At 50.8% G+C, this 121896-nt stretch overlaps 1 protein-coding gene and 1 long non-coding RNA gene across 32 annotated transcripts; one reads left to right on the plus strand and one right to left on the minus strand.

Annotated features, from left to right (window-relative positions):
• The first annotated feature begins 16761 nt into the window (after window positions 1-16761).
• Window positions 16762-118002, plus strand: Myo18a (myosin XVIIIa). Of its 31 annotated transcripts, none has more exons than XM_039086333.2 (44): window positions 16762-16909; window positions 30663-31742; window positions 68797-68940; window positions 70615-70702; window positions 70902-71008; window positions 71105-71281; window positions 71582-71795; window positions 72015-72157; window positions 72973-73073; window positions 73809-73872; window positions 74051-74195; window positions 74534-74554; window positions 75579-75590; window positions 76182-76358; window positions 76567-76657; window positions 76896-77088; window positions 77855-77941; window positions 80448-80589; window positions 80717-80876; window positions 82961-83147; window positions 83407-83650; window positions 85937-86046; window positions 89448-89513; window positions 93315-93443; window positions 94084-94227; window positions 94557-94646; window positions 94756-94875; window positions 95072-95183; window positions 95822-95949; window positions 96270-96424; window positions 97944-98067; window positions 98152-98352; window positions 98976-99086; window positions 99529-99633; window positions 99926-100072; window positions 100483-100596; window positions 101930-102046; window positions 102330-102413; window positions 102836-102973; window positions 105344-105529; window positions 105881-106020; window positions 106754-106798; window positions 110051-110173; window positions 111400-112693. In XM_039086333.2, exons 2-44 carry the CDS (start codon window positions 30744-30746, stop codon window positions 112688-112690), a joined length of 7476 nt encoding a protein of 2491 aa, XP_038942261.1. In that variant the 5' UTR covers window positions 16762-16909; window positions 30663-30743; the 3' UTR covers window positions 112691-112693. The 31 variants fall into 31 exon arrangements, with proteins under 31 accessions (XP_038942261.1, XP_038942263.1, XP_063125441.1 ...); XM_039086335.2 differs by having other exon boundaries at window positions 68797-68832; XM_063269359.1 differs by lacking the exon at window positions 16762-16909 and adding an exon at window positions 20155-20303.
• Window positions 100986-102836, minus strand: LOC102557169 (uncharacterized). Its single transcript, XR_005490671.2, has 2 exons — window positions 102154-102836; window positions 100986-101676 (listed from the first exon to the last, which is right to left on the minus strand). It is a non-coding gene; the product is annotated as an uncharacterized LOC102557169 (long non-coding RNA).
• Window positions 118003-121896: the final 3894 nt, after the last annotated feature.

Genomic DNA, 121896 nt, shown 5'->3' on the forward strand with positions numbered 1-121896 from the left:
AAAAAAAAAAAAAGAATCAAGCTTCTTTCTGACCTGGCCTGTAGAGGACCAGAGTGTCCTTCTAGCATAGTTAGATGATCCAGGATAAAATACAAACATGAAAGTGGATGGCCTGGGCATGAGGAAGCCAGAGAAACTAGGGAAGAAAGTAGAAGCTAGGGCTTCTCCATGCTCAGAAGTGACAGAGGGAAAGTGATGCCTGTGGCGGTGGTCACCGCAGCAAGAAAGATCCTATCATGTTTGGGGGGACAGAGCCTGGGGGACACAGCGAGGGAATGGCTGGGAGGATAGAAACTTGGCCTCAAAGTCCTAGCACATCATACCTGGCACAGAGGGAGCAGGGAAAGCCATCAGGCTACCTATTAATGTCATCTCGGTGGAAACTCACAGGTGGGGTCTTTAAGTGGATGGATGGCAGGTGACCTGGAGATACCGGCCAGGGCTGGAGGCCATGGTGGCTGAATACTTAACACCTGTTTTAAGGACATTTTGACAAAATGCTGCTGTGGATGGAAGAGGAACTTAATGTGATTAAGTATACACTTGGGTATACAAAAGTGATTGTCTGCTCTCTATGGCCTGCAATTAAGGGCAGTCATTTCTGCTCCACTTAGACCTAGTACCATGTGATTGGTGACATGAACTTACAGCCTGGCTTTCAGTCTCTAGGCATGGCTTTGGCTTCCAGCTATGTTACCCAAGCTAGCTCCCCCCCCCTTTAAATTTATTCTATCATGCATTGGTATTTTACCTGTGTGTATGTCATTTACCATATGTTTGCTTGGTGCCTAAGATAACCAGAGGAGAGCATCAGAGCCCCAGGAACTGGAGTTGAGCTACCATGTGGGTGCTGGGAATTGAACAACTACAAGAACAGTAAGTGCAGGGCTGGAGAGATGGCTCAGCGGTTAAGAGCACCGACTGCTGGGCTGGGGATTTAGCTCAGTGGTAGAGCGCTTACCTAGGAAGCGCAAGGCCCTGGGTTCGGTCCCCAGCTCCAGAGGTCCTGAGTTCAATTCCCAGCAGCTAAAAGGTGGCCCAGAACCATCTGTAATGGGATCTGATGCCCGAGATTCTGGTGTGTCTGAAGACAGCTACAGTGTACTCACATATATAAAATACATAAATAAATCTTTTTAAAAAAAGAAAGAAATGAAAAGGAAAAAAAAAAAAAAAAGAGCTGAGCTATCTCTCCAGCAGTGCCCTAGCCTTCCCGGCCCTCAACCCCCAGTGCTGTCTCCATGCTCTGTCTCCATACTCTGCACTTTTCCACTGAGCCACACCTCCAGCCCCCATGACAGGGATTCTGCTATCAACCTCTTGTTGGTTAAGAAGTTTTGAATGAAGTAAGGGATTTTTAAGTGTCCAGATGCAGTTGGTTTTTATACAGATAAGGACCAGAGAGAGATTGTGCTGCCCACACACTCAGAAAGTGATGGAGAAGGGGTTGGGAATTTAGCTCAGTGGTAGAGCGCTTGCCTAGCAAGCGCAAGGCCCTGGGTTCGAACCCCAGCTCCGAAAAAAAAAAAAAAAGAAGAAAGTGATGGAGATCAGAATCCCTGTGCTTAGGCTGATAGAGGACAGAGAACCAGAGAAGCAGGTAAGGCTTCTAAGAGGGAGCTGGGAACTTTCTTTCTAGGCTTAGCTCTTCACGCAGGCTTTTCCTGTTAGCATGGTTCCTGGGAAGCCTCCCCAGCCCGGAGACCTGCATTCAGAAGAGGTGCAGGCTCTGCCTGACCAGGTGGGGTTGAATTGCACATCATGGGGTTTGTCACCGCTGAAACCTGGGGGTTTCTCTGCCTGATGCTGGAAGACCAGCTTGAGCATCTGCATGGCCTGCGGCCTGGACATCTTCTCAGAATCTTCTTTGTCCTTCTGTGGAATTTGACATTTTGGATTCCGGAGTTTAAATGTCAGCTCTTGTTGTTCAAAGCCATCCTAGACATCGTAGTGAAACCTTGTCTCAAGGCAAAAGTAAAAAGAAGTCTGGGGCTGCTGACGAGATGTGTCAACAGATAAGAACACTTGTTGCTTCTGCAGGGGACTTGAACTTGGTTCCCAGCACCCACACTGTGCAGCTTGCAGCCATCTGTAACTCCAACTCCAGGGGATCTGACCCCCTCTTCTGGACTCCTCAGATACTTATGTTCATATGTACACACACACACACACACACACACACACACACACACACACACACCTAAAAATGAAAAAAAATTTGGCCCTCTGAATCACCTGGGACTCTCTGTATAGACCAGGCTCATCTTGAACTCACAGAGAGCCACAATCTTCTGCCTCCCTAGTTCTGGGATTAAAGGAGTGTGCCAGTGTACCTGCAGAATAAATGTTAAAAAACAAAAGAATGCTGGGGTTGCAGCTCAGCAGAGCACCGGCTGCATGTGGGAGCCCTGGGCTCTGTTACCAGCATCGCCAAAAGAAAGAAATAGGAAACATTTGGCAATAGATGGTTTTGATTGCCTCCGCTGAGGGTGGGAATGTTGCCAGTATATGGGGTAGACCAGGCCAAGATGTTGCCATAGCTCCCACGGCGACTTGGTGAGACCCCAAGCTGTGTCCCCTATGTCACTGTGTCCCCTGTGCTGAGGTTACAGCTGAAGTTGAGAAACTGACCTGCCAAGCAAGAGCTCTGCCCCATTTTCCAAGTCCTCCTGGGAGTCTGTGTTCTGCCATCGCCTTGGAGCTCTGCTGTTGAGCCATCCAACCCTGTTCACTCCTAATGGCCTTTTCTTCCCTCTAGCCCTAAACACAGCCAGACTAACTCCTCGGCCCCATCCTCTCCCTGGGCTACCTGGCATTTCCCATTCTAATCCCTAGGGCTTATTGATTTTTTTCTGTTATCATTTTTTAAAAATATTTTTATTGTTTTATATGTATGGGTGCTTTGCCTGCATGTAGGTCTGTGGACCACATGTGTGCCTGGTACCCTCTGAGTCTAGAAGAGGGCATTGGGTCCCCTGGAACTGGAGTTACAAATAGTTGTGAGCTGTCATGTGGGTGCTGGGAATCAAACTCACAGTCCTCTGGAAGAGCAGCCGATGTTCTTAACCACTGAGCCATCTCTCCAATTCTCATTTTATTTAAATTATGTGTGTGTCTGTGTGACTATGTATATGTGAATGCAATGTCCTCAGAGGCCAGAAGAGTCCATCAGAATGCCTGGAGGTAGAATCGCAGGTGTTTGTGAGCCATGAAACACGGGTGTTAGGAACCAAATACAGGTCTTCTATGGGAGCAGTTGATACTCTTCACCGTGAACTGCTCATTAAGAGCAGTGCTAATGGCTGAGCCATCTCTAGCCTCTCACTTTTTCTTTTACGGGCAAACAGTTCAGAGTTTACTCAGGGGCTGGCGAGAAAGCTCAGCCTGACAACTTGGGCTTAATCCCCAGGATCCACGTGGTGGAAGGAAAGAAGCAACTCTCCCTGAGCGGTCATCTGACTCCATATACGTAGAGTGGTGTGTATGCCTTAAATAAATAAACACATGATAAAATGTTTTTAAAGGGTTATCTTAAACTCAAAAGAGATTTATACTTTTGGTTTTGTTTTGTCTTTGAGACAGAGTCTCACTGCATAGACTTGGCTGTCCTGTCATAAAGTATGTGGATCAGGTTGGCCTTGAACTCACAGAGATTTGCCTGCCTCTGCCTTTCTAGTGCTGGGCTTAGAGTTATGTCTAAGTTCTTCACTTATACGGTTGAGTAGTATTAGGCTTGTTAAAACTTTGGGCACTTTTAGGGCTGGGGATTTAGCTCAGTGGTAGAGCGCTTACCTAGGAAGCGCAAGGCCCTGGGTTCGGTCCCCAGCTCCAAAAAAAAGAACCAAAAAAAAAAAAAAAAAACAAAAAAAAAAACAACAACAACAACAAAAAAAACTTTGGGCACTTTTAAAGACTTGTTTATTTTTATTTTATGTGTATGAGTGTTTTGCCTGCGTGTGTGTCTGTGCACCATGGGCATGCCTGGTGCCAATGGAGGTCAGAAGAGGCCATCCGGTCCCCTAGAACTGCAGTTATGGACAGTTGTGACCCTTCCTGAGTGTGCTGGGAATGGGATATAGGCAGTACCATCCCTTCCCACTATCCCTTGGGCTGGGTTCCTGAGCTGAATAAAAAAGGAGATAGTGAAGACAGGTGTGGTGGCACACACAGAGGCAGGTGGATCTCTGTGAGTTCAAGGTCTGTCTGGTCTACAAAGTGAATTTCAGAACAGCCAGGATAACATAGACCCATCTCAAAAACAAAAAAACAAAACAGAGAAGGTGAGCCCTGGCATCCATCCCTCTGCTTCCTGACTGCAGATGAGATATGACCAGCTGCCTCAGGATCCTACCACCAGGCTTCCCCACCATGATGGACTGCATCCTTAGACAGTGAGCCAAGATAAACCCTTCCTTCCTTATGTTGTTTTGTCACAGCGGAGAAAAGTAATTACTATGGCTGTCTAGCACCATGCAGCCACGGAAAAGTTGCTTTACCTTTCAAAGTTCGAGTTTCTTCGTCAGCGTAAGAGGGAACGCTGTGGCCTTGGTCTCATCACGTTGTGCTGGTTTCTTGAATGAATGCATATCAAGAGAAAACAGAGAAAAGAGCTGGGCACAGAGCGAGTGCTTTACTAATAATGCTATTGTCACTCCCCTGAATGTATCTGCCTTCCTGTGTCAGTGAATGGCACCATCGTCTAAAACAAAATTTTACCTATACTCATTGCTTTTTGCATCTTCTCCATAGCTAATTGTCACCCCAAATTACCGTTTTAATATAGTTCCTATCCTTTTTTTAAGATTTATTTATTTTATGCATATGAGTACACTGTCACTGTCTTCAGACACACCAGAAGAGGGCATCAGATCTCATTACAGATGGTTGTGAGCCACCACGTGGTTGCTGGGAATTGAACTCAGGACCTCTGGAGTCAGAGCTGGACTTCAGAGCAATCAGTGCTCTAAATCACCGAGCCTTTTCTCCAGCCCTACAGCTCCTGTCTTAATGTAGACGGGCTGTGTCTCCTTCCCTGAGGAGAAAGGCGATCTGGGACACACAGAGTTAGAGATGCCTGCTTCGTCCTTTCACCAGCACTGGACAGAGGCTGACACATCTTGGGAGACATGTGGATCCTTTCAGCCGGAAGGAAAGGGCTTGTCGGCCACAATGGATTAGCCATTTCCTGAAGGCTAAAGAAGAGGTCTACAGGCGGCCCAGGGTGCAGTTTCTGAGGTGGGCAGGGATGGCGGTCAATGAAGGCTGACCTGCTGCTGCTCCTGCTGCTCCTGCTGCTCCTCCTGCTGCTCCTGCTGCTGCTGCTCCTCCTGCTGCTCCTGCTGCTCCTGCTCCTGCTCCTGCTGCTGCTGCTGCTGCTGCTCCTGCTGCTGCTCCTGCTGCTCCTGCTGCTCCTGCTCCTGCTGCTGCTGCTGCTGCTCCTGCTGCTGCTCCTGCTGCTGCTCCTGCTGCTCCTGCTGCTGCTCCTGCTGCTGCTGCTGCCCCTCTGCTGTGCTTATCTGGGAGCCTAAGGGGTGGGTGGGTGGGTGGTGTTCATTCTGATCATGGGGTATCGCTGTCCTCCCTAAACTATAACATACTATTTTTTCCAGAAACTCTCAGGGTCAGAAGCTACAGGGATAGGACAGGAACCCATGTTATTACCCATGGCAGCCTGGGGAATTCCCTTGATCTTTTAGAGGCCTTGATGTAGGTCATATCAGGATTTATGGCTTGGATGCTGAAAAGGAATTTCAATAACAGACAGTATGGTGAAGAAGCATTGGAGATGTTATTAAGCACACTAAGGCAGGAGGCCGGTAAGATGACTGAGGTGGTAAAGGCACCTGTCACCCAACCTAAGGACCTGAGTACAGTCACTGGAAGCCACATCGTAGATAAGGGAACTGACTTCTGTAGTTTGTCCTGTGAGCTCCCATGAGTACTTTCTTGTGTGTTCACTCACTGAGCCAGCTCACCAGTCCGTTTTTGCTCTTTGATAAATGAGTCCAATGGGGCAGCTCCAGAGAGGCCTTGTGTGGAAATTGAGTCTGATAAGATAGATTCAGAAGGTACTAGGATTGCATAAGGAGTTCAGTCCATATCTTTTTCTTGTAATGTTTCTGGTGAGATCCCTGGAAAATTGCAGGTTTGAAGCTGGAAGGCAGAAAGGCCTTAAGTAGTTGTTAACTGTGCTGGAGGTTTTTGTTCATTGGTTGGTTTTTGTCTTGTTTATCTCTGTGGAGCTCTGGCTGTCTTGGGACTTACTCTGTAGACCAGACTGGCCTTAAACTCAGAGATCCACCTGCCTCTGCCTCCTGAGTGCTGGGATTAAAGGTGTGCGATACCATTGCCTGGCTTGCACTGGAATTTTGGCTTCCTTGTTGGTCAGGGGTTTCAATTGGTTACCTGAGTGAGAGACTCTTCTCTCTTCCCTCTCACGTCCCCCAAATATTCCCTGTCTTCTTCCCTGCCTCTGTAAGATGAGTTTCCTAGCAACATGAGTCTTCCACAAACAACGGGCAGAGACACAGTGGCATCTGTCCCTATCCACCCTGACATGGGTGATCTTGGGACCCAGAGGAAAAACAAAGTAAGCCAGGAACTGACGGTGAAGATCTCTTGGAACAGATTCACCTGCTATGCTGCAGGGCTAGAGAAAATGTCCGGGAGACCAGAAGGCCTGTGCATTGGAAACCTTTCAGTAGGAGACTGCTGGGCCCCTCAGCTTGCAGTCCAGTGAAGTAATTTTGGTTTAGAAAGGGACTGCTCCTGGGGATGGTTGTTCTGTGTCCTTTTCTCTTCTAGTTTGGTCCTCCTGTCCTTGCCAGAACTAATGGCATTCCTGGTCATTAGGAACAGGTGCACCGCAGCTCTTGCTGTGGGCCTGAAATAGTTTTGCAGGTGTCTGGAGGAATTATCTTTCCATCCCTGTCTCTTCTAAGTCCCATCCATTCAAGCTCCTTCTCCTCCTCTACCTCAAATTAGGCTCCTCTGACTAGTTGGCTTAATTAATTCTGAGACAGGGTACTTCAGATTTGGCTTAGAACTCATGATCCTCCTGCCTCAGCCTCCTAAGTACTGGGATAACCTTTTGTACTACTGTTACACCAGGAATTGTTCGTGAACCCTAAAAGACTGTCAAGGGGCTGTTTCCAATGTAATAGCATTAGAGTTTCTTTTTTTTTTTAAATTCATTTATTTATTATATATAAGTACACTGTAGCTGTCTTCAGACACACCAGAAGAGGGCATCGGATCCCATTACAGATGGTTGTGAGCCACCATGTGGTTGCTGGGATTTGAACTCAGGACCTCCGGGGGAGAGCAGTCAGTGCTCTTAACCTCGGACTTGGGCTCTCCTCCAACCCAACCCTGACACAGCAGGATGGGAAGGCAGAACAGCCTCGAACCCTCAGCAGGACAAGGTTTTATAAAAAATGGAAGAAAGTGAGGAGGGGGGTCTATCCTGGTAAGCAGCTAACTGAATGCCTGTTGTAGGCCAAGAGGTGGGTGCTCTGAAGCAAGACAGTATACAATCACAAATGGTCTGAAAGTACATCTGAAACAATCAGACTGATCTTTGATTCACTGTTGCTAGGAAGTAGTTAGGGAGTGACTCTAGTCAAGGACAAGCCGTGGGGTCCTTCCTGGTACTTGGGTGCAGTTTGGGTTCTGCTGCTGGCCAAGTTCCCAGGCTTCTTTACTTTTCTTTAAGATGGAGACCAGTTCCAAGATGGAGTAGGCTTCGCCTCTCACTTTCTGGCCTTTCACTTTCTTTCAGACTTGCGATTTCTGTGTCTACAGATCGTGGACTGGTCCCTGCTGGTCTCATCTTCCTACCAAAGTGCCCAGACAAACTACTGTGATTGTGACCATAACTCCATGCCTTGTGATCACTCTGGTGGGAGATGCTGTGAAGACAAGCTATCCCAGTCCGTTGGCCACACATTTTGTGTGGTGGCCAAGCCACACCAAACCACTGCATCTGCTTCTTGCTCATGCTATGTCTACTTGCGGAGTTCGTCTGCTGCAAACCACACCTTCCATTTTCTAGGTTCTGTAACAGTTTGTGAAAGAGGCGATGTTGGAAGGGCCATGGAGGGGAGGCCTTACAGAAGCTGCCAATCTGAGGCTTGTGGTCTTGGTCCTTCCTAGAGGGGCACCTGGCAAAAGAAGAATTTTCCCTTACATTCTTGGGGCTGCAGCCTAGTAGCCCAGCCTGTAAGCACAGGGTCTTGTAGTGTCTAGCAACCCAGGGTGCTGCAGTTCCCCATGGAGCTGAGCTTCCTGGGCAATGCTGTCTAGGTTTGGTATTGTATATTTATTTTCCTGTCAGCCCTCCCCTATCTCAGAAACGCCAACTGCATTCTGTCCAGTGCCCCAGAGAATGTGCCATCCACATGTGGTGGTGTAGGACAGCTTTCTTGCCTATCTACTGGAGCTTATGGTGGCTCTTTTTGGTTGTCAACTTGACTACATGTGGAATTAACTAAAACCTAGGGTCTAGGTACACCTCTGAGGGATTTTTTTTCTTAATTAAATCATTTTAAGTGGGATGACCCACTTTTAATCTGTATCTTTTGAGGTAGAAAGATCCACCTTTAATCTAGGCTAAACTTCTGTTGGCAGCCTCTTTTATATAAAAGACATGGAAGGGAGTTGGAGATTTAGTTCAGTGGTAAGCGCTTGCCTAGCAAGTGCAAGGCCCTGGGTTTGGTCCCCAGCTCTGGGGAAAAAAAAAAAAAAAGACATGCTCTTTGCCTGTTTGCTCTCAATCTCACTGGCAAGTCCATTCCTTCACTGGAATTAGAACCTACTTATTTGGAATTCAGCATATATTGAAGACAAGCTGAGACATCCAGCTTCTAAGAACTGGACCTTCCACTGGTAGACAGTGATTGTTGGGCTCTTTGGACCAAAGCATGTAAGGTAGTGTAATAAACCGTGGTGTGTGTGTGTGTGTGTGTGTGTTCATGTTCTTTTGTTCTTTCTTTCAGATCTAGTCCTCTAGAGAACCATGACTAATACAGAGCTGCACTACCGGGCTAGTTTTGTTTTGTTTAAGATTTATTTATTTATTTTATGTATATGAATACACTGTCACTGTCTTCAGACACACAAGAAGAGGGCATCAGATCCCACTACAGATGGTTGTGAGCCACCATGTGGTTTCTGGGAATTGAACTCAGGACCTCTGGAAGAGCAGTCAGTGCTCTTAACCACTGAGCCATCTCACTAACCCTGACCAGGCTACTTCTTCACTCCCAGCATTCTTTGCAGCCTGTGCCAGCTGAACCATGGTTGAAGGCTGCCTGTCTATCTTCTCTTGCTGCACCTGAGTAAGAACTGGGCTCAGCTGTCCCCATCTTGGTCAGTGCCGAGGCAAGTCAGACCCTAAGGGTGTTCTCCAGGCTCATAGCCCACAGTAGCAGGAGACCCAACCTCTGACCAGGCTTCACCATCATCTTAGGTAGGGTTTCTTTTTTCTTTTCTTTTCTTTTTTTTTAAAGATTTATTTATTTTTTTAAAGATTTTATGGAAAAGCTGGGCATGGCAGCACGTATTTATAATTCCAGTGGGAGAGGCAGAGACAGGAAGACCCCTGATGCTGTGCTCTCCTCAGCCAGTCTACTTTACTCTCCAGGTTCAATGAGGGTCCTTATCTCCAAAAGCAAGGGAGAAGAGGGCGATTGAGGAAGACACTAACCTCTAGCCTACATACCTGCCAGCACTGACTGGCTGTGTTGCCTTAGGTAGGCTATCTGGTATTTGGGGAACACTCTCTGTACTGGCTGGTTTTATGTGTCAACTTGACACAAGCTTAAGTTATCACAGAGCAAGGAGCCTCAGTTAAGGAAATGCCTCCACAAGACCCAGTTGTAAGTCAGTTTTTCTTTCTTTCTTTCTTTCTTTTTTTTTAAAGATTTATTTATTTTATTAATAGATGGCTGTGAGCCACCATGTGGTTGCTGGGATTTGAAGTCAGGACCTCTGGAAGAGCAGTCAGTTCTCTTAACCACTGAGCCATCTCTCCAGCCCGTAAGTCATTTTTTCAATTAGTGATCAAGGGGGAAGGACCCAGCCTATTGTGGGTGGGGCCATCCCTGGGCTAGTAGTCTTGGGTTTTATAAGAGAGCAAGCTGAGCAAGCCAGGGGAAGCAAGCCAGTAAGTAACATCCCTCCATGGCCTCTGCATCAGCTCCTGCTTCCTAACCTGCTTGAGTTCCAGTCCTGGCTTCCTTTGGTGATGAACAGCAATGTGAATGTGTAAGCTGAATAAACCCTTTCCTCCCCAACTTGCTTCTTGGTCATGATGTTTGTGCAAGAGTAGAAACCCTGGGGGTTGGGGATTTAGCTCAGTGGTAGAGCGCTTGCCTAGCAAGCGCAAGGCCCTGAGTTTGGTCCCCAGCTCCGAAAAAAAAGAAAAAAAAACCCAAAAAAACAAAACAAAACAAAGGGAGCTGGAGAGATGGCTCAGCGGTTAGGAGCACTGACTGCTCTTCCAGAGGTCCTGAGTTCAAATCCCAGCAACCACATGGTGGCTCACAACCATCTGTAATGAGATCTGATGCCCTCTTTTGGTGTGTCTGAAGACAGCTACAGTGTACTCCTATATAATAAATAAAATATTAAAAAAAAAAAAAGAGTAGAAACCCTGACTAAGACACTCTCCCGGTGTATAAAAGGAATCTCATAATGCTACTTGTTGCAAAGATTAAATAAAGGAATGCAAGTGTCAGGTGCACACACTCCTCAGGAGGCAGGAGAGGCTGGATGGAGCCCCATGGGAGTGCCTGGCTAGCCTGTGAGAGGTCCTTAGGTGCCAATGCCCTCTCTTTCTGGGAAGCCCCTGCCCTGCCCTTTTGTCTCCTGCCCTTTTTTCCCCTCTGAGACCCTAGGTCCGGTTCATTTTATAACTAGTCACACATGGTCCTGTGACTTACTGCTGTCATGGTCTCAAACAGTTCATCTCGTCCTGATGAGTTGCTGTGAGTCACTTCAGCCTATCCTGCTGGGTTGCCTGCCCTGGTCTCCAACTGTGCAATTCATCTCAGTCTCAAGGAAGGGCAAGGCTGGAGGTGTGATGTCGGGTGTGGTATGTGTGTGTCTTGCAAGGGATGCATGGATTAGGGGCTCAGCTCATTTTTGCTAATTTAGTTAATTACAGCATATTTAGATGCCACACTAGGGTGGCACATACCTGTAACCCCAGCACAGAGAAGTAGCCATGGGAGGATAAGAACATAGACCAAGATCATCCTCAGAATGCCTGGATCTCCAGCTCCAAAGGACTCAACACCCACACACATGAGGCATACACTCATGCAGATACATACACATGCACATAAATAAGATTAAATCTTAGATTTGATGGTAGTGGTGCATGCCTTTAATCCCAGCACTCAGGAAGTAGAGGCCAGCCTAGTCTATAAAGTGAGCTCCAGAACAGTCAGGGCTACACAGAGAAAGCCTGTCTCAAAAAATTAAAATAAGTAAATAAATAAAAATAAATCTTACCTTTTTTTTTTTTTTTCTGGAGCTGGGGACTGAACCCAGGGCCTTGTGCTTGCTAGGCAAGTGCTCTACCACTGAGCTAAATCCCCAACCCCAAAAATAAATCTTAAAACAAGAATCCCCACCTGACTGTAAGAAAACAAGCAAATGTCAACTGTTGAAGTTGAGACAGGAACCTACAGGTTTGGATTTGTCAAACCTTTGCTTACCTTTGTAGTTTTCTGACTATCCCCAAACAAACCTCTTTGTGTTTTATTTTCAAGTCAGGGTCTCGCTATGTATCCTTGGTTGGCTTGCAACCAATAAAGCTGGACTTGAGATCTTAGAGATCAGCCTGCCTCTGCCTCCCAAGAACTAGCATTAAAGGGGTATACCACAACCTAGCTAGTGTGTGTGTGTGTGTGTGTGTGTGTGTGTGTGTGTGTGTCCATCTGTCTGTCTGTTTTAGCTCAGGCAGTGCCTTACTCAGCAGCTGGTTTTGAACTTTTAACGATCTTTGTGTTTCAACATCCCAGAAGCTGGAATTATGGGAATGTCCCACCACACCCAGATTCATCTGTGTTCCTAAAGGGAACACAAAAATTTGAGGCCCCGAAGAGGTGGCTCAGTGGTTAAGAGCACTGGTTGTTCTTCCAGAGGACTTGGGTTTGATTTCTAGCATCCACATGGCAGCTTACAACTGTCTGTAATTCTTGTTTCTGGGAATCTGATACCCTCTTCTGGCCTCTGTGGGTACTATAAGCACATGGTGCACAGACATACATGCAAAGTAAAACACCCATACACATAAAGTAATGATGATGATGATGATAATTTAAAGATGAATCTCTTGATTTGCAAGAGTTTGTTGTTGTTATTTGTTTTAAATCCGGTCTTACCGTTTGCCCAGGCTGGCCTTAAACTCCTGGGTTCCAGAGATAGCCCTTCAGCCTCCCAAGTATCGAGGGCTACAGACCCCATCTTTGTTCTTTCTGGAGGGGCATAGCATGATGGCTAGTCATTCTGTGAGCTCTTCACTGGCTGTCTCCTAGGATGTACATGCTATCAGCACTTCCCATTTTACAGATGAGGAAATAGAGGTCCGGAGAGACTAATAACAGCTAACCACGTACCACATGTCAAGTCCTGGACTAATTGCCTTAATTGAATTTATTCATTTAATTTTCTCCCAGCCTTCAGAACTGAGCTAAGCACTAATATCATCTCTACTTTATAGGTGAGGAGGAGATTGAGGTTTGGGGAGGGTACGGAGCTTGCTGGCTGCTGAGAGAGTCAAGCATTCTCTCTGTGCGACCCCAAAGTCCAGCTGCTAGTCACTGAAAACTCTCAGATGCAATCTATCTCAGCAGTTCTGAGCAAGCGCTCCGATCTGTCACCTGTTGGACACATGGCCTTGGGTGGGTGGTTCGGCTTTCAGAAACCTGGTTTCTAACCTGTAAAGTGGAAATATTAACAACTCCCTAATGGGGTAATTGTGGAGGTGAAATGAGACAGTTCTATCAAGGAGTCAGCCTTGTGTCTCTGACCCATACAAAGGGGGCAGTTGATGCAAGGGGTTTGTATTGTCTTGCTTGTTTCTCACTTGCCCTACCAAAGTCAGATTACTTTAGGAGTGTTGAAAAAAAATTAAAAAAAAATGAGGGCTGGAGAGATGGCTCAGTGGTTAAGAGCACCCACTGCTCTTCCAGAGGTCCTGAGTTCAATTCCCAGCAACCACATGGTGGTTCACAACCATCTGTAATGGGATCTGGTTCCCTCTTCTGATGTGGCTGAAGATAGTGACAGTGTATTCACATACATATAATAAATAAATCTTAAAAATAAATCTTAAGGGCTGGAGAGATGACTCAGTGGTTAAGAGCACTGACTGCTCTTCCAGAGGTCCTGAGTTCAATTCCCAGCAACCACATGGTGGCTCACAACCATCTGTAAAGGGATCTGATGCCCTCTTCTGGCGTATCTGAAGACAGCTACAGTGTACTTATATATAATAAATAAATCTTTAAAAAAATAAATCTTAAAAAATATTTATAAAAAAATTAAATGGGTATGGTGGCTCATGTCTGTAGTCTCAGTAGTCCAGAGGCTGAGGGCTGAGCTATATAGCAGGGCCCTATCAGGAAGGAAGGAAGGAAGGAAGGAAGGAAGGAAGGAAGGAAGGAAGGAAAGGAAGGAAGGCTGGAGTGTAGCCCAGTTCTTAGTATGCTTGCCTGGTATGCATGAAAGCCTGGAGTTGATCTCAACCCAGTCTCCCATAAAACTGGGCATGGTGACCGACCAGCACTTGGGAGGTGGGAAGAGGAAGATCAGAAGTTCAAGTGCAGCTTGGGCAACATAAGACTATCTCAAAACCAAATAGCAAGCAAATGGCCCCTTGGTAATGTGGGGGACAATTCCTCTGGTATTTTCTGGGAAGGGGAGAGAAATGTTCTGCTTTTCCATTAATGTATAGACAAGACAAGATGGTGGGGCACACCTTTAATCCCAGCACTCAGGAAGCAGAGGCAGGGGATCTCTGTGAGTTCCAGACCATCCTGGTCTACATAGAGGGTTCCAGGTCAGCCAAAGTGGGAACCAAAGAGGGTTCCAGCTGCATAGTGGGAACCTGCTTCAAAACAAAAACAGACAAAACAGGGGGCTGGAGAGATGGCTCAGTGGTTAAGAGCACTGACTGCTCTTTCAGAGGTCCTGAGTTCAATCCCCAGCAACCACATGGTGGCTTACAACCATCTGTAATGGGATCTGATACCCTCTTCTGGTGTGTCTGAGACAGCAACACTGTACTCATACATAAAATAAAGTAAATCTTAAAAAACAAATAAACAAACAGACAGACAAAACAAAATCAAAACCAAATCCAAAGAAACCACCCTCAAAGTTAGTCAATTATGGCAAAATTGAGTGGAAAATGCAGTTTTCTACACCTTTGCCTGCTATTATCGTGAACTATCGACATCCTACATCAGAGCTACACACTTGTCACAGTGACTAGACACTAGCTCACCCAAAGTCTACAGCATACAACTTCTGTTGTGTTGGGGATGGTCTTACATACCCAAGTTGGCTTGGATATGCCTCTTGCCTCTACACAGCAAGTGTTGGGACTATAGGCACCTGGCACCACAGCCAGCTTTCCTAGTCAGGGTCACTATTGCTGTGGTGAAACACCACGACCACAGGTAACTTGGAGAGGAAAGGGTCTACTTGTCTTATGCCTCCACATCTCTGTCATCATCCAAGGAAGTCAGGGCAGGAACCTGGAGGCAGGAGCCAATGCAGAGGCCATAGAGGAGTGCTGCCCATGGCTTGCTCAGCCTGCTTCCTTTTTTTTTTTTTTTTTTTTTAAAGATTTATTTATTGTGTGTAAGTACACTGTAGCTGTCTTCAGACATACCAGAAGAGGGCATCAGATCTCATTACAGATGGTTGTGAGAAACCATGTGGTTGCTGGGATTTGAACTCAGGACCTTTGGAAGAGCAGTCGGCGCACTTAACCACTGAGCCACCTCTCCAGCCCAGCCTGCTTCCTTATAGAACCCAGGACCACCAGCCCAGGGATGGCACCAGTCACAATGGGCCGGACCCTCCCCCATCAATCACTAATTAAGAAACTGCCCCACAGGCTTGCCTGTAGCCTGAGTTTCTGGAGGCATTCTCTTAATTGGGGTTTCCACCTCTCAAATGACTTTAGCCTGTGTCAAGTTGGTGTAAAGCCAAGTATCCAGCACACCAGATGAGGTTCGCCATGGGTGATATACAATCTATGGATTTCAAAAATGTATCAAGACATGTGTTCACCAATTATCATACGGAATAGTTTTACCACCCTAAAAAGAAAAAAATCCCTGTGCTCTGCCCTCTATCCTTCCCTGTGCTGTCTGTCCTTCCCTCTGCCCTCTGTCTTTCCCTGTGCCCTGCCCCCTGTCCTTCCCTGTGCCCTGCCCTCTGTCCTTCCCTGTGCCCTGCCCTCTGTCCTTCCCTGTGCCCTGCCCCCTGTCCTTCCCTCTGCCCTAGCTCCTGACACCATAGGAACCTCGCTAGTTCTGCCTTTTATAGAACAACACATCATGGAAATAACATGCTGGATAGTCCTTTCTGATCAGCGTTTTTCACCCAGCAATATGGAATGATGCTCTTCCTCATCTTTCCATGGCTCAGCTGCTCATTTCTCGTTGGCATTGAATATTTCATTGTCCGGATGTACTAAAGTGATTTATCCACCTACTGAAGACATGTACTACTGAAGCTGTCACTTCCATGTTTTGGCGATTGTGAATGAAGCTGTTAGAAAGTCATGTGCAAGTTTTTGTGTAGACATGATTTCAATTCATTTGTGTAAATATGAATTATATTTTGTAAGAAACCGTCTTTCAGAGACCGGAGTGGTGGTGCATATCTTTCTTCTCTCAGCACTCACAGAGACGAGAGAGAGAGAGAGAGAGAGAGAGAGAGAGAGAGAGAGAGAGAGAGAGAGAGAGAGAGAGGCAGAGAGGCAGAGAGGCAGAGAGGCAGAGAGGCAGAGGCAGGTGGATCTCTGAGGCTAGCCTGGTCTACGGATCGAGTTCCAGGACAACCAGAGCTACATCAAGAAACCCTGTATCAAAACAAAAACAAAAAATCAAAATAAGTTAATTAAATTAAATAAACCGGGTTCTTTCAAAGTACTTGTGTCATTCTGTACTCTCACCACCAGCTGGTATTTGAACTTGTCCTTCCTGCCCCTCTCCTATGTTGGGGTCTGGAGTTGGACCTGTGGGTGCTAAACAGACCTCTTAAAGCCTCCAGGGCTCTCTCAAACTAAGCCATTGAGAGCCTGTATCTTCCCACTTTGGGTGTATCTCTAGAAGTGCCCCCCTTGGATTTAGCCATTGGCATCATCCAGCAGGACTCTGCCTCTGCAGAGCCACTCTAGGAAGAGGCAGCCACCAAGACTCCCTCACATCTCTGAAACAGCTCTATCCTGACCAAGCCCATGAATGTCCAGTGACTGCCTTGGGTAGAATTCCAAACATTTAGCACGTCCCTCTGGTGTCTTCCCTGGGCAGTGCAACTCAGCACCCTTCAGACATGCCCCGCAGTCTCCAGCGGCTACAGAGGACAAAATCTCCAGGCATGGCCTCTCGGACACGGCCTCGGAGTCCTCGGAGGCCATCGCGGACAGTGGGCAGCGCCAGGCTTCAGCTTGGCCGGAGGCTGGAGGCGCGCCCGGGCATCAGGCCGGCGGGCGTCTATCCCGCCAGCCGCCAGCAGGGGGCGGTATTCGGTTCGCTCGGCTCGCGCGGGCGCGGGGGGCGGCGCTGCGCCGCGCAGTGCTGCGCTCCAGCCGGGACCCGGCCGCGGCCGCTGGATGCCGCTTCTCCGCCCCTGCTGCCTGCCGGGCGGGCTCCGGCGGCCGGTGAGTGCGGGGCGGCCCCGCGGTGGTGAGCCGGGCCCGGGAGGGTGGCGTGGTGGGTTCGGGCCGGTCGGCGGGGCCCGCTGACTCCTGCTTCTCCCCTGTCCCCTGGAAGCGGCGGCCCGGACTCCAGGCTCTGTCCCTGGCGGCGCCGCGGGGCTGGACAACCCGGGTGGGGGCCGATCCGGAGCGGCGGGCAGGGAAAGCGCGGGGCCCGTGCTGGCAGTCTGGGCGCCGGAGGCGGGATAGGGTGGCCTTCGGCTTGGGAGGGCTGAAGGTTTAGAGGACCCAGGTGGCCCAGAGCTGCGGGACGGGGGCTGCAGCCTCGGGACTGGGTAGGGGGGCATCCCGGGGCTAGGCCCGAGACCCCCAGATGAAGCGAGCCGGTGAAGCACTGAGGAAGACAGTGAGGAAAGCGAGCACCTCCGCCGAGTCCTTTATCCCTGCCAGCGGCCTTCACCCTTTCACTGCCAGGCCGACAGCAGGCTCCTCTCAAAGGAGCAGCTGCTAGACAGCTGGCAAAACAATGGAGACCCTGCTTCCCCGGCCCCCTGTTCTTGGGACAGATGATGGGGGGGGTGGACAAATGTCAGACTAGGGGATTTAGCCGTGTAGGCTGCCTGGAGTAACTGGTTGCCCACTTCACCTTTCCCTGGAGTGTGTGTGTGTGTGTGTGTGTGTGTGTGTGTGTGTGTGTGTGTGTGTGTGTGGTGTGAAGGTAGGGCAGTCTGCCCCAGGCTTCTGGGAGACAGCACGGACGCCCCGCCCTGCGAACCTGCCGTGCCAGTTGTTTCACCAATGGAAGGGGAGGTGGCAGGGTCAGGTGCCCCCGCCCCTCCCTGTGCTAGAGGCACGAAGGTTGGTACCCAGCATGGCCCAAGGAGTGGGTCACACTCTTGGAAGTGATAAGGTCTGCGGGGACACACCACAGGTTGGGGCATTGTTGTGGGGGTGTCGCCCTGTGTCGAGGCACATGTGTCTACTGATTAGCTGGAAAGACGGCTACCAGAATGGGCTAGAGGTGGCTGGAGGTGGGAAAGGAGGACAGCCAACTTGTTTCTGGAGGGAGCTGAACTGTTTAGGACCAGGTAGTCCAACAAATGGTAGAATTAGGACCCTTCTCTCACTAATGTTCTGGGCTTGCCAGTATAGGTTGCTTTTGCTTCTCTGTGTCCCTGACATAACTGTGGCTGAGGAGGCTTTGGAAGTGCTCCTACAGTGGTTGAGTGAATACACTGGGGGCATATATTGGAAAGAACGAAAAGTTCACCCCAGGACCACCCTAGCAGGATGAGTCTCGAGGATGCTGATTCAGGCTGCCTTGGCTTATGCTCACCAAATCTGGAGCCTTTTTTTTTTTTGAGCAGGTTGGTGTCCCGTTGCCATGGCAATAGGCCTGGCTAAACTGCGCTCCCACCCTCCCACCCTTTCTGGTTCTGGGGCTACTTTCTATTTGGGGATATTGAAAGTTGCTCTCCTGAGGTCTCCAGCTTCCTGACAGGCTTTGTTGGCTCTTTGTCCAATGCTGTTCACCTTCTCAGCTTCCTCTCCATCCTTCTGTGGTGAGGCTTTGCCAGGAAGGGCCTTCCTGGTTGTTGGACAAGACTTGGTGGGTTATATATAGACTTGGGTGGAGGTGTGCTTGGCTGTTGGGAATTGAGGATACTTGAAGTGGGGCCTCAGTTCCAGGAAAACAATGGCTTGGGAGTGAGCTGTTGTGTTGTAAGCTTAGGGAACCAGAAAGGTTGCAAGCAGGCAGGCAGGGAGGGAGGGAGTAGGAAGGGTCACAGGCTATGGACACTTCCTTTGAGAGCTTGGACTTTGGATACTTGACCACAGGACAGGGCGTCTTTGAGTGTCTCATTTGTTTGCTCTCTCCTGGCCTGGCTCAGGTCCCAGGTTGTGTGTCTGAAGGCTTCCTCCTCAGAAGCCCTCATCACATGGATGGTGCCTTTCCTGACTCCGGGGCGGTCTGGGCTGACTGCCCAGATCCCCTTCAACAGCTTTGCTGGAGGTTGCTCACTGAAGGGGACATGTATCTTCAAAACTTGGGCCCCAAAGTCTAGGGTTCCTCAGAAGCAGGTCTGAAGGTGAACCGGGTAGGGCAGAATCGGTTTACGAGAAAAGGGAATCCACCCTGCTGGGGTGGAGCCCTGAGGTATTGGGACTCCGGAAGTCTTCACCCAGACTTAATGTGCCAAAGGATCTCAGGGCAGCAAGGCCGTTCTTACTCCTTCACACCACAGATCTGTCCCTCGGCCCTGGAGTGGACAGCCTAGAAGCAGAGCATCGATGTGAGTGAGTCCTCACGTGGAGGGCAAAGATGAAGGCTGGGGATCCACTGTGTGTCTTGATTGACAGGCTTTCTCCGGGACTCGGGACCTGCTGAATGGAGTCGTAAAAGCTGTGCTTTGGGTTAGGTCCTGGGTGCTTTAAAATGTGTACATCCCTTCCGATCCCCCTCATCATTTTCTTTCCCCAAACCGGCTCCACTGAGGCCTTTCATTTTTATTTTTAAAGTGTTTTCTGAGGTATCCAGAAGTAGAGGGTACAGGAAGTAGAGAGGTAGTGAGTGGGTGTTCTCCACTTCACCTCCCTCAATTTTGTGGAAGTGGGAATTGTGTGGCTGGTACACCATCCACATTCCCTTGACATTTCTGTTTAGAGAACCGGAGTGATTTTACAGGGCTCAAGGGTAGTTTCTCTTTGCCAGGTTTAACACTTCAACATCTCTGACTAGGGTGTGTGTGTGTGTGTGTGTGTGTGTGTGTGTGTGTGCGCGCGCGCGCGCGCGCGCGCGCGTGTACACGTACAATTCTCTGGTATTCAGAGATGTTGTTGGGTTCAAGGTCACACAGCAAGTCAGAGGGGCTTTGAACCTGAATTTTGTAGTAGAGCAGAATTTCCTTCAGGCAGAGGTTTGGGGCCAATTCTGTGCTGTCAGGCCCTTGAAGGTTTTACAGTTAGAAGACCCGGAGTTTAAGAGAAGATGCCACTAGCTCAAGGTCACACAGAAGGGGTGGGTGGCCTGCAGAGCAGTGGCAAGGCTGAACTGCGGGCTGGGCTGCAGACAGGAGGCGCTGGAGGCTGAGGTGACACTTGGAAAGGGAGGGCTGGGCCTTGGGCATTCTCCCGCCCTGGTCCTCCCCGGCCCGCAGCTTTCAGCCTCGGGAGTGGGATCCGCAGCAGCTGGGGAGCTGCAGATGCTGCTGTGCGGGACGACAGGCGAGGAAACACCAAGGGCCGCGGGGCTACTGGGCTGCTCCGGGCGGGCCGGCTGATGTCATGTGAGAAGCCTGCACACCTGGAGCCCAGATAAGCTCCGTGTGACCTGGCAGTGAGTCACGCGGCGCTGCGGAGCTCAGCAGAACCGGCGGGCGCGGCGGGCGAGGGCCAGGTCAGCCTGTGCGACCCGCATGGCGCTGCGCCATAGCGTGCAGGACTGGGAAAGGGGCCATGGACTGGAGGGAGCTACAGCTCCGGAGGTCAGAGGCCAAGGGAGAGAGGCTGGCCCCCTCGGGATGGCATTTCCTTTGTATTTATTTATGAGTGTGGGGTGGGGTGAGGGCTGGGGAACTGACCTAAAGATCAATCCAAGTTTGGGGAGGCTAATGCTATAGTAGTTTACATTTCCTGGAGTTTCTGCTTTGCCTGCGGCAGGATGGCCCTTTTAGCTCTGTCCCAAAGCTGCGGAAGTCACTGAAAGTTTTTTGAAGGCAAGAAGGCAAGCCTTAGACTGGCCGTGGCAAATCCTATTTACTGCTGATACTGGCGGATTGCTCACTACCGTGTCAAGACTCCCTTTTTCACTTCTTGAAATGGACTCACTCCCCACTTCTGACTCTAGAGTCACACCTTTGGTTTGTTTTTGGTGCAGGGCTGGCATTCAAACCCAGGCTTGTCACAGCCAAACCCTTTACCTCTCGCTGAGCCATACTGCTAGCTCTGCAGAGCTTTTAAAGATTCGTTATATGGATATATAGAGAGGGTTAAATGTTACATTAAAATAACTTAAATGTTAACGTACATATTTTCATGTTTTCTGTAGAAAATAAAGCTATAGAAGAGTAGCTGAACAAAATTCCATTCCACTCAATTTTCTCACCCACCCTTGGCCACACATACACTCCTACCAGCTGAATATTGACATCGTAAAAATTTATGAATGGGCCAGAAAAATGGCCTTGCTGCCAAGCCTGATGACCTGAGTTCAATTCCTGGAACCTGCATGGTAGAGGGAGAGAACTGACTCCCACAAGCTGTGGTTCTGTGGGACATGTACTCATATACACGCAGATAAAGAAATAAAGTGTAATAATTAAAAGCATACATATATGCATGCGTGCACCACAAATCTGCTTTTGACTTCCAAAATCTTTTTTTTTTTAAAAAAAAAAGTCTTTATTTTATTTATATGAGTACACTGTAGCTGTCTTTGAACACACCAGAAGAGGACATCAGATCTCATTAGAGATGGCTGTGAGCCACCATGTGGTTGCTGGGAATTGAACTCAGGACCTCTGGAAGAGCAGTCAGTGCCCTTAACCGCTGAGCCATCTCTCCAGCCCGACTTCCAAAATCTTTATCATTTCCTCAAAGCATACATCCTCCCACCCCTGTGAACATGCAAATAAAATATGTAAATGCATGCATATATTCAGATACACATACAGATATTAAAAAATTTTGTGTACCATGGGCCTGGAGAGATGGCTCAGTAGTTAACAGCACTTGCTGCTCTTCCAGGGGACCTGAGTTCAGTTCTTAGCACTCACAGGGTGGTTCATAACCTTCTGTAAGCCCAATTCTAGGGGATCTAATGCCTCTGTAGGCACCAGACACACAAGCAGTGTCTACAGGTACATATAAACAACACACTTATGCACAAGGGAGGAAAATCAATGTATACTATCTCACAAGCTGCCTTTTAAAAATGTTAACACTATAGAATTTTTCTAGTCAGTACACAAATGTACCCCTCCCCCCACATTCAGCCTGGGGAATTGAACCTAGGACCTTGTACATGCTATACAAGCACTCTGATGGTAAGTTATATTCGTAGCCCCTACCTCATTCTTCTTAATAATTTCCTAGTTATTTTATAATTTAACAATTTCCCTAGTGATTTATGTTTATAGATTTGCTATTATAAATAAAGCCACAAAAGATTAGTTATGTTTATTGTGTGGACTATATCTACAGATGACCCAAGTAGAATTGACCAGGCAAGGGCTGGAGAGGTGGCTCTGTGCTTAAAAGCACTTGCAACTCTTCTAAGGAACCCAAGTTCAGCTCTATACAGCTTGTAACCACTGTAACAACAGTTCCAAGGGCTTGGACACCCTTTTCTGACTTTGTCATGTACCCCACACATGTGGTTGTTACTCAAGTAAGTGCACATATGCACATAAAATTGAAAAAAAATCTAAAAAATTTTAGACTGCTCAAAAACCGAGGTATATAAGTAATTTCATAGACACTACCCATTTGCCCTACTAGAAAATTATGCCAGTGCTTACTCTCACGGTATGTATATGAAAATTGATTGATCCAGGCATTAGCATGGCTCCTGTGCAAAGATAAAATACTAGTTCACAATGCAGTTTCTCTTTCTGTAGTAGAAGTGGCCTGGCCTTTTTGATACTCAACAAGAAAGACACTATGGGGGTCAGTGAGATGACCCAGCAGGCAAAGGCACTTATCTTCAAGACTGGTGACCTGAGTTCTGAGTTTGATCCCTTGAATGTACCTAGCGGAAAGAGAGGAATGACTCCTATCAGTTGTGGTCTGACCTCCACCTGTGCAGATCAGCTTCTACACCCAGAATAAATAGATGCCATTTACATTATTTTAAAAGAAGAAATCATATGACTTTGTACTTTGATCAACATAGATAAGAGTCTGTTTCCCATGCCCTAATTGATGTTGCTCTTGAAGCTTCTTATTAAAACTACTATGTAGGTTGGGGATTTAGCTCAGTTGTAGAGCGCTTGCCTAGCAAGCACAAGACCCTGGGTTCGGTCCCCAGCTCCGAAAAAACAAAACAAAACTACTATGTAAAAAAAAGCTATTTGCCTATATCACAGGCCTTGCTCTTCTTCTCGGCTGCTTGTGCTTCTGCATCTGTGAATTTCCTGTCAGCATGCTTAGAGTAGCTATGGAGGGCTGCGGCCTCAAGCCAGCAGATCCATCTGACTGTGCTCGCTGGTTCATCTTCACACCTTTGGGCTTCACTGTCTATATACAGAGGGCTGAAGTGGCAGATGGTGGCACACACCTTTAATCCCAGCACCCAGGAGGCAGTACAGGTAGGTCTCCAAGTTAGAGGCTTGCCTGGTCTAAGAGCAAGTTCCAGGACAGCCAGGGCTGCAAAGAGAAAGACCCTGTCTTGAAAAAAACCAAACAACAGGGCTGGAGAGATGGCTCAGCGGTGAAAAGCATTGATTGCCCTTCCAGAGGTCCTGAGTTCAAATCCCAGCCATCATATCGTGACTCACAAACATCTGTAATGAGATCTGATGCCCTCAACAAAGGTCTAGACTTCATTTAGTCACAGTTGTGCTGGCGTGCACTCTCAGCCTCAGTATTATTTGGATGGCAAAGATTGTGCTTCTGGAGGCGGAAGCAGCAGGAGGATCTCTTGTTCAATGTCATCCCTTGGCCACTTGTGTTTGAGGCTGGCTGTTTTAACCTGTCCCTTCAAAAACAACAACAAAAAGAAAACTTAATATGTCCAATATGCTATAGAATTTGGAGTTGTGCATACAAAGAGTTTTAATTTACTTAAGGATGTGTCAAATATATAGTCACTTATACATCATTAATTAGAAAGTGTTAGTGTACGTGTGGTGCTGTGTCTGTATTTGGGGGAAGCGCACACTGTGAGTCACAGGTGGAAGGTGGAGAACAACTTTGTGGGGCTAATTCTCTCCTTCTACCCTAATGTGGGTTCTACAGATAATTCAAGTCACCGGGCTTGGATTTCAGATGACGAGTACCTTCAGCTGTTGAACTATGGAGGCCATCCTCTGTTCCCATTCTTGAGAGCTTCCAGTGTGGCCAGGCATTGTAGGAGCTTTTTATTAGGTTTATTTACTTTCATATCGTTTGTATTTAGTAGGCACTTGGTACACACGTGTTTTCCAGCATCTTATCACTGAGATCAGCAAACATTCAGAAAAGTCAAAGAATTTTACAGCTCCAGAGCTGCCTAGATCCTGCACTCACGGTTTTTCCCTCTCGTTTTGTCACATTCTTATCCCTTGTCCATCTACAGAATTTTATGAGAAGATCGACACGTCCTAAGGAAAATTAAAGCCATCAGTATGTGCCACTCGATCCTGCACCATATATTTATTAACTAGAATGTGGTTTTGTCTACAGTGGTTTGGGTTTTTTGTTTGTTTTTGTTTTTTATCAGACAGGGTCTCTCTGTTATAGCCCTGGCTGTCCTGGAACTCAGTCTGTAGACCAGGCTGTCCTGGAACTCAGTCTGTAGACCAGGCTGGCCTGGAACTCAGTCTGTAGACCAGGCTGGCCTGGAACTCAGTCTGTAGACCAGGCTGGCCTGGAACTTAAAGGTCCACCTTCCTCTACCTCCCAAGTACTGGGATCTGTGGCGTGTGCCACTACTCCCAGCAGTTTTTTCTTTCCTCCCCTTCCTCCTATTTTCTTTTTCTTTTAGTAAATATTTAAGCGCCAGCAAGTGCACTGATCTCACGCAGCACACTGTCTGAGCTTGTCGGCCCAGACCTCTCTGAATACACATGGCTCCACCATCACTGCCGAAAGTCCCCTCGTGCCCTTTCTCACACATTCCTGACCTTTCGTCCCCAGGGATAACCATCGCTCTGGCTTTTCTCACTGTAGATTACGGTTTGCCTCCAATAAGTGGAGTCATACCACCGGGTATAGTGGTCAATGCCTGTGATCCAGGCACTCAAGAGGATCAGAGCCACCCTCTGCTGCATAGTGGGTTCAAGTCCAGCCTGGTTACATGAGCTCTTGAAAAAGGAGAAAAAAAAAAGAATTATATGCATATGTATGCTTTTGTCAGTGGCTTCTTTCTCTCTTGTTTCAGATGTTCTTGAGATTCGTTCTTGTTCTATGAGTAGTGTTTTGTTTTGTGAATGTGGATGTGCATTTGCCTTGAGTGGCCCTGGCTTTCAAGAGGCCGACTGTCCCAAAATGGTGAAGCAGCTGAGTTGCCAGATTGCACTTGGAGACAGGATGGTCCAAGTAACTTATATCCACACTCACCTTTCCTCCAGTCAAAATTAGGAAAAACTTCCTGGTCAGGGGAGTTAGAGAAAGAAGTCAGAATGATTCCAAGGTTGAAGTCCCTGGAAGGGAGAGGGCGAGAGAGGAAGAGGCAGGGCAAGAGAACTGCAGCCCAGCGTGAGGCTATGAGAGGCCTGGGATTCAGGGCTGCTGGAGTTTTTATCTGAGGACAGGAGTGGCTGGCAAGTCCACAGAATCTAAGAAGGGTATGGATCCCAGCTCTTTAGTAAACGGAGCCCAGTGAGGAGTGAGGAGTTCAGCGGCAGAGGCAGCCGCAGCCGCAGCGCAGACGCAGCCGAATCACAAAGCTGGTTCTGGAGAGGGAGGGTGCAGGCAACCAGGTAGCGGAGACACATGGCTCAGGAGAGACTGGATCCACAGCCGGGCTTGACGGCATGGGGCTGGCAGCAAGGAAGGCTGCTTCGAGAGCTGTACAGATAATGGTGCAGGACAAGGGTGGTGAGTGACTCAACAGTGCAACCTCGGAAGGCCCCAGGCTTGTGTTGAGAGAAGTCTCTGACAGAAAGTTAATAGTTAACGTACGTCCACAGGAGAGTTGGCCTGTTGGAATTTTAGAGCTGGAGGAGGTCTAGATCATTTAGTTCAACCTTGAGCAAAGTGACAGAATCAAGGTCCCTTGGAGACCTGTGGGAAATCCAGGGCCTAGATACAAGATCCTTAACAGTTTTAGTCAGAGCTGTCCCCTGTGGTGCTGTTTGGTCCGGCCTGTTGCAGTGACAGTGAGGGACAAGCTTATGTTGAGAGAGGGGTTTATGGAAAATTACTTCTAAGGGACTTTTGCAGCCCAGAGATGCCAGAACCCTCGGACTGTTTGCCATTGATAGTCCTGTGCTGTGGAACCTGTAGCAAAGTCAGCGCTGGGTCAGGACAGCATGGTAGATAGACAGTAGGGTTTTCTGGGGTTGACCAGGGGCTGAGATCCCTTTATCTCTACGTAAGTCTCCAGTTGTCTTCATTTTCTTCTCCAGAGCCATTATCTATGCCTTTAGCGCAGCGTGGGTAGTGACCAGCCAAAGATCCCACAGCCTGGGTAGCCTGGATCTGTCTGTGCCTTATTCCTGGCAGCATTTGGGAGGAGACATCCCCTTAGAGAGTAGAGCCAGCCCAGCACTCTCTCCACTGAGTCTCACTGAGTCTAGATGCGGCTGACCAAGACTGCTCCTGACTGATGCTTTTAAGGGTTTATGTTTCCTGTCTTCCAAATTTCAGGGACTGTTCATTGGAACATTTAGTAGCAAAAATTTTAGTTTCTCCTAGAAGGAACTGAGGCCAGAGGAGCTGGAGAGATAGCTTAGTTGGTAAAGCACTTGTCTTATAAGCACAAGGACCTGAATTTGTTCCCCATGACTCAGGTTAAAAAACAAGCAAACAAACACGTGGCTGGGCCGGGCGGTGGTGGCTCACACTTTTCACCCTGGTGCTCAGGAGGCAGAGGCAGAGGCAGAGGCAGAGGGATCTCTGAGTTCGAGGCCAGCCTGGTTTATAGATTGAGTTCCGGGTTACCTAAGGCTACAACAGAGAACCCCTGTCTAGAAGAAATGACAACAAAAAGCAAGTAAGGGGTGGTGGCGGTACTGGCTGTAGTCCCAGAGCCGGGAGGCAAAGGTCCCAGGTGGATCTCTGGGCTGCAGTGGTCTGCCCCCATAGCCTATTTTACAAAAGACCCTGCCTGAGGCTGATATCTGGTTTCCATATGCACACATACAATCAAACCTACTTGAACCAGTGCACACACAGAGAAACTGAGGTCCGAGAGGGAAATGGGTTCTTGCTACAATAGCTATAAAGAGCTAGTTGACCTAACCAGATTTCTTCCTTTTTCTTTTTTAAATTAATTGATTTTTAAAAATTTGCTGTTAATTGCTGTTTTGCCTGTATGTATGTCTGTTTGAGGGTGTCAGATCCTCTGGAACCTGAGTGTCAGACAGTTGTGAGCTGCCATGTGGGTCCTGGAAATTGAATCCGGGTTCTCTGGAAGAGTGGCCAGTGCTCTTACTCACTGAGCCATTTCTCTACTGAGCCAGCCAGCCATTGCGCCCTCACTAGATTTCTTACCCCTATGAATACATCCTATCCTGGTTTGCCTTCTTTTAATGTGATAAACATCATGACGAAAAGCAGTTTTGGGTGGAAAGAGTTTTTACAGTTCATCATGAAGGGAAGTCAGAACAGAAATTCAAGGCAGGAACCTGGAGGCAGGAAGTGAGGTAGAGGCCATGGAGGAGTGCTGCTAACTGGCTTTCCCCCCATAGCTCCTTTGGCCTGCTAATACCACTTCTGACTTCCTCCTGCCTAGAGTGGCGTTGCCCACGTTGATCTTGACACTCCCAAATCAAGCATTAATCAAGAAAATGCCCCACAGATTTATCTGGTGGGGGCATTTTTCCCAATTGATATGAAACGTCCCAGACAATACTAGCTTGTAAGATGATAAAAAACCTAACCAGGGGGATGGAAAGATGGCTCAGAGGTTAAGAACACTGTCTGCTCTTCCAGAGGTCCTGAGTTCAATTCCCAGCAACCACATGGTGGCTCACAACCATCCGTATTGAGATCCAATGCCCTCTTCTGGCCTGCAGGCGTACATGTAGGCAGAAAGCTGTATCATGTATATACATAATAAATAAATATTCAAAAAAGAGAAAATTAGGGCTGGAGAGATGGCTCAGCGGTTAAGAGCACGGACTGCTCTTCCAGAAGTCCTGAGTTCAATTCCCAGCAACCACAGGGTGGCTCACAACCATCTGTAATGAGATCCGATGCTCTCTTCTGGTGTGTCTGAAGGCAGCTACAGTGTACTCATATATAATAAATATATCTTTAAAAAAAAGAGAGAGAAAATTAAAAAAAACCAAAACCTAACCAGGACACACTCTATCTCTAGAACTCTCCAGAGCTGTTCTGGGCACTCCAGCAGCCCCCGAGACTGAGCATCTGAAATAGGTTGCTCTGAATTGTGCTCTAAATGAAAAGTACAGACTGGGATCTTATTTCCTCATTTATTTTGAGACAAGGGTTCTCTATGTAGTTCTGGCTATTCTGGAGCTTGCTCTGTAGACCAGGATAGCCCTAAGCTCACAGAGATTCACCTACCTCTGCCTCCTGAGTGCTGGGATTAAAGGTATGAACCATCATACTCAGCCTTGCACTGGATTTTGGAAATTTAATATAGATGGGTCAGGAATGGTTGTGCATACCTATAATCTCAGCGGCTCTTAGGAGGCAGAGGCACAAAGATTCTGCATGAATTCGAGGCCAGCCTGGTCTTTGTACTGAGTTTCAGGTCCAGCCAGAACTACATGAGACTTTATCTCAGAACAAAAAAGCCTATATATATACACACACATGCACACACACAAAATATAGAAAATTAAATGTAAATATCCTATGTTTTTATATATAATATTTTACATAGATTGCATGTTGAGATGACAATAGTTTAGATATATTATAGTAAATGGAATATATTATTAAACTTAAGTTCATCTAGTTTGTTTTTGAAACAAGGTTTCCAGTTACTGGCCAAATTTGCCTCAAATTTAAGATTCTGTCTCAGCTTTCCAAGTAGTTAGAATTGTAGGTATGTGCCACCCTGCCCAAATTTACCAATTTCTTTCTTTTTAATTGTTATTTATTTATTTTATGTGTACGGGCATTTTGCTTACATGTATGCATTTGGGCCACATATGTGCCTGGTGCCCATGAGGCCAGAAATGGCCTTCGGGTCTCCTGGAACTGAAGTTACAGATGTTTGTGAGCCGCCAAGTGTGATTACATGGAATCGAACTTGGGTCCTGAAGAGCAGCCTTCTCGTTCCTTTTTATGAAGCCCTTGGGGGAAATATGTGTATGTGCATTTATCAGTTAATTTGGATTTTATTTCTTATAGATAGTACTGCTTTAGAAGGAACATCCTCCAGGAACCACATGAATCAGGATGATTTACAGGGGGGAAGCAATTAGCTTGGGAGTTCCTGATTTTGCTGCCTTCCTGGGCATTGAACCTTGGTTGGCAAGAGTCACTCCCTCTCAGTGGAAAGGGGATACTGGAGGGCTTTGCCTAGCTTTGGGGGTTGGGTAGAGAGGAAATGCCTGTCCGGGGCCTGGCAATAGGCCATTGCTGGAGGGGTAACCTCATAGACCCTCTCTCTGGAATTCAGAGGGGAGGCGTTCATGGAGAGAGAAAAATTACAGTTAATTTCTAATTAGATGGTTTGGCCTACTTTTATTTTGTGTTCCCTGCTGGTTAGAACAAGCAAGGCTCTCTGGGCCCACCCCCACCACGTTTTTCTTACTCCTGCACCCAATCAGGGATGCATGAGAGTGGGGGTAGGTTAGGGCCCCAGGTGCTCACAACCTGTAGCAGGCCTTCTCTCTCAGGCCACCACAGCTTTCTTCCCTAGTCTATATTTAGGTACTGGTCTAGGGAAAAGGATGTGAGTTTTTCAGGATCCTGTTTATCTAGCCGACCCCACCCCACCCCCACCTCCCAACTGTCTGTCCTGTGTACAGTCTGGGACTTCCCCTTCCTTCCCTCCCTGATTTACTCTGGGAACCCAGGGCATCAGAAGGGACACAGCAGCACGGCCACTCATTTCATGGGTAGCACCTAACATCCTTTATGTCCCAAGAGCCATTTTCTCACCTGGGAAGCAGACATGAAGAATGCTGTGAGGATTGAATAGGAAGGGGTATGTGTGAAGTTCTTGACAAGACACATGATCTAAATGCTAATCCCAGGTGCTAAAAGATGTCTCCGTGGTTAAGAGCACCTGTTACTCTTGCAGGGGAGGCTTCATTTCCCAGCGTCCTCTTGGGTGTTCACAACTGTCTGTAATTCTAGCGCCAGGGATCCAACACCAGTCTGGTCTTCTATGGCACCAGGCACACCACGTATGCTGCACATACAGACAGACAGGCAAAACACTCAAACAAATAAATATTGTTTTTAAAAGTTGGACCCTCTGGGGGTTGGGGATTTAGCTCAGTGGTAGAGCGCTTGCCTAGCAAACGCAAGGCCCTGGGTTCAGTCCCCAGCTCCAAAAAAAAAAAAAAAAAAAAGAAAAGAAAAAAAAAAAAGTTGGACCCTCCAAGGTCTTTGAGGCAGGGGCTAAGGCTTCAGCTCTGGGGATACCAGGCACAGGGAGGAGCCCAGTCACGTGGGGCGTCCGTCGCTTCAGTGGACTGCCTGTGGAGAGGTGAAGTTGCAGAGTCCTTCCGATTCCTTTTGTGTTCCAGGTTGTAATGGGGTTTTCTGTAAGTCAAGTCTCTCCGGGCACACCTATGCTTTGGTCTAAAGGATGAAGTGATATTAGAAAAGAATTATGTAAATCAGAGTGCCTTATACATCAGTAGCACTCCAGGAGGGGTGATTGGTTTATCGGTATCAGCTGCCTCTGTCTGAACTGGAAAAAACAAAGCAAAACTGAATCGCTTTTCTCTGTTTATACTTGCAGCTGCAAGGTGGGGTCCAAAGACTCTGTGTTAAGCACGGATAGTTAACTGGGGATACAACCCCTAAAAACAGCACACCCACCATGTTTAACCTCATGAAGAAAGACAAGGACAAAGATGGCGGGCGGAAGGAGAAGAAGGAGAAAAAGGAGAAGAAGGAGAGGATGTCTGCGGCAGAACTGCGGAGCCTGGAAGAGATGAGCATGCGCCGTGGCTTTTTCAACTTGAACCGGTCCTCCAAGCGGGAATCCAAGACGCGCCTGGAAATCTCCAACCCCATCCCTATCAAGGTGGCCAGTGGCTCTGACCTGCACCTAACCGACATTGACTCTGACAGCAATAGGGGTAGCATCATCCTGGATTCAGGCCACCTAAGCACAGCCAGCTCCAGTGATGACCTCAAGGGTGAAGAAGGCAGCTTCCGGGGTTCTGTGCTGCAGCGGGCAGCTAAGTTCGGTTCACTAGCCAAGCAGAACTCTCAGATGATTGTCAAACGTTTTTCCTTTTCTCAACGGAGCCGGGATGAGAGTGCCTCAGAGACCTCAACCCCCTCAGAGCACTCTGCAGCCCCATCACCTCAGGTAGAGGTGAGGACGCTTGAGGGACAGCTAATGCAGCACTCTGGGCTAGGCATCCCTCGACCAGGACCCAGGTCTCGAGTCCCTGAGCTGGTGACTAAAAGATTCCCAGCTGACTTACGTCTCCCGGCTCTGGTGCCCCCACCACCTCCTGCTCTCCGGGAGCTGGAGTTACAACGACGACCCACAGGAGACTTTGGCTTCTCACTGCGGCGCACAACCATGCTGGACCGGGCCCCTGAGGGTCAGGCCTATCGACGTGTGGTTCACTTTGCTGAGCCAGGGGCAGGCACCAAGGACCTGGCCTTGGGGCTGGTGCCAGGAGACCGACTGGTGGAGATTAATGGACAGAATGTGGAGAATAAGTCCAGGGATGAAATTGTGGAGATGATCCGGCAGTCTGGGGACAGTGTGCGGCTCAAGGTACAGCCCATCCCAGAGCTTAGCGAGCTGAGCCGGAGCTGGCTTCGGACTGGCGAGGGACACCGCAGGGAGCCGACTGATGTAAGTGCTTCCCTGGGTATCAGTGGTGAACAAGGAGTTTGTGTATGTGGGCATCGCCCGCTGGTGTACTTAAATGGGTGATTGAGGGTACCCAGGAACTGTGAGTGGATCTTAGCGACTGTGTGGAAAGCTGGGCCGATAGGGGGAAGCCAGCCCAGGACAGGGCCCCCCCTGGAAACTCATTAAACTCACACCTTTGCTTCTTCTGTGGCTTGTCAAGATACTGAAGGCAATCCCCCAAAAGGGGATTTCACTGGGAGAAAGTCCTTAGTAATTGAGTTGGGCCTCCTGGTCAGATGTTTCCCTCCAATGTCCTTTTGAATTGACAGGATTGAATTTAGCCTTGTGAGTTTTCAAGGGCATTGGGTTAAGATCAGCTTTGGCTTGGCACTGTCAGGAGGGTGAGGAGTCAGTGGGTAGTTGGTGAGGAAATGTTCAAGTTCATCATGTAGAGATATCTATGGGGCCTGGGTCCCATATTTGCTGAGCCCTAAATTGGAGCTCTAAGTTAACAGGTGCCACTTTGAGATCTGAGAGTTCGCGAGCATCAAAGTATAGGAGGTTCATGTTGTTTAGATTTCAGGGGTGAAAACAATGTGACGAATGGCCTAAAATCATGGCTATCTGGGGTGTCTAGCTGCTGTGGTTACAGTTCTGGGGGAGATGACTTCTGCTAGGGTGTCCTGTCACCCCGAGTGAGCGAGATAGCAGGAATCAGGACACAAAGAACTTGTAAATGGTGGTTGTGGTTTACACTCTGTCTACACTACAGAGACCGTTGGCTGCCTCACTGTCTGTGAGACCCATCAGTGTGATCACCATGAAACCCCCAGTGGGAGGGGCCGGAGCTTTCAGATCAAATGCATGGGGAGGTCTCCATGGAGCACAAGACTTGTAACCTCAGTAATCTTTCAGTGCAGGGAGAGTGAAAGAATTTTGAATGTCCTGTGTGGACATGGCGTATGACAGACTAGGTGGCCTTTAGTCATTGTTCTTGTCCAGCTGTGTGTTTTAGGACTGTCCAGATCTATGTCCTGTAGCCTGAGCAATGAGTGACCTGCCTGGGACCTTTCAGCACTAAGTGATTAGCCAGATGTGCCAAAGTCGGAAAGGGAGGAAGTGAGGAGGAAGCAGGCAGAGCCTGGCACCCAGTGAGGGGGCTTAGGATGATGAGGGTGCTGGGGTGATGGCCCAGTGTGCAGTGTGCTGCTGGGTTCAGAGGAGGCTAAGAGGCAGGTCCGACCTACCTAGGCAGACACATTGGACTTGCGTTGCAGACCTTCCTGTACTGGAGCAGGTTACGTTTCGGCAGCTTTGCTGAGGGAGGTTAGTGGGTGGGACAGTGCTTCTATAGAATCCAGAGAGGGACCTGGACTTACTCATCTTAGAGACACACACTGAGGGCCAGAGAGATGGCTCAGCAGGTAATGGGGAATGCACTTACCATGCAAGCCTAACAGTCTTAAGTTTGGTACCCGGAGAGATCCAACTTCCGAAGGAGAGATCCAACTTCTAAAAATTGTCCTCTGACCTCTGCCTGTAACCATAAACACACACACACACACTGTAATAGTAATAAATAAGAAGAAAAAGAGGAGGCTAGAGAGATGGTTTAGCAGTTAAGCACTTGTTGCTCTTGATAAACACCCAGGTTTGGTTCCCTGCACCCATATGGTGGCTTCCAACCAAACTTAACTCCAGTTCCAGGGGATCTGAAGCCTTTTTCTGACTTCCTGGGGGACCAGGAATGTTAAGTCATGTATACGTGCAGGCAGGCAGGCAAAATGCTCATATACATAAAATAATAAATCTTTTTTTTAAATTTATTCATTATATATATATATATATATATATATATATATATATATATATATATATATATACATCGGATCCCATTACAGATGGTTGTGAGCCACCATGTGGTTGCTGGGAATTGAACTCAGGACCTCTGGAAGAGCAGTCAGTGCTCTTAACCGCTGAGCCATCTCTCCAGCCCCAAATAAATCTTTTTTAAAAAGCAGGAAAAAAAGGCCATGTGTGGTGGTGTATGCATATAAGGCCAGCACTCGGGAGACAGAGGCAGGTGGGTTTCTGTGAGTTTGAGGGCAGCTGGGTCTATATGGTGAGTTCTAAGACAGCTAGGACTATGTAGAGAGACTGTCTCCAAACACACAAGCAAGCAAGCAAGCAAGCAAGCAAGCAAGCAAGCAAGCAAGCAAGCAAGCAAAAGCCAAAAAAGAAAAGAGGGGAGAGACATTTTTATCTAAGAACCCAGGTCATAGTATTCCACTGCCCTTGTCTTTTTGTCCTCTGCTGATACTGATTTTAACAGGTGGAATTTTCTTCTCAAACACAAATCCCCTGGGGTATTGTTGCCAGCTCCCTGCCGAACCACAGCCAGGCTTCTGGGGCCCTGAGCCTGGCATCCCAGATGCCACTATGTTTATTCTTTATAGCTCAGGGAAGACCCTGGCATCTCAGATTTCCCAGGCACTTTACCTTCCCAACTAGCTGCTGTTACCTTGTCCCCAGGGAAGAGGATGCTTTAGCTTAGCGATGTGGTAGCATCCACCTTGCAGCTGGTATCCCTGAAGTACCAGCTTGTTCTACCCCCCGCCCCCCGTGGGACCAGCCCAGCTGATGCCCAGAGGACTTCTTCCCCAGACTTAAGCCTAACAGACCTGACAGAGTGCACCGTAGGAAACACACCTGCCTGACTTCTGAAGCCAGCTAACAGAGAACACATGGGGCTGAAAGAGTCTTTGTGCCTTCTCCCATTCGGGCTGTGGTGAGGCCTCGAGCACAGAGGAGCAGGATGAGCCCAACTCTTCCAGCTTCTTTTTTTTTTTTTTTTTTTTGGTTCTTTTTTTCGGAGCTGGGGATCGAACCCAGGGCCTTGCGCTTCCTAGGTAAGCGCTCTACCACTGAGCTAAATCCCCAGCCCCCTCTTCCAGCTTCTTGAGACAGACCCCAGGAGCTGAGTGGGGAGGCCTGCCAACTCTCTTGGGGCCCTCAGCTTATTTTCTCTTCTTCCCATTCCAACTTTTGCTCGTTGTCTTGGCATGGGTTCCAACCCCACTTCCACACCAAGAGTCGTCACACATCTTCAAGCTTCTGGGCGGGGCACCCTGATGACAGTAGCTCCCTCCGTAGGGATAGCTCCTGGCAGCCACCCTGTCCTTCAGGTCATCCATCAACTGTCCACACGCTGCCTGTCTCCAGGGAGCTCTGAGGGAGATGGCTAGCCATCTGCTCTCTCCCCCCCACACACATGGGGCCCAAGGCCTTCATTCTTTGTGGCCTGTTTTAAAGGCCCTGGGGAAGAGACAGCCTTTGGGATTCCAGCTCAGAAGATGTAAGTGGAATTTGCAAATCCTTTTCAACTGCCCTGTAGCTACTACAGGGGTGACATGAGAGCCGGTGAGAGGTGAACCAGAGTAATAAGAGAGACTTGGGGCTTGAGTGACAGAAACCAGTCAGCAGGCCTGTCAGCAGCACCCAGTTCTCCTGCTCTAGGCTACCTGTCCTTCGGTACAGCTATCCACTAAACAGACATCTTTTTGAAGTCCCAGGCTTGGGTTTTGTCAGTTTTCAAACTTCTCTGACCCTCCAATAAACAGTGACGTTTGCTTAAGGACCAGGCACAGTGCTGGGCATAGGGGTAAAGTAAGTGACGTGACCTTTCCGTGCAGAAGCACAGACCTAGGTGCAGATGTACAGCTGCTTTTTGCCCAAGGCTGAGGAGGAGGACGTGGCTAGGTCTGACCCTAGGAAAGGTGACAATCAGCAGAGGTCTCTTTAGTGGAAGTGACCCCTGATTCTATAAAAATGTATCCATTCTCTCCTCCCAGAGATTAGGCTGAATAAGTAGCAAAGCCCAGCAACTTTCCTCCAGGTCTCTCTGGGAAAGACAGAGCTGGGGACTAAGGGGTTAGCGGGTGCTATCCTCTGTGGGCCCCTATAGAGGACAAGCTTGTTTATGTAGCAGGTGGGCTGGACTCAGGGGAGTTAGTATCTTTCCCTTGCCCAGTTGGGAAGCCATGCAAGGATCAGGAGCTTCCTCCTACTCCCTCAGGCTTCCACCTGGTGAGATTTTCTCTGATTCCCAGGCTCTTACCTAAACTTTCTCAAGATCGCCCCAGGCGCTGGCGTTACAGCTCAGCCTGTGAGGAAGTCCTGGGTGTTGTCCGAGCCCTGAAGTAAGTAAACAGATAAATAACAAACAAACAAAAAAGTCAGCTGGGGGAAGAAAAGGCATACTGGGTGTTCCAGATCCTCCTCCAAGTTTCTGTAGAGGAGACTAGTGAGAGACTGGCTGGTCAGGGTTCCCTTTGTCTGGGAGAGAGCACCAGAGTCCCTTTGGCTTTTGTGGAATCTCAGGACCCCTGGGTGGGAATGGGATGAACCACACACATTTACTTTGTCAAGGAGGTTCCAGGTGCTGTCAGGAATGGGACCTGCAGGGTTCCAAGAATAACTTAGAAATGAAATTGTGTGGCCAGCCAGCTTCCAGATTAGTCTGGCCCTGCTGAGCACTGAGGTGGGTGGAGGTGGAGCTGCTCGGTGCTACTTGGGTTTAGAGTTTGATGGAGCTTCTGTTCTTAATTTTTTTTATAAATATGTATTTGTTTTATGTAAGTACACTGTACACTGTCATCATCTTCAGACACACCAGAAGAGGGCGTCGGGTCCCATTACAGATGGTTGTGAGCCACCATGTGGTTGCTGGGAATTGAACTCAGGACCTCTGGAAGAGCAGTCAGTGCTCTTAACCGCTGAGCCATCTCTCCAGCCCGGTGCTTCTGTTCTTAATTTTTTTTTTAAATGATTACAGGAGTTTTGAGTGGTTTTCGTTTGTTTACATAAAAGAAGAAGTTTTTATTTTATTTTATGCCAAAGCTTCAGGAACCTCTCGCATCAGAGTCTTACCTCGTGAGAGCCTAAACTAAGTTTTTGTTGTTTTGTTTTGGGCAAGTGTCAAAAGTGCGGGAAGTGCTAGGTGGAAGGTCCTGGGCGGCCCTGAGCAGTGAGCAAAGCTAGTTCTGTTCTGCCAGGTCTCCCTTCTCTGTCCTGACAGGGACCATTCTGCCTTCTTCCTGTGATGAACAGCAGTCCCAGAGTGTTCTGGCCACCCAGCCCGTGGGTGGTGGGCACAGTGCCTAGGCCACATTGAACGGGGTGTGGGTACATGCCCTGGTCAATGGTTGTTTTTGTAGGCGCAGCATGGCATGGGGGCAGGGTCTTAAAAGTAGCTTGCCCTGAGCCACCTTGGACACTGCCCTCTGTTTCCGGCTAATCTCTTATTTACATTGAAATGGTTCTGGAAAATACCAGATAGGCAAGCACCCTGATTGGGGGTGGCTGAGGAGTGGGGTGAAGGGGTGTGTGTGTGGCGGGTGGGAACACAAGTATTTTAAAAATGCTGCAAATCTCTACAGCGTTTCCCAGAAACCACAAGCATGTGCTCTGCCTGCCAGCAGGGTTCCCGCCACCCCACTGCACCAAGCAGCTAGATTCTCCCAGTGAAGCCTGGAGTGGAAGTCAGCTTGGTGGGGGTAGCAGATGGGGATCTATGACCCAGCTGAAGTAGGGGCACCCCTGCTGCCAGGACAAGACATCTGGCGCCTCTGTTGTCAATCCTGTGGTGCGGAAGTGCCCTAGGCATCAGGCAAGTCTGTGGGCACCTATTGTGACCGACAGGCACTGGGAAGGAGTGGCACTTTCATGGGGACAGGCCTTTCCAGCTCCTGATGGTGGTTGGCGGCAGCCTAGGATCTGTTAACTACAGAGGGCATTGTCAGCACAACGTGTTCGTCTGTCGGTTGGTTGTAGTTCAGTTGGAAGACTATTTCCTTAGACCTGGGCCACCACTCCGAGTCCCTTATTCTCCTGCCAGATGCCCCTCAGCACCAGGGCCTGGCCCTCTGCCCTGGCTGACTCAGCTGCCCTCCACTCTGCATAGACTCCGGCTTCTCTATGGTGCTCAGTCCAGTGTGGGTGTGGGGGCAGATGTACCGCCTAGTGGTGATTACTGACTCTATAGATAAGACTCCACTGGATAGAAAAGGCTTGGGGAACAGCATGGGAAATAATGACAGGTGAGGCCATAGACCCCACTTATAAACCCACTGTAGACCTCAGCCCTCTGATGTCCCCAAGCCCAGAGCCCTCTTCATTCCTCGTCTTCCTGCCAGGAAGGAAGGGGAAGCTAGAGGTGGCCACCGTCTTGTCCTGCAGAAGGGTGTGACCGGTGGCTCTCAGAGAGTCAGCTGGAGGAAGTGAACAGCAGGTAGCAGCAGCTAGTACTCTGTGACTGGATAGGACAGTAGAAGTGTAGCTGAGGAAGCCTCCAGAGGGGCTGAGACGGCGCCTTGGCAGGTTAGGGCGTGGTTCCCCTAGGACGAAGAGGAACACATTGTGTTGCCCCTTACACAGCTTCTCTGACAGACCCAAATCTTGGAGGCATGGACATTGCCTTACTCACAATTTTTTCACACTCTCTTGTACTGTGCTCAAAATTTATGGTGGCACAGTCACTGGAGTATCACCTGTGACAGCAACAGGGGCCTCTGCATTGCACGGGGCTGCGCGCTGTTATTCTTCTGTGTGTATTGTGGGAGAAACTGAAGGAGGAAGGCCAGTGGAGGGCCCAGCAAGAAGGTGTCCAGGCCTGAGGTTCTCATTGGTTCCTAATATGGAATTCCGGGGCCCTCCTCTTGTCCACAGTGCTTTTCCCTTCACACACGCACACATGCAATTTCTCAAAGTCTGAATGTCACTTCCTCAGGGATCCTCTCAGACCATGTCTGTGTCCACCTTAGCAACAGGCACCCTTCTCCTTCACAGCATCCGTTGGAACTTCGTTGGTTATCTGGGTGTTTCTCTCTCGAGTAGCAGGTGGAAGTCAGCGTTGGGGGAGTGGTGGGGCCTGTGCTGGTATTCGTGAATGATAAGAGGTTCTCTAGCCAGAGACTGGTTTCCTGTTCTCTTGTTCGGTCTTCTCTGTGGAGCTGAGGTTTGGTTGCTAGAGCTCTCCTCTTTCCCAGGCTCTAGTGACCTGTCTGCAGTGTGTCTCTGCCTGTACTCACTGACCATCTCTTACGTGTTTAGGACTTGGCGTCTCCCATAATGGAGGAGAATGAGGCTCTGCAGGTATCAGGAGCAGGATCCTGGGTAGGGAGAGACCCAGTTGGTCCCCATGAGCCACTGGAGATATAGGGTTACAAGGGACCCTACAGTGTCTGGTCCAGGAGACCCTAGTGGAATGTCCCTATCTGCTATCTGCAGGTCTCTGAGGGGTTGGAATGTGGCTTGGGCTCCAGGCTTCCTCTTCCCTCCTGCTGTTTTCCCTAGGCTGCCTCTGTGCTGGAATGTCCGCAGCCTGGGAAGGCTCTTGGTTAAGGACCTCTTCCAGTCTCAGCAACAAATTCCAGCTGGAGCCTGGGGGCAGCTCCCACGTGGGTATGGAGGCCACCAGAGAGGGCTACAGGAGTGCTAGGCCTGTGGGAACTGCTATGTTCTTGGATCTCAGGCTGGTGGACTTTCAGCCCTGACAATCCCATATAGGGATCCACCCCCCACCCTACCCACCCTCCTGCCTGGCCAGGTCTTGAGGAACCTGAACTGAAGGACTCAGGAGTGGAAAGGGGAAGCCTGAGGAGAGAGGAGGCTGGCCTTTCCCACAAGACCTTGCTTTGTCCAGCCCTTACATGAAACAGGAAGGGGAGTAGCTTCAGATTCCATCCTCAGGTGTGGCCTGCCTGCCAGCACCAGGTCCTCTGGTCCACTGGGGCTATCCATTCACAGCAGGAGGCAACTCTCCTGAGTTTGTCAGCCATATCTGTCTTCTCAACATTTCCAGGGCCTGGTTCCTTTCTTGGTGACCTTTGCTGCTCCTGTGCCCTTTGTCCCCTGATCTCATTTCTTCTCCCTCCCATTCCCATTTCTGTAAGGAGCTGACTCACTTCCTCCTCCTAACTCTACTCACTGCCAGGTCCCGTGGCAAACAGGGTGTATGCAGGGAGGGAGATCTCACCCAGGGCACAGCAGTGGGACTTGGAGGCCATCCTTGGCTCTGGAGCAGAAGATGGGGAGGAGGGATGGCTCCAGGCCATAGGGAACATCCCCCCCCCCCCCCCGCCATTGTGCAGTCTGGATAGGGCATCAGGGGACACCTGCTTTTGTCACACTGGAGGACATTGACAGCGCTGTGATGAGGGAGTCTATGCTTTCACTAGGACTAGAGGCTCCCGTAGAAAGCTAGATCTCAGCCCTGGGTGGCATGGGCTAGAGGCCAAGTGGTGACAGCACTGTCAGGCAGCTTGAGAACGTTATGACCCTTTGTGACACCCAGTCTCATGCACAGACCCATCACATTGAATGGACAGTATTTGGATGTTTAAATAGAATCTTCTAGATGCCCAGCGAGGAACAAAGATTGGATGTTGTCTCCTGTGTAAGTTCTTGCTGATGGGGCTCTGTCTCCTGCCTCCCTCTTTAATGAACTGGTTTGATTGTGGAATCGACGGCAGAAGTCCGATCTGAGCTGGAGTCATCTTCCACCTCACTCTCCCCTGAGCTGTCCAGGCTGTAACAGCCTAAACCTCTACACTCCAGGCCCTGGGAGGGCCCAGCTTGTGCTGAGCTTGGCATAGCCTTGCATCCTCCTGAGAAGATGCCTCAGGTACCCAGGGTGAGCACAGGCTGGGATCAAGTCCCCACCCATTTGGACTTCATCAAGGTTAAAGAGAAAAAAAGTGGGGAGTGGAAAGATGGCTCAGTGGGTAAAGGGATAGAGGACATGAGTTTTGCTCAGGGAATGCACATAAAAAGCCAAGTGTGTGGCATATGCCTATAATTCTAGCACTGGGAGGCTTAGCACTAGCCAGCCAGACTAACTGTCAGTGAGCACAGGTTCAGTGATAAATCCTGATAAAAAGAAGAGCTGGGCGGAAGAGATGGCTCAGCTTAGGCTATGGCTCTTGCAGTGGACCTGGGTTTGGTTTCTAGCATCTCATGCAGGCTCACAACCACTGTAACCCCAATTCCAGGAAGTCCAATGCCCTCTTCTGGCCTCCATAGGCACCAGGCACACATGTGGTATACATACAGATGTGCAGGCAAAGCACATGAAGTTATAACAAAATAAATCTTAATAAAGAAGAAAGAAAAGGCAGAAAAACGATAGAGGAAAAGATCTCACGTCAGCCTCTGGTGTATACACATACACACACAAACATGCAGATACCGCACATACACGTGCATGCAGAGGGATAGATACCAAGAGAGCAACTGGGCCATGGCCTTTGAGGCAGGGTGTGTTGAGGGGAAGGGGGAGGGGGTGCGCACTGCTGTGGTCTGCCTTCCTGGAACCTAGTGACAGCAAACAGCCCTGTTCCCCACAGCATTGAGCTGTGCCTGGCAGTGCCCCATGTACTGTGGCCTCAGAGTCTGACCTCAGGGCTTCTGAATGACAGGAGTTTCTTGTGTAGGTTGTGGGAACTGGAGAAAGTGAGGGGTGCCAGCCTGACCCCTACCTGAAATGCCCATTCCCTAGCTGGTGGGAGCAAAACACACTGCACAGGCACATTAGACCCCTCTGTGTCAGCTTAGACGCAGTTGCTAGCCCATGCTCCACTGGACTCTGTGGCAGGACCCTTGGTGTGAGAATGGCCTAGGCACTGCCCGTGTACCCCCTGTTGAGCACTTTTGCTATTAGTCTCCAGCCCTTAGTTCTTTATCCATAGGAATCTTGGCTTCACAGCAGAGGGGTGGGTCTCAGAGGAGGCAAGGCTGAGTGTTTCCATTTTACTTAGCTCAACTGTTGGTGTTTCTTCTCTGCTGGGTGTGGTATATATCAGTAATCTATCTTATCACTTGGGAGTTGGAGGCAAACGAATCAGGAGTTCAAGTTTAGCATTAGCTACATAGCAACTTTGAAGCCAGTCTGGACTACATAAGACCTTACCTCAATAAACAAACAAACACAAAAGCAACTAAAAACAAAAACAAAAGACGGGCTGGAGAGGTGAGATGACTCCGTGGTTAAGAACACTTGTTCTGGGGCTAGAGAGTTAAGAGCATTGATTGATGGGCTGGAGAGATGGCTGAGTGGTTAAGAGCTCTGACTGCTCTTCCAGAGGTCCTGAGTTCAATTCCCAGGAACCACATGGTGGCTCACAACCATCTGTAATGGGATCTGATGCCCTCTTCTGGTAGATCTGAAGAGAGACAGTGTATTCACATATAGTAAATAAGTAAATCTTAAAAAAAAAAAAAAAGTGTTGTGTGGGTTGATGGACATAGTACATTTATAATCTCTTTGAATAGCACCTCATGAACTAGTAAAGTAGTTCCCCTAACCTCAGAGGGTAACAGGCCTGAAGTGGATGCCCAAACCCTTACATATACTATGTCCTGTCCATGGATATTTATGGTAAATTTTAATTTATAAATTAGGCACAGTAAGAGGTTAACAGTAACAGTAAGATAAAACAATCCTAACAGAACATTGTAATAAAACTTAAATGTCCATGTGTAGTGACTGACACCAGGAACCCCAGCATTTACTAAGCAGAGGAGGAGCAGGAATTCAAGATTGCCCCAGACTACATAACAAATTTGATGCCAGCCTGGGCTGCATGAGTCCCTGTCTAAAAAACAAAAACAAAAAACCCAAAAAACAAAACCCCAAAAAACCCAACAAGCAAATGAGAAACCTGAGGAATTATTTGTTTCTAGAATTTGCCATTAGGTTGTTTTGGACTGCAGTTAACTGAAACTATAGCAGGTGGGAACCGGGACTGAGAGGATGACTGTCAGGGCTCCAGAGTGAGCCTCACTGTCACCAATCCACTTCAGAACCCCAGGAAGTGCTTGGTGTCTGAGTGGAGACCATCTGCCTGCAGAAGTGCTGCAGGCTCTTTTCCTGTTAGTGATGCAGCTGTGTGTCCTTCACTCATGTCCTCAGGCTGTGCCTTTGCCCAAAGTGTCCTTCCAGTGGAGCTGGAGAAGCAGCCTGAGGGCTACTCTCATGGACGACTCTCCCTGAGTTCCAACCTGCTCTTTACAGTTTCCTGCCAGCTTTTCAAATCTTGCTGAGTTTTCTTTGTCTGTCTGGTGCCAATGCCTCTGAGTTCCAGATCTTCTGATTGGTTCCCAGTTGGCAAGCTTACTCTGCTCTCTGTTGTTGGCTGTGTCCATGCCTGTCTTGCTCCCAGCAGCCCATCTCCAGTAGGGCTAAGCAAGAAGAGAGGCGCAGAATTTAAAGGCAGCTGTTACCTGCTGTTTCCTGGCGTCATCCCTGTCACGCATAGGAGTTTGCTCAGACCCTCTTGTGTAGATTTTCTAGCTAATATAGCAAAGCCCTGAGATTCAGGCCCTGTGGTAGAATGTGCTAGCAGTCAGATCCGCTGTGCTGTCTCGCCCTTCTACCTACCCAGGCTTAGTAGAGCTTGTCTGAGTCACTCCAGCAGGTACCCAGAGTCCGTTGTCCTCATGAGGCTGTCTAGAGGGAGATGTCCAATTTGGCCTTCACTGCCCTGTGGCCGAAGTCCTGGCCTGGGACAAGGTGACTTCATTGACTTTATTTGCCCTTGAAATGAACCTTGAAGGTTTTGCTTAGGACCCTTTCTGGGACACCACCTATGACTGAGTCCCGCAGCCTGTGCTCTGGTGGGAACTCTTCAGGCTGCTACATTCCAGACATCTTACCCAGTGCCTGGCCCAGAGACTGTGGAAACAAGGACGGATTGTGCTGGACTGAGGGGCTTTCTCCCAAGCTAGGGCGCCTTGGGGTGGAGGCTGGCTTTCCTTCCATCTCCTTCCAGCCCTGTGGCGTCTGGCTCCTGCTCATTGGCTGGATGCTAATTGTGACTGCTCCCTCTCCCCGTTTCTTCTTGAGGCCCAGGGAACAAGACTCCACACACAGGACAAGGGTGTAAGCAGGCTGTGGGCAGGGGTGGGAGAAGCTTGGACAAGAATGACCTTAAGCACCCTGGAGGGGGAACCCCTGGGCCAGAACTGTCCAACAGAACACACTGCAAAATAGAAATGTCCTGTGGTCATGAGGCCACTGAACACTTGGAACAAGACTAGCGCAACAGAGAAGCAGAACTTTACATTTTACTTGTCTTTAATTTAATGCAAAATATTCCTGGTATTTTTAATGTAACTTAAATGTAAATTGCTTTCACAGCCAGTGGCTACTGTGTTGAACACTACAGCTCCAGATGGCTCCTAGAAGTATGGGGTGGGGGCAGGGAAACAGTTCTTACAGTCTTATCTCCTTCTGCAGAGTGCTACCCCCCCAACCCCCCCCCCCCAGGCTGAGCCTGGTGGCATTTCCCCTTCCTGTCAGGAAGGAAGGTTTGTTCTCTGGCAATTTCTCCACTTCACCAACTCTGGAATCCTGATGCCCTAGGGACAACAGATCTCTGGCAATGTGCCACCACACTGTGGCAGTGCCTCCCCACCTTGCCAGGCGTGACTCTTGCCCAGCTTGGTAACACACAGGTGCTCACACGCCCAGTGGGCTTGGCGGGCTCTGCATGTGGGGGAGGAGACCAGGTAGGCAAAGCTGGGGCCTGCTCCTGCTTCTGTGGAGACTGGGCCTGGCTTTGTTCTTACTTCAAAGGGTTCTAAAAACAGGCCCAGTAAGGGCCTCAAGAAGTGAGCACACAGATCTTCAAATACAGGATCCATGTGCCTCCCACCCCCTGCCCCCATTTAGGGGAACCTGAGAGTGCCTGACGGAGCCTCTCTGACTTTGAGAATGAGTTCTGGGGTTGGGGATTTGGCTCAGTGGTAGAGCGCTTGCCTAGCAAACGCAAGGCCCTGGGTTTGGGCCCCAGCTCCGAAAACAAAACAAAAAAAAAAAAAAAAAACAAAAAGAAAAAAAATAAAAAAAACAAACAAACCAAAAAAAAAAAAAAAGAGAGAGAATGAGTTCTACAGGATGCCCGCTCTCACACCCTGGAAGACCTTCCTTGGGCTTTATTAAATCAGTGTGGCTGACCCTTAAGCTGGTTTTCCTTTCTTCTTCTGTGGAAATAGAGAAAAGCAGTCATTTATATGAAGAGAGCACAATGCTTCATTGTGCTCGTTCTCGAATGTCAGCCAGACAGGATGGGATGTGAATATAGTGAATGTGCTGTAATTAGTAGACGCAGACCCAAGTCTCCTGGCGATTTGAGGCAGGGCCTGGTGAAACTGTCAAGACTGGTCCTGGGCTTTGAGTCTTGTGGAAAAATCGGAAAGGCAGAGGCAGTTTGGAAATCCCCAGAGCTGAGGAAATCCCCGGGGGCTGAGGATCCCTAAAGAGAAACAGTAACCCCTGAGCCACCAGTCAGGTGGTCTTTCTACGCATCCAGGATCTGACTGTTTAGTTTTAGGGGTAGACACCTGTTCTTGGTAGAACAGGCAAAACTGGTGCGCTAGTACAGAGTTCCCAGCAAACCTTTGGATGTGCAAAACTGCAGTCTGGTGGAATGAAAGGACCCAGAATGGCTGATCCTTGGAGTCTTCAGGACAGAGATCTGTGACTGCCCGCCCTATGCCCACTGACTCTACTGACTGTACTACAAAACTCAAGATGTGGCTTGAATCTTTGAACTATAAACTCAGGTATTCATTCATTCACTTTATCCATCAGTAAAAACTAAACATCTTCTAGGTGTTGGAACTATTTCAGGTACTAAGGATAAGTCAGTAATGAAAACAATGTAGGTGCGCAGCTCATTTTTTTTTGTACCTTCTTTGCCATCTCTGTCCTAAGTAAAGTGAGAGGCCATCTTGCTACTGCAGCCCCCCTGAAACCTCAGCTCCCCCGGACGCTTGCTGGGGGCGGGCCCAACAGAGGTGAAATCCTGCTGCCTTGGCTGTGCCAGTAGGTCCATGAGAAGGGGAAGGCTGTCCTCTGCCGGGATCTGGTGGCACTGCAGGGCGGAGTGGCTCGGGAGCTCGAGCGCATGCGCTGAGCCTGGCTCCACCCATGCGCTGGCGGATAAGCGGAACAGGAAGTTCAGCGGTAGTCAGGTCTGAGGCTCATTTGGCCATTGACGACTCCTAGTGTGTGGACTTTCGGACAGTACAGGTTTCCCTTTACCTGCCCCTATCCTCTTGAGGTCATCTTTAGACTTCTTTAAGGACTTTAGCTGCTTCCCTTTTGGGATCCCTTGCTCATTTAATGCTATTAAAATATGGAGGCATCCCTGCTCTGGCATTTTCTGTAAATACTGTTTAAAGCTGATGTTGAGGAACCTCAGTAGTCCTCGGATGGGGTACACCTGTCACGATTGGTCACTGTCGCCCTCCTACTCAGGAAGCATAAGTTCTGTGGTTTCTCCCCAGTCCTTAGGACTGAGTGCTTGAAACAGGGCTCCCTATAATGTCCCTAAACAAGTTCCATTTGTTTTATGTTACTAGATGCTGTAAATTAGTAATACAAACATGTAATTGGTACTCATTTATGGAAATAGTGTTACTAGGTTCTTTTTGTAATGATTTATTTTTATTTTATTTGCACTAGTGTTTTATTTGCATGTATTTCTGTGAGGGCATCAGATCCCCTGGAACTGGAGTTATAGATAGTTGTGAGCTATCCTATGGGTAATGGGAATTGAACCTGGGTCCTCTGGAAGAGCAGTCAGCATTCCTAACTGCTGGGCCATGTTGCAGCCCTATAGATTCTTTCACATTTACTTTTATTATTATTAGTATGTGTGTGTAAGCATGAACATGCTACAGTACACAGTGAGAATTTGTGGACTCGCTTCTTTCCACCATGTGGATTCTGGGATCAAATTTGGTGGCAAGTGCCTTTATCCACTGAGCCATCTCAGCCTGAGAGACTGAACAAAAACAAGTCATTTATTTGTTTAGAGACAGGGTCTCACTGTGTATCTCTGGAACTCACTATGTAAACCAGACTGGCCTGGAACTTACAGAGATCCACCTGCCTCTTCTCTGTCTCCTGGGGGCTGGAACTAAAGTTGTAGGCCAACTTGTCTAGCTTGACACGTGTGTGTGTGTGTCTCTGTGTGTGTGTGTGTGTGTGTGTGTATGTGTGTGTGTATGTGTGGTGTATGCATATATATGTTTTGATCTTCAGGAAGAACTAGAGATAATTGGGGCTGAGTAACATGCTTTCTTTAAGGGGTTTAAAGAGAATCTCAGTTTTAGTGTTTCCACCCTACATATTTTCTGATAAAGCAACTATTCTGTCATAATAGCACTTGTGTGGCTGAGTAAGTCATTATGAGTTGGAGGCCAGTCTGAAGTACTTAATGTAGTGAGATCCCGTCCCCTCAAATAAAAAACCCAAAACAAAAAGAAAACAACAAAAACCCCAAAGCCCCTGTCTTTTACGGATTAATAAATCAATGAACAAAACCCCCTCTCTTTCACAGCCTGGCTCCAAACTGTACCATGTGTGTCTGACTCCCTCACCAAGAGAAATTTTGATGTCTGAACCCTCCCAGAACTCTTGGCGCCCCTCGCTGAAGGACCACAGACCACATTCTTACTTCAGTTGTAGCTGTCCCGGGGCATTTGTTCTTTCCTCCGCTGGCCTTTTTTTTTTTTTTTTTTTTTTTCCTTTTCTTTTTGAGAAAGTCAAAGCTAAGTCACTACTTTATGCCACTCACCCATCCTTGTCCATGCCTCGTCTCTAAGCAGAGTCCAGGAGTGGGTGAGTGATGGGTCACCACAACAAACATCCCACCCGTGCCTACTCAAAGGGTAGTTAGTTCTCCAGAGATGGAAAGGAAGCAGACATTGTGTTTCCCCATAGCATTCCCTGTGGGATGTTACAGTGCAGCACTGCTAGCCACAGGCCCAGCTTCCTCCATCTCCTCCAGTTTCCCACAAGGCTTCCCAGGGCTCTGCTTAGCTAACTACAGGGCCAAGGACCTCTCACCTCATGGCTTGAACAGCATGACTGTGTAGAACACTAAAGTTTTGGCCCCATGTGGATATCCTCTTTACTGGATCCCACTCCACCAGTTTATCATTGTACCTTCTAGATGAGTTGGGTAAATCCAGTGCTTCTTGAATACCTACTGTGTGCTTGGTGTTGGGTAATAGGATAGCTTTGAGTAAGTCTTTCAGGAAGATATAAAATTAACTATGCCCCCAGCACCGAGAACCAGAAGAGGGACTTATTCAAGTGTGTGAAGTGTGTGTGTCAGGGTCAGGGAGAAGGCTGTTCCGGGCCTTGAACGCAGGGCTTCAAGCACACTAGGCAAGCACTCTATCACTGAGCAACAGCCCTCCAAATTCATTTCAATGAGTAAAACTGAATTTATTAGGGGTTACTTACAGAGCGATGGACATGGTTTCCTTGAGGTCACCAATCTGTCCCCAGCATGAAGGTCCTATTTTATCTGGCCCTAGTCTGCAACATAATTGCAAACCTGGGTTCTGAGACCCACCAGTGTTTCACCCCAGGGCTGGACAGCAAAAAGGCACAGACCAGAGCAGAGTCAGGGAAAGCAGCTGTACGCTTGTGTGTATTCCGTATTCCCTATCAGGGTTTCTGCCCATCTCCGCAAATGCCATCCAGCTGTGGGTGAGATGGTGTGTTTTGCTGTAGCCTGGCATGCAAGGTGGAGTTAACTCTGGCTAGAGGACCAGTCTCTATAGATGGCAGATGAAGGAGGTGAAAGTGGTCCTGATGGGAGAGCAGGCTTAGACATGTGACACCAATCGATAGCCATTCAGAACATGAACTCGGGCTCTGTAGTCACGGCATGCACACAGTAAACTTCAATGAGTTCAAATGTATGTTTGTGCACGGAATTGTATTGACCCAAGATTACTGAAAATAGTACTCTGGGGATTATTATATGTTGTGCACACTGTGCACTGTGCTTCCATGGAGATAGACTGTATAGAATGGTATGGAGGTTCCCCCTCCTCCACAGGAGATGCGTTTCAAGATCCATAGTAAATGCCCGAAAGCTTGGCTAATACTGAGTCCTAGGAATAACGTATTTTTCCTATTTGCATACCTATGGTAAGCCTTAATTTATAAATTAAGCACAGTAAGAGATTAACAGGAAGTAATGAAATAGCAGTAATAATAACAATGTGCTGTGATTAAAGGTTACAGGGGTTGGGGATTTAGCTCAGTGGCAGAGCACTTGCCTAGGAAGCGCAAGGCCCTAGGTTCGGTCCCCAGCTCCGAAAAAAAAAAAAAAAAGGTTACATAAATGCCAACTCTCAAAAAGTCTTACTGTGGGGCTAGAGAGATGGCTCAGTGGTTAGGAGCACTGACTGCTCTTCCAGAGGTCCTGAGTTCAAATCCCAGCAACCACATGGTAGCTCACAACCATCTGTAATGGGATCTGATGCCCTCTTCTGGTGTATCTGAAGACAGCTACAGTGTACCCACATACATATGTAAATAAATCTTTTTTAAAAAAAGGTTTTACTGTGTTCCCAACTATAGGAGGTACTTTTCAGCTTTTCTCTGGCATATCTGGTTTCTGGCCTGTCCATTCCCCCTTTAGGGGCGGAATTTATTTATTTAACAGTCTAGTGATTGAGTCCAGGGCTTTACACTTGATCTTAGCCAAAAGGCCGAGAAGCGATTGAGTCCAGGGCTTTAAGCATGCTAGCTAAGTATTCTCCCACTGAGCTACCTTCTCATCCCCGAGGTCATTATTAAGTAGAAACATTGTTACTTGAACACAGCCCCCAGGTCCTGTCATAGTCCACCTGGCAACCAGGATGACTCCCCAGTGACTTCTGGTCAGACAGCATTTGTGGTACCGATTCATGTCTAGGAAAGAGCGGGATGATGGGAAATTTCATCATGCTACTCAGACTTACGTGTAATTTAAAAATTATAAAAACTCTATTTCTAATATTTTCAAACCACGATTTACCTCAGCCGAAAGTGTGGGCCACGGAGCAGGGCAGGGAGGCACTGTATAGGGGCAGGGCCACACTCACTACATACTTGCTGAACAATTTTAGGGATTTTAGGAGAAGTATTTATTTTTTATGCATTTTGCCTACATGCATGTCTGTGCGCCACGTGTGTGCCTGGTGCCTGTCGAGGCCAGAAGTGGGCATAGAATCCTCTGGGACTGGAGTTAGAGGCAGTTGTGAGCCACCATGCGGGTGCTGATGACAACCCATGTCCTCTGGAAGAGCAGCAGCCAGTGTTGTTCACCAGTGAGCCGTGTGCCCCACCCTAGGAGGTTTTGACTGTATTCTGTTCTCGTATTGCATGATGACTTTAGAATCTAGTGTTACATAATGCGTGACTCTCCGTATGTAACAGAGGACCACACAAGTGTGTAGGTGTAGATATTGAGCACCGTGGTTTTGAATGGTAATTTAAATGATGCTAATCCTAAAGTCACCACCTATAATTTAATTTGTCAGACATAAGCTTCCATGTACTATCTTCTAGTCTCACAACAACTACACAAGGCAAGAATCATATTTGACTGCTGTAAGGGGTGGGATGGGGGAAGGTGGTAACTTGAAAAGTGGAATAATTTTGTCTTAGATGGGAAGAGAGAGGCTGAGCTGGGCTTCAGCCCCAGGAGTATGTTGTTGCTTCTTCTGTTTTTGCACTATACTTCTGGGTGGGCCTTTTATTTTTTATTTTTTCCATACACCCCAGAAAGATATTCTAAAGAGGGTAGAGCTATAGGTGGGCCTCTAGGAATAGGGAGGGCTGGGCAAGGTGGAGGGGCTGGTGGCCGTTTGGACAGGGAACGTGGGGAAGTTTACATGAGGTTGCATGAGAGAATGAAAGGTAGTCAGGCCTGCAAATAAATTGCATGAGAGAATGAAAGGTAGTCAGGCCTGCAAGTCCTGGGGATCCTCCTGTCTCCATCCTCCTAGCTGCGATCAGAGGTGTACACCACCACTGCCTGGCTGACGTGATGGGTATTTTGCTACACAGCTGTGGACCATGTGCATGCTGTATCCATGGAGACCAGAAGAGGGCGTCAGATCCCCTGGAACTAGAGTCATGGTTGTGAGCTGCCATGTGGGTGCTGGGAACCACACCCAGGTCTTCTGGAAGGACAGCTGCTCTTAACCACTGAGCTCAGTGTGTTACGTGTGTTGTGTGTGTTACGCATGCGCGCGTGTCTGTGTGTGTGTGTGTGTGTGTGTGTGTGTGTGTGTGTGTGTGTGTGTGTGTTTTGAGATAGGGTGTCTCTATTAGCACTGGCTGACCCAGAACTCACTATGTTGATGAGGCTGGTCTAAAATTCACAGAGATCTACCTATTTCTGCTTCCTGTGTGCTGGGGTTAAAGGCATGCACCACCATACCTGGCTTTCTTCAATCATTTTTTAGTAGAAAGTCACATATTTAATTTGTATGCATCTGTGTATGTATGTGTGTGATATGTGCACAGCTGTATGGGTAGAGACCTTGGAGTTAAAGGTTTTAAATGACTACTCTAGGCATGCTTTAGCACACATTCATACATACCTATATGTGTTCATGCATACGTGGGAGTGTATGCACATGTGCTCATGCATGCGTGGATGTGTCTATGTGAGCATATACCACATGTGTGAGAGTACCCACAGAGACCAGAAGAGGGCACTGGATCACCTGCAGCAGGAGTTACAGGTGGTCGTGATGACATGTGTGCTGGAAACCAAACTCTGGAAGAGTGGGACGTGCGCTTAACTTTGGAGCCATTCCACCAGCTCCTGCTGTTGGATTTTTTTTTTTTTAAATGTGCATTCTAGGGTTTTGAACTCACAACACTTATATGACAAGTGTTTTCACTCATTGAGACACCTTCTCAGGGCTGGAGAAATGGCTCAGCGGTTAAGAGCACTGACTGCTCTTCCAGAGGTCCTGAGTTCAGTTCCCAGCAACCACATGGTTCCTCACAACCATCTGTAATGGGATCTCATGCCCTCTTCTGGTGTGTCTGAGGACAGCAACAGTGTACTCACACACATTAAATAAATCTTTAAAAAGAGAGAGAAGAGCACTGACCTCTCTTTCAGAGACACCTCCTCAGCTATTAGTTACACTTTGTTTGTAGGTGCCCTCTCCACGGGAACCCAGGAACTCAAACATGTTAAATAAATACTCTATCCCCGAGGCCCTGGCCAGCGTAGTGTATGTGCTCAGTCTTCTACCCTATGCTGACTCTATGCTATAGGCATTATTACTTCCCCGACTTTACTGATGAAAGCGATGAATTATAGAGTAACCGTTATTGTCCATAGTTACTATGCAAAAGAGTCTAGATTGAACCAGGAAGTGTGGCTCTGAAGGTTTTATCTTTAACTGTGGCATACTGTGAATACGTCTTTTCAAGCAGTGGTTCTCAGACTTTAATGTGTATCAGAATTACTAGAAGCTAGGCTGAGCCTAAAATGCTGGGCCCCAGCGCTCTGGATGCAGAGGCTGGAGTGAGGCTTTAGCCTTTCTAGCCAGTGCCCACTTGATGTGGACGCTGCTGGTCCGGGGACCAGACTTTGAGAACTAAATCTTTTCTATCCCATACTTGCCTCTTATTGACTGGGAAATAGTTCAAGCATAATCTTCAGTACAGAGAAGCAGGGAATTAAAGTCATCTGCCCATGGCTACACAGACTACCCACCGCCCACACACCCATCCACCCATCCATCCATCCATTCATCCATCCATCCATCCAACAGCTGGCACATTACTACTAGGTTTTATGCCTGCCTCAGTGACTTTTGCTTAAGCCAGAATCACCAGGAACCTGGCTTGGGGGAAACACCTGTAATCCCAGCTCCAAGAGCCTGAGACAGGAGGATCTCAAGTTCAAAGCCAGCCTGGACTGCTTAGCCAGATTCTCTCAAAAACAAAACAACATACTAAGTATGGTAGTGTGTGCCTGTAATGCCAGCATTTGGGAGGCTGAGGCAGGAGGATTAATTAAGGATTTGAAGTGACTTGGGCTATATAATAAGTCCCAAGTCAGCCTGGGCCATAAAGTGAGACTGTTCCACAAAAAACCAAAACCAGGGCTGGAGAGAGGGCTCAGTGGTTAGAGCCTTTGCTTTTCTTGCACAGGACCTGGGTTTGGTTCTCAGCACCCATGTGATGGCTTCAACTATCTACACCTCCTATTCTGGGAGATCTGACACCCTCTTCTGACTTCCTTGGGCACCAGGCACACATGTTTGTACATACACAAACACAAATAAAACAGTCGTACAGATTAAAAACAAACAAAACAAAAAGCATGGAAAGAATCATCTGGAATGTTTTAGAAATCCCAGTGCTTAGGGCTCCTTCCCAATTAAATCAGAAACCGAGGAGATCCAGACATTGTATCTTATACTAAAGCCTAAATTCTGAGGCTTTAGTGAGCATTGCTGTGCTCAGAGGAACCCAGGGATACAGAACCTTTGACAGCAGCATTGTCCCAGGAGGGCCTCCCTAGGAAGAAGCACCACTTCCCTAGACAGCAGAGAAGCGTGTTTCCTGATAGTCTGTGAATGTGTGCGCATGTATGTGGGATGGTAAGACTAGGTGACTTGCACAGTGTCATCTAGAAAGATCAGAGAGACCAGGCAGTAGTGGTCCACACCTTTGGTACTAGCACTTGTGAGGCAGAGGCAGGCAGATCTCTGAGTTCAAGGCCAGGATGGTCTACAGTGTGAGTTCCAGGACATCCAGGATTCTACAGAGAAACTCTGTCCACAAACAAATAAAAGGCATGAGGGCTGGGTTTGGTCCTTTTGGGCAGTTCTTAATCATTCTCTTCCAGGAGAATGTAATAGCTACAAGACCACGGGTGCTTAGAACTGACCGTGAGTGACGGATAAGCTTGGGTTTTTCCAATCCCTCCCTCCCTGGAAAGGAAGGAGGAAGCAATGACTGTTTCCATTTTCCACAGACACTTGGCAGGTCCTGTCTTTTCCCTCATTGTTGTCTTTCTCCCAGTACCCATCTCAGCGTCCAGGGTATCTGGTAGTGTTAACTAGAGCCAGGCCAGGGTTTCTAACAAGGAACACAAGTTCTTCACTGACAACCATTGTTCATTGGCCAGACACCCCCAGCTTTCTCCATTTGCAGGGCTGAGAGCTCTCCACCCCTCCCCGCCCACCCCACTTTCCTCTGCCTATGAAGCAGCTGGCTGGTGTGTGGGAGAAGAAAATGTGGGTAGAGGGAGAGCAATTGATTCTCTGCATGTCTGTTCTAATGAGGCAGCAGCAGGAGACCTCACTCTGGCTGGTCTTGTGGGTCTCTGCTCTTGCTGGACCTTATAGGATTGCTGTGAGGTTGCTGTCTGGGCCTAGTGTGCGTGGGCCCCGCATGTCATATTGGATGTAGTGTTAGCGTCTCTATACAGTACTCAGATGGCATAGTTAGGGGTATGATTGACGTGTTCCTGAGTACACTGTGCTGTGACTGAGTTCATGCATGCTGGTCGTGTGTGTGTGTGTGTGTGTGTGTGTGTGTGTGTGAGCGCGCATGTGCTAGCCTCAATCTTGGCCTGTGGGGCCGGGGGCTGCAGGTCTCAAATTCCTTTGCTATTTTTAGGGAACATATCAGCTCAGCTGTCCAGGAGCCTGAGTGTGTGTCAGAAGGAAAGTGCCACTCTCCCTGTCTCCTATCCCTAACCCCAGGACACTGTCTGTCCCCCAACCCATGCCCTTATTTGAAGAGCCTCCTCTCCATTCTACCCAGACCCCATTGCTCTCTGACATACCTGGTCCCCGCAGTCCTTTAGCCTCTGCTGTCTCCACAGCTCTGGCTGGGCTGGGCAGCTGCAGCGGGAGGGGCCTGGGAGAGGGAGGGGACCAGGGGCGGGGCTGCAGCCTGTGCTATTCTGAGCTGCTAACGGGAGCAGCAGAGAGAGGAGACTTCTTGCTCTGAGCTGCTCCAGGCCAAGCCATGCGGGTGAGTGTCCTTCTGACCCCAACCCCGGAAATGTCCCGGCCTCCCCACGGTGTTTCCTCATTTAGGAAAGGAAGGCGTCCTGTTATTTCCCCAGATGTGGCAAAAGTAGGTGGAGAGGAAGGGGTGGGGCTGCCTTGGGGCTCCTCTCTTGATCACTTGGTTGAAAGGGCAGTACATGGCCCCAGCTGCCTCAAGGCCCCTAAGAGGCAAGGCATATCCTGGGTCTGACTCATGATGATTTGGGGTGGTTTGATGGGAACCATCTTCTAAACCTCAGTTTCCTGAGGCTGCCTCCGCCACCCCACAGACCGAGGCTCGCCTTCCCCACAATGATGACTGCTGGGAGGCTTTTATTTCTTCCAAAGCCAGGAAACCAAACATGTCTTTGGAGAATTTGGTCCTGCTTTGGGTTGATGTGGTAGCCCCCTCTGCCCTCTTACTCTAGATGGAAAAGATGGCCTTGACAGGGGATGGTCCCTGTGATTGGCTGGAATCTTCTTCCTGTCTTCAAGAAGAACCCAGCATGGCCTTCTCCATTCCCATATCCAGGATACTTAGAAGAGACACACCTCAGAGATGCCCTGTCTTCTGTGAGCTTCTTTATCTCAATTTAAAGAAAACTTTTTATCTTTATTGGGGTGAGAGAGTGTGTGTGTGTGTGTGTGTGTGTGTGTGTGTGTGTGTGTGTGTGTGTGTGTGTGTTCTGAGAACCAAACTCAGGTCCTCAGGCTTTAGCAACAGGCATCTTTTACCTACTGATCCACCCTGCCAGCCCATGACTCTCTTTCAGAAAATTATTCCAGAGCAGTAAGTTCCTTAAAAAAGCAAGTGAGGAGAGACATAGCTGCCTCCCAGGCCATCCTGTCCTCCCCTTTGCCCCTCCAGCCACTAAGGGTAAGGTTTTCGATTGAGTCAGCAGTTGGCAGAGTGTGAGCTGGCCTGGTGCAGAGGTGTATCAGAAGCCTGAGATGTGCCCATAGCATTTCTGTCTCTCTGTGCCCGAAGAACTGCCCTGTCCCAGCTGCCAAACTGGCATGGCTATGGAGCTGTGTGGGGGCAGAGCAGGCTGGTGCCTGAGGGAACCCTTCAATCTGGGAGCTAGGTGCTTCCTGTTCCAGCCTACTCCCCTGCATCCTGCATACCCAGGCCACCAGCACCTTGTCTGTCACAGACTTGGGACCATGGGAAATGGCAGTAGCAGATGGCAAAGTGCCCCACAGAGGAGCCTTGAGTGTCTTCAGAGAGGGGAGACCTCCGGCAGGCCTGGCTGTCTATCCTAGGAAACCCTGGCCCTTCTACAACTGCAGTGGTGGCAGGAAGCCGTCCCATGGCACCTGCTTCCTCCAGGCGGGTGGGCAGTGACCCAGGGTTCTCTACTGCTTTCTGTTCCGCCCTGCTGTGGGGGAGGGCCAGCTCTTCTTCCTCTCCTCTTTTGGCTGGCAATGTGGCCTTCAGGCCCTTCCCTGCAGAACTCCCCTTTCCCCAAGCCACTTTGTAGAGCGGTTGTGAGTGCAGAGCTATGGAAACTACTGCCTTCTACCCATGCTGTTGCTGTGGAAGGCCCACAGTATAGGTGAACAAGGAAGGTGTGGGGGAAAGCTGGCCATGTCCTCTAAAAGCTTGGCAAAGGGCAGATCTGAGTGTGTGCATTTTAGATCTGTCACTTGTCATGAGACCATGGTAAAGTCACGTGATCTTCTGGGTCTTCCTTTGCTCATTTCTAAAGCAAGACTCATGCTGATGTCTACTTCAATGTTGTGAGCCACAAATGGGACAGTGCTTGTTAGGGGCTGAGCACAGTGCTCAATAAAGATTGGCTGGATCTGTTGCTGGATAGCAGGTGGCTTGTATAGCATGGTGTGGCACTGGGTTTGATTCCCAGCACTGCAGAAGAGAAGTTACTGCCATTGCTTCTATTTTTTCTTCCCTTCCCTTGTTCTCAGATAAGTGGGTGCTAGGGTGAGATTCTCCTGAGAGTTCCCCTGTGTGCCTTGGAATGGGGAGGAAGAGAGAAGAGCATTGCTTGTTAGCATAGAGCAACAGGTTGGAAACTTACCTCAGCCACTGATGGCATTTCAGTTCCCTCAAGACATAGTCTCTGTCCTGGAGTTACTTGCTGCTCTTGGGACTCGGATGTCTGGCTTAGACGTGTAACACTTAACAACATCCATCCAGGCTGGGCATTCCTGGCCTGAGGGGGCTGCCTACCAGGTATGGTTATCCTCAGGGTCTTTGAACACCCATGTCGCTTTCTTCTCCTTTTTCTTCTCTTCCTTCTTTCTCTCTCTCCTTTCTTTTTTGAGATTTATTTTTGGCATTTTGCCTGCATGTATACCTGTGTGAGAGTGCCACATCCCCTGCAGTGGGAGTTACAGACAGTTGTGAGTCACCATGTGGTTGCTGGGATTTGAACTCAGGACCTCTGGAAGAGCAATCAGTGCTCTTAACCACTGAACCATCTCTCCAGCTCCCTATATCCCCTTTTCTTAACACAATGTATTATGGTAGCTAAGGGAGGGTTGCAGGTGTTGACACAGCGGGAGGGTAAACCCCTGGCCTTGTTTCCCTGAGTGACAGGAGCCTTTGAGGATAGACTGTCTCAACAGATTTCTCCTCTTTGAAAAGAAATGCTTCTAGCTACTATCTCTCCCCTCACCCCTTTTTTTATTGACTATTTAGCCATCTTTACAATAAAAACAAGCAGTAAGTAACAACTGCACAGCAAAATAAATAGCAAGCCTGTCTATTGTGTTTAATTTACAACATCTACAAAATTATTATGACCACCATTTGCATGCTATTTATGTTCTAGTTCTTTTTGATTGATGTCATTTTGTGTGGAATTTTCCATATGGTTTCATTGTCCACATCTTTGTTTGTGTAAATGGCAGCACACTCATGTGTTGAGCTAAAGCCATTGTTTCGCTAACCAGCTTTCATTCTAGTCCTTTGGGCTGTTTGCAGTTTGACTGTTGTGTGGAGTGCATCTCTGAAAAAGTGCTTGCATGAGCTTGTGAGTTTTCTTTTCCTCTTTGTTTCTTGATGTCAGCTCATTGGGCATACATTCCTGCAGATGAGTGGCTAGACCAGAGAGGATGCGAATCCCTGCCTTCCTGGAATCCCTGCCTTCCTGGAATCCCTGCCTTCCTCGAACTGGTCCCACTGCCCGAGTTTGCTATCTATTTACGTTGCTAAGTTTGGAAGTTCCACCTCCCTTGTTTGTGTCACATCTCTGAGAATCGGGATGGACAAGCTTTCTTCTCTGTAGTGTGTATGGGGGAAAGAGACCAGATGGAATGAGCTTTGGGCCAAGAACCCTGCCTCCACTCCTGTTTCCTCCATTTTCATATGACTGACAACTTGTCAAAGCCTAATGGTGTTATGGGTAAGAGAGAGTCCTGGTCAGGAGGAAATCCCAGTCAGGGAATGACATAGCTATCAAGACCCTCCTGGCTGTGAATGCCACTTAACTGAGGAGCCCTCAGCAACTCTCCTTTATGTAAGGGTTGCTCTCAGAGGGTGAGGGGTGAAAAGCCTCAGAGGAGAGCGCTTAGGAACACACTTTCCTTTCCATTTTTCCGAGGGAGGAAAGAGGTGACATGGGGAGAGAGTTGACCAGGGTCTCAGAAGGTGATGGGGACATACTGGAGTCTCCCTTTTGTAAGTTCAGAAACTCTGCCGGCCTCTGCCTTGGCTTGAGCCAGATCCTGCAGAGCTCCGAGGAAGAGAAGACACCGAGGACGAGATGATGGTGAAGGGGGCCGTTTAGACTTTGGAGTTAGACCAACTTCAGATTAAATCCAAGTTCCACTTGGGAGGTGGAGGCAGGAAGATCAAGAGTTCATGGTCATCTTTGGCCGCACAGTGAATTGAGGCAGGTATAGGCTATTTGAGATCATGACTCAAAACAAAACAAAACAAAACCAAAAACCAACCCTCCCCTAAAGAACAAAATGCAAGCCCCATCGTCTATCATCTTTGTGACATTAGAGCTTTCAGAATTCTTTTTCTTGGTCAGCAAAATAAAAATCATGATTCCATGTCAGAAGATTACATTAGAAAATCCAGATTATCTGGGTATGGTGTACATGTGTGTAGTTTCAGCACCCATGCAGGCAAAGACAAGGTGATCACAGCAAGGCAAACCTGGTCTATGTAGTGAATTCTAGGCCAGCCTGGGCTACATGGCAAGACCCTGTCTCAGAAGAAAAAATAATAAAAAAATAAGTTAGGCTGAGGAGATGGCTCCTTAGGTAAAGGCGGTACAAGCAAAAGAACTGAGTTTGGATCCTAAGCACTCAGATGAAAATGCCCTGGTGTGGCAATGTGTACCTATAACCCACTACTGGAGAGTGGAGACACAAGGAGGGGGCTGGGAGCCCTGGATCCACTGACAGACTCTGCCTCAAACATTTTTATTTTATTTTATTATTTTTTATTTTTTTTTAAAGATTTATTTATTATATATAAGTACACTGCAGCTGTCTTCAGACACAACAGAAGAGGGCATCAGATCTCATTATGGATGGTTGTGAGCCACCGTGGTTGCTGGGAATTGAACTCAGGACCTCTGGAAGAACAGTTTAACCACTCTTAACCACTGAGCCATCTCTCCAGCCCTGCCTCAAACATTTTTAAATGGAAGGGCTGGTGAGTTGACTCAGTGGCTCAGTCCATGCTCTCCAGCCTGACAGCCCGAGGTAACTCTGCAGGACTCACGTGGTTGAAGAGAACCGAGTCTGCCAGTTGTCCTCTTATGATACATGCATCATGATGTGCGCACACACACGCACACACACTCACAAACTCATATAAATGTAATAAAATTAAAAGAAATCAGGTGGAGACGTGATTGAGAAAGGCATCTGATGTTAACCTCTGGCCTCCGTTCTTTTCTGCATGAATGAATACACCCACATCCACACACAAATAAGTGAATGGAAGAATGAATGAATGGATGAAAGGAAGAATGGGTAGATAATTAGGGAAATTTATGTTACATACTACCTTGTATGGAGTCCGTTTCAATGTAGGCATTCCTTATTCAGTAGTTAATGTTGGAAATGGCTGGAGTTTCTAGAGCAGAAATGTGTCAGTCTGGGACAAGAGTCCTTCTCCCTGGGAAGCCTTGATCCACAGCAAGTCTCTAGCTCTGGGAGAGACTTGTTCGCACATCTGGAGTCACAACCACAGAGCCACTGCTGTCAGCTCTGGGGCCACAGTTCCTTCTCTGCTCCATATTGGATAAAGATGGCCCTGCTCCCGGTCCCAAAGGGAGAGGAGAAATTCAGGCAGTCCTCTCCCAAGGTACAGGGGCAGCTTTCCCCACATGCTGTCAGAGTGATACTCCCTGGAGTAGCTGGTGCGGAGGGGTGAACCAGATGTCTAGTGACCAGTATCCTTCTGGGTCATAGGAACCTCCCCAGACAAGTAGGGAAATATAAACACGAGTCCAATGACCAAATGAGCCAATTAAATGTAAAGCCTGTAGCATATTAACTGGAGATAGTAAGGTGGAAGTGAACAGATTACATATAGGGCCAGGATGTAGCTCACAGTATGTGTGAGGCCCTGGTTTCCATCCCCAGAATTTCACAAACAAAACTAACATCTAACTACTTATTTATCATAGTCAGCAACAGGAGCAAACCAGATCTTTAGAGCTATGGAATGGAAGTAATTCTTGGTGAAAGCTCTCAGAGCAAGGGTGGATCCTGGTGCCACTGACCTGCAGATAGGAAAGCTTTGCCCTGCCAAAGACCCCCTGCCCCTTCTTGCCAGGCAACTTGGGATGCCAGCAGAGGGCAGATGTGCTGGGGTCCTGAGGCAGTTTGCTTAGCCTCCGTCCTGGAGAATCAAGGGCGTGAGTGGCTCTCCATCCCCCTCCCTGACCTCTACAGTTCTGGATCTGGAGGTGACTTTATTCACTATCTAGAGCAGTCTGGCCCCTAATTCTCCAGGCAGGCCCAGAGGGGTGAAGTAGCTTATTGGAGGACACACAGCTTCCCAGTTCAGATGCTCTCTATCCGACATCCACCTTGTCTCTGTTCTCTTCCCACAGTTTATTCCTCAGTCCTTCCGTGACTGAGTTTTGGGATCCTCCCTTCTATCCTTTCCTCTTGTCACCCACAGCATTCGATCCAGCGTCCCAGCGGGTCCTGGCCTTTAGGAAGACTCTGAGTCCCTGAGAGGCCCCGCCCCTATTTCTTCTCTTACTTGGGTACAAGCTGCCTCCAGCACCATGGCCTTTTCATCGAGATTTGCCTTCTGGGAGCAAAAGGGAAGTTGGATTTCAAAATCTTGGTTCTCTTATGTGCTCGGCATGGTGAAGCTAGAGACGGATTGGAGCATGTGTGTGCATATGGCGGGGGGCGGGTGCAGGGAGAATGGCCAGTGGCTGCGGAGCCCTTTTCTGTCTTGATGGCTTCTGTGCTGAATCACTCTCCTCCCCAAGCTCCACCTCTGGTAAGCTGAGAAGCCTTTTGTGATGCTGGTGCCTCTCCAAGTTAATCCCTCCACACCCTTCCACCGCCTGCAGCTCAGACTCTCCCCTGGGACCTTGGGGTCCTAGGGAAGGCTTAGTTCTGATGCCTGTGGAGCTCAGACTCCCTGAGTCTGGGAGATGAGGTGGGTAGAAGAAAGGAGCTTCGAGTGGGGCTTTCAGGCCAGTTGTCAGCTAGCTCCAGAGAGAGAGTAGTCCAGGCTGTGGCTGACTTGGGCATGCCTTTGTGTGTATGCACAGTCTCTGGCTGGACAATGACCCACAGAGCCAGAAGCTTCAGGGAGGGGGGAGGGCTAGGGGAGTGAGTCAGCCTGAGGCTAAATTCAGAGCTGAGCTCATACCTGAGCCCAGTGTCCCAGACACTTTGAGGGGCAACCAGCATTTCCAATGCCTCACCTTGGACAGCTGTTTGGGACCCCAGACACAGGCTACTGGAGAAAGGACAAATTTGGAGCTGGTGAGGGACTCAGAGTGAACTTAGAATCTGGGCCATATGAGAAGCCAAGCTAACAGCACTGTGTGCATTAATGAGAGTGGCTGTGCTTTGGGAATACTTAATACACTCTAACCTGTGTGCCTAGGGGCTAAGGCATGGTGTGATCTCTGTGGGGAGGGAAGGCGGGCGGCCCTTGCTGAGGAGGACACAGGTACAGACCCTGCATATGTCGTATGGACCCTCCCCTTCCCCTTCTCTGTGCAGACCCCAGCTTCTGAAGTAGGAAGGTTTCCTCTGCGAGTCTTTGCCATCTTCCCTTGCCTTGTCAGTGAGAACTAACTGAACCCCAGACCCATGGATATGCTTCGTAGACAGGACGTAGCTTCAATACCGCAGTGATCATCAAGCTGGACCGTGTCCAGGCACTGTTAATTGGAGCTCAAAATTGACCATGGACCTTGGTTGAAAATGAACAGCCCACTTCTCTATTAGATAATTGATTCTGGATGTTGCTAAGAATATCTCCCATTAGAAGTCAAGGCTTCTTCCTGGGCGCCTGTCTTCCTACTATGCAGGAAAGAAAGGCTTGCTGAGGATGCCCTGGGGTTAGGGACAGAGCTAGTTGCCTCAGGAAGGAAGGAACATTAAGTTTCCTGGGACTGCCTGGGTCTTCTGATCCTGGGGCTCAGCTCCTTGGAGTCCATTTCCCAGCTCGACTTTGCATTGGAAGACCCTTCAGAGCATCCACATCCAAGTCCTTTCCTAGACAGTGACAGCAACTGTTGTCCCCTGACTCTGCACCTTCTGTCTGACTCAGGCTGCCAGCTCTGGCCATAGCATGAACCCCCACCCTAGCCAGGCATCTCTCTCTCCTCCACGTCTTAGCTTGGGTTTCCTTGCCCCATTTGCATGGATGGCCATTCTGTGACCCTGAGATCATGATGTGGTGGACTTCTGACAGCCCAGTGGGCTGGCTACTGAGACCACCAGCATCCTTGGGTTTCAGTTTCATATAGACTCTTAGTTCTTATAATGTCGTCTCTGGTCAGTTTCAATCTCAGGAAACTAGACATCTTGCTCAGACCCCTATCCCCAACCCCAGCCCCGCTCTGCTTCTAGGAGCCTCTAGAGAAGGGCCCTAGATCTTTTCTCCCTGCTTTGACCTGCCAGTGACTTCTCTATCTACTCCCTCAGGTTAAAGAGGAGGACAAAAGTGTGCCAAAACCCGGCCCTCCGGGCAAAGAGGAAGGGGCTGTAAGTGTTTCCCTGAGGGGTGTGTGTGTGTGTGTGTGTGTGTGTGTGTGTGTGTGTGTGGTGGGTTGGCCTTGTCCCTTCCAGTGTTGCTGGTGTGGTTAGAGGGAATGTCAGCAACGGGGTGGAAAGTACAGTGCGTGTACCACCACTTTGGGTACAAAAAGGGAGGAGGGAGACTAAGGTGCTTTGGGGCCTACCCTCTGTGGTCCACCCCCAACCCCTTTAGTTGATTACTTTCAGGTTTGGTTTCAAGGATGTGTGGGAGCAGGTGGTGTGGGTAAACTCTCAGGTCAGGGAGCACGGACCAAATGAAAGCTCAGCTGTTAGGATTCTGCAGCCTGCACTGGGCGGCCCAAGACAAGGACACAGAGGGATAGAGGGATTCAAGGCAGCTGCTGCTGGCACTTCCACCCCACCCCACTCCTCAGCTGCTCTGTGCACAACCTTTGTGCCATAGATACCCAATGTCCCCAGGCCCTACCACCTTAGGACAGAGACCCTGAATAAAGCTGGAGAGGGAAGGGTGAGAGGGAAGATATTTTCTGAGCAGTGTGTCTAAGAGAAGATGCAAACATTTTCAGGATAGGCAAAGTGTCCTTGCTGTCCCTACTTACTTCCTTGGATGATTGATTACCCAGGCTTGTGGCTTCCTCTGGAACCGTAAACAATCTGGGAAGGCCAAGGCTGACCTGGGATTTCAAAGGATGTGTTTGGGGGCTGGGGATTTAGCTCAGTGGTAGAGCGCTTGCCTAGCGAGCAAGGCCCTGGGTTCGGTCCCCAGCTCTGAAAAAAAAAAAAAAAAAAAGGATGTGTTTGAGATGTGTAGAGCCACAGAGTACAGAGTAGCCCAGATTCTCTCTTTCTCTTCCTTCCTTCCTCCCTTCCTTCCTTCCTTCCTTCCTTTCTTTCTTTCTAACATGTAAAGTGCTTAGAAGAGTGTCTAGCAGGCAAAAATACAATGTATGTGCTAGCAATTACTGTCATGCCCCCATCTTTACTTGTGGGGGTTGAGGAGGAAGTCAGGAATGGGAAGGGAAAAGGACCTGACAGTTGGAGCTATGGCCAGTTCCACAGTCCCCTGTCATGCCCCCCAATACTCTAGGCCTAAGAAGCTGAAGAAGAGCCCTCCCTCTTTACCCCTCAGTAGACCGTCCCTAGAGCAGAGCCTGGACCAAAGCCCGTGGCTCAGCTGTGCTCAGAAGAGGAGCCACCCTCTGCATGTGGCAGGTCTGTCATCTGTGAGTCTGTAAACAGGCATGGCAGCCAGCCCTTCACAGCGTGTGATCTAGAATCACGGTTGCTCAGGGGATGGAGGAGTGAGTTCTACAGCTCAGGGAGTAACAAGTCACTGTCCGGTCAGCTCCTAAATTGACCTTGCCTCCAACCACAGGCAGTATGGTTAGCTTTGCAGGAACTGCCCTGTCATTAGCCAGCGTGGCCCTCCTAGTAGCGGCTGGCCTCCCGCCTCCCCAGACAGTTCCTGGCATAGTATCAGGGAGGGAGTGGGTACCCTAGATAGAGAATGCCAACCTACACCAGGCAACTCCTGGATGCCCAGAGGCTGGTAGCCACCCAGCCCAGCTGGACCCTGCTCCCCAGGGAGCATGGTGTTGCTTAGGAATGCTTAACCCTTTGTGGGCCCAAGTTGCTTTCCTTTATCATTCCACACATGCTCTCTGGGAGGTAAGAGTCTCTAACCCACGAGAAGTTTGTAGGAGGGAACAGTCCAGCACTGAGTCTCTGCAGCTCCTAAGAGTGTAGGTGCAGGGGAGACAGTGGCTACGGACCAGAGGAGCTGGGTCGAGGGAGAAACTTGACTCAGGAGGAGTACTTTGTCAGTTTCTTCCTGCAGGACGGTCAGGCAGGGGGTCCGACTGCCTAGAGAATTGAGTGATGAGGAAGCAGGGATGGCGAAGGCAGGGAGCCCCGAGGAGACAGGCCTGGGACTGGTGATAGGAGCTGACCTCCTTACCTTCCAGCCCTACTGGCTGTGAGGTTATGGGGTGCGGGTGGATTGGGCCTTGGTTGCTACTCTGACTTAAAGACTAATTCTAAGGTGCTTATGGCCTTTGGGACCCTTTGTGTTAGTGTTTTCAGTGCCCTTCACACCCTCTGGGGGTGGCAGCAGGGTGATCTGTGAGAAAGAAGAGCCAAGGTTTTCCATGCAGTTGTTCTGTCCAGATGTCTAGACTCTAGAAGGTAGAGAGAGGAATACTAGAGGAGAGAGGGGAGTTTCTGCATCTGGGTGCTGTTTGGTGGGTGAATGGAAGATCTGTCTTGGGGCCGAGGCCACACACCCTTTCATCCTGTGTGCATGATGTGGGTAGGGGTATGAGGTTGCTACTCATGTCCACCTGTATTTATGTAACTATAGCTAGAGACCAGCTCTAAGGACAGCAGTGCCCCACCTAGGAGTCCTCAACCTGCCACCAGCCCGGTACCCTCAGAGACTTCCCAGAGAGTCAAGAGTCCCGAACCCACGCTCACTATGAATGGCCTAGAGGCTGCCCCAGCAGAGGGCCCAAATGAAGAGGCCCAAAGTCTGTCCCGGAAGCGGGTGGCGAATGCAGTGAGGAAGGTGGTCAGCAAGGTACTGCCTGGCGAGGAGCCTGGGAATGCCAAGGAGCCTCCAGGCCGAGGAGCCAAGTCCCCTGAGCATCCAGCTCGAGGCAAGAAGGGAGAAAAGGCAGCCTCTAGTCCCAAGCCCCCACCACCGCCACCACCTCCTCCTCCTCCTCCTGCTCCACCAAAGCCTGAAGCAAAGAAGGAGGCGGCCAAGGATGAGCTCTCCCTGGGCCTACGCAGTCTGATGTCTAAGGGCAGAGGCAAGGACCACAAGTCCCGCAGCAAGCAGCCTCCTGGGAAAGGGGAGAAGGCCCCCAGCCAGGAGCCAGCCCCTTCTGGAGAATCGGGCTCTCCAGACATGGTGGACTCCCCAAAGAAAGCAGGATCCCCAAGCCCAGCGCAAGAGCTTGCTGAGCCAAACTTGGCCAGCCCGAAGCTGACGCCCTCCGGAGAGCAGCAGGCCAAGTCGCCAGCCTCTGATGTGCAGCAGGAGGTACCAGAGTGTGCCACTAACCTCCTATGCCCCTCCCTACTCTTACTGGAGGGCTTAGCACCCTCATGGTGACTTCCTCACTCCTGGGGGAACCTTGCATGATCAAAGCTGGCCCAGGGTTATGTGCCCCCCATGGCAGGGGCTGCATGACTTTCGTTAACTTTGTGTCAGAGTGAGTGATGGCCTGGTCTGGCCTGGTTGCTGAGATAGGAACTGCTGACCAGCATGCCGCAGGCCTTTCCATGAGAGTCAAAGCCTGAGTCTTGGCAGAGGAGCGCAGGGTGGAAACGGGTTTCTTAAGTCAGGTGATCTAGGCTCATCTCCTCAGCCCTACCCCTGGGAGACCTCAGCAAGGTCTGGCTCCAAGGGCCTGTCTGTCCAGTGGGGAGTTATAACGTAGGTCCTAAGTACCTTCTATGGGGCTGTAAGTACTGGGAACTAGTCATTTTTCTATCTTGGAATGTTTTCTGGTATACATACAAGTAGCCACCTGCAACCACCTTGTGGGACTATGTCCAAAGCAGACCCATGAACATTCTCACTTCAGGATGATAAAAGATCAGCGTGGTTTTGCCACCAAAATAATTAAAGAAGAATCTTTTGTCTGGGGGACTCTTTGGAGTTCTGAATGGTGGCTATGCTAACTAGATATGATGCAGGTTATATGCCAAGCCTGCTCCCTGGCACCAGGTGCCAGCAATGGTAGTGACTGACAGCCACTAATGCCATCACTGCTTTCCTCAGGCCTTAACATCCACCCACTGCAGGACCCTTGGGAAACCCTGTGCGTGGGTGGCAGGTAGGCATAGTGAGCCCTTTTGTAGCTGCACTGCCCCATCCTCACGGGTGTTGGCTCCTAGGCTGGTCTTGAACTAGAATCAGTTCTTTTCAAGCTCCTCCACCTTGTGCATCCTGCTGAGGTCTTGTAAGGTGTGTGTATGTGGGGGAGTTGGGGTGACATTAACTTCCACCCTGCTTCCCTGAGGTTTCCCAGCTTTCTTGTAGCTCAGAGAGGAGTGAGGTGGGTGCCAGGGAACAGCCTTGGGACCTTGAAGCACTCACTGGGTGCTTCCTCTTGGTAGCCATCTTTCCTGGAAGCCGCCTTGCCCCCATTCTTCCTGTGTATTGCAGGATATAGAGGAAAGCCAGCTGCCACCCTTCCCCCACCCTCCTGGCCTGCTCTGTCTGGCCAGTGTGTTCCTGTCCATGCGGAAGAGTTGGCAGGGGCTTTCTGGCATGATGATCAGGGTAGGAGCTGAATTTCAGTTCCTTGGGGGACCTCTAAGTGGTCAGGGAGTGTCATGTGCCTGTCCTGGGCCATGGCCTCCTTCCAGCTCTCTGCACCTTCTTCTTGCACTCGGGTGGAGTTGGGGGCTGAGACTTGTCTTGACCTGGAGTTCATTTCTTGTTCATCCTGCAACAGGAACAAATGGGGTGGTGGGTGGATAACAGGGTTATTTCGAGATCACAATGGTTAGAGCAGAAGGAAGAGGTAACCCCAGGCCTCACAGGTACCTACCTGTTCCTTTTTCTTATCATAGCAGAGTTTCAAAACTCAAATTGGCGCTTGGCTTGTCTCCCCGACCCTGTTCCACTTCTGCACTGGGTCCTAGTGGCTTCCTGGGCTAAGAGCTTGGCATGTGGTGCCCCCACTGTCCCCTGGGCCAGAGCTAATAGTGGTTTAACCTTTAGACAGGAGCTGACCCCGGGGTCCGGCTGAGTCCTGCAGAGGAAGCACACCAGCGACTTGAGAGGATCTTCACAGCTCCTGTAATGCCACCTCCCTGTGTACAGGGTTCCCAATCCCTGGCCCTTTCTTCCCAAAGCCGGTTGTTGGAGTGTGTGCGTGTGTGTGTGTGTGTGTGTGTGTGTGTGTGTGTGTTTGTGTGTGTGTACTCTCACAGTGGTTCTCTGGTTGAACAAAGGAAAGCTGAACTCTATGGAATATTGATACTCCAGACAGCCTAGTGCCATGTGACCACACAGAGGCCCTTCACAGCTGGGGACCCAGCTTCCTTCCCTAGCCCTGGTCTCCTGCTCTGAGGACTGACTTCTCATTGGTGTGAGGGCCTGGTGTATGACAAAGCAGGAGTCAGTTTTTCCGCATTTTGTCCAGTGTCTAGACCCATGTGAATATTAACCCTTCTTATTTCTAACAAGCAGTGTCCAAGGCTTGCCCGGCTCCCATTTCTACCAGAAAGGCTTTGGAGGTCTTTAAGTAACCAGAATGTAGTGTAAAAGTCAAGTCTGTCTCAAGGGTTGGGCAGTTAACGGGTAGCTAGGGTTGGAGCTGGCCGGAATGATACCTCTGCTCGCAATGTGGTCACTGTGCCTGCCCAGGTGTGAAACATGGTGCAGTGGGAGCTTGAAGAATGTGACTTAGATTTAGGCTGTCAGTTCCCTTGTGCTAGCTCTGAAATGTAGCCCCTGGCATGGGGAGCGACACCTCTGGGCTTGTGTTTAGAGAGGCAGACAGCATTCTCTTGGTGTCTGGTATCCATAGGGAAACTGCCACCCTGGGGGAGGGAAAAGGCAGGAGAATGGAGGTGGGAGGTAGGCCTTGGGTGTTGTGAGGTGACCTAGCCTACCAGGGGTGTGGGAGAGCAAGACTAATCCAGTGTAGACTGAATAGCCAGTCCAGGACAGACTGGCTAGAAAGAGTGTCAGATGTCAGATGCCTGTGTGCCACAGGAATGACCCACAAGAGCCTGCCTTCTATAGGGTCTGATGATAACAAGAACCTCTCCTGTCGAGGTCTGGCCTCTCTTGCCTAACCAGCAGCCCAATCCTGGGCAAGTGCTCTTGACTCCCACTCTGTATAAGGAACAGAGTGCTGGCTCTGATGCCCAGGGGTGTCTTTTGGAGGGGATGTGCAGTGGTCTCTACCTGTCTTCACCTTTTTCTCTTTCTCTCTTTGCTTGCTGCTGGTAGCTGGACCCTGTGGCCGCCTCTCCTGCCCACAGCCAGGTAGGGTGCTCCTGCCCCACCCAGGAGCCCTCTGCTTTCTCCAGTGACAACCCACCACCCCCACCCTACACCTGGGCTGGCGTCTGTGCTCGGGCCTCCTGCTGGAGTGTAAGGCCTCGTTCCCTCTAGGTTCCCACTTTATATTGGGGTACCCAGGGGAGCTGAGATGGTGCAGGTGTGGCCCTTGGGGAACTTCATGGCCCCAGCTTTGCCTCTCAGCCACTGGAGCCCAGATGTTGCCACCCTGATCACTCTCTGGAGGAAAGCACTAGAAAGACCTTTCTTCCTCCCTTAGCCCCAGCCTGAAGATGAGACAGACGGTCTCTGTCTCCACCTCCTGGTCAGTGTGAGAAACTTGTTCTCAGACAGGCCATGACCCTTTGATGTCACCAGAACACAAGTTTCACTTGGTTCACACGTGATTTGGAAAAGACAAAACACTGGTGATTTAGTTTTTGCGAGTCTCTCTCTCTAACCCCGGCTCTTCTAGGACTTTTTATATAGACCAGGCTGGCCTTGAACTCAGAGCCTGCGTCTGTTTCCTGAGTGCCGGGATCAAAGGCCTGCACCAATACTTCTTGTTCAATCCTTTAAATATTAAAAGATTAAAAGCCCAGCATTTAAAATTTTTCTCACTTAGACAAACCAAGCATTGACAGCTTTGTTATGATCAACCTATTGATCTCCCTCCTTTTCAATCTAAGAAACGTGATAAAGATCACACAATATTTCTGCCTTCATGTTTCTTGCCATCTTCTGATCCCTCACCCAGGGTTAAGTGTCATAGGATGGGGTCTGTGCCTCAGTTTGGGGTCTCATGAGAAAGGGACACACCTAGGGTGAGAATCTGCATGTTGCCATCTGGGGAGAGTGTTGGAGTCAGTGTTAAGCCTGAGGGCGTCTGCTTCTGGGGTGGCCAGCCTCCCCCAAGGTGCCATGACATTGCTGACGTTTTGCAGCCATTGTATCAAGGTCCCTTTTTGGTCCCAGTTCCTCTGGTGCCACTGTTCCCTAGTTCAGGTGTTCTTATTAGAGGGTGTCAGATCTGATAGCCCCACATCTCTGCTATGAATGCCTGTTTTGATCAGTGATCTCTGACCTCTGTTATCAATGTCTATTTTGATCTCTGACCTCTGGGGCTTCCCAGTCCTTTCACTCCTACTTCTGTGCTCCCTGTCTTTGACCAGTCAGCTCTGTCTCGTGCCCATGCCACCCTGTGACCGCATGTGACACTAATATGCCCACTAGGCTTGTGCAGCTACAACCTTCCAAGTCCACAAAGGGGACTTGGAGGAGAAGGGCACTATGTCCTTGCCAACATAGAGCGTCTTCAGGTGAGAGCCCAGGGCCTCTATTGTTCCCTAATGCAGAATCCATCTCGGGAGAAGAGCCCTTTCTTTTGGCATAAAAGAACCCATGACTGGGGCCAGAGTTCAGGGCTGAGTCAGGATGCAGATCTCATAGGCTCCCAGGGAGGAAGGAAAGAGGCAGCTGGAGATGGAGCCCGGTGACTCGCTTCCCTGGTATCTGTTCTCCCCTGGCCACAGTGAACCCTCAAAGTTACAGTCCCTGGTCTCACTGTCTTTGTTCTCAGCGCTCCTGGCTTCCTACCCTCCTTTCCTAACCCCTCTCACACTCCCGTGTCCTGTGTCTCCTGCCTGACTTTTCCACTTGCCCATTGGCTCAACTTGAAGCCCTTTCCTCCCTTGTCTCCTCATTCTTGCTGTCCTTGTCTCTTACCTTTTAAAGCAATGTCTTTTGTCCCTCCCTTCCCTCTGACAGGCCAAGACAGAAGAGCAGATTGCCGCTGAAGAGGCCTGGTATGAGACGGAGAAGGTGTGGCTGGTCCATAGAGATGGATTCTCCTTAGGTGAGTCTTTGAACATGGGCTACAGATGGTGAGACTTGAGTCAGAACTGGCATGAGGGAATGCCTCTGCTTCTGGTAAGGCCTGGTCGGCAGCAAGGAGAGGCTGGTGAGCCAGTGGGGAAGAAAGCAGGACGGACAAGAAGGCCTAAGTAGAGTAGTAGAACCTCCCAGGCCCAAGTCCAACTACCCCTGCTCTGCAGCCAGCCAGCTCAAGTCGGAGGAGCTCAGCCTACCCGAGGGGAAGGTGCGCGTGAAGCTAGACCACGATGGAGCCATCCTGGATGTGGATGAAGATGACGTAGAGAAGGTTGGAAGGAGCTTCTGGCAAGGGAGGTCACAGGGAGGGCAGGCCTGTCCCCTGCGTTGGAGATGAGATCGGTGTCTTCACTGTCTGTCTTCCCAGGCTAACGCTCCCTCATGTGACCGACTAGAAGATCTGGCCTCCTTGGTGTACCTCAACGAGTCTAGCGTCCTGCATACACTGCGCCAGCGCTATGGGGCCAGCCTGCTACACACCTATGCCGGCCCTAGCCTGCTTGTCCTTAGCCCCCGAGGGGCTCCTGCTGTGTATTCAGAGAAGGTGTGCCTTCCTCTGGACCCACCCACCCACCTGCCTCATCCTACCTTTTCTGGTTCTCTACTCTTCCTCTTTATATCCACTGAGTTCATAGTTGACCCCGGTAGAGGAGTCAAAGGGTAGGGCCAGAGGGATATCCTGCAGTCTTATAGAGTTACAGACTCTATTTCCATGCATGGCCTGGCCCTCAAAATACCTGGGCATCTCTAGAGCGACATTACGGAAACATGTAAGCCCTAGAGAAGAGCAGGTGGGTCCGGCCGTAAGAGCCTCTTCCTTCCCTCTATGCCTCTCCTGTTCTAGGTGATGCACATGTTCAAGGGGTGTCGGCGGGAGGACATGGCACCCCACATCTATGCTGTAGCCCAGACTGCATATAGGGCCATGTTGATGAGTCGTCAGGACCAGTCCATCGTCCTTCTGGGCAGTAGTGGCAGTGGCAAGACCACCAGCTCTCAGCATCTGGTGCAGTATCTGGCTACCATTGCCGGCACCAGCGGGAACAAGGTGTTCTCAGGTGAGGCAGGCAGCAGGGAAAACAGACAAGAGAAGTGGGGGCGGGGGGGGGGGAGAACAATCCACCAAGATGCTGCCTCTTTCCCCCTGGGTTCCTTATCCCTGAATAACTCCTCAACCCCAATCCCTGGGCAGCTGTTTCTGGGGCATTCTGGAGCCCATGCCTTGGGGATAAGCTGTTCTTGGTTTTCCTGATGTCCCCTGGGTCTGTGCTCTGCAGTGGAGAAGTGGCAGGCTCTGGCCACCCTCCTGGAAGCCTTTGGGAACAGCCCTACCATCATGAACGGCAGTGCCACCCGCTTCTCCCAGATCCTCTCCCTGGACTTTGACCAAGCTGGCCAGGTGGCTTCAGCCTCCGTCCAGGTAAGGGGCACTGCCAAGGCCTCGAAAGCAAAGATGGAGCCCTGGGTCTTACTCTCCAGCGCCTCATTGACTTGGGATTCTGATAATGAAATGAATCTCATGACACAGGCAGTGTTGGCCTAGACTGTCCCCATTCTGCCCCCCCAAGTCTCCTGTCCGACTCTTTTTCCCCTCTCCACTGTATTGCTGGGAACCCCAACCTGCTCTGCCCACTCTCTGAGACCCAGGGCCTTGGGACTTCTGTAGGCGAGAGCCCACACTTGATGATAGCGTAAGGCCCAGGCACACTGACTTTTCTCTTCACACTGAATGAAATTTCTTTTTCAAAATCTATGTCTATTTGTTTACTCGTGTGTGTGTGTGTGTGTGTGTGTGTGTGTGTGTGTGTGTGTGTGTGTGTGTGCGCGCGCACACCGGCATGCCACAGCATGGAGGTCAGAGGGCAGCTTGCTGGAGTCAGTTATTTGCTCCCATCATGTGAGTCCCGGGGATTGAACCCAGGTTGTTAGACTTGGTGGTAAGCATTTTTGTCTGCTAAGCCATCTTGCCATCCCCCAAATGATCTGCCATAAGTGTCCATCACCCCAGGAAGGCTGGTTCTTGGGTACTGGGCATGGTAGCAGCCACCACCCCCCATTCCAGGAGCCGGGGACTTTCTTCTTTCGCATGGCTCTGGTTTCTACCTTTGCTGAACTTAGAGAGGTGAAGTGGTTGGTGGGTGAGCTCCTGGGAATAGGATGCCCTGCTGGCTGTCTGGGCTTGGAGGATTGTGGGTAGCAGGAATGTGACCCTTCTTCACTTCTGCTGTGCCATAGACCATGCTCCTGGAGAAGCTGCGTGTGGCCCGACGCCCAGCCAGCGAGGCCACTTTCAATGTCTTCTACTACTTGCTGGCCTGTGGGGACAGCACCCTCAGGTGAGATGCGATGGGTCTTGAATGGGGCTGTGGACTCCAGCCCACTGACTAAGATTGTGAACCTGGCCAGCTTCTGCCTCCTGTGTCTGTCTGTGTCCATTACCTGCTGCGTGCGGCTCCATGCTGGGCCCTAGGGATGCTGAGATTATAGAGACGCAGGTCTTGCCATTGAGGAACTACTTGGTCTGAAATCTTGGGGTCATGCCGTGTGAAGGGGACACAACTGGCACTTTGGTGTCCGGTTGTCTCCAGGTCTGGGGAGGAAGCTCACCAGGATGTAGGTGGTAAGTAGCTTGCCTGCAGTTGTGCAGTGCTGTAAGCTGAGTGGCCTGAGAGCCAAGCCTTCTTCAGTGCCCTCCAGCTGGCCCTCAGCGGCTCATTGGATAACCTCCACCATGTTCTCCCATTTATGCCTTCAGACTGGCTCCCTGCTCCAGGCCAAGCAGGTGGCTCCAGGAACCCTCTTCAGCTCCCTTTACAGCAAAGGCACAAATGTGTCCTTCACGCAGGCTCCCTGCTCCTCTCCAGGGCTCTGACTATACCCTTTCTTCTAGGGAGGTTGGTGTCCTGCTGAGGAATCCAATCCAGTTAGGAAATGTGGCAGATCTGACTGGATGACTGGGGTGATGGGCAGACAGAACAGTCTGAAAGCTGTGATTAGCTGTCATCTCTGAGAGGGATATGGCCTTGGCCTGGGGACCAAGCCTCATGCTGATGCCTCATTTGTACCCCTAGGACAGAGCTCCACCTGAACCACTTGGCAGAGAACAATGTGTTTGGAATTGTGCCATTGTCCAAGGTGAGAGCCTGCCTCCGGGACCGAGTTGGTGACTCTGTGGCTAGAAGCCTCCATTGGCAGGTGGTTCCTCAGGGGTGGTTCTAGCCTGGCCCTGCCTTCCCAGAGGGTACAGTGGTGTGGGGAATGCTGAAAGGGAAGCCCTCTGAGGTCCAGAGCCAGCACTGCTCTCTACCTCCAGCCTGAGGAGAAGCAGAGGGCTGCTCAGCAGTTCAGTAAGCTACAGACGGCCATGAAGGTGCTGGCCATCTCCCCTGAGGAACAGAAGGCCTGCTGGCTCATCCTGGCTTCCATCTACCACTTGGGGGCTGCTGGAGCTACCAAAGGTAATGGGCATCCTGTCCTGTTACCCAGAATGCCTTGGAGACCCCTACCCATTTGTGTTATTTGTTCTTGTCCCACACGTTGTGTCTTAACATTCAGCTATCACCAGACAACCTTCCCCCACCCCCTTGCATAGTCCTACCTGTAACCTGTCTCAGTACTCCACATCACAGCGGGCTAGGAAGCCTCTCTGCCCATGATTGCCCGAGGCTTGGCCTTAGCTGTCAAGACTGAGAGTGAGGAGCGAGCGGGTGGGTGGCTCGGTTGTAGGGTTGAGGGATGAGGGATGGTACTCCCTCAGTGCGGCGAGTGACTCTCCTTCTCATTCCCTTCCTGATAGAGCCCCTTGAGGAGCAAGCCGGTAACTAACCTTGGCATACCTTGGGGTATAGGGACCTGCTTGACTGTCTTGGTGCTTCTCTGGGCTTCTGGGAATTGGGTTCATTCTCATGGCATGGAGAACTGGTCTGAGGAGAAGCCTTATTTAAGGATAGAAGAAGAGCCGGAGAGCTGTGGGACCTCTGAGAGCCCCCCCCCCCCCATGTCAATTTTCCATCCAGAACCTGGGGCTTCCTGAGGCCAGTTTCTCCCTCTTTCAATGCACCGGGTTGGTAGTTGCTGCTCTTTCTCCTGCATGTCAGGGTGGTGGTCACTAGGGGGCAGCAGGCACCTGGTGATGGATGGACTCAGCACTTGGGATGGATCCATGCTTGTGGATGGCTGGGGTACAATCCGAATTGGAAGACCGTTCTCTCCTCTTCACCCCCTTTTCCTCCTGCTGTGCACAAGGGGATGCTGGCTCTAGACAGCACGTGTGGCTTTTGCTCTCTCTGTCTTCTTGGAGCTGCTTAGCAGGAGCTGGGAAGCATTGGCAGCTGTGGGTGGGTGCATGCAGGGACAAGTGTCCGGGTGTCTGGTCTCTGTGAGACCAGCTTCAGACTCTTAGGCGGAAGGGTGTGAGGGCGTTATGCCTTGAGAGAAGTGCTTGTACTCTGAGGAGTCAGGCCCAGGTTTCCTCAGACCCTCTGCAGTTGTGACTGCTGTGGAGTGTTGAGTAGTGTCGTTCTTTCCTTACTCTGTGTGTGTGTGTGTGTGTGTGTGTGTGTGTGTGTGTGTGTGTGTGTGTGTGCGCGCGCGCGCGCGCGCGCGGCACAGTGGGACATCTGTGGGTCTCTGTCAGTGGGATGGCATCCACAAACACATCCCTTTGAAACTGTGCACTTTTGTATCTCAGAGCCAAATAAGATCGTGTTTTCTTGCCTGCTCATCTTCATAAACCCCTGCCTCCCACAGCCCCTCCCGAGGGCCTGGCGGGCTCAGCTGATGACTGTTTGCTAACACACTGTTTTTCTTTGCATGCTGCATGCTGGTCCTTTGCCTTACAGAAGCTGCTGAAGGTAAAAACCTTGTTTCTTGTTAGCTTTCCCTAATTGCTGTGATTAGACACATGTTGGCTCCAGCGTAGCCGTCTGTGTGGGCCGTTCCCTTTCCCCTGCGGCTCTGTTGCTTCTCCACTGTTGAGCCATTAAGGTGTCTATGGTCTCCCTTAGGGAAGGGGTGTGGGGAAGGATCTTAAAAGTATCCAGGGAAAGGACAGGTGCACTTGCTTTCTTTCGCTAAACCCCCACAGGCTGGCGTGGTTCCAGTGCTCCTGCTGGGTGGGCCTCATCCTCTGAAACGGCCCTCACCCAACTCAAGCCGGAGAAAAGGGATTTTTGAAACTGATTTGTGCGCCCTCTAGTGGCAGCGCGTGGTGTTAGTGCTTCTTTTAGGATCTGCTCTTTCCACCCTTAAAGGACTCTGGAAGAGCTGACAGTTGCTGGTGGTTCTGTTCCCATGCCAAGCTCACATCAGAGTTGTCTTTTGCCTCTGGAAGATGTCAACTCCCCCATCCTATGGGGTGAGGGTGCCAAAAGTCTCAGCGGTCTTCAGTTGTCCTAAGGAAAACGTAAGGTGCTAGATCTTTTTTTTTCTTTCCTACCCCACAGGTGGACGTAAGCAATTTGCCCGTCATGAATGGGCCCAGAAGGCCGCATACCTGCTAGGCTGCAGCTTGGAAGAGCTGTCCTCAGCGATCTTCAAGCACCAGCTCAAAGGCGGCACCCTGCAACGGTCTACCTCCTTCCGTCAGGGCCCTGAGGAGAGCGGCCTGGGAGAGGGTACAGGTGCCAGGGCCCCTTAGCTGAGAAGGGGGATTGGGAGGCCTTGCCTGGGACTTGTTGCCATCTGGGAATGGGCAGGTCTAATAGAGCGAGTAGATGCTTGCAGTGGGACAGCCCCAGGACTCTGTGCTGGCTGTGTGGGCAGAGAGCATGGCTGTGCAGGTCTGGTGGCCCCAGGACTGGAGCTACATGTGTTCCTCTGGTCCCCTAGGCACCAAGCTGAGTGCTCTGGAGTGCTTAGAGGGTATGGCGTCTGGCCTCTACAGCGAGCTCTTTACTCTCCTCATCTCCCTGGTAAACAGGTAAGTGCCAAGTGGAACCCAGAGGCTCCCCACTTTCTCCTTCAGTAAAAGTAGGTTTGGTGTTTCTGTGGTGGCTTGGGCAAGGCTGTCCTCCACCAACAGAGGACTGGCTAGCCCTCTAAGCCAGGGTCACTGGGTACTGGGCAGGGGAAGGGGCTGGCCACATGCAGGGCAGAGAAGTGGGGCTCACTGTGTGGTAGTGGCCCATCCAGCTCTGACCCAGGCTCTTCCCACTAAGGGCTCTCAAGTCCAGCCAGCACTCACTGTGTTCCATGATGATTGTGGATACACCAGGCTTCCAGAACCCTGAATGGGGTGGCTCAGCCCGTGGCGCCTCCTTCGAGGAGCTGTGCCACAACTATGCCCAGGACAGGTTGCAGAAGCTGTTCCATGAGCGCACCTTCCTCCAGGAGTTGGAAAGGTACAAGGAGGTAGGAAGCTGCCACCGGGGCCCTGCTGGAACCCTACTCCTCCCCTCCCTTTGCACGCGTGCATCGCCGACTCCCAGCTCTCCATCCCACCTCGTTTCTGCCCTCCCTGTTTTATGGGTGGAGAATCATCTTGGCCCTCAGCTGTGTGTCCTTTCTTTGTGACTAATCTGTGCTCTAGGAAGCTGAAGGCATATTCGGAATCCTGAGAGGTCTTCTTGGAGCCTCTTTATGCCCCCTTTTCACAGTGCAGTTTCTGCCTCAGAGTGGGCCTGGGTGCCTCTTCTCCCAGATCCCTGCCCCAGATCCCTTAGACTCTAAGACTTGTGTGGTCGCTCATTATTGAAACCCTCTGAAGAGCTCTCTGGGATGAGGTGAGAGCTGAGACTTCTTCCTCCTGTGGAAAATGGTATTTGTCTTGGATAAGAGAAGACCCCAGAGGGAGGGACATGCCTTTGTCTGCATGGTTCTAAGGATGATTGGATGAAATGGAGAGAGGGCTTATTCTACATTGCCTAATCAACTGGTGCACGTAACAGCCGAGTATGACTGCAGTTTAGTCTGAAAAGAGATAGTGGGAATCTTAGCTGTCAAAAGATCCTGAGTATTACTATCTTGAGGGACAATGAGTTGTTTGTCCTTTGGGACAGTTTAGTGGGGCTTCTGCATGGAGATGAGGCCTTGCATTTGCTGACCCTCGAGGCCCCACCCGCCTGCCTCTGTAGGTTTCGTGGTCCCTTATGCACTATTGTTGTACCTTCTCTCCTAGGACAACATCGAACTGGCGTTTGATGACTTGGAGCCAGTCACAGATGACTCAGTGGCTGCTGTGGACCAGGCCTCCCACCAGTCCCTGGTAGGAATTGTTAAGGAAGCATAGGCTAGCCCAACTCTTTCTACTCGCTTACCTCTGGTAGATCCCTCCCAACTGAGCTGCTGCCGGGGCTGCCGCTGTGGCCTGAGAAGGATCACACCCATATAGTATGTACCACACAACTACACTCAGTCTGCCTGTGAGGGTGCACACTCTCCTGCCTAGCAGAGTGGGGAACCAAAGTCCAGAGTCCCAGCCAAACAAGAAAATGTCCCTCTTCTCTTGCTACCTGAGGCTCAGACCTTGTCCTAAGCCTGGCCGAGCCTTCAGTGTACTTGCCACAAGCCCTGATGTCTGCTGCTGTCGGTTGGAGGTGTGGGGGTGAGACTCCAAATCAAGAGGCTATGATCATTCCTTTCATGGCCAGGGAAGACAGATGAGTCTCCCAGGGCCTTCCCGGAAGCAGCAGCACCCTCAAACAGGGAAACAGTGTAGGGACAAAGGTGTGTATATGAGTCTTCACTCCACAGCCTTGGGGACAAGCTGCCACCTTGTCTTGGATATCTTGTTGCCCAGGGCACTGACTGCCTAATGAGAAGCTGGCATTTGGTAGTTGTCTTCCTTTCCAGAATTTGCAGCCTGTCCGTGTTTTGGAGAGTGATGTTTTTGCTGGGCAGCAGAGCTCTTGATCTGCTCTGGCTCTCCCTGTCTGCCCTGCAGTGGGCCCTGCTGGGCTAGCACAGGCGTGGGAACAAATGCCTAGAGCGCAGGGAGGCTCTCCAGGGAAGATGGGAGTTTCTGTTCCTAACACCTGGGCTCCTGTGGCGGCCTCCCTGGAGAGCCTTCACCATCTTCAGAGAGGAGGTTGTCCTGGCGTCTCCTGAACAGCAGGGGGCAGACGTGTGTTAGGCTGTAAATCAGGCATCCTCTCCTTGAGGCCTCTGCTGTTTGATGGTTCTGGGGAAGGGTCTCCAGTGCCACGTACCGTACCACGTCACTCCTTCTTGCTATTCATATCCAGCTTCTGGTCCTTCTTCCATATTCACCACCCACTGGTCCATGGCCTTCTGGGAGTCAGACGTGACTCCCTTCTATGGGGAAAAGATATAGGCAGTAGATCAGAGAGACCAATTTTCTTATTTTTTCTTTCTGCCAGACCCTAAAAGCCAAGCAAGAATGGGGTGTGGGCAGTTCTTCCTGCCTAAGGAAGACAAGGGGGATACACAGAGACACAGAAAAGGCACCTTCAGGCCAGATATGGCCACAGGCCTGGTTTACTTGATTTCCATGGGGTATTAGAAATAAGATTTCCAGCCTCTCTTGAAAAACTAGAGGCTTAGAGGCCAGGCAAGTAGCTCATTTAGTGAAGCTCTTGCTGTAGGTTCGAAAATCGGAATTCACCCACGAGACAGACAGGAGATTCCCAGAGAAGCTGGCTGGCTAGACTAGTCAAATTGACAAGTTCAAGCAAAAAACCCTATCTCAACATATAAGGTGGAGACAAGCTGAGGAAGGAAGATACCTGGCATTAACCTCTCCTCCACATGCATGTGCACACATGAGAGAGAGAGTGGGAGAGAAAGGATGAGAGAGGGGGGGAGGGAGAGAGAAAAGAGAGAATGAGAAAGAGGGAGAATGAGAGAGGGGGAGAGAATGAGAGAGAAAATGAGAGAGGGATGGAAAGAGAATAAGAGAGGGGGAGAAAGGAGAGAGGATGAGAGAGAGGGGGAATGAGAGAGGGAGGAAAAGAGAATGAGAGAGGGAGAGAGAAGAGAGAGGAAGAATGAGAGAGAAAGAGAAAGAGAGACTGTTCGCCAACACCTACTACAGGTCCTTCCAGGACAGTAGTCTGCTTGAATGGCCGTCATTCCCTTCAGTCAGGGACACATCTAAAGAGTCACCTGCCTCAGGGGTTTAGTCCTTGTGTTTGTGGCCAGCAGTGATCTGGGCACTCTCTGGACTCTCCCCACGGGGACTGATGTTAACCCCACAGCCATCATTTCTGAAGAGCCTTCTTTGAAGCTGGGTGTGGTGGCACATGCCTTTAATCCCAACACTCTGGAGGCAGAGTCACATCCATCTCTGTGTATTTGAAGCCACCCTGGTCCACCTAGTTAGGCCCTATTTCAAAATAAATAAGCAGAGAAAAGCCTCTTTTGAGCTTTGCACAGACTTACAGACGTGGTCGCAATGAATCCACAACGGAGTGAGAGTAGTGTGGAGGCTGACCTTGCTCCCATGCCCTCTGAGGGATAAGGCTTGAGGAGAAGCTCTAAGTATGGATACACATCAGAAGAAGCTTCAGTCTTGGGTACCTTTGGACCCCAAGTCCCAACAGTCTTTTGTGGTGAATTCTTAGCATTCTTTCTCAGCTCTTTCCCCGCCTATGCCCATCTCATCCACAAGGTGTCAGCAGTGAGCAACCAGAGCCACACCATTCAAATTCAAGCACCTGTGACTATAGCTGTTAATAGTGTGTGGTTGGGAGGGGATGGCTCCTTTTGCACAGCGCCACACAGCTAAGCTGGATCTCTTCCCTTGTCCATAGGTTCGCTCACTGGCCCATGCCGATGAGGCAAGAGGACTACTGTGGCTCCTAGAAGAGGAGGCTCTGGTGCCAGGTGCGACTGAGGATACCCTCCTGGACCGTCTTTTCTCCTATTATGGCCCCCAGGAAGGTGACAAAAAAGGTAGGCGGTGCCTGGAGGACAGCCCTTCCGATTTGGAAAAGCCGATTTGGAAAAGCCGGGCAGACTTTCGCCCTGTGTGTCAGTGTCTGGGTCCTGACAGTCAGAACTTTGCTTCACGAACCCTCAGGTCAGAGTCCTCTTCTGCGCAGTAGCAAACCACGGCACTTTCTCCTGGGCCACAGCCATGGTACCAACTGGGTGGAGTACAATGTGACCGGCTGGCTGAACTACACCAAGCAGAACCCAGCCACCCAGAATGCACCCCGGCTCCTGCAGGACTCCCAGAAGTAAGGCCATCTCATACCCTGACTCTACAACTGTTCTCTGAGTTCCCTTCCTCTGGTGATATGTCAGAGTCCCACCACTAGCAAGGCAGATAAGCCTCTGGTCTGAAAGACAGCAGTCAAGGTCACAGGGGCTTGAGCACACAGGAATAGATAGCCTACAGAAATAAGCGATGGGAGACTTGGTTAGAAGTGCCCAGAATTGGGGTTGGAGATTTAGCTCAGTGGTAGAGTGCTTGCCTAGCAAGCGCAAGGCCCTGGGTTCGGTTCTCAGCTCCGAAAAAAAGAAAAGGAAAAAAAAAAAAAAAAAGAAGTGCCCAGAAGTGCCCAGAATTGTCAATGTGGACCGCTCCCTCACTCTTCAGGGAAAGCAGAAACAACACAGTCAGCAAACTCTGTGGCACACACCTACAGCCTCAGCACTCAGACATTAGTAGCAGGGGTGTCAGAAGTTCAAGGTCATCCTTGGCTACATTTTTAGAAGACTTTATTTTTTTTTAATTATGCGTATATGAGGGGAGGAGAGGGGTACATGTATGCAGTGCCCATAGAGGCCAGAAGAGGGCATCAGATTCCCATGGAGTGAGAGTCACACAGACGCTACCACTAGCTGCGGGTCCTCTGCAAGAGCAGTCAGCACTTCGAACTGCTAATCTATCTTTTCAGACCTCAACAAAATTCAGAAATGAAAAAATTGTTTTAGAACCCAGAAATTGATGGGTGGTGGTAGCGGAACATTCCTTTAAGTCTAGCACTCTGGAGGCAGAGGCAGGTGGATCTCTGTGAGTTTGAGGCCAGCCAGGTCTATAGATCACTCTGTAGTTCCAGACAGCCAAGGCTGCACAGAGAAACTCTGTTTTGAAAAACAAAACAAACCTAAAACCTAAAACAAACAAAAAGGGCAGTTAAAAGCCCAGAAATCGGGCTGGAGAGATGGCTCAGTGGTTAAGAGCACTGACTGCTCTTCCAGAGGACCTGAGTTCAAATCCCAGCAACCACATGGTGGCTCACAACCATCTGATCCCCTCTTCTGGTGTGTCTGAAGACAGCCACAGTGTACTCATGTATATACATAATAAATAAATCTTTAAAAAAATCATTAAAATGTCATAATGAAATCCATTAAAAAAAAACTAAAAAGCAGAAATCATGTAAGCCCCACCATTCATTCAAGTCATAGACTGTTAATTTTTTCCTCTGTAGACAGGAAGTTGTCTGTCTATATATCCCTGCCCTACGCAAGGGAGGTAATGCACAGAGGTGAAATGCATAGCATTAGAAATGTCTCCCCCTGGTGAGGAGGAGCGGATTGCTCCCACTGTCCAAGCCCCTGCATGGCCTCTGTCTATCTCAGGTTTTTGCTTCTTCTGGTTTTGTTGTAGGATATGGGGCATACGTGTGTGTGTGTGTGTGTGTGTGTGTGTGTGTATTGTGTATGTGGTGTGTGTGTATTGTGTGTGGTGTGTGTGTTATGTGTGGTGTGTGTGTAGTATGTGTGTATTATGTGTGGTGTGCGTGTGCGTGTACTTTTGTGCTTGTGTGTGTGTGTGTATTATGTGTGATGTATGTGTAGTGTGGTGTGTGCTCACTTGTGTGCTTGTGTGTGTGTGTATTTTATGTGTGGTGTGTGTGTATTGTGTGTGTTTGTGTGTGTGTGTGTTGTATGTGTAGTGTATGTGTGTAGTGTGTGTGTTTGTGTGTGTATTTGTGTGTGTTGTGCATGTTGTGTATTGTGTGTGTTTGTGTGTGTGTGTATTGTGCATGTTGTGTATTGTATGTGTATGTATGTTGTGTGTGCGTTTGTGTGTGTGTGTGTATTTGTGTGTGTTGTGCGTGTTGTGTATTGTGTGTGTTTGTGTGTGTGTGTATTGTGCGTGTTGTGTATTGTGTGTGTATGTGTGTTGTGTGTGCATTTGTGTGTGTGTGTGTGTGTGTGTGTGTATTGTGTATGTGGTGTGTGTGTATTGTGTGTGGTGTGTGTGTTATGTGTGGTGTGTGTGTAGGGGACTCCTAAGGAGCTGGAGTAAGAGGGACTGCAGCCACTGTTTCCCCGCATTGTAACTCCTTTCTGGGCTTGCCTCCTCCAGAAAGATCATCAGCAACCTGTTTCTGGGCCGGGCAGGCAGTGCCACAGTGCTCTCGGGCTCAATTGCAGGCCTGGAAGGTGGCTCCCAGCTGGCCTTGCGCCGGGCAACTAGCATGAGGAAAACCTTTACCACTGGCATGGCAGCTGTCAAGAAGAAGTCACTGTGCATACAGATCAAGCTGCAAGTGGTAAGTGTCCAGCAAGGTCCCAGCTCCCTTACTTCTGGCAGTTGGGGCACTCAACATGCTCATGGCATTGGTGCCCACTCAGATCCACTTGCTTTGATCACTGCTCATGGGGTTGCTAGGACTGGCCAGCCGGGCCTGAGGAGGGCAGAGATGCCGGGGCTTACCAATGTCCTAGCAGGTGGTGGACCAGTTGCTCTCAGATGAGGAGTAGAGGTACCAGACAGCAGAGCACTGAAGGTGGCCCCTTCCCCTTTGGCAGGATGCCCTCATCGATACCATCAAGAGGTCCAAGATGCATTTCGTGCACTGCTTCCTTCCTGTGGCCGAGGGCTGGCCTGGGGAGCCCCGATCTGCTTCTTCTCGCCGAGTTAGTAGCAGCAGTGAGCTGGACCTGCCTCCGGGAGACCCCTGCGAGGCTGGGCTGCTACAACTGGATGTGTCCCTGCTCCGTGCCCAGCTTCGGGGATCCCGCCTGCTTGATGCAATACGCATGTACCGCCAAGGTGAGACATCTTCACTCCCAACCGAGCCCTGGAGCTCTTTCCCAGAGCTTAGCCCCATCCTGCCCTGCTGCTGTTCTGTCTAGGGACTGGCTGGAGGTCTCCTTCCTTCTGAAGGTTCATTCTTTTGACTATTCCCAGACCAACCTGTTGCTTTATTACTTTCTACTGTGAGACTCTTTCCTCCTCCTCTTCCTTGCTCATTCTAGTTACAACACACACACACATGCATACATACACCACATGCACATGCACACACACATGTACACTCCGTCCCAAATGCCCTATCATTTGCTCTCTCAGCTCCTCTTGGCTACCATCCCTGGTGTGGGCCGGTGAGCTCTGCCCGTAGCAGCAGATAAGAAGACTCAGTGCCCTTTCAGCTCCATCTGCCCAAGGGGAAACAGGTGCTAAATCTCTTGGAAGTACATAATATTCCCAAGAAAGGTCAAAAAGACCCTTTTAATGGACCCAGCTCCAGAGGGGACGAGGACGGTGGTAGTAGCAGTTGCCATCCGTACAGTATTTATGGCTCGCCAGGTGTTCCTCCCAGCTCTTTCACACAATAATTCACAGCAGCCTCCTGAAGCAGTCACTATTATCGTCCCTAAGTCAGGAGGTAAGACTCAGAGAGGCTAAGGAGTGTGCCTAGGGTCACCCAGGGGCAGAGCTGGATTCCAGCCAGGCCAGTTGGCTTGTCCAGCCTCTTGCAGAAAAATTAAGAATTGCCAGGTTTCTGCTCTTTTTCCTCCCCAGCACCTAGAAGCTCAGGCTGGGCCCCACCCACGCACAGACAGGTCCCTCGAGGTATCCCCACGAGCACCCTCATTTTTCCTCAGCAGTGAAAGCCAGGAAACAGGATTCCTACCCTGTTCTAAATAAATCATCGATCTGTCCCCACGTCTTGATATGGAGTTGGTGTTTATTATTTCAAAACCAGATTGTTACCGCTCTGAACCAAAATCAATGTGCTTTACTCAAACAAGCAGATCGATGAGGCCAACGGCAGCGGCTTCCCCCTCCCCCAGCCCCCAGCCACCATCGATAGCACTGATGATTAATTAAGATGCCAGGCGTCCAGACCTGCTATCCTGGCCCATCAATTTAATTGCAATTCAGATACAATCAATAGCTCACTTTGTCTCGGCCCCTCGGCGGCCCCCGCCTCCTGTTTCAATTACCAGGCACATGCATCAGCCTCATCTCCCAGTTGGAGGGTTTCCCAGAGCTGGCTGGCCAGAGCAAGCCCCCAGCTGGCTGTCAGCAGCCCAGGTGTGAACTCCACTCCTGCCTCCAGCAGCAGCCTTGGTGACCTTGGGCAAGCCAGTGGCTCCAATCTCAGGCCTCAGTTTCCTTGGCTGAGAGCTGAAGCAGATTCTTTCTGGCTTGAAACTCTGTAATCTGGAGTGTACCTTTTGGCCCTCTTCTGTGGGCCTGGGGCAATCGGTATGACTGGAGTCTATTCCTGCCAGCCTCTATCCTGAGTCAGGAGCCCTCTTACCCTTCGCTTGACCTCAAGCCCAGATGCTCTGTAGGGGAAGAGAACTTCAGGGTTTTTTGGTTCTTGTTTTTGTCATTTAGCTTTAAACTCAAGGTCAAGGTGGGGCAGCCCTCCCATAATCCTGCTTCAGGAGACAAGAGACCAGGAAGTCCCATTTTACTGAGCGTCTACATGCTAAGTTGTGCTTACTACATGTTTTCTGACTTGGTCTCTGTGACTGCCATGTGGAATAAGGTCCAGGGCCCTATTTAAAGGTGAAGATGGACCTGGAGTGTGACTTCAACTCTTGATAGAGAAGGGAGCCACTACGCAGGAAGCCCTCTCAATGAAGATCATGGAGGACAGCTGATTTGGGGATGGCTGGGAGGTCTGGATGCTTTCTACCCTTCCAAGTTCAGGACTCTAATAATATAGAGACCGAGTGAATCCTTGCAGCCTTAATAAGAAAAAGCAATAGGACATCAGATTGTAGTTGAAAAACTGTGGGGCTAGCCTGGAAATCCATACCCAACTCCTTACAACCGTGTGACTTTGACCGAGAGAGGCAGACAGAATGTATATTAGATATTTATATATTTGCGGTGTTGGGAATGAAACCTGGGGTACATCCATGCTTTACCCTGAGCTAAAGCCTTCATATCCTGTTGTAGACTCAAGGGTCTGTGCTTTCTAGGCCTTCCCTGTCTCCAACAACCACAACCACCACCATCCCAGCCGCCCTTCACCCCCCTGACCTACCTGCCCAATCAAGCTGGGCATGGAGGATCTGACTCTGGTTCTTTCTCCAGGTTACCCAGACCACATGGTGTTTTCTGAGTTCCGTAGGCGCTTTGATGTCCTGGCCCCACACCTGACCAAGAAACATGGGCGTAACTACATCATGGTGGATGAGAAGCGGGTAGGTTTGGGTCTCCAGGATCTTTGCCCTCCTCACTCATGCAAAGCCCTCTGCCCATCTTTCCTGACACTGCAGGCCAGTTCCTGCTCAAGGTTACCGAGTTCCAGCCAACCATGGCTAGGACAGACACAACACTGAGGCAGCGTGAAGTCAGCTCAGAGCATGGGCTGCAGGGATTGGAGAGGAGCCACTGTTGTTGAAGGCCAAAGATTTGCGTGTCTGTGTCTTAGGAAGCCAGACAGTCAGACTGAGTCAACATGCCAGAGCCTCCCAACTAGACGACTGGATTTGTGTTTTGGGTATCCTACTGATGGCACCTAGGTCCCTTGGCCTCGGCTTCCATTCCTGAAGCAAGAATCTGACGAGGGTTGGGCGAGCCTCCTTCTTAGGAGGAGGCTGAGATGGCAAGTCTCCTCTAGTGCCAGGGCACATGGGTCTGCAAGCCTCTTTCAATCCAGAACTGCAGAAGGAGCGTCTTCACCACTTTACACTGCCACCTTGCCCTCCAGAGACAACTCAGGCAGCCAACAGGCTCCTCCGCCTTGTGCTTCCAACTTGACTCTCAGCACCTCAGTCCTCAGGAGGCCTCCCTGAGGGGAAGGAGAGTCATGGCATGGCCTGGTCTGTCCCTGCACATTCCACCCGTGCCCTGACTCACAGACACACACTCATGGAAGCCTCAAAGATGTCTGTAGTCTTGGGGCTGTCAGGGTCCTGCCTCACCTCTCACAGGTCCTGACTTCATCCTAGCTCCCCTCTCATGACTACAGACTGTACCTGTCTCCCTGGAAATGCTGTCCTTCCCAGACCGTCCTTTCTACATGAACTTCTCTGATCACAGCATCCTACTTGTAGGTGTCCCCTGCAAGGTGACATCAGCAAGACCTTTCCAGTCTGGACCAAATCTATTCTCTGATCCATCGCTATTTTTAAAACATTATTAGCCAGGCAGTGGTGGTGCGTGTGTTTAATCCCAGCAGGCAGAGGCAGAGGCAGGTGGATCTCTGAGTTCAGGACCAGCCTGGTCTGGTTTACATAGTGAATTTCAGGACTGTGTAGCTAGGACTACACAGAGAAACCCTGTTCCCAAAAAAAAAAAAAAAAAAAAAAAATTACTTCATTTTCTGCTCAGCCGTGACACCGTGCCTAACCTACCTGACACTTAGCTTCCATCACCTTCAATCCTCCTGAGCTCCCATAGCTCTTCCTCATCCCTACTCTGAAGGGCCAGCCCTCGGGTGGCTGTGCTCCTCATGTTAGACTCCCAAGGGCCAGGGAAAGAAACGATGCAACTCTGTAGACTTAAATCCCTGCAGGTCTGTGGGCTTCACCTTCAGGTGGGCCCTTGGCACGGCCCAGTGAGGCTTCTGTGTGTCCTTCCTTACACGTCTTTAGCACCAAGCTTCTGCCTGCCCCACCGTTCACCACCTTTCTCCTCACATCTTGCCCCAGGTCGCCTTCCCAGTCTTCTTCCCAGCAGACCACCTTGACTCTGAAATCAAGGGTCCAGCTTCTTCTACGTCTTTATGCCTCTCTTCGTCTTCCTCCTCCTTCCCACCCCCCATCCTGCCTCACGTTTTCGTGCAGTTCTTTCCTCTGTGGCCGAGAACCCGCTCCATCAGGGATAACCGTTTATGCTTGACCTTCAACCTCTCCTAGCTCTTTTGTCTATTAGAGCGGTTCCAGAGATGTGGCCACGGATACAGCCTCTACCTGGAGGAGGCCCCGTGGCCAGCTCCTGAGCCGACTGTCTCAGCTCCCTGAGGCCGTCCAGACTCCTCCCCGAGCTCCTCCGCTGCGGTCCGGTCCGTTCAGCTGCCTCAGCTGCCTGTTCTCCGCCCTGGGGTTCTGGGGCTGCACTCCCCCAGAGTTACCTCGTTACCTCCATGTTGCCAGAGCCACTGGACACTTTTCTATTCTCTGTTCCTTGAATTAAAAAAAAACCGATTAATTTATTTTTATGTCTTTAAGTGTTTTGCCGACATGTATGTGTACAACTTGCATGCTTGTGCCCATGGGGGCCAGAAGAGGGCATCAGAGCCCCTGGAACTGGAGTTACAGATAGTTGTGAGCCACCATGTGGGCACTGTGGTTGGAACCCGGGTTCTCTAGAAAAGTAACCAGTGCTCTTAACCGCTGAGCCACCTCTTCAGTCCCTTAAAAAAATAGATATATTTATTGTGTGTACAGCATTCTGTGTATGAATGCTCTACTTGCAGGTACGCCTGCAGGCCAGAAGAGGGCACCAGATCTCACTATTGACAGTTAGGGGCCACCCTGCTGGGATTTGAACTCAGGACCTCTGGAAGAGCTGCCAGTGCTCTTAACCTCTGAGCCATCTCTCCAGCCCCCTCCCCCCAATTTTTTTTTTTTTTTGAGACACGGTTTCATATGCAGTCTTGAGTCTCCTGAAAATCACTAGGTAGACCAGGCTACCCTAGAACTCACAGAGATCCATCTGCCTCCAGCTCCCAAGTGCTGGGAGTAAAAGTGTGTGCCACTCCCTGGCTGTTCCTTGAGTTCTTGACTTTCCTGACAAGAGGCTCTGTTCTTCTGAAATGTTTCCTGCTCGCCTTCTTTGCTGCCATGTCTAGTGCCTGCTCTAAGAGCTCACTCCCTCTGGAGGTTTCTGCTTCCACTCTCCACTTTTAGTAAAGATCTCACTCCCCAGTACGCCATCCGTGGCTCTGTGGTCTCTCCTGCCCCCTTTTCCTGGACAGCCTTGTGCACGCCCATCACTTCTCTCAGCACATAACTATTGATGATCTTGGACCAGTGCCTCAGCTGGACTGCTCTCCTGCACTCCAGGCGTACACAGCTATCTCACTGCCTTCTGGAATCCTCTTACCCCACACTGGGCACGCTCAGACCTCTCATTCTCCTGCCTCTCAAACCTGTTCTTCTTCATATATCCCATGCCTTTGTGAGTGACCTCTTCAACCCTGACTCTGTCCCTTCCTGAGAGAACCAAGTGAGTAGCACTTAAATCCCCACCCCCTCACTCTTGCAACACATTCTTTCTCATCTTGAGACCCCCGGCCTTTGCTCAGGTAGGCAGCACTGTCCCAAATGCCCCTTTCTATCCGGTAGTTAGAGTCTCAGGTTGTACTCCTCTCCCCACTTCTGACTAGTTTCCACGCCTTTTGTTTTGATGTACTTCACTTGTCTTCCTCTCACTTGTCTTGCTCTCCAGCCTCACAATTCAATTTGTTCCTCTTCTAGTCACCTCTGGTCCCCAGAGTGGGCATAGTAGCGGCATCATAGAAACCTACCTAAGGGGCTCGTGGAAGAAATGATGGGCTTTCTAGCAGGGACCAAAGGGTGGGGGTGTGGGGTGGGGGGTAAGTCCATGGAGATGGCGGCAGCCTGTGCAGGCCTAATGGCAACGTTTCTCTCCTCAGGCTGTGGAGGAGCTGCTGGAGTCCCTAGACCTGGAAAAGAGCAGCTGCTGCATGGGCCTGAGTCGGGTAAGTTGCCCACAGGTGGGCAGCCAGGTGTTTGCTCCCTAGTGGCCCCAGGCAGATGGCTGGGCCTCCTTTCTGTTCTGCTGTGTTGTCAGACCTTGACATCTCCCTGTGTCCCTTCTGAGTCCTGTTCCCAGCTCCCCATTGGCTACTCAGAAACTACCTTTTCTTCAGCCAGAAGCCAGGGTGTAGATGTTCCAGCTTCAGCAAACCACTTTCTTGCCAAGATAGCTAACTGATTCAGGACTGAGGCCTCTGTTGGCACATGGCTCTGAACTCGGCCTGTGGCCCATCTGGAGAGCGGGGAACAGAAGGGCTGGATTTGAAGGGAGGGGGCTGGGAGACTTGAGGTAATAGGAAGACTGTTCCAGAATGTTGCAAGGGTCTATCAGAGCAAGCAAGGCCATGGTGAGCTGGGCCACCATCTGCCCACAGGACAGATTCCTCACCTCAGTGGAATGTGTAGCATAAATAGCAGGTGCCCCTGACCTCGGCTCACACTAAAGGGCCAGCTGAGCAGTCTTCCTACAGGCAGGCAGGAAGCCATGCCCACATCTCCCCTGGCTAGAAGGCTTGGATAGGAGGAGTTTGTGAATGTGCTCTGGGGACTGGTGTGGAGCAAGGGCAGGGCAGCAGAGAGAGAGTCACTGATGCAGTGTTCTTCTGTCAGCAGAGAGGAAAGGGTCTCTGGTCACAGGGCCTCTTGTGTCTTCTTATCTCAGTGCCTGCTGTCCTTGGCTCTCTCTCTTCTGTTGAATCTTCACAGTCCTTTCTGCCCTGTTTGTTGCCTTCTAGCCCTGTTTTTCCTTTCTCTTCATATTCAGTGTTTGTTCCCACCCCCCACCATGTACACACACACACACACACACACACACACACACACACAGGGGATGCGGCACAGAGAGACACACATACACATTCACACACATCACACATTCACATATACATAATTCATACACACACAGAGACATCTAACATACACAGAGAGACAGATATACAGACATACACATACTCATACACACAGATACACACACAAATACACATCCACAGACAGGCAGACAGACAAACAGACACACACACACACACACACACACACACACGCACACACACCTTTTCTGAAACTCAGAGACTGCCAGCTGGGCTGCCTGCAATCAAAACCATTCCTTGGGCTACTCAGTGCCTCTCAGGTTAGCTCACACCCAGGTTTTTCTGTGAGCTCCTCCCCCTCTAGCCGGCTGGACCGCTGCAGGCTGGTACTGGGAGTGGCACTCCTCCAAGGCAGTTCCCAGTTTCCCAGACACATCTCAGGCAGGAACAGGCCTGTACAGGTTGCTCTTCTTCTGGCTACATCTTAGACCCTCAGCTGTCCTGAGTCCTTCCAGGCACCAAGCTGAGGCAGGTGAGCCACAGGGGCTACTGGTACTCAAGGGAAGGGGGCAAGACTGGCTGTTTGCTTTGGGACAGGAAGCTTTAGCTGCACTTAGCACTGGCCGGTGAGCAAGGGCTGGTGTCTGTCATCATGCTTCAGTGGAGGCCACTGGTCCCTGAAAGGTCAGGCCAAGGCTCTGGGAGTCTGGGCATCTCCTGATGATGTAAAATCTGCATTAATGGAATCTGAAAGAAGGAGATGGTGAGAGTCTTACCCTAATTCTTTTTCTCTGTGTAAATGTGCATTCATGCATATGTGCTTATAGTGGGTGCTATTGAATAGAGGCTGGGTTGAATCTGGTGTCTTTCTCCCTGGTTCCCCACTGTATTTATTATTGTTATCAACATTATGTTTATTTATTTATTTAGAGAGAGTTGGAGGGTGGATGGGCACTCTTGTGTCAGAGAACAGCTTGTAGAAGTTTGCTCTCCTTTCTACTATGTGGACACTGTGGATCTAACTCAGTTCACTCAGCCCTGTCAGTCTTAAGTTTGTTGAAACAGGGTCTCTTACTGAGTTGGGAATTCACTGACTAGCTAGACAGGACAGCCAGCACACTCCAGGACTGTCCTCTCCCTGTGCCCTACCCTTTCCCCAGGACTAGGGTTACAGACAAATGTTACCATACCTGACTCTGATTTGGGTGCTGGGTTTGCTTTTATAACAGGCATATAACAGGGTGAGCCATCTCTTCAACCCCCCTCAAAAAGGACCCTTAACTCCACAAATGCTGAAGGGACTTGAGGCTTGTGTCTCTAGCCTTTAGAACATTATTTCTCAATGTGTTTCTGAACCATTTTGGCTCTCGGTATCCACCCTCCTTTTCCCTGTTCGCTAACCATCATGTTTGCTTGGCCTAGGAGCAAACTGGCTATCCTAACCCTTAGAGGCTCCCATATCTATCACTGGAGACTGAGGTATGAGTCAGACCTAAGACACATGGGAGTCCCACTTTGCCAGTTTGTAGGATTTGGGACAGAAGCACAAGAACAGAGCTGGTCTTAGAGGATGAGACTTCTGTGAGGTTACCAGATGCTACATTCAATCCAGGTTTAGGCTCTCTCCCTACTTCTTCCCTGAAGGGGACTCTGGGACCTCCCCTGCAAGGACTTTATATTACCTGTGCTCTTCTTGATTTCCCGACCAGCCAAAGGGAATTCTCTTTTTCTCTCCCCCACCCCGTCTTTAAAGATGTATTGCTTATATGTGCACATATGCATGTGCATGTATGCCATGTGTATGAAGGTCCACACAGGCCAGAAGAGGGCATCAGATCCCCTGGAACTAGAGTTAAAAAGTAATTGTGAGCCACCAGAGATGGGTGCTTCGAACCAAAGTCAAGTCCTCCTGGAGAGGAGGTAGTTCTCTTAACTGCTGAGCCACCTCTCCAGCCTGCCTTTCTTTTTAAAGATAAATTACATTTACTCATCATATCATTTATTTACTTGTTTGTTTATGGATGTGTGCGTGCCACAGTTCATATGCGGTCATCAGGATAACTTGAGATAGTTCTCTCCTTCCACTCCATGGGTCTTGGATCAAACTCAGGTTATGAGGCCCTCAGAGGGAGACTTCTTGTGCTCTGTCCCAGGTGAGGGTGGGTGTATACTTAGTGCCTTGTCAAGGATGCCAGAGTCCCCATCCCCCTGCTCCACTTCTCTGATAAGGCCAGTGCTCAGGGCAGCAAAGAGTGAGAGGAACAGCGCCCAGCATGTTCCCTACACATCTGTCTTCCGGGCCCCCAAACCTGTATGGCAGGTCCCTTGCTTGGGCCCATTCACACCCACCTCACCAGCGCCTTGATGAGAGTGTGAAACCTGGGGGTAGGGGTGGGGCACCGACATGAAAGAGGAGGTGGCTGGAATGAAGCTGAGCAGGAGGGGGATGGGCAGGAGCCCCACCTCCACTCTGGTCTTCCCCCCACATGCAGATCTTAGACCTTCCTCTCACACCCAGACACACCGTCTCACGTCTCACTCTTCACCTGATGCCAGGTGGCTAGAGCAGTGCTTGGGCCCTGTAGCCTGCCATGCCACCCAGCACAGTGACAGGATCACAGAGAGAGCTGAAGGGCCTCCCCTTCTTGTTTGACCGGTGAGGGCTTCCTGTTCCTCTGCCTGGCATCTTCTCTGTGTGCCACAGTCATTTCTTTGAAGTTAGCCTTCCACCTGGGCCTGGCCCTTCCCCCGCTGCCCTGCTGTAGCACCTCCCCTCCTCTCTTGGGCAAGTGGATTTTCAGGCTGTTCTCGAACCAGGGTCCACGCTCCCTAGGCTGCTGGCTCCCTACGCCAGCTGCCTGTCCCCCTGGCACCTCTTCTCATCTCTTTGCTGCCCCAGCCTAGTCTCCAGCTTTTACCAGACTGCTTCCCCGACAGGTATTCTTCCGGGCAGGCACGTTGGCACGGCTGGAAGAGCAACGAGACGAGGAAACCAGCAGACACCTGACCCTGTTCCAGGCAGCCTGCAGGGGCTACCTTGCCCGCCAGCACTTCAAGAAGAGAAAGGTGCTGCTCTAGGGGCGCCCCAGCATAGATGGCACACAGAGTACCTGCGGGAGGGCATGCAGGATACGTGCCAGGGAGGCCAAGCAGTTATCATCGTCTGAGAAGGAGGCGGGAACCTCCCAAGAGCACCATGCCTGGGCCAGAGTGGGAAACGTGTTTGAGTGCCGAGCGGTGTGGGCACGTGCCCCAGCCAGGGTACTGTCGTGGGAGTGTGGGGGGAAGCAGGGCCCAGGCAAAGGTGGGCTCTGGTTCACGGGCTGCTCTATGAAGATTAAGGAGCTGTGTCAGCGACTCCTTTTCTTATTAGCAAGTCCATAAAACAGCCAGCACCGCCGCCTCTTGTGTTTCAGCAAGATTAGGTTTTATAGCACAGCTAGGCCAGGGTGCTGGAAATAATCAGGCAGCAAATAAAGCAGATGAAATTATTCCTAATGACAGTGGGACGTGAGTGCCCTGCGTACCGCTCCTGGGCCCGCCCACTCTCAGAGGGGTGAGGGACTGTGGGAGCCAAGGTGGGCAGGAAAAGGGTCTGGTTCTGGGTCGAGGGTCCTGGGGAGCGGACCCAGGGCTTGTGCGGGTGGCGGGAAGTGGCTTGGCCAGGGGGAACTGAAAGTCCATCTTGTGGCAAACTCACCTGCAGATCCAGGACCTGGCCATTCGCTGTGTGCAGAAGAACATCAAGAAGAACAAGGGGGTGAAGGACTGGCCCTGGTGGAAGCTCTTCACCACTGTGCGGCCCCTCATCCAAGTTCAGCTGTCTGAGGAGCAGATCCGAAACAAAGACGTGCGTGACCTCCAGGGCCTGCTGGGTCCTGGGAGGGATTCCATGTATACAAGGGTCTTGCTGGTTTGTCTTGGGCTAAGGTACTCTTGGCATCAGGTGACAGAGCTGGTATCTTTGAGCTTTCCCATCAAGCATTTGTCCCTCTGGAATGCTGTCTGGGCCCTAGGTAGCTTCTTAGGATAAAATGGCAGGCATCTGCTGCTTATGGAGAAGGGTCTGGGCTCAGGAGTCCTGGGAGGCTCTCCCGTTGTGGTTGTGCCTCCCCTCTGTGTCCTCGGGGACAGACCTGGGGTCTTCACCCCTCACAGCATCTCATTTGCTCCTCGTAGGAGGAGATCCAGCAGCTGCGAAACAAGCTTGAGAAGGTGGAGAAAGAGAGGAATGAGCTTCGGCTCAACAGTGACCGGCTGGAGACCCGGGTGAGCAGCTCCAGCCTCCAGACAGACTAGCCCACTGCCCCAAAGCCTCCTGCCCTGGCCCATGAGCCCAGAGTTCTGGCTGAATGACCACCCCCTCCCCCAACCCCAGATCTCAGAGCTGACATCGGAGCTGACTGATGAACGCAACACAGGAGAGTCCGCCTCCCAGCTGCTGGACGCGGAGACAGCCGAGAGGCTCCGGACCGAGAAGGAAATGAAAGAGCTACAGGTGAGCTCGAGGTGAAGACTGCAGGCTGGTGACCGGCTGGTGACCGCCACCCTCTGCTCCCCTCTCGAAGCCACTGCTCGCTGCTTGGCACTTCCCGTACTAGCCCCACATCTCTGCTGGCCTGGGGTAAGCCCGTGGCCTCTGGTTAGGACACTGGGGAGGACTGGCGAGGCTGACGGCCGGCTGTCTCCTTCAGACCCAGTACGATGCCCTGAAGAAGCAGATGGAGGCGATGGACATGGAAGTGATGGAGGCCCGGCTCATTCGGGCAGCCGAGATCAACGGGGAGGTGGATGACGATGACGCAGGTGTGTGCAGAACGGAGGAGGGGGGCGCAGGCCTGGATGGTGTCTGCCCATCCCTGGGTAATCACATGCCCTGTCTCGCCTTGTCTCCCCTCTCTGAGCTGTTTCCACACTAAAGTACAGTAAGTAGAGGGGAAAGTAGAGTTGCTAAATCCAGGCATGGTGGCGCGTGCTTGTAACCCCAGATGACCGGGTCCAAGGTCATGGGCCACAGAGTAAACTCAAGGATGGCCTGAGGTGTGTGAGATCCTGTCTCAAAAGCCAACCAGGCAAAGACTTCAGAAGTGCAATGTCAAGGTGCTGAAGACAAACGGGTTGAACCGGCAGTAAAGACAAGGGCCGTGGACCTGGAGGCCTCCAGGGAGAAGATAGAGGGTCCTGTCACCCTCTCCAGAGTCTCCCTTCGTAGTGGCTCCTTCTAGCCATTGTTCTTAAGACTCCTAAGTCCTGGGGCTGGGGATTTAGCTCAGTGGTAGAGCGCTTACCTAGGAAGCTCAAGGCCCTGGGTTCGGTCCCCAGCTCCGAAAAAAGAACCAAAAAAAAAAAAAAAAGACTCCTAAGTCCTTCTGGCCATCTCTGAGTTCCCTGCCCCTCCCTGGGGACCCTCGACAACTCAGAAGCTGTCTGCCCCAACCCCGCAGGGGGAGAGTGGCGGCTGAAGTACGAGCGAGCTGTTCGGGAGGTGGACTTCACCAAGAAGCGGCTTCAGCAGGAGCTGGAAGACAAGATGGAGGTGGAGCAGCAGAACAGGAGGCAGCTGGAGAGGCGGGTGAGGCTGGCCAGGGAACCCAGGCCTGTGCCCAGGGGTGGGGTGGGGGGCTGGGGGTGGGAGGGCTGGAGGGGGGTAGGGTGGGGTGGAGGGGGATGGGGCTCAGTGCTATGTCTGTTGGTAAACAAGCCAGAGGCAGGCAGACCCCGAGAGGAACGGGGAACTGGTGTGTTAGCCAGTCCTGAAGGGGCTACCAGGAACTACTGTGTGGGTATTACGCCTTGGTTCTGCCGTGCCCCGGTCTTGCCCTGCACCCCGGTCTCACCCTGCACCCCAGCCTCTCGGCGGCTGCTGACCACACACACTTCCTCCACCTCTAGCTTGGGGACCTGCAAGCAGATAGTGACGAGAGTCAGCGGGCACTGCAGCAGCTCAAGAAAAAGTGCCAACGGCTCACAGCTGAGCTGCAGGACACCAAGCTGCACCTGGAGGGCCAGCAGGTCCGAAACCATGAGCTGGAAAAGAAGCAGAGGAGGTAGGTGGCCCCGTCCTGCCCTCTCAGAGTCTCCAAGCCACAGGACCTGCACTTGGCCAAAAGCCTCATCTACATGGTCATCCATGCTGTGACGGGAAGCAGGCTCTCTCCTGATCTCCCAGGAGGACTCGCGCCGTGTCTACTTGGAAGGCCACATCTGTTCACATGTGTTCTACTTGAAGTGACCCTGTCATCTGTCCCAACCATAGGAGACAGGGTTTACAGAGGTGGTCCAGAACCACGGGGTTCCTGGCCCTGGCCCTGGCGCCCCCACCCCGCCCCGCCTGAGTTGCTCTCACTTGCCTCCAATGCAAAACACTCTCCTGACTAATGTCATTAAACTACTGTACCACTTCCATCTCATTATGGTAATGGCACAAAGGAGGGGGCAACCCTCATAGGAGAAAATCCAATCTAAATTAATTTCCCTGGCTGGGGATGGGATGGGACGCTTTTATTAGCATCGTGAGGAGCCCACACACCCTGGGAACAGTGGGGTGCCCTAGGGAGCGGGAACAGCGCCTGTTTCCCCTCTGCCAGCTTCTATAAAGGTACCAGTTACCTTTGTGAAGGGTGACCTTACCCTGTGACCCTGGGAATGAGAGGGGCAGAGCCGAGCCCCCGCTCCTCCCAGTAACGAATTAATTACCTTACCGGTCCCCAACTCCCTGTCACATTCTTGAGGAACTGCTACCTGTGACTCTGAGGAGGACTAGAGAACTCAGAAGGTTTTTCTGTCCCCTCTAGGACATCCAGGCAGTCTACTTCCCTCATTCTTTAACCCCACTCTGTCCTTTTACCTAAAGACTGGCACTCATAGGAATCCCAATGAAGGTGCCAGCTTGGCCTAGTTACCATGTCGCTGCACCCCCGCTGGGCAACTTATTAGGTTTCAGCTACCTGGAGTTTTCTTACTTTTATTCTGCTGTGGGACGAGGCAGGGGCTGTGGAATTTCCACAGGAACCTGATTAGCTATGCAGGGAAGGTGTGAGAGGGATTTCAGCAGTTTGTTCCTGATCTAGAGTCATTGGGCAGGAGGTGGAAGGACGGAAGACAGAGGAGTCAAGGGGTGGCTTTGGACCAAGGGCCTCAGAGCACACTGCCAGCTGGGCCTAGCAGGAATGCTGTCCAGCCCAGCATGGGGTACCCTGGTGGTGATTCTGATACTGCTAGGGTGCATGATACTGACCAGAGGCAGATGCCAGGGGCGGGGCTGATGGCAGCAGTTGTACCTGACGTTGCTGAGTCGTACACAGAGTGGTACACGCAGAACATCATTTCTACTCACCCTGCTGGCACTCTGCTCTCACCCCGGCACCTTATTTTTTGATCTGTTGGAGAATGTAGAGATTTGTCTCTCGAGGCAAGGCTTGGCCTGCCTCTTTCCCAGAAGCAGTGTGTGGGACCCCCTTACGCCCACTTGGTGTCTTGTCCCTATATATGATGGCACCTGACAGTTGCTGGGTGCTGGAGACCTAGACTTTGCCCTTCTGATGAGGCCACCATGCTTTCACACAGGTTTGACAGTGAGCTCTCCCAGGCACATGAGGAGACCCAGCGGGAGAAGCTGCAGAGGGAGAAGCTTCAGCGGGAGAAGGACATGCTCCTAGCTGAGGCCTTCAGCCTGAAGCAGCAGATGGAGGTACCAAGACTGACCCGCTTCCTTCTCCATCTCCCCCAAGACCTGAGGATAGGCCAGTGTCAGCCTCCTCTTCCCTCTCTCTAGGAAAAAGACTTGGATATCGCAGGGTTTACCCAGAAGGTTGTTTCCTTGGAGGCCGAGCTTCAGGACATTTCTTCTCAAGAGTCTAAGGATGAGGCTTCTCTGGCCAAGGTCAAGAAGCAGCTCCGGGACTTGGAGGCCAAGGTCAAGGATCAGGAAGAGGAGCTGGATGAACAGGCTGGGAGCATACAGATGCTGGAGCAGGTACCAGGGGTTGGCCAAGGGAGGGCGGAAGCACAGTAGGGGGTTTCGCCACCCTCATCAACACAGGCCAGGTGAGGGCAAGGTCCACATTCATTCATCCAGTCAGTCAGTCAGTCAGTCAGTCAGTCAGTCAGTCAGTCAGTCAGCCAGCCAGCCAGCCAGCCAGCCAGCCAGCCAGCCAGCCAGCCAGCCAGCCAGCCAGCCTCTCAGTCACTCATTCACCTACTCATAAAATGTGTGAGTCCTTGGTCTGTGCCAGCTACAGGGTGAAGATAGTTAAACTCCACAGAACTTTTCACAAAAGCAGATCCTGGTTGGATCCAGAGAGAAAGGAAAAGAGAGGATAATGCAGCCAGAGGGCCAGGAGCCCACAGAGCAGGTGGCTAAACAGCCAAGTCAGTTCAGGGGGACCTGCTCAGGGAGGGAAAGATCCAAGATCATCTCCCCATCCCGGCCTCCTCCGCCGAGCCTTAGCCAGGCATTTAGTAAGGAGTCTGCAGCCTCCATTGAGAAGTTGGCTGCCAGGGCAAAGTAGAGCAGGCAAGGAGAACTGGGGTGGAGGCAGCCTGCGCACCTCAGACGGGCCCTGCTGGGAAAGGAACCTCGTCCTGACTCACCCGCAGGCCAAGCTGCGTCTGGAGATGGAGATGGAGCGGATGAGACAGACCCATTCCAAGGAGATGGAGAGCCGGGATGAGGAGGTGGAAGAGGCCCGGCAGTCATGTCAGAAGAAGGTAAGGCATCCCAGCTCCTTCTAGGCTGGTACACAGACCTGTTCTTTCTCACCGCTTTACAGAGAGGGGCTGTGTCTTTCTACCTTAGCCCCCTGCATCGCACTGCTATGCTGGACCAGTAAGTCCTCTCAGGACTCAGGTCTGACCCCGGCTGTGCCTTTCAGTCTGCAGAGAAGCTTGGGCCCTTAAAGAGCAGCAGCTCCTCACCTGCTGCTCAGCCAGCCTCGCTGACCGGGTCCCCACACTCCCCACTGTATGGCGTCTACAGTGGCTCTAGTGGCTTGTGGCCTGCTGTCCCCATTCAGCAACTGCACCTCTTTAGGTTACCCCTAAAGCACACTCATCCCCGCACCCTTGTCCTGGGATGAGACACAGTGTGCATGGGCAGGGACCATTGGCCATGCACAAGAAGGACAGTGAGCCCCTGTCCCCATGACTGCAGCTAAGGCAGATGGAAGTTCAGCTGGAGGAGGAGTATGAAGACAAGCAGAAGGCGCTGCGGGAGAAACGGGAGCTGGAGAGCAAGCTCTCCACGCTCAGTGACCAGGTACGTGAGGGACCCCCACAGCTACCCACTCCACTGGCCCAAGACCGGGGATCTTGACAGAACGCTGGGGATGGGTGGTGCTCTGCAGCAGGTACCGTATCCTGGGGTTGAGGAGGGCATCATCCGCCGCCCAGGCCTTTCTCGCTAGGCAGCACAATCCTGTTACACCCAGGAGAGCATCCTTGCTCATTTTGGAGAGTGTGAGGATTGATAGAGTTAGCAGTCAGCTTGGGAAGGGCGCAAGGAAGTCCAATGGTGGAGCTCAGTGCCTTCCCGCGCGGTGTCCCCCAAGGTGAACCAGCGGGACTTTGAATCAGAGAAGCGGCTACGGAAAGACCTGAAGCGCACCAAAGCGCTGCTGGCAGATGCTCAGATCATGCTGGACCACTTAAAGAACAATGCCCCCAGCAAGAGGGAGATTGCCCAGCTGAAGAACCAGGTACCTTGCTCAGTTGAATCCACTGGTTCCAGGGGTAGCCAGGACACTCGTTTGTTCAATTACCTTCTCTACAGCTTGCTGGCTCTTAAGTGTTAAGATGGCTGGACAAGCCACTCGGCGCAGTCAGGTTCCCTAGAGTCTGTGTATGCCCGACAGCATGGCTGTCCTAGTGGTGTGGATGAGACCTCATGGCTACTAGAGGAGAGAACAGTGTATGCAGCACAGCGCAGCTGTGGCTCTTGACTGACATTCAAGAAGAAAGAGGAGGAACAAGGAGAGGGAGGAGGAGGCGGAGGAGGGCAGGGGGAGTGTCTGGACCCCTTCTTCCTTGTGAGCCAGTGCCCTGCACAGCCCTTGTGCCCCAGAGCATGGCTGATGTCTCTCCCCTGGGTGGGGGGGCTTTTGTCCAGCTGGAAGAGTCGGAATTCACCTGTGCAGCAGCTGTGAAGGCACGGAAAGCAATGGAGGTGGAGATGGAAGACCTGCACCTGCAGATCGATGACATCGCCAAAGCCAAGACAGCGGTGAGGGGCAGAGTCCACAGGCAGGGCCGGGCGCCGAGGGAGAGTTGAGCCACAACTGTCTTCACCCCACACAGGCCTTTTCGTGCCAGGGACTTCTGCAGGGTAGCACCCTCCTCTCCCACCCCAGGCCTCTGCTTTCCCTCAACTCAGAGCAGAGTCTGGAGAGGAGGGAAGGCTGGCGGAAGGGGAGCCAGCCAGGGTACAGATCTCCCTGTTTAACCACCTGCCTCTGGGAGCTTGGCCGCAGGCCCTGGAATCATAAATAAAGACAGCTAATGTGGCTGAGGGATGTAAACAGGTGCCTCGAGATTAGCAGAAGCACCGATAAGAGGCTAGGATGCTAGGCTGCCTTTCCCTCCCCCTGCCCAGCCCACTGACAAGCCCAAGCGCAGCTAATTAGAGCTTTTATTTAATGCCTCCCTTTTAATTCCCCACCTCTCCCACGGCCCCATCCATCCATCGGGCTGAGTGTTCACTCCTGGGATGTGGCCACCCGAACCTCCCTCATCAGGCCAGGGACGGGGCAGGGGAGGAGCTGTTTAGCTGTTGGCTTCATGGCCCCTAGCTACCCTTGCTGCCGCTGAGAGATGCCAATCTCACAGGCTTGATTTATCTTGTGACATTTGTGCCCCTCAGCAGTTTCCAGGTGAGTAATTCAAATGCCTTAATTTTGTTAAAAAAGGCTGTTATAAAATTACCATTTTATTTAAATCTGAGTTAATAAATTTCTTGGCGGAGGCTTCCCCAGCTCCCCACAGCCCAGTAACAAGATGGATGGGGCAGAGAAGGAGCCAACGCAGTCATTTTGGTTTGGAATTACAGGCTAATAGATTCATTCGTTTCCTGAAGCTGCTGGTGCCTGTCTCTTCCCCTCCCCCACCCCTAGGCTGGGAGAGCTAGATGACCCAAGAGTGGACCGTCCCCAGGGAGAACAAAATCCAAGTCAGGGCTGTCACCAACTCGAGAGTCCTTCCCGGTGGGCTGATATGGGCAGAGTGCATGCTGGTCTAGCTGGTGTACCTGGACGATGGGTCATTTGTTGTGGGCAGAATTTCTTCCTTCTCATTAGCCTTGAAAGAACTGTCAGAAAGCAGCTACCAGTTAGCACCTGGAAGCCCCAGGGTCCACCCGTCCCACACAAACAGCTCTGTCCCTCACCTCACTACCCAGAACCTATCGGATAGCTTCGACCGGTCTGGAACCCACTCCAACAGGCCACTCCTCTATCTCCCCGCCTGGGACAGGTGGGATGGGTGGGACAGGTTTGGACTTGCCGGCCCAGGGCCTGCAGATGAGGCCTGATGCCCTCTGATCTACCCTTGCCCCTGACCAGCTGGAGGAGCAACTGAGTCGCCTTCAGCGTGAGAAAAATGAGATTCAGAACCGGCTGGAAGAGGACCAGGAGGACATGAATGAGCTGATGAAGAAGCACAAGGCGGCCGTGGCTCAGGTACCCTGCCAGGGATGACATCAGAGTGACCATCCTCTGAGCCCTGACTAGACTTCTTTTTTTTTCCTTTTTTGGATCTTTGTAACCCTGGCTGTCCTGGAACTCACTCTGTAGACAGGGCAAGCCTTGAACTCATAGAGATCCATCTGCTTTCGCCTCTGCCTCCACACCTGACTAGACACTTCCTTGGAGAGACACAGTCTAGGTGTCCTGGCTCTTGATGGGGAGAGGCTGAATTTCTGTTTCTGGGGGACCCGCTCTCCCCTCTTCCCTCCTTTCCCAGGCCTCCCGGGACATGGCACAGATGAATGATCTCCAAGCTCAGCTCGAAGAGTCCAACAAGGAGAAGCAGGAGCTACAGGAGAAGGTGGGTACCCTGGGTTCCCCTGGGAGTGAGAGTTCAGGAACACTGAGCATGAAGCCTTGCTCTCCCAGTATGGAGGGTGTCTCTCTCTACCACAGAGCAGTGTGAGCTGGCTGGAAGAGCTAGGCGTGTAGCCACGTCGCCATGGTAGATGTCTTGGCTTCAGCTGCCTTGCTTCACATTTCTGTCCCCTCTCTGGTCCATAACATCCTTCTTCCTCTCAAAAGGGCAGTCAATATCAGTGCCAAGCGCAGGGGCAGGCGGGCTGTGGCTTGGCTGGGGCGTAGCTCCTTTCACCCTTCACTGTCAATCTCTCCCTGCCTCAGGCCTTCTAGTCACCATGGGGATGTTGCCTGTCCCAGACTTGTCGCTGCCCCTCCCCCTTCTGGACTCAGTCCTTCCTTCTCCCACTCCTTCACTCCTAGCTACAAGCTCTGCAGAGCCAGGTGGAGTTCCTAGAGCAGTCCATGGTGGACAAGTCCCTTGTCAGCAGGCAGGAAGCGAAGATCAGGGAGCTGGAGACACGCCTGGAGTTCGAAAAGACCCAAGTGAAACGTCTGGAGGTGGGTTCAGCTTCCTGAGCTTCACTGCGAGCCAAGCAGAGCTCTGGCGGTTGGAGCCGCGCATGCTCCGAAGGGCCATGCAAGCCAGGGACGCTCCCCAGTCCTCTGCCAAGCCGCTGGGCCAGCTGACAGGGTGGGAGCTCCCTTCCCGCCCGCCTGGCCTGCTCTCTGGGCCCTGCAGAGCCTGCCTCTTTTACATTCTGTATCCGTGCCTGCTTTCTGCCAAGGGACCAGAGCGGCTTAGCTTTTCGTCTTCATATTTTCCTCTGCTACTAGCTCCCCCTCCTGTCCCCCTCACTCACTCTCTGGTAGGGTCATAAATATGCAGCGGATGGCACCACTGCTCTGAGGGCTGAAGTCTGTTCTCATCTCATGGCTCGCTCATCTTCCCCCTTCCTTTTTACATCCCCCCATCCCTCACTTCTCACCTCCCTTTCCAGCTCTGCTTCTTTCTTTTCCTCTATTACTGTCCTAGGTCTTTCTTACTCTGTTCCAGTGACTTCATTTCCCTCCTTACCGCCCTCCCCCCTTCTCCTTAACACCCTGCTTTTGGTCGGCCTCTTTTCATCATGTCTTGATTCCTCCATCCCCACAGTGGCCACTTCATACTCTACCCCAGCCCCGTCCTCTTCTGATCTCCTGTAACCAGCATGCTCCAGCCCTCCCCGTGTGAAAGAGAGAGACGTCAGGACCTTGTCTCTGAGTGTTCACCTGTAGTCTTGTCTTGAAGCTCTTCTTCTAAGCTTACAGACATCACCAGGGCTGTCTGAGAACATGTTCAGAGCGGTGGATGGGGAGCTCCTCTGTTGCCCCTCCCCCAGTAGCCCCTCTGTCAGCAGAGCCCGTGGTAGGAGAGGGGTGGAAACAGGCGGGCAGTGAAGGGCATGACCCACCTGGACATAGGAAACCAGAGAGGACTAGAGGGAGCTTTTTTTCTGCCCTCCAGGACCCCAGAGTGGTCACATTTCAGGCCCCACATCACATACAGAATAGGGTTTGTGTGGCTGCTGGGGGCCAGAAGAGGCTGTTGGTGGTGGAAGGAGGCTCTGCCTCCTGCACCTGTCACCCCATTCATCTCAGAGTCCCTTCTACTCAAAAAGGCAATATTGTGGGTTGGTCTCCTGAGAGATAAATACAGACGACCCCAAGTGACCCTGTAGCCTGGGCTGTCACTTTGCAGACCCAGGCTGGGGTAGGTAGCCAGAAGAACAGCACTGGACACTGGTCCTCCCTCACACTCTACCTTTGCTCCAAATCATTTCTGGCTTAACACCCTACTGCTGCCAAGGAGAACACGTTTGAGTTTCTGAAGGAGACAGAGTGACGAGGCTGAGAGAGATCTCTCTGCCCAGGTCTTTTAATCAGGCACTCTCTGAAGACCCAATTACCTCAGAACACTGGCTGTAGCTCTGGGAGCTTCTGAGTTCAGCCTCTCTGAAAAAGCTCAGGTGATCATGACAGGCCAGCCTCTGCTCAGAGCCACTGGGGTCTCTCTGCAGTGACAGTCACTCCAGCCTTTCCTCCAAAGACCCCTGCATCTTTCTCCTTGATAGACAGCAAAACTCAGGGGTGAGGGAGTCAGACCAGTTGGCCAAGTGCTAACCCTGCATAGAAGAAGACCTGAGTTTGCTCAGCACTTATGTAAAAAGCCAGATGCAGTGGTGTTTGCTTATCATTCCAGCACTGGGGAGCAAAGACAGGAGGACCTCCACGGTTTGCTGGACAGTCAGACAGACAGCCTAATTGGTGAGCTCTAGGGCTCAATGAGAGACCGTGTCTCAAAGGACAAGATGGATGCTACTTAAGAAACAATACAGGCTGACTTCTGGTCTACATTCATGTGCACCTGCACATACACAGGAAGACACAAAAGGGACGGGGGTAGGGTGGGTTAAAAGTAAGTAAACCAAAGCACCACCCTAGATACGTTCATGGATCCCTAACTCACTTGAGATTTGAAAAAGCTGTCAGCATTTCTTACCTTCTCTCTTGTCTTAGAGATCTTTCTTTAGATCCATTTAGTTGCTTGTGTATGTACAGGTTCAGGTTCTGAAATAATTAGTTGAGTGCTACTTGAGTGATTATTTTGAACCTCCAAAGAAAGATATTATTTAATACTTATAATTTATGTACCAGATTATCTTTCAAGTTAGTACTGATGGTAATTCCTCTGTAAATAAATGCTTTAGATTTAAAAAAATAAATAAAATTGACTACAATTAATAATAAAAAAAAAAAAAAGTAAGTAAACCTCCAGCATCCCTTAGCCATAGCTGAGTAGTAGGCAAGAGCTTGGCCCAGACCCTGCCAACAGTCCCTCTCTGGCTGACAACCTACCTGCTGGTCTTTCTTCTCAACCTGCTCACCCAGAGCATGGCCAGTCGGCTCAAAGAAAACATGGAGAAGCTGACTGAGGAACGGGACCAGCGCGCTGCAGCTGAGAACCGTGAGAAGGAGCAGAACAAGAGGCTCCAGCGACAGCTCCGTGACACCAAGGAGGAGATGAGCGAGCTTGCCAGGAAGGAAGCTGAGGCTAGTCGCAAGAAGCACGAACTGGTAATGTCTTGCTCCTCACAGGTTCCAAGCTGTAGGCCTGCTAAGAACACACCCACCCCACCCAGGGCTGTGTAGGGTCATTTCAGTCCCCAAGTCCTGTTACGTATACTTACCTTACCATGGGTTTTGGAGGAGGATAGTTCAGTCCTGACAGGCAAGAAAGTCAAGGGTGGCCTCATCAGGTGAAGCTAAGCCCTGCCAGCCAGCCTAGTAGCCCTTTGGAGGCTTAGAGGAGCACCAGGGTGGCTCCTGCCTGCCAGGGAGTGACTTGCTGCAGGCTCCTTCAGAGATGCTAGGGGACATCGTGGCCCTCCTGTACACTAACACACACACATACACACATACCCCCAGGAGATGGACTTGGAGAGTCTGGAAGCCGCTAACCAAAGCCTGCAAGCTGACCTAAAGCTGGCGTTCAAACGCATTGGGGACTTGCAAGCCGCCATTGAGGATGAGATGGAGAGTGATGAGAATGAGGACCTTATCAACAGGTAAGAGGTAGAGTCTGTGGCATTTCAGGCAGGCCCCAGGTGACATGCAACCCCTGACATCCCACAACCAAACTATCATATCACCTTCCCAGTGCTAGACCCAGGTAGGAGAGGCTGAGGGCGCTGGGGGCACGGGGGTGTCCACCCCATTCTCCTCCTGTGCTCTCCTTCCCAGGCCCCCCAAAGCCCAGGCTCTGGTGTTGCCTGTTCCCAGTGAGTTATCTCCCCGTTTAGCTGCATTTCCGTTGGCGCCTACCCTACTCTAGGGAGAGCAGAGATTTAAGGGCTGTGGTACCTTGTTACTTGTGCTGGAGATTTTCTCGCATAAAACCCACCCAGGGAACGGTTTTGAAGAACAAGAGAGATTTGTAGTCCTAGGCTGAAGAGAAAGCCACAAATTCAGAGGACCAGCAGTGTGGGGGTGGAGCTGGGCCTTAGGTAGACCCCAGAGGCTCCCCACTTCCTGCCTCAGGGTCAGGTCCCTTCCCATGCCCAAGGCAGGGCACAGCAGCCCAGGAACCTTGCTCCTTTGGGATGAGTGCTGGCAGGGAATCGGGCCTGGTTCTGAGGATTCTGTTACGCACTTGTACCTGATCTCAGCCCAGCAGAGATGTTGTTTACTGAAGAAAGAGGCGTTACTCACGGATGAGGGTGCTCCTCAGGATGGCCTTTGATTTCCCTGTCTGCTTCTTGTGGCCCCTTTGCCCACCATTTTTTTTTTTTCTGTTTCCAGTTTGCAGGATATGGTGACAAAATATCAGAAAAGAAAGAATAAACTGTGAGGACTAGAGCCATGTGCTCTTTGCCTCTCCCCATGGGTGTCTAACCATCCCTAACACAGGGCTTCCTGCCAGGGGCCCCTGCTGCATGCTGCATGCAGACACAGCCCTCTCACACTCTTTCTAGCTGGTCTACCATGCTAACATTGCTGACTGTCCTTAGGCTGGGGTGGAAAGACCGGCTGGCAGCGAAACGTGTTCCTAGAAGGCCAGACTGACCCTCATAGCCCGGGGAGCCAGAACGAGGCTTTATTGCCTAAGTCCCAGCCTCTTCTCTCCAGGAACCAAGTGTGGCCATCGACCTGGGCTGTCTCTCTGGGGGTCAAGTGGTGGGGCTGCATCTGTCTACATCCTTGGGCTCTCAGAACCCAAGCTGCCTGAAAGGGATGGGTCTGTTTTGTGTTTAAGCTCTGTTACCTTCCTTAGCAGATGAGGGCTGAAGATGAGGGGCATCTCACAGCTGCTCCTCTGGAGAAAGCGTTCAGGCAGCTCTGCCCTGGCAGGGGGAGGAAACATTGGGTTGTGTTTACGATGCTCTCTGGAGGCACGTCAGGCAGGGGCGGGGGGATATACATCCGTGTCGGTATGTCTGTCAGGTGATGGGAGACCTAGGACATCTGCCCTTCTCTGTCCCCTCTTTCTGGTGGGGGAGCTGGAAAGTAGTGCTGATGTGCAGGCCTTCAGGCAGATTTGCTGATCCTCTGTCAAGTTCGACAGGGTTGCTTTTGGAAGTTGTTTTTTCACCATGGCACTGAATTTCCTGCCTGGCAGGCCTCCTCCCCTGGCCAGGATGGGCTGGCGGCCCTGCAAAGGACTCCGGGAGAGCTAATGATAAATGTAATAGTGTGTAGCAGTGATAGAGGGCCGCTGGAGCCCGGTTGTCACACACAATTAATATCCCCTGCCGTTCTGTCTCCGTTTGTTTGTTCCCCCGTGATTCGGCTCCCAGTTAACTAATAGCACATGAGCCTGGACATAAATTGTATTTGACGCGAGGTTTAATTCCGACCATTTAAAATTTCAACTGCCCCCTGAGCCTGCCTGCCCCTGGAGTTTGTTTACGGGCCTGATTATTTAAGGAAGAGAACCCAACATTGTCTGGATTCTTGCAAACTGAGTGGAAGGTGAGGGTAGGCAATGCTAGCTTCTCAGACCACTGACTTCTCTGAACATTAAGGAAGGAAATTCATATTCTGGGCCTCAATCTGTCCCTAGTGTGTTCCATCTGCCATTCTTGGGCAGAAGGAACGCTGAGGGCTGATAAAATATGCATTGAAGATCATATTCTAAAGCATAGTTGGGTGAACGCGCGTGCGCGCGCGCGCGCGCACACACACACACACACACACACACACACACACACACACACACACACACACACACACACACACACACACACACACACACACACACACACACACACACACACACACACACCCCAGCATGCACTCAAAGCAGGTGCGTGAGAACGTGCAATTCTAAGCAGGTTCCACTGATAGCAGAGAGGCTCCGTCCTCAACAGCTCCAAGTTATCGAGCGAGCATGCTAAGGCGGGCAGAAAAATAATGTTTCGATTTACTTAGAGATACAGTTGTTATTGCTATAACCTTAATGAAAGCAGTAAACAGTGCAGTATTAAGGGAGATTTATACAGAAACACTTTTAACATGTAGACATAGATTTTGCGATGCATACAGCACCTCCTTTCTAAAGCCAATCAATATGGTTATGAATGGCGGTGATAAATTACAGGTTCTGAAGCTACAGAGGGAGGATTTTTGCACGGGTGTATAAATCAGGTAGTATTGGTGTTCCATGGGACCCATGCACCACAGTAAATCTGCCAGGCTCGAATGGGCACAGAGCTTGCATTAGTGGTTTGGGGGCTGCCTGCTAAACTCCTGTTTACCCGGGGCATCGGCAGGGCTTGTCTCTGTTATAATTCTGTATTTGATGGGAGCTCATAAAATATGCCTCTTTGTTCCCCTTCCCCATGTGCATGACTTTCTCATGGTCCCTAGAACTGTGGTTTCCTCTGCTGTGTGTGTACGTGTATGCACACACGCTTGCGCATGCCTGGGTATACATGTATGTGCCTATGTGGCTATTTATTCAAGAACATAATTCAGGACCAGGGCCGTTCTTGTTGACACAGATGAAAGGAAATTTACATCAAGGAGAAATCTTAGCCAATCCGTAGCAGGGGAATTTAGGGAGCAGACATTTTGCAGAATTTGCAGCAAAGCATTTGCACTTAGAAACCATCTCCGTGCTCCTGCTGCTTCATGAAGGGGTCACCATGACTCTAGCCCCAGAATTGGATTCTTTGAGGCTTTCTTGCACGTCCTGAGTTCAGCCTATCCAGCAGTAGCAGTGGGGAGCAGGGACTGGAGGCTGCCTGAGAGAGGGATGAAGAGACCTGGAGAGTTAGAACCTTGCTTTGAGACTTTCGGGGTCCCTGGGCTTCCTGCAGCTATCTGAACCCTGAAGGCATCTCCAGACCCCCCAGAAAGGCCTCTCCTCTTCTCTTCCTTCCTATTTCTAAGAGCCAGGGATACCACAAGGTGGATGTGTCTGGTGTTTTGTTCTTAAGTTTGTGTTGCTAGCAGCCGGAGAGACCTCCAGGTTCAAGTTAACCTGAGGTGATAGCCCTGTTTTCTGTCCTATGTCTAGCAACCCGGCTTTTATAAGGAAGACAGAAAATGGTGGTGGCTGTAGTCACAGTCTGAGGCATGCACACACACAGACACACATATACACATGTGTTTGTGTATGTGGATATATGTCTGTGGGTGGATATGCGTGTGCTACAGCGCGTGTGTGGAAGTTAGAGAACATCACATGGCTTCTAGGGATTGAACTCGGGCATCCGTGCTTTGTGGCAAGGGCTATTGTGCATTGAGTCATCTTGCCAGCCCCTAGAACTTCTTTTAACCGAGAGCCATTAGGCTAGAATCGCTCGCTCAGTGGATGGCCTGCCCATCCTCACCTGGCTGGCCACTCGTACCTGGGATTGGGGGGTGGAACCTCCATACTCCTCAGGATCTGGTCTGCCGAGTGAAGGGATGGGCACCTTTTGGGTGATGTGCTCACTCTAACCTTTCTGTTCTCCATGACTCACTGATGTGCATGCCGCCTGCACTCGGTCCCCGCCCAAGATGCTCCCTGCCCCCTTCTTGCTCCCCATCCTGGCCAGCAAGTAATCCTCACCTGCCTGGCCTTGCCTTCCTTTATGCTCCTCACCCCAACAGTGAGGGCGACTCAGACGTGGACTCAGAGCTGGAGGACCGGGTCGACGGTGTCAAGTCCTGGTTGTCAAAGAACAAGGGACCCTCTAAGGCACCTTCCGACGATGGCAGCTTAAAGAGTTCCAGGTGAGCACTCAGCCTCAAGCAGGGAGGAGAGGTCATCTCAAGCACCAGTCATGGGTGGTCAGCATCATGGCACCAAGGGTGCAACCCTCAGGCCACATGTATACTCTTCTAGCCTGTGGAAAGTACACCAAAGAGCTGCCTAGCTAGGTAATGTCCTGTGTCTGGGTGTGGGCTTATGGGTAGGTTTAACTTCACTCCACCTACTGGGTCGGCAAACGTCTAACTGTTGGTACCTTTAAAATCAAGACTTGGTTGGGGCACTGGGGATTCTGGATCCTAGAGCTCTGCACAGAGCAACCTTGGACAGCTTTGGCTCTCTGCCCTCCATAGAGCAGCAACACATCCATTCCCAAAGCCACTGCCCTTTCTTTCCTTCTCTTCTCTCCTTCCTCTGTGCTTTCCATCACCCACCCCTCAGGCATGCCTGCTAATCGTGGGGGGAGGGGTTGCTCCCCTATTTTCTGGCCAATCATAACCCGATCATAAGACAGCCACTTCTAGAAGCCAGAGCTCCCACTCCAGGTCCATCACTGGCCTATTCCCTGCACTCCTCCCACACAGAGTTCCTTGCTGTCTTACCCACCTCTCCAGAGACAGTAGGCAGTCTGGATAGAAAAAGTGATCTCTCTTTCCTTCTTTTCCAACCACCTCCAGACCCCTTCCCCCAAGTCCAGCCCCTCACCACTGGTACCCAGCGGCCCCCTGTAATTGGTTTAATTTGTTCGACCAAACAACATTTTGTTATTGCAGATAATGGCACGTCCCCGCCCCACTGCCGTTCACCACAGTGTGGCACAAGGCTCCAGGTAGTTGACAATGAAATAAATTGAACTAAACGTTTTAGAGGGGGAAAAGTGATGAAATAGAACAATAGTCTAATTTACATGACATTCTCCATGAAGCTATTTTCACTGACGTAAATTATTTTGCTTCATTTCCTTGGATGCTCTTGCCACCGCTTTGCCAGGGCTGTGCTGGTTTCTCCTCCTTCCTCCCTCCCCCTGTGTCTTTATTTTTGTTAATCTCTCTCTCTTCTCTTCTCTCTCTCTCTCTCTCTCTCTCTCTCTCTCTCTCTCTCTTCCTCCCCCCTCCCTCCCTCCCCTCCTCCTCCTTTTTGTTCTCTTCCTCCTCCTCCTCTTCTTCCTCCTCTTCTTCCTCTCCCCTCCCCTTTCTCCTGTCATTCATTTGCTCTGGGTTTCTTCTCCTGGGCCTCCCTTCCCACTCAGGACGGCTCTCAACAGCCTCCCTAAGGAGGGCAAGGGGCCAGAGGAGAGACCCTCCTCTGTACTCAGCTCCCTCAGCTACCGCAAGAGGCTCACCCTGAAGGACTCCATCGGGGGCACTGGAGACCAGGACTCGCTCCTCACCACCCTGAGTGAGCGTGCCACCTCCCCTGAAAGGCCGCCCAGGAAGGCCCGTGTGGGCCCCAGGGAGGAACCTGACCAGGCCCAGGGCAGGAGGTGCGAAGAGCTGGATGATTGTAGCTCCATCTTCTCAGTGGCTGGGAGCCGCACTGGCCGGGGTCTGGAGAAGCGCTGGGGCTCAGACTTTGACCGAGCCTCAACAGTCTCTGCTCCGGTCAGCCGGGCCTCCTCAGCCACTCGAGGCTCTGGGGAAGATAGGGCTCGCTCCTCCATGAGCTTCTCACTGTCAGGCTCACCCAGCTCCCGTCGTAGCACATCCAGGCTCGACAGCTTGTCAAGGACTGTAAGCCCTTCCTGGAACCGGGCCTCAGGCCTGAGTCGGGAGAGCCCTGAATCCAGACTATCCCTCGGCCAGAGCTGCCTGGATGAGTGGGATGATGGAGCCAGCGTGGCCCTCAGTGAGGCACACTCACAGTTTAGCCATCCATCACTGGCCCGGAGCCTGTCTGTGCCACCCCAGCCACGGGGCTCCTCCTCAGCTTCAGCCTCTGTCACTGAGGGTTCCAGCATCCGACCTGTCAGCCGCCACTCCTACCTGGATCCAGACCTAGAGGCTGCCATTAACGAGGTCTTGAGCTACAAACCTGTGCCGTTCCAGCGGAGCAGCCTGGAGCCCGACTCTGAGGATGATGACCGGAAGAGCATCCAGAGTGCCCAGAGTGCTCAGCTGGAGTACCCAGAGAGGGACACCAGCATCCGCCGCTCTGCCTCTGCTGCAGATGTCTCTTCGCGCAGTGGCCGCAAAAGCCGGAGCAAACATAGGAGCAAACGGAGCAGCCCCAGCTCCAGCTCCAGCTCTTCCAGCTCGGAAGGTTCCTCAGAGCACAAGCGGCGGAAGAAGGGGCGCTCTCGGAAGAGCAAGAAGAAATCCAAATCCAGGAGAAAGAAAACAGAGACCGAATCTGACTCCTCATCCTCATCCAGTGGCTCCACGGTCTCGGGCCACAGCCGCTCCAGTGTGAAAAAGGGCCCGACGGCAGACATCGAGGAAGTGGGGCAAACTCCAAGACGGTCAAAGAAGGAAGAGAAGCAGCGAAAGAAAGAGGTCGACAGCCTGATGATGCGGTACCTGTACCGACCAGAGAGTGACTAGCGCAGTAGGTGCCGCCCGGCATGGAGTGCAGCATGGCGTGTCCCACCCTTTTGTGAACTAACCTGCTCCCTGCCCCCCCAACCACCACCTCAGGCTCCCCCAACCACCCCTTGGGCCTCAGAGAGCCTCCTGGCTATTACATGAGTTCTGAGTCCAATCAGCTGGATCTGCTGATGTTGGATTGGAGCTCTAACTTCACCCCGAGCCTCCTGGGCTATGTTTTTGGAACTGATCTTTCTATGACTTCCTAACAAAGGTCTGATCTGCCCTGCGTGCTAAAAAGTTAGGTTTCAGAGAGATTAAGATACACAACTAGGAAGTAAGGTTGCCAGGAGCTAATGGGGTCTGTTTTACACCTTCAACCTGAACGGCTCTCCATACAGTTACATGCCGAGCATGCAGGTGACGTGTGGGTGTCACTGACACCCACAACAGAGCTTTCACGCAGCAGGATGGACCCAGAGAAGAATCCTAGCTGATGTGACACCTTGGCTGTGAACTCTGATGAGCCACTTTGCTCTCTGCTCTCTCCTCTGCTGCCTCCCTCCTTAGCATGGACCTGGAGTTGCAGCTTCCCTGGGCCACACCCTACAGTAGACCCAAGAGATACCTGACACCTCCCCAGCCCTCCCACTCGCACTCAGCCCACGTGTGGGCGTGTGGGCGTCACCTCAGCTTCGCTAGTCTTGTAAAGTTCTAATGAATAGAAATTAGCAGCTGCTGAGTGACAGCCCCTCCCTGCTCTCCTGCCTCCTCCAGCCCCTCTCCCCGTGGGGCTGGGGAAGACATGCAGCAGTCAGGCCCTTGTGCCCACGCCTTCACCAGAGAGAGGCAGAGCCTGAATCATTGGAATTCCATTGTTGCCAGTTTCCCTGGTGGGTGGTGACATTTTGAATCACCCCTGTTGTGAGATGGTGGGAAGCATTTTCAGCACGAGGCACACTTGCTGCTTCCTGGGAGGCACAGCCCTGTACTTCAGCCACCCGGGGTGCCACATGTGTTTCCCGGGCGTGTGAACTAACACACCTGTTGCATGCTTGTGCCATGGGGCATCTGATGAAAGGGAAGTTGCCTTTGTCCATTTGGAAACGGGGGAGGGAGAGGGGAAGTGAGTGAGAAGTGGGAGTGTGGAGATGGAGCCTGGAACCAGACCTGACTTATGGCAGCTCGGGCCCAGGCTAGACCACTCCTTGGTCTCAGCTCTGTTGCTTTTCCCATGGGGTTTCAGGGTACTCAGCAGAGAGCAGGGAGTGCCTGTGGCCTCCAGTGTCAGGAGGAAAGACAGGAGTCAAAGTATTTGGTCAATGCTTTTAGCCTCAAGGCTTAGCCTTGCTAAAGGCCCCACGAAAGTGGAGAAGTCAGTTGGTGGGTGAAGGGGAAGGTCCCTCTGTACCTCTTCCCAGAAGGAAGCAATTGTATTGCTGGGCAATCCCTGACTGCCTAGTGACTAGCACACTACATACCTGAATCCCTCTAGCGCCCAGTCATATTTCCCAGTGACTAAGACAGAAAGCCCTGTTTCTGCAGCCCCCTCTCACCCACAGGTCAGTTACTTTTGTCTACAGAAAGAGCTAACTGGTCCTGAAACCCTGTGCTGTGCCACTACGAGGCTTGGATTTAGTGATGGTAGAGTGGCCTCCAACAAGAACCCTGCCAACTACCATGAAGTGTGGGGGATGGGCAGCAAGGGATACCATGCAAAGGCAGAAAGAAGATTGGGGGCAGAGCCCCGCCTAGGGTTAAGGACCAGTGAAGAATGCCAAAACACAGAATACAGTGTTGTCACCCTGGGCTTTCCCAGCAGGAATTAGCTTGTGTACCAAATTGTTTGTGACAGCACGGAGCAGGAAACACTGGCTTGTGGGGAAGGAAAGCTTTTTAAACAATTTAGTTAAAATGTTCCAATTGCCAGCTCTGACTCTTGCTCTGGGGACAGGGAGGTGCCTGATGGTGGTGGCAATAAAAGCAGATATGGAAACTGGCCAGAGAGAGCTCAAGAAAGATGGCCAGGGATCTTGTGGCGGCTCAGCCCAGGGAAGAGCGAAGGACAGAGTTTGCCCCATGCTTGGTTGCCTCTGCTTCCTTGAGGTGTCTTTAGAGCAACATGGCCACTGTTTATCTGGGCATCTGGGTATGGGAATGGAGTCTGGAGCCCCACCTGTGAAAGATGAAGGAGGGGCCACACGGGGCCTCACGGGGCCGGGCCTCATTTACATCTGGACCCCAGCCCTGGCATCTGCTCATGCCCTCTGCTCACAGAATAACCCCCTGTCTCTCCTCAAAGGCAGGCATTCCTTAGCTGGGAAGCAAACCTTTAGCGCAGGGTGTACGGAAATCCCTTGTTAAGAAAACAGGTAGCTCCCACTTGAAACAACCCTGAGGCTGCAGTGGCCTCCACTTTTCTGTGTTACACAGTTAGTACTGAGCTTTATAATTTTGTCCTGGAGATGCTGTGAGGCCTTAAGTGCTTCTGGCCCATCAGAATAAGACTCATTTGTGTTCAGTCTAGTTTGTATTAAGTGTGTTTTGTGCTATTCTCCTTCCTTTAAAAATGGTAATTCATTCATGAGAAATACGATAACTATTAACCAGACTGCCCCATTGCTGAGCCATTTTGCATAATTGAACATATATTTTTCCCAGGCTCTCCCCTTCTGCCAGAGACACAGAGACCTGTCTTTACATACCCGAGTTGCTCCTCCAGCCAGCAGGAGACATTAGGTTTGGTCTCGTTCTCTTCTTGTCTAATTTAGTGGCAAGAGTGTTCTAAGGCTGAAGTTCAGTTCAGGTTTAGGTCTTGGCCGTGACCTTGGGCTTCTTCCCACTGAGGCGGCTTTCTCATCATATGTTACTGGGAAGAATAAGGCAGAACAGTGAGTCCAAGGTAATAGTTCTCAGCCTTCTTACTGCTGCGACTCTTTAATACAATTTCTCACATTATGATGACCCCAAACATAACATTATTTCACTGCTGCTTCATACCTGTAGTGCTGCTGCTGCTGTGGGTCGTAATGTAGCTATCTGATGTGCAGGACATTTGATATGTGACCCACAAAGGGCCATCCAAGGACTTCTGCACCTCTACTGCACTTCCAGGGAAACCTGAAATGCTGTTTGTACCTCAGTAAAGCAGTACCAGTAAGCAAAGGGCCACCTTCGGGTTTCTAGTTCTCAGTACAGTAGACCTAGCAATTGTAGATGCTCTCCTTGTCCAAGTGGAAGGTTATCAGGACCTGTATCCCTCGTCTCTTGGAGCACAGACGCTCCAGGGATGAAGCTGGGGCCAAGGCACCAGGGGAGGTAAAGATATGTTGGGCTGTGCCTTCTCCAGTGACATTAGACTGTACTGTGTGTGCTCAGGGACAGTGGGGACAGGAGGGAGGCTCAGAAGCTCTGGAAAAGAACAAGTGTGAATGGAGCCGGACAGTGTGGTCCTGTCTGCTCTGTTAGATGTCACAATCCTCCTCCCTCCAGGGGATAATGCTTCTTCCTATCTTTGGAGGAACAGCCTTCTAGAGCCAGGGGTCTGATGAAGACTCCAAGGAGCTGAGGGCTGTTCCCATTGGCCCGTCCTCAAACGGGTCTTGCCAGCCTCTGTCTCTGTCCTGAGTCTCCATTCCTTTTCCAGTAGAGGATGCCATGGTCAAGGACAGAAGCCTTCCAGGTCCAGGGAAACCCTGAGTCGGGGAAATAGTTCAGACCTGGGATCCTGCCAGAAGTAATCTGCCTGAGAGTTTCCCCCTTGGACACTTCGTCTGTGTGGTCTGTAGACTGCTTGCATCTGAGCAAGGGAACTGAAAACTCCGAGTCCCCCTCATGACTCAGTCCAAGCTTCTCAGGGGAAGGAGCCAGGAACGTGCTTCTTAGATTCATGGAAGCCTGGTCCTTGCTGCTACCAGCCTCCCTGTCATGTAGTCTTATAAGCTTACCAACTGCAAACCGTGTGCTCCTTTTGACCCGGGAACATTTGGATTTTGAAGTGCTTGAACAGAACTTGGTGGCCCAGAGTAGAAGTGGTCTTTGGCCCTGACCCTGTCCCTCTCTTCCCTGCAGCCCAACCAGCCACTGGAAGTCCCTCGCCCCCGACCTGTCGGATGATGAGCACGATCCTGTGGACAGCATCTCCAGACCCCGGTTCTCCCACAACTATCTGAGTGACAGTGACACAGAGGCCAAGCTGACAGAGACCAACGCATAGCCTTGGAAGTGGCTCAGCCCTCCCACCCCACAGCCTCTCCCAGGAAATAGAGGGGTACCACTGCCCCCACTTGACAGCCGATCTGCATGGAAAACACCTCGGCTTTCTGCCGGGAACTTCCCAGGCTGTGGGTGTCTGACGGCTCCACGTGGAAGAGGTGGGGAAGCAGAGTCTGTCAGGAGAGTCTCCACTCTTGCCTCAGATGCCGTGCTCTTAGCTCCCATCCAGGGCCACTAAGGACCATGTTTGGTGGCCTGGCACTTCATGGAGCCCGTAGTGGACCTCCATCTCAGCCTCCTGCTCAGGGATGGTGGATAGGTTACCTGCTGGACCGCTCCAAGTGGCTGGGCCCATGGGAAAGAGTCAGGAGGGAGCTGCAGTGCCTCCCCTCTGCTGGGGCCAGGGCTTTCTCTTCTCAGTGCCTGCTGTCTTTTTACTGTTTAATTTAAATACCCAAACCTCCATGCAGCTGCATCCCTGAGAGTAGGAGGGGCCATGGTTGCAGCTGGGCCCTGTGGGATGCCTTGGGAATCTCCTCTCCATCTCCGCTTCTCCAGAGGCTCTTTCTCGTGAAGCCTGCTGCCAGCGGACACTGGTGAGCAGAGCTGGGGCCCTGGTTCCTACAAGGCAGGGTGGGGAGGATGGCAGCTGGGTGCTTCTGGCTTGGACCGAGCAAGCCTTGTTGGAGTATGAAGTGCAATGAGCAGTTATTTAAGAGCTGATCTCTTCCACCTGCACCCACCCGTGGCTTCCAGCACTGCCTTCCTCTGACCATGTTATCGCTGGCCGCTCATTCAGCACCGAGGACTTGTGGTGGGCACAGTGGAAGGTAGATGTTTTGGTCTGTTTATCAGACTAGAGTCCTAACCCTCCGTCATCATTCTTCTGCCCATAACCCTGTTCCCAGACACAACAGCAAGTGGTCTGGACGTCTCAGCCACTTACCATAAAGGCCATCCCGACCATCCCACCGGATTTGGGGGCCCAAAGGCAGTACCTGGTGCTGGACCCTTTTACCATCCCCTTCTCTTCTGCAGTTGCTTTGTACTCATCGGGCTGTGCTCTCCCTGTGGACCTGATTGATATAGGAAATAAAAGGCCCCTTCCTTCCTGGCCACGTTTCCCTGCCTATCCTTTCAGGCCCAGGGGAGATCCAGGGTGGTCCCGGGGCAGGTGCAGAGGTGGGATTCTGATGGGGACATGGAAGGACCACCTTGGTCTGTGTGGCCTATTCTCAAGCCAGGCCAGCGTCACTCCCAGAGCCTTGGCAGGTCACTTGAGATAGTGGGCGAGGAGATTCATTAAGGAAGACAGAGCCCCCACATTTGTACTGAGGTGAGTGGAGTTACCAGGTTACTTCTGCTATGCTCTGTCCCCAACCCTTTCTCAAAACTTTAGTCACCCCAAAGGTGACTGATCAAAAATTGGCAGCACATTCTCTGTTCTTCAGTCCTCTTTGCTCACAAAAAACTTAAGCTGGGACTCTGCCTGCTTGCCTGAGCTACACTGTGGCCTTGCTCCGTGGCCTTGCAAAAGTTAGAGGACAGTTCATGCAGATGAGGGAGAAACCAAAGAACCCTCCTCCTCTCCCTCCTCCTCTCCCTCCTCCTCTCCCTCCTCCTCTCCCTCCTCCTCTCCCTCCTCCTCTCCCTCCTCCTCTCCCTCCTCCTCCTTCTCTGAACGTTATCTATGACTACATATATTTTCCACAGGTGTTAAATGATCTGAGGAGGTGGGCGGGAAAGGCTGTGGTGATGTCTGCTGACTGGAAAGTCAAGAGAGGGAAAAGTCACCATCAAAACAAGCTGGGGAGAACTAGAAAATGGGTCCTTCTAGAGCAAAGGTGCCTGCCCTCCGACAAAGAGAAAAGGCGCTGAAAGTGAAGTTATATTTGTTTGTTAAAACCAAGTCTCACTGTGTATCCCAGGCTGACCTCCAATTCACACTTCTGCCTCAGTCTCCCTAACCCCCAGATTACAGGTGTAAACTAGCATACCCGGTGGTCGCTCGGGTGGGCAAGAATGTTTTCTCAAGTCAGGGAGCTGTGTCAGTCAATCTGCTCAGCACTTGAGACAGTTGCTCTCATTGGCTGTGGTGGCCTGGGTGGGCATGGTCCTGGTGCTGCGAATGGAGTCCTTTCAGATCGGGGATGTTCCTGGTGAGGATTTGGACACTCAGGGCATATGCCACATCTGCTGGTAAGTATCAGCTTCCTCCCGAGAGGAGAAATTGCAGTGCCTGTCCTCCAGGGATGGGAGCAAGGACCCTGCAGAAGGGCAGAGAGGGTTCTTCCAAGCTACGGAAAGAGAATGAATGCTTTCGTGGAGAGGGAGATGTGAAGGATTCTCAGAACAGTATTGGGGCTAAGGGCTTCATGAGGAATGATTCCATGGGTAGTTATTGCTAGGACATACGTGGGAAAGAAAGAACTTACAAGACGTCCCGAGACAGGGATAAGCAATGCGTATGTCACACGCGGCTTGGGAAAGCCAGAGTTCACAGCCGCCATGACCAATGCTTCTCCCAGTTCCCACAAAACCCTCCACGAGGCTCCAGGTTACGAGGGCAGTGCTTCCTTCCCTTGGTTCCCACTCCTGAGGCCCATAGGGCCACCAAAGACTGGCTTCACTTGGGGTTACACCTAGAGAACTCTCCAAGCTCCTAAATACACACAGTACCTCTTATCCCTAAGATGCTTGTGACTCCACAAAGCAAAGCCACTGGCCCTGTGCCCTGTGCCCGTCTCACAGCCACCCTGTGTCCCGGTTCTATCCTCCTTGCTAATTTCCAGCCTGTAGGATTGCTCTGGCTCCAGACTAAGAGACAAGGGACCAACGCTCTGGGGGACCCCTCCATAGTGCCCAGACACAGCAGCAGCAGGCAGTGACCCCCCAAACTGCTCCCTTTGTCCTCAAGTCCTCTTGGCAGATTATCCCAGTTGTCCTTCCCCCCCATAGCCCCGCCCCCGTGCCTGGTGGCACAGACACTTAGCGATTTGCTCCTTAATTGTCCCCCAGCTAGGCTGCGCAGATGCCGCTCTTTAATCTCTCCTGATAAATGAATCGCGCAGCTCCTTTAATCATATGTTCATATCCAAGCCAATTTGAATCAATTTGGCAGGGAGCGTGTTGCAAGAGATGCCATGACTGCTGTTCTCCCCCAGGGTCCCAGAGCCTGAATGCTGCAGTCTTCACTTTCAGCAAAGAGCCCAGGAGGCCTGTCTTGGAAAAGGAGCGCCTACCTGAAGTGAGGACTTTTTAAAGTCAACCACCTCATTTGCTTCCCGCCCTCCTAGCAGGCTGTGTGGGAATAGAAAATGGATTCCCAAAAGCTTCAGGAGTGGGAGGGACAGGCAGGAGATGAGTTCACAGCCAGTCTTGGTCACTGAATAAAGGGCCACATTATCATCCCTGGGAGAAAGTGCTGTCTTAAATCTAACCTTAATCCCTTCTGTTCTCCTTTCATTTCCTCAGAGCGGGTTCTCCGGAACTTGGAACACTTCACAGCCTCTTCTATAGCAACACGTGTCAGACCAGACATGCTAATTTGTCCCCGCCCTTACTGGAAGCTACCTCACACTGCTTCCATCTTCCCCTGGGCTATATCTTCTCTAAACCTCCCAGCTGAGGGGCACGCCAGATACAGGGACCTGTTCTGCCTTTGGGGTAGCTGCCTTCCCACAGGCCCAGTGCGGAAAATAGCAACAGAAAACAGCCCGCAACCTGGGAAAAGGGTCTGATTCTTCTGCCTCGGTCTCCCCATTTGTATAGTGAGGTGATGTTGCTGGCAAGAACCTTCGGTTCCTAAGTTCAGAGTTAACTGTTACCACCATCCAGCTTAAGCTACATCTTTTATAAGAGGCTGTGTTAGCTCCGCCTTAAGCAGTTGGCAGGGTCATGTATATGTCACCCCCACCCCCGTGTGTATGTGTGTGTGTGTGTGTGTGTGTGTGTGTGTGTGTGAGAGAGAGAGAGAGAGAGAGAGAGAGAGAGAGAAGTGGGGGGCGTCTCACTATGTATGTAGCCCTGGCTGTCCTGGAACTTACTATGCAGACCAGGATGGCCTCAAACTCACAGAGGTCCAGCTGCCTCTGCCTCTCGAGTGCTCTGACTCTGTCTCTTCCCAGATCAAATGCAAGAGTGGTCTGGAGTGTACAGTCTTGCCAGCATGCTCAGCATAGCCCCTTAACGATTTCAGCATCAGAAGGTCCAAGGAAGCAGTTTCCCACCCCTTTAAGGCTTCTTAAAAGTCTGAGGGAGAGCTGAGGCAATGATGGACCGGGCAGGCGGGTGGTGCTTCCAAGATCATCACCTGTTTGGGGGGAGGTAACCATGCTCCTGAGCATCGGGGTACCGGGTCTCCCACCCTTACACCTTGGCTGACACAATGCCTCACAATTAAGTGTCATTGTCCTCTAAGGAAGCTGAGGTTCACGTGATGTCAGCAAGGTCCTCTGCTTGGATCCAGCAGCTGGCCAGGCATCTGGAACTATTCGAGGCTTGGCAGAATGCAGAAGAAGCAGGAAGGGAAGGAACCGCTGTCATAGCCTCTTCAGGTCCTCATGTGCTTAGCATTCACCAGACCCAGCCCGAGGAAGAAAATGCTTTTGGCAACTTAAGGACAAAATACCAAGCTCACATTCATGTTGCTCTTTAGAATTTTCAGACCTCCCCCCCCACGATACATTATCACATTTGTGCTGTGCTCCCACTGCGCCAACAGTACGAGTAACAGTTCCGCACGGCACAGAATGCATATTTTAAGCAATATTCACTTCATCTAATTTTGCGATGGTACGACAGAACAACCCAGACCATTCTTGTGATTTGATCGGGGAAGAGAGAGATCCAAGGCAATAGCCCTTTTGGCGCTAACAAGGATGCTAGATCTGTTGAGGAGGAATTTTACAGAGAAATTGGGTTTTCTGCAGTGTATGCTCCTTTGATGGGTCACATCCATAAGGGAGATTCCAGAGACATTGTGTGCTTTGTGACTGAAGTTGGTGACA

The sequence above is a fragment of the Rattus norvegicus genome, chromosome 10, assembly GCF_036323735.1.
Source record: "Rattus norvegicus strain BN/NHsdMcwi chromosome 10, GRCr8, whole genome shotgun sequence".
Classification (NCBI taxonomy): domain Eukaryota; kingdom Metazoa; phylum Chordata; class Mammalia; order Rodentia; family Muridae; genus Rattus; species Rattus norvegicus.

Coding starts and splice junctions, on each gene's coding strand:
- Myo18a (XM_039086333.2), top strand. CDS start 30,744: ATGTTTAACCTCATGAAGAAAGACAAGGACAAAGATGGCGGGCGGAAG. Junction 76,359..76,566: donor CGGCCTGGGAGAGGGTACAG/GTGCCAGGGCCC, acceptor CTGGTCCCCTAG/GCACCAAGCTGAGTGCTCTG. Junction 94,876..95,071: donor AGGAAATGAAAGAGCTACAG/GTGAGCTCGAGG, acceptor TGTCTCCTTCAG/ACCCAGTACGATGCCCTGAA.